Source organism: Panthera pardus, unplaced genomic scaffold, assembly GCF_024362965.1.
Source record: "Panthera pardus isolate Hobbes unplaced genomic scaffold, ASM2436296v1 HiC_scaffold_15, whole genome shotgun sequence".
NCBI lineage: Eukaryota > Metazoa > Chordata > Mammalia > Carnivora > Felidae > Panthera > Panthera pardus.
Window position 1 is genome coordinate 2,297,778 of NW_026526710.1, and position 121,896 is coordinate 2,419,673.

At 48.7% G+C, this 121,896-nt stretch overlaps 2 protein-coding genes across 5 annotated transcripts; both read right to left on the reverse strand.

Annotated features, from left to right (window-relative positions):
* Positions 1 to 12,499: 12,499 nt before the first annotated feature.
* Positions 12,500 to 42,342, reverse strand: BCL7A (BAF chromatin remodeling complex subunit BCL7A). Of its 2 annotated transcripts, none has more exons than XM_019467558.2 (6): positions 42,079 to 42,342; positions 34,706 to 34,787; positions 31,407 to 31,503; positions 25,582 to 25,749; positions 18,429 to 18,613; positions 12,500 to 14,390 (listed from the first exon to the last, which is right to left on the reverse strand). In XM_019467558.2, the coding sequence occupies exons 1-6, from the start codon at positions 42,168 to 42,170 to the stop codon at positions 14,319 to 14,321; spliced, it is 696 nt and encodes a 231-aa protein (XP_019323103.1). In that variant the 5' UTR covers positions 42,171 to 42,342; the 3' UTR covers positions 12,500 to 14,318. The 2 variants fall into 2 exon arrangements, with proteins under 2 accessions (XP_019323103.1, XP_019323104.1); XM_019467559.2 differs by having other exon boundaries at positions 18,492 to 18,613; positions 42,079 to 42,339.
* A 12,059-nt stretch (positions 42,343 to 54,401) lies between these two features.
* Positions 54,402 to 121,527, reverse strand: CFAP251 (cilia and flagella associated protein 251). Of its 3 annotated transcripts, XM_019467557.2 has the most exons (23): positions 121,397 to 121,527; positions 120,234 to 120,475; positions 119,838 to 120,041; positions 118,769 to 119,152; positions 113,734 to 113,874; positions 111,612 to 111,721; positions 105,011 to 105,122; positions 104,673 to 104,753; positions 99,563 to 99,640; positions 97,763 to 97,813; positions 95,378 to 95,592; positions 92,997 to 93,191; positions 92,016 to 92,266; positions 91,518 to 91,669; positions 89,772 to 89,945; positions 88,386 to 88,570; positions 82,213 to 82,327; positions 81,210 to 81,373; positions 76,557 to 76,647; positions 76,204 to 76,347; positions 57,444 to 57,672; positions 55,938 to 56,039; positions 54,402 to 54,879 (listed from the first exon to the last, which is right to left on the reverse strand). In XM_019467557.2, the coding sequence occupies exons 2-23, from the start codon at positions 120,453 to 120,455 to the stop codon at positions 54,743 to 54,745; spliced, it is 3,537 nt and encodes a 1,178-aa protein (XP_019323102.2). In that variant the 5' UTR covers positions 120,456 to 120,475; positions 121,397 to 121,527; the 3' UTR covers positions 54,402 to 54,742. The 3 variants fall into 3 exon arrangements, with proteins under 3 accessions (XP_019323102.2, XP_019323100.2, XP_019323101.2); XM_019467556.2 differs by lacking the exons at positions 119,838 to 120,041; positions 120,234 to 120,475 and having other exon boundaries at positions 54,405 to 54,879; positions 121,397 to 121,525; XM_019467555.2 differs by lacking the exons at positions 55,938 to 56,039; positions 120,234 to 120,475; positions 121,397 to 121,527 and having other exon boundaries at positions 54,403 to 54,879; positions 119,838 to 119,963.
* Between the last annotated feature and the right edge of the window lie 369 nt (positions 121,528 to 121,896).

Here is a 121,896-nt window from a genome sequence, read left to right on the forward strand (position 1 = left end):
TTTTGGAGCGTACTCCATTTCTCTTTGGTTTCTTAGCACGAAAGACATCCATGTGGGAGGATGTATACTTTACTTTTTTAATTTAAAAAAGTAAACATTGGGGTGCCTGGATGGCTCAGTTGGTTGAGCGTCTGACTCTTCATCTTGGCTCAGGGCTTGATCTCACTAGATCAAGCCCTGAGTTGGGCTCCGTGCTGGAGGTGAAGCCTACTTCAAAAAAAAAAAAAAAAAGAAACATCAATTCCCTGGGAGGACAGAACCTCTAAAGGCTGATGTTGTAAACTGGCCACCCATAGGCCATATGCAGTGCACAAACAGGCTTTGTGTAATCCTCACCATAAATTCCTAAAGATTATATTAGAGAAAAAAATAAGACTGGAGGAAAGCACAGTTTAAAATGCAGGAAGAAAAGAACTACCAAGAGTGAGATCTGGAGGGGGGTGCAAAAAACAATCAGAGGCTAGCGGGAGAAGGTCTCAGGGACAGTGTACTGGGATATGTGGAAATGATGGCAGAGAATCTAGGCTGAGGGCCTCCACCTTCCTTCCTGCACAGTATCAGGCAGCAACAGCCACGTGCACAGAGGGACATGCAGGACAGTGCTCCAAGAGAGCTAACAACCCCCATGAAGGACAGAGAGCTCCCACACCCAGCAAACCACAAGAACACAGAACCTCATGGAACAGCCATCTCTTCTCAAAAAATTGGAAGCACTCCATTATAATCAAATCAGCAATCAGGCAAACAGGAATTCCCAAATACAGAGTATTACAGACCAGCAAACGTCAGCAAACAGTTAAGGAAAGCCAGCCCTCTGGAAGAAAACTACCTAAGAACTAACAAACAAGGGGGAAAGTTAGCGGAACAAACAGAATACTTTAAAAATAATTAATAGCTCTAGAAAGAGTGTGGAAGATTCTGCACCCACCAAGCAACAACTCATTATAGCTTCTTTGTGAAAAGAAGCAAACAGAGGTCTTGGAAAATAAATAAATAAATATATATATATATATATATATCATATATCAAATATAAAAATAATGATTTTGAAAAGCTGAGTTGATAGCAGAATGGATAGGGCTAAAAGAGTAGCAAGCTAAAAGATTAAACTGAGAATTTCTCCTCAAAATTCTAAAAGGACGAAGAAAGTAAATGACCTGGAGGGATACGTTCAAAAGTTCTAGCGCCTGCCTAATAGTTCTAGAAAGAAAGAAGAAAGTGAATGAGGGAGGAAAGAAATAGAGGAAATAATTAAAGCAGAAGGAAAAGAGGGGCGCCTGGGTGGCTCAGTCGGTTAAGCGTCCGACTTCAGCTCAGGTCATGATCTCACAGCTTGTGAGTTCGAGCCCCACATCCGGCTCTGTGCCGACAGCTCGGAGCCTGGAGCCTGCTTCGGATTCTGTGTCTCCCTGTCTCTCTGCTCCTCCTCTGCTCATGCTCTGTCTCTCTCTCCTTCAAAAATAAATAAACATTAAAAAAAAAAAAAGAAGAAGAAGTAAAAGAAAATTTTCCAGTGCTTAAAATAGAAGCATTCTGTATGGATCAATATAGGCTGATTGTGCTGTGATAGCAAACCACACCCAAATTTCAACACACAAAGGTGTGTTTTTTGGCTCAAGCTCCCTACGTATTTGCTGTGTGTCCATCACAGGTCAGCAATGGGCTCTGCCGGTTGTAGTCACTCCAAGACTCAGGCTGACATTGCAGCCACCATCTAGAACGTTGCCCATCGTGGTGGCAGAAAGGAAGAGAAAGCTCAATAGGTCTCACTTTGTCAGTTAAATGGTCCAGCCCAGAAGTGAGACGCACTCACAATTCATTGCCTAGAGCATGGCCTCACCCAAGGAGGAAGGAGCCGGGAAGTGCAATCCGATCATATGACTGTAAGTATTGGATGAATAGCACTGACGACTGATGATCAACTATACCTTTGGTTTCCAGAAATGCAATACTATGGATGACTCTCAAAAGCATTATGCTTAGTAAAAGAATTCAGACTCAAAAGGCCATACATTATTTGATTCCATTTATATGACATCTGTAAAAGGCAAAATACACAGGGACAGAAAAACCAGATCAGTGGTTGCCAGGAGCTTGTGGGGAGGAAACTGACTACAAAAAGGAACCAGAGAACAATTTGTGGTGATGAAAATACTCTCTCTTGATTATGGTGGTGCTTATGTGACTGTGTAAGTTTCTCAAAAATCATAAAAATATATGCCTGAAAAGAGTGAGTTTTCCCTCAACAAGTCTTGGAGGATAAAAGGTTAAATGACTTTTTCATCCATAGGCCATATTTGAAAGAGTTACTGGAGGTTGTTCTTCAGTAAAACAAGAATTAAATTCAAGTAAAATTAAGATAGGGAACGTAAGAAACAGGGTAGAGCAAAACAAACAAACAAAAAAAGAAAGTAAAACTTAAAAGTTTTAAATTATTATTTTAAAAGATTTTTGTAAAAATAAAATATAAAAAATAAAGATTAAAAAAAACAAATTATGTTATTATGTTAGAAGGCTTATAATTAACCCATACCACCCATGCCATGCCCCTTACTACCTGACAGTCCTACCTACCTCCTCCAGAGAGGTAACACTTTTCAAATTTTTAGTGATCACTTCTAGTATTTATCTCCAAATTAAAAAAAAAAAAAAGCAAAACCTCTCTCCCTATATATATCCTAAAATCATCAATTTCAGACATCATTTATTGACTTACTATGTTAGAATGATTTTTTTAATGTTTATTTATTTATTTTGAGAGAGAGAGAGAGCATGAGCAGGGGAGGGGCAGAGGAAGAGGTGGAGAGAGAGAATCCTAAGCAGGCTCCATGCTATCAGCTGATAGCATGGAACCTGATTCAGGGTTCAAACTCGCAAACCATGAGATCATGACCTGAGCTGAAACCAAGAGTCAAACGTTTAACCAACTGAACCACCCAGGTGCCCCTGGAATGATTTTAATTTATTTTTTTATAGATGTCTTTCCTCTCCCATTTTACCACTATAGTTACATTATATTTTGTTAAATTCATATTCAGTGTTTTTATATTTTGGCCACAAAAGTATTGTGCACTATGATTTCTTTTCCTTGTTCCTTTGAACAAAAAATTGTTCAAATTTTTGTTTTTCCTGGAGTTAACAATTGTGTCACTTTTCCCATTTTCTTAGTTTTCCTTGAACCTATGGTTTAAGTCTTCCTGTAACATCCGATAGTTTTCTTAAATATCTCTCAGTACAATTTTGACAGAGTCAGCCCTGTCAGAGTCTATCAACCTCAATTTTTCCCACTGAAGTCTTTTGTCCTAGCAATCTGGATTGATTGTTGCGTAGGCTTAATGCATAGCTATTGTCCCGGGACCTCCCTTTATCATCCTGGACACTTACTTCCTTGATCTTGTGTCAGATGTACTATTTCCTAAGCTCTGTATGGTGGTTTGGATCCCCTTTCATCAGTTTTTACAATTGTTTGTCAGACCCCAGCCACCAAAAGGGTGAAGCAGATCGAGAGCAAGTACGCTTTTTAGGAAGGCTTGAACACTGCAGGAGATACGCTTGCAACAGTTGACTTCTCATCCACATGTTGTGGGCCTTGCAAAATGACCCATCCTTTCTCCATTCCCTCTCTAAAAAATGTTCCAACATGGTGTTCCTTGCAGCCGATGTGGATGACTGTCAGGATATTGCCTCAGAGTAAATGTGTGTGTAGTACTTCGAACAGTGCCTGGCACCTAGTATGTGGGCTATGTTGGCTTATTATTATTATTCTTATTTTTATTTGTTTTGTTTGGTTGGGGTGTAATTTGCATACAAGGAAGCTCTCTCTCTAGTGTACAGTTCCATGAATTTTAAAAAATATATACTGTCATGAAATCACCACCACAATCAAGATAGGGAATATTTCTGATACCCACACACACACACACACACACACACACACACAGAGGCTTCCCTTGTATCCCCCCCTCCTTCCACCCCAGTCCCTGGCAACCACTGATCTGCTTCTCGTCCCTGCTGTTTTGCTCTTTCTAGAACACCATACAAATGGAATCTTTCAGTAAGTAGCCTTGAGTCTGGCTTCTTTCACTTAGCGTAATGCATCGGAGATCTCCTCTATCCTTCAGTGTCTCTGTAGTTCATTCCTGTTTACTTCTGAGTAGGATTTCATTTGAGGAATGTACCACAGTTTGTCGATCCACTCAGCCATTGAAGACCGTTTCAGTCGCTTCCAGCTTGGGGTGATTATATAAATAAGGCCACTATAAACTTTTATGCATAAGCTTTTGTACATTTTAATGCCTCTTAGATAAATATGTGTAGGCGTGGGATTTCTGGATTGTATGGTAAGTTGACGCTTAACTGTACAAGAATCTGCCAAACTATTTTCCAAACGGCTGTGCCGTTTCACCACCCCACCAGCAGCATAGGGGGGGTCTGGTTTTGCTACATCCTCGCTGGTACTTGGTGTGGTCTCTCTTTTTAGCTATTCCAGTAGGAGTGTCCTGGGTCTCACTGGGCTTTTAATCTGCATTTCCCTAATAACTGATCATGTTCAGCGTCTTTTATGGGCTTATTTGCTTCCCATATATTTTCTTTGATGAAATGGCTATGCTACTATTTTGCTAGGTTTCGGGGGGGGGGCAGTGTTTGCTTTCTTCTTCTCAACTCTTGAGAGTTCCTTATATATTCTAGATACAAGTTCTTTATCAGTTATGTGTTCTGCCAAGATTATCTGCCAGTCTGTGTCTTTTCATCTCATAACAGTGTCTTTAGCAGAGCAGAAGTTTTGAATTTTGATGAAGTCCAATGTATTAGCTTTTCCTTGTATAGTTAGTACGTGATGCCATGTTTAAAAAAGCTCTGCCAGGCCACCTGTGTGGATCGGTCGGTTGAGCGTCCGACTTCAGCCCAGGTCATGATCTCACAGTTTGCGAGTTCAAGCGCCATATTGGGCTCCATGCTGACAGTGTGGAGCCTGCTTGGGATTCTCTCTCTCTCCCTCTCCCTCTGCTCCTCCCCTACTCTCTCAAAAACAAATAAATAAACTTTAAAAATAAATAAATAAACTGGGGCACCTGGGTGGCTCAGTCGGTTGAGCGTCCGACTTCGGCTCAGGTCATGATCTTGTGGTTGGTAAGGTCGAGCCCTGCGTCAGGCTCTGTGCTGACAGCTCAGAGCCCGGAGCCTACTTCAGATTCTGTGTCTCCCTCTCTCTCTCTCTGCCCCTCCCCCATTCATGCTCTGTCTCTCTTTGTCTCAAAAATAGATAAATATTTTTAAAAATTTTTTTTAATTTTTTTTTAACGTTTATTTATTTTTGAGACAGAGAGAGACAGAGCATGAACGAGGGAGGGTCAGAAAGAGGGAGACACAGAATCTGAAACAGGCTCCAGGCTCTGAGCTGTCAGCACAGAGCCCGACGCGGGGCTCAAACTCACAGTCTGTGAGATCATGACCTGAGCCGAAGTCGGCCGCTTAACCGACTGAGCCACCCAGGCGCCCCTAAAAAAATTTTTTTTAATAATACATAAATAAACATTTAAAAAGCTCTGCCTAACCCCAGTCACAAAGATTTTCTCTTATGTTTTCTTCTAGAAGTTTTGGAGTTACATTTTGGTCTATGATCCATTTTGGGTGAATTTTGGTACAAGGGGCAAGGGACGGGCTGCCGTTCATTCCTTTTGCACGTGGATGCCCAATGGTTCCAGCCTCCGTTGTCAACTGTTTGCAATGAGCATTAACACTATCAGGATTCCCGGTGTTCTGGGGACTGGCAGTCAGCAAGGGGGCATCCTGGCCCCACGTGTCCCTCAAATCTAACAGCGGGGGCCCCGTGCAGTCCTTGCTGGCAGAGGAATTGGTTTCAGGTCGCTTTACCTCCTCTCTCTCTTCCTGAAATCTCTTGCATAAAACAAACCATGAAAGGGCAGGGGTGGCTTAGTGGTCTGGCAACGTCCCTTTGAAAATAAACAAGTGCAGAAATTGAAAGCCCGCGGCCATCTCTGGGGACTACTCTGAGAAACAGTTTGGGGCCGGTGCATCCGCTGCGCGTGGCTCTCCTGCCCCGGCAGGCAGCAGGTCGGACGTGGCAAAGCCAAACAGGATCCTGATTGCTTCAGATGTCACTTCTGGCCAGGCAGACCACCCCCCGGCTCCAGGCCTTTGCAGAGAGAGGCTGCGCTGGTGGGGGGTGTCTAATCGTCGGGGAGGCCGGAAGAGGTCCATGGCTAAGCAGCCCTGCACAGTTTGTACAGTCGGCCTCCCTCATCTAAGGGACGGTAAGCTCTGTTTTACAGATAGGGAAACTGAGGCGGGGGGAGGCGCGCGCGCGCATGTGTGTGTGTGTGTGTGTGTGTGAAGTAGATGAGTGCAAATTTGGGATTTGGGAGGGACAACTTTATCGAGGTATTGAAGCATACAACTCAGCTTTAAAGAAATTCACACAGCTGTGGGATCCTGCCCACAGTCCAGTGTTAGAGAATATTTTCATCACCTCCTGTCTTCTTGCAGTCCATCCCTGTTGCCACCTGTCCCGGATAACCCAGGCTTTTCCTTCCGTCACCACAGCGTTGCTTTTTCTAGAAATTTCATGCAAATGGAATCACGCAGTAGGCGGTCACAGCGAGATTTCAAGTCAGAATCTAATGAGGAAGCCAGAGAGCCAGGACAGCAGGCACACCTTCACCGAGGGTTTTCCCCGTCCCGCCTGCTGTGTCTCTGAACCCCAGTCTGCACGCCTTTTAAAGAGGCTGCAAACTGGCTCCCCGCCTCAGGGGTGAAGCCAGGGTGAAATGAGATAATGGAGGTCCAATATCTTGCATATTCATAATCAATACTCCATGGAAACTGGAAATAGACCAAACGGCCAGCAGCAGGAGAATGCGTAAGTGCCTTGTCGTGCCTTCACCCTGCGGAATATTCTCTAGCAAGGAGAATGGACTCCAGTCATGTGCAGCCATCCGAAGAATCTCACAAACATTGTGTTAAGTGAAACAAGACAGAGGTAAAAGGGCACATACTGTGATTCCGTGAACAGAAAGCTCAAAACCGGGCAAAACACACCTGTGCAAAGAGAAGTTGGGAGAGCAGCTGTCCTTCGAGGGGTGGTGACTGGAAAGGACAGCGGGGGGCGGGGGGGGGCGCACAGGTGTATTCAGTGTGTGAAGGTTCATTGAGCTACACTCTCACCAGCTGCGAAATCAACGCAAAGTCCTGCATGGTGCCTGGCACATAGTAGGTAATTATTATTCTTATTCTTTCCTCTGCACGGTGTTTCCGTAGGAAAGTGTGGTTGACTGCAGAGGTTGGCAAACTTTTTCTGTAAAGGGTTCGTTATTACATATTTTTGACTCTGCAAACCATATAGTCTCCACAGCAACTATTCACCTTTGCTGTTGCATCATGAAAGCATCCAGAGATTATATGCAAATGCACGAGCATGGCTGTGTTCCAGTAATACTTTTTTTTTTTAATTTTTATTTTTTGAGAGAGAGAACGTGTATGGGGGAGGGCCAGAGAGAGAGGGAAAGAGAGAATCCCAAGCAGGCTCCACACTGTCAGTCCAGAGCCCAAGGCAGGGCTCAAAACTCACGAACTGTGAGATCATGACCTGAGCCGAAATCAGGAGCCGGACACTTAACTGGCTGAGCCACCCAGGTGCCCCTCAATAATACTTTATTTACAAAAACAGGTCGTGGGCTGGATTTGCTGACTCCTCACCCACAGACAGATGGACCGGATTCCAAAGCCTCCTTCCCAGACAGAGTCACTGCAGGACTCTGTTCAGTCATGTCCCTGTCCCCAGTTTTCCTATCTGTATAATGGGGAGTTGGTCCCTGCTCTAAACTACCATTCCGGGTGGCTCGGAGGTCAAATGAGCTCGTAACTGAGGGACCCAGAGGGAGGAAAGAGCAGGAATTAAGAGTCTCTTGAGATTCTTTGGTGCAAAGCAGATTGTTATTTCTGCCAAAGTCTGAAGAGAGAAAGCCATCGACCTCACGTCACCCAGTGCATCCATGGGCACCAGTGTCCCAGGGGTATCTTGGAGGGAGTCGGGACCCACAGGCCTGGCACCACGGCCTGGTCTTTGCCTTCTAGAGGCTTTTCTCTCAAGAGCCTGTGGAGGAAGAACGATGGTGAAGGAGGCTGTAAAATTGAGTCCCCAGTGGGCTGTTCCTCTGAGGCCCAAGGCCCCAAAGCTCCCTGCCTGGGACTGCTTTACTGGACAGCCTGTGTCTGTGGCAGGGACGTACCCTCTAATCTCCAGCCTTTGCTCAAGCCTTGCCCTCAGCCAGGAGTGTCTTCCCTTCTGTTTCCTGGAGGGCTTCTACTCGTCCCACAAGACATGATTTAGGCTATGGATCATCCGGGATACTCTGGGTGGATAACCCCACTGTCAGTCATCTGGGGAAGAGGCCGGTCTTCAGAAAGCCAAGTATAACTCAGAGGCAAGCCCAGGGGCACCTGGATGGTTCAGTCGGTAAGGCATCTGGTCAGCTCAGGTCATGATCTTGCCGTTCATGAGTTTGAGCCCCACATCGAGCTCTGTGCTGACCTCTCAGAGCCTGGAACCTGCTTCGGATTCTGTGTCTCCCCCTCTCTCTCTCTGCCCCTCCCCTGCTCACTCTCTCTCTCTCTCTCTCTCTCTCAAAAATAAATAAACATTTAAAAAATTAAAAAAAAAAAGAAGGTAAGCCCAAAGCAGCGGGGAGTGGGCAATTCTTGCCTTTTCCTGCACCTCATTCTCTGGGAGCTGGGTTTCTGGGGTCTAAACACGATTGAAGATAGTAACTCTAATAGTAACGGTAGCAGCCAACATTTATAGAGATTTACTCTGTGCCAGGACCTGTCACAAGCACTTCACATGTATTGATTCATCTAATCCTTGCGATGGCCCGAGAGTAGGCACTGTTAGTCTTCCCCTCCTAGAGGAGGAAACTGGGGCCCAGAGAAGCTAAGATACTTACCTGACGTGACATAGGTCTAACGTGCTGGGGCTCTGAAGACTGTAGAAGACGTTGCTTCAGAAGTCCGAAATGGGTTCTTATCATCCTTGTTATATCTTTTTCTTCAGCTCTGGACCATCTAAGTCTTTGTCACATGGGAGCGTTAAAAGGGGAAGTTGGAGGGGAGAGAAAGACACGCCTTCCAAGACAATGACACCCAATCAGCAGTCAGAGCTACCATATGGGCAGCCACCCCTCCTTCTGGATTCGTCCAGGAGAGACTCCAAGCCCTGGGACAGACGAGCGGGGACTCACGTGGGAACCGATCCAGGGAAAACTGACCCGAAGGGCCACAATTGACTCGCAACATTGAAAAGTTCAGGAGGAGAGCTGGCTTCGGGGCCGGCTGGGGCCAAGTGCTCAAATGCTGCCCTCGGGAAGCTCACATTCTCCATCGTTCGACTCTTTCTTGTGTTCAAGTCACTTGCAGGCAGGCCTCTCCCTACCGTGCTGGCCCTCTAGGGAATTCTCTAGTGACTCCTTTAGTAGGACTCTTTTCTAGCAGTTCCCACGGAAATCCCAGGGCTGACTGTCACTGGGCCACAATGGCTTACGTGATCATCCTTGAACCAACTGTGGCCAGGGGGTGGGAACATGCGGGTGGTGCAGGCCTGGGTCACCTGGCTGTCCCTGGGACTGAGTGGACAAGGGTGACCTCTACTGGCAGAAGAGGGGAATGCAACTGGCAAAGAGCGTGTGTCTATTAGCCTCCGGAGGGAAATAAAAAAGATTCCTCACTCACAGGAGCGGGGATTGTTAGACTTGGCCTTTAAGGTCTGCACTCCCACCTCGGTCTTGACTGTGGACCTCCATGATCCTTGTTGGCTTAGTCTGGGCTAAGACCCAGACCTCAGTTTCCCTACCTGTCTCTCCCAGCCCACCTGACTCCACCAGCTGGGCTGCTGTACTGATTGCCTGGGAGCACACGGCCTTTTGCCAACTCCCGGCCTCCTGCTTGGCCCACTGCCCCAGTTCCCTGGTTGCTTTGCCCCCATCTCCAGCCTTGGCTTTTTCCAATCCATGCCATTCCCTGGAAATCCTGTCCCCAGCCCAGCAGAGCCCTGGTTCAGAAACCTCCAGCCTACTCCTTGGTGTCAACCAGGAAAACGAACTTCTCATCCCCATGCCTGGACTCCTTGCACCATCCCTGACCCCGCCCCCTCTTCAAAAGGCACCTTCCCTAGTTCCAAACGGTGTTGGCCATCCTGGCACACTGGCTCACTTATTTGCCTATAGCTTTAGGGACAAACTTGAGTCACTGCTGCCCCGGGCCCAGCATACACGTGGTGCTCACACGAATGCTTGCAAAGCTGCATTTTCCAGCTCTTGTGCATGACTGCTTCTCAATTAACGGACAGGAGAGGAAGTCAGGCAGCGCCACAGACGGACAGGAAACGGCAAGAGACAGAGAAGCCAAGAGAGTCACAGAGAGAGTGAGCGTATGACTGAGAAACAGATCTGGGGGGGGGGGGGTGGAGAGAAGGGTGGCGGATCCACAGGGACAAGTCTGGAAGGGACGGAGCTCCATCCAGGACGGAGACGCGGACACGCAGGGAAGACAGAAAAGGAGAGCGCAAAAGGGTGCCAACTGAAGCATATTTTTGGTTGAGCAAAGTCCCTATGATTTCTGTTTTGTCAAGCCGAACTTTATCAGGAGTTCAGGAGTCTCTTTCGCTGAGCAATCAATCCCGGTAAAAACACTAGAACATGGTAAAAAAGAAGGGGGTGGGAGGGAGAGGCAGACAAAACAGAGAACATTTGCCTCCAGGTGGGTTGGCACAGGCAGGCCTCACTAAAACAATAATCCCATCCCTGCCCTCCCTGCTGGCAAATCAGCCTCGGCCAGGTTTCAGGTGGAAGAGGAGATGGTGGGACAGGCCAGAGAAAAGGAAACCATGGAGGGAGACTCCAGGGAGGGAGTCTGAGCTGCCAGGGAGAGAAGCGCCCCAAATGCCAGGAGGGGAAAGGGCCCCGGGAAGGTTCTGCCTCCGGCCTGGCCGCGGGTCACTTAAGCCAAGACAAAGTTGCGATCCACCTCTGGGCCGACTCCTCAGAGTGCCTGCCACAGCCCCGCAAAGTCGAGGACCAGGGCCTTTCCATGGGGGCCCTGCCTGGCTACGCGACTGTTTCTGTGTCCTCGCCTCAGCAAGGAGGTCTGTCACCCCTGCGTCCAGCGTCCAGCTGGTGCTTAACGGTGGCAGCTAACGTGACCCTGGGAGGCAACAGTCCCTGCGTGCGAGGAGGTTAGTGCCCTGCACAAAGTCAGGGCCACACGGTCGTGCACGAGAGGCCAGAGCAGCTGGCGAGGGGCCCTCTCACCATCCGTCAGATTTTACCCTTTATTACGATGCTAGAAAGCCACATGGTGTTCATGATTTGAATTTTTTATTTTCTGAAATGGAACCATTGTACATTGTACAAACCATATCTACTGATGGAATAAATAAGTGAAAAATTATACTGCTGTACAACACGCCAAAAAGAAAGAAAAAAAAAAACGTAAGAGGAAAAAAAAAATTAGGTAACGGTGAAAAAAGGTCTTTATACCTCTAACCAGGTCCTTGGCGATAATGAACATTCCAAACCATGACATCGTTTGTAATGAGAGGTCACCACCCTATAGATCGGTCAACTGCCCTCCAGGTTCTGGGTGTAAAAGTGCCAGCACTTTGTGGAATGTGTAGCCGAAGCCTCCCCGACTTCGTGTGTGGCGGGGAGTAAGGTTGCCCTGGGAGCCCTTTAGGCCACAGGGCCTGGTGTCCGCGGAAGGCATCTGCTGAGGATCCCCGCCCCTGGCTCGGTCGGCTGAAAGGTCTTAGATTCTGTGGTGGGAGGAGGGCGCGGGGCGCAGGGTGGGTGGGCAACAGTGGCTCCGAGGAGCGGACCGTGTCGGGGAAGGAAGCACGTGTGGATTTTTGCAGTCTAACGATGCCGCGCGGGAGGCCTTCCCGGCCAGCGATGCGTGCGGGGCCACTGGCGCTTTGCCTGGCGTGGCCGCGGCGGGGCCGGGTGGGTCCCCGGCCACGGGCCCCTTCCTACCTTCATCAGGCACTTCAGAGAAAAACTAATGACAGCCCCGGGATCGTGGATGTGGTCTTCGTCCTCAACCGCGTTGACTCCCCTTGCCCGTCCAGAGAGGGCACCGCAACCGGAAGGCGCCCAGGGGACCCCGGCCGACTTGCCGTTCCTGTGGATGCGTGTGTGGGTCTCCTTCGGCTGTCTTGCTCCTAACCTCTCATTTCCCAAAAAAGAAAGGAGATAAATCTCCAAATTCACCTTTCATCAGAATGGGAGTTTTGCCGCAAAGAAAAAAAGTTAAGTTACTCTAGCTCTAGAGGATCTGGAGGTAAAGCCGCCTTGAGAGATGCTGAGAGGTAACGCAGAACACAGTTCTCCACAGAACTGACTGCCTGAGGGGCAAAATTGATAAGGATTTTTTTTTTTTTTAAGACAGAAACCTTTCGGCATTGCGAACTTCAACATTAAGATTCTCAAAGTTTGTTGTGTTTTTTTTTTTGTTTTGTTTTGTTTTGTTTTTTCCCTTATTTCAGGAGACATTTTTGCATGAGGTATTTGAAATTCAGGAACATTTTGATTCTTCTTGAAGTGCAGGAAATAGATTGGCTCCCTTAAAAAAAAAGTAAGAGCCTCACCCTCAGAAACTTAGAAACTGGAATCTGGCAGACACTTCCCACGGTGGTCAGGAGAGAGATCCACACGTCAAAGGTGGTACCTGAATATATGCACCAATCAGCAAAACAAAAACGAAAACAAAAAAACCACAAAACAACAACAAAATAACCCCCCCTCAACCCTCCCACCCCCTCACACAACTCAAAGGAAGTTGAACTCCAGTGCAGTAAAGAAAGCTCAGGAAAAGGGTTAAGGTCCGAGGAGTCCATCTAGGAATTAAGAGCAAACCAGGCCTCAGAACCAAACGATCAGGCGGTTTGTCCACGGGGGGCATCGCCGTTTGAGTGAGAGGAAGCTGTCCCGGCACAGGCACAGGACGGAGGCCAGGGGATGGGGGCTCAATCACCCCTTTCTGGAGGAGTGTAGAGCTTTCTGCTCCCCAGTGCCTTGTTTCTGGCCTTTGAGGCCCAATCATCAGGGTCTGCTCCCCAGTGGGGACCATCAGCGCATCCTGGGAGCGAGAGGCGATGGACTGTTGTTGGCTCTGAAGAGTCAGGAACGCTTTGCCATCTCCCCTCCCCCCCTGGGGGGCGTGGGGGGAGAGCCCAGAGGAGCCGGGGAGGCGGAGGGCAGCAGGTTACTGTGGATTTGAAATCCAGGCAACACGCTAGGAGAGAAAGTTCAGCACCAGCTATTCTTGCCATCTGCTCCCAGCCTCCTCAGCCCTTTCATCGTCCTAAGGAGACAATCCTGCAGTCAGCCACAGAAGCCATTTCGTCTTCGGAGGTGTGGGAGAAAGCGGTATGGTGGGGATAGAGGGTGGAAGTGCCAGAACAATCTAAGGGTTCCGTGTATCCGTCTGGGCCACGGTGGGCTTGGAAACACCGGCCTCAGATGCCCCGAGGAAGTGAGAGCACATCCAGTGGCCCGCCCTCGGGGACAGTGCCCCGACGACATCGAGACTCCTCGGACCTTGGACCCAGGCCCCGGGGCCCAGGGCGTGCTCCACGCCCTCCCTCCGCACCTGCAAATCAGGTGGCCAAGGAGGTCCTGCTCTTCCGAGGCCTCAGTTTCCCCTCCTCCCTGCCTGCTCCGCTCCAGCTGAAGTCCCGGGTCAGGGAGGGGAGAGATGTTGAGGACGGTGGCACCGGCTGCCTGGACAAAACCGAGGGCACTTTGCAAAGGGAGATGCAAAACAACCGGGAAAACATGCCAGAGGTCACCTCAAGGGCACAAGGCACAAAAAAAGAAAGCGGAAGGAATCGGCTGAACAGTGAAATGCCCCGACGAAAACCGATTTCCTGATCGGCACCACCCTCAAATATAGCTTATATCGTTAAATAGAGAAGTGGGGGGTGGCGGAGAGGGGAACGAAACAATACAGCAGCAACACAAATGTGATCTTGGCTTCAGAGACAGTGTGCAGACACTCCTGAGTGCTGTCGACTCCGCCTTCCCAAGGACGGTCCCTTCGAGACTCAAGTGTTTTGCTTCACAGCAGAAAGTTCTTCAGTGTCTGAGAAGTTACGCTGTTCTGGGTTTTCTTGGATTTGCACTTGGTAAACTTGGAAAGTTAGTAGTTCTGTCTGCACCCGAGAGGAATCGCTCGGGGGAAGTTGTTCTAGAATTCAGCCTGCAGATGGCTCTCCCGTGGAACGTGGACAGCAGGACTGAACGTAGTGTCTACATCTCTTCAGAGTTCTGTTGCGAGGCCTCCAGTTTCAGCTTCTTAGAGGGTGGGACTCCTTCCAAATCCTTGGGGAAGAAGAAGGGAGAACAGAGGTTAACAGCCAGGGGGGCAGTTTCGGGCCAGCCGTGAGGTAGAAGGTCAGCCCAGGAGGAAACTGAGGCCCACCCCCTGTGGTTCCAGTCTGAGGTTCTGGCCCTGTGCTCACCAAGCCCCGCGTCACCTGGGTCCCCCGTCCCTGCCACGGTGGCTTCCCTGTGGGTCTTCAAGCATACCGTCACCCACGACCGTTACCACACTGCCCCCTGGGCCTCTAAAGCTTCTCTGTCCCCTTCACCACACAGGCCGGGGGAGGGTTTCCCCATTATCAGCCCTCCAATCTGTAATTAATCGCTACGGTAATCATTTGTACACAAGTCCCAAGGGCACCTCTCCAAGCTCGAAGAAGGCCTGGTCCAACCTTGCCGTATGGACAATGGCTCCTCCAGAGCTCCGCACAGGTGCCTGGCCTGGGTACACACTCGGCGTTTGTTGAATGCACTTGTGTGTTTTTCTGGGGGAAAAGGCCCATAGCTGTGACCGAACTCCTAGATCCCATGACCCAAAAAAGGTTCAGCACTCATTCTCCCACCCTGACTTTCCCATTCAGGCATCGCCAACCTGGCCCATCACCCGAGACCAGCTGTTGACCTTATCCGCCTCGACTGCACCCCCGTGTCCGTCCAGGATACCACACCTGCCCGGGATAAAGCTGACGGTAGCCAGGAGGCCTCGTTTGCTCGCCCTGTGCCCACACCCCCCCACGTACTAGCAAGTATCACCAACTCCATCTCCAAATACCCCTGGGCCTGCCCACCTCTCCCCGCTGCCTGCTGCCCCATCCATTGTCCTCACCACCATCACCTGCCCAGAGAAAGCAGCATCCTGTTCCGAGATCTCCCTGTGCAGCCTTTGCCAACGTCTAACCAATCCCAAAATAGAAATCACACACAGAACATAAAACCTGCCGACGCTTTCCCACTGACTTCAGAGCAAAATCCCAACTCCTTACCAGGCTGAGAGGGCCCAGCGGCCAGCCCAGGCCTACCTCTGTGCCTCGCCTCGCCTTGCTCTTCCTTGTCTGCTAGGCCCCGGCTCCCCTGGCCCCCTTTTTGTTCCTCAGGCTCGTTCCTGTCTCCAGGCCCAGGCACCTTTGGTTTCTCTGCCCAGAAAGCCTGCCCTATTTTCCCATCCTTCAAATTCCCGCTCAAAGCCCCTTTCTCTGCCTATACCAGCCCGAAGAACCCTCCACTGTCAGGCCTCCTTGTTCTGGTTCTCCTGAAGCACGTGTTGGGACCTTGTATTCCTCCTGTGCCTGCTGTATTCCGGCTGCGTCTTCCTCCCCGACCCCATCGTGAGCCCCAAGAGGGCAGGAGGGACCCCGTCTCTGGTTCACCCTGGGTCTCTAGTATCTGGTCGAGAGCCTGGCCCACAGCAGGTGCCCAACAAACGTTCCATAGAGGTCCTAGACCTTGATGCAGGCTGTGTATGAGTTTCTTTAAAAAAAATTTTTTTTAATGTTTGATTATTTTTGAGAGGGACAGAGCATGAGCAGGGGAGGGGCAGAGAGAGAGGGAGACACTGAATCCGAAGCAGGCTCCAGGCTCTGAGCGGTCAGCACAGAATCTGATGTGGGGCTGGAACCCATGAACCGTGAGATCATGACCTGAGCCAAGCTGGACACTTAAATGATTGAGCCACCCAGGCACCCCATCTTTTTTTTTTTTTTTTTTAGTATTTCTTTTTGAGAGAGAAAGAGAGCACAAGCAGGGGAGGGGCAGAGAGAGGGGGACAGAGGATCCAAAGCAGGTTCCATGCTGACAGCACAGAGCCCAATGTGGGGCTCAAACTTGTAAACTGCGAGATCATGACCTGAGCCGAAGTCGGACACTCGACCGACTGAGCCAGCCAGGGGACTGTGGGTGTGAGTTTCGTGTGGCAGACCCTGACAGCAGGTGTCGCAGGGAGGCAGAAAGAACCCCTCCATCTGTGTTCTCCCTTGTTCTCATTATGAAAGCGATAAAAGCCCGATAAAGACAGAACAGCAGAAAGCAGGTACTGTGCCTTCCGAGGATGGTGGGTCCCGCTCGGGAGAAGGTCTTTGGTTCTGCAGAGCACCTGGGTGCGGGGGCAGCATGTGAGTTTGGGAGGGGAGCCTGGAGGGAGGTGAGCTGGTGTACAGGGCACAGGAGAGAAGGAGAGAGGGAAGAGGGAGGGAGTGAAAGAGGAGCCACGAATTCAGGACAGTTGAGCCGGCAGAAGAGCCGAGTAAGTCTTCCTCATGGGGGAGGAAGGGAGGGTTTTTTGTTTGTTTGTTTTTGTTTTTGACACAGGAATGGCCACATTTCAACGTCAAGTTGTTTTGCTTAGCTGTGATGCATTCTGCACCTTGCTCACAAGCCTCGGAGCTCTGTGAGCGAGCGTCTGTCTGTGTGTGCGTAACAGCAGACGAGGCCTCGTTTCAGGTCTGGGTCCCCTGGAAATGGGAGTGGAGGTGGGGGGGGGCATGTTAGAACAGGAGACCCCTGTACCATTCAGACATCTGCAGGGGAGGGGAGCACGAGATGCCCCCCAGGGTATGGATCAAAGTTTCAAGCTGGTCTTTCCTCCACTGAGTTCAGGAGGCCAGGAGATCCCAGCTGACATCCTGGTTTTACAAACTGTACACGGGGCTTTGATTTTTATTTTTAATCAAATGGGCTCATGCTATGCCTGAGGTTCTGTGTCTTGCTTTTCTCATTTCATGTTGTGAGGGTACTTCTTTATTGATGGTCTGTACCTGGGTCAACCACACTCTTTTTTTTTTTTAAATTTTTTTTTTTTAACGTTTATTTATTTTTGAGACAGAGAGAGACAGAGCATGAACAGGGGAGGGGCAGAGAGAGAGGGAGACGCAGAATCCGAAACAGGCTCCAGGCTCTGAGCCATCAGCCCAGAGCCCGACGCGGGGCTCGAACTCACGAACCACGAGATCGTGACCTGGGCTGAAGTCGGACGTCTAACCGACTGAGCCACCCAGGCGCCCCAGCCACACTCTTTTTAACAGCTATGTACCAGTCTGTTCTATCCGTGACCCCAGGATTAATTTAACCAGTCCCCTCTGACAAACTTAGGTTGTGGCTGATTTCCTGCCACTGCAAACACATCTTCTATCAACACTCCCTCTGTTTCTGGGCAGAATACTCTGGAGGAGTATTCTGTAGGAGGAGGGGGCTGCAGATCCAAAGGGGCACTTCCTCTTGGGGGGACAGCCTCGCTTAAGGCTGTGCTAAGTGCAGCCCATGTCCCGCACACCCTGCCTCTTCCAGTCTTTTGGCTACTGCTCCTTGTCAGTATCTCCCAAGGTCCTGGAAAATAGTTTTATTCGTTGGCGTTTTGACACCCCTGAGTCCCCAGCTCATCTTAGGTGAGCACAGTGGGCTGACGGTGAAAAAGCACAACGGTGGCTTCTGAGGCATTCCTGTGTCCAGTGTCACAATGAGTGTGTTAACCCACATTCAATCATCTCATCCGCGCCCTGGTCCCAAGACAGTCCCGTGACTCCATTTTGGCAGCTGCAGACAATGAGGCTCAGTTATGCTAAGTGAAGCAGTTGGCGGATTTGAACCCAGGATGTTTGCTCCTGTCCACCGGCCACCTGCTTCTGCACTGTCTGATTCACACCAGATGCGCACCAACGGCGATGACCCAGATCGGGGTCCAAGCAAGGTGGGGGAGGGGTGTGGTCAGTTGCAAAATGCTAAAGGATGATTCATCTGGCATTTAGGATTCTGCAGACTTATGGTCCCAGCTCTCAAGGAAGCTAACTTCGGGTCACGAGAGCAGGCAGGGCCTTTGTGGACCCGAGTAAACAAAGTGATAAGGCTAAGGCTGGGTTATAGGATGCTTCCTCCTTCTACGCCCTGTTCCCCGAGGACTGGGCCCACGTGTCTCTTTCTGCAAGACACCCAGGGTGCCCAGGGCGGATCACAGGATGCTCACGAATCCTGCTCAATGAATACAGGAAAGTTCCGACCTTCCAAGGAGAAAACAAAAAACCAAAATAACAAAAACGCCTTTCAACGTACCCCCGACACCCCAACGGGCTCCCGGCCGATCTGGCTGCCCCTCTGAGGCCTCGATCGAGGTACCTGAGAGATTGCGGACGCCTCTGCAGCTAGACCCGCGTCTCCAGATGGCTGCCGTTCTACTTTCTCTGAACTGTTCATCGAGTTTTCCATTGAGGACTGTGAATTCTGCTCGTCGGAAGCATCTGAGGGAAAAGCAAAATGACAGAAGCTGTTTTCAGACACGTGAGATGCGGAGCCAGATGGACCAATTACTAAAAATACCTGGAACAGGGTAGTTTTGTGGCCAGGCGGTCTGTCGGTGCTGCAGTGAGCTGTGGGGGAGGGGGGCTGGGAAACCTCTTAGTTTTTTTGTGAGGTGGTTTTAACCTGCGAGGCCACAGGCTGGCCCCGGGGGGCCTCCAACCCTCGCCTGCACTCCCACCACCTGCCGCGTGCCCAGAGAGGACATCTTAGGGATGCTACAGGCTTTGTGCCGTGTGCACCTGGCGCCCTCTGGTGGGCACAATGCGCTGCAACCGTCATGGCTGCTGACTCCTCCCTCCTGCGTTACAGAGCCTGCGTTCTCCACCTGGGGAGCCCAAGGAAGGTAACTGTCTTTGCAGACATTTCTCTTAATAACATGGGTGTTTTCCTGACCGTAAGAGCAAGGACTGATCATTGCGAGAAACGGCAAATACAGAAAAAAAAAAAAAAAAAAATAGAGTTAAAATCAGTGATTATCTCACACCACCCACAACTACCAACCCACTAACATTTCAGAGGATTTATTTCCTAACATTTCAGAGGATTTATTTTCATCTCTCCAGATGTTTTCCCCCTACATGCATATAATTCTCTGCTCTCCCCAAATAGAGATCACACAGAATTTTAGAGAAAATTTTCACATCTTGAAAAATTCCCTAAATACAAGAGTGCACAAAATGGCCGCACAGCTTCTCCCAAGCCATCACTGATTTATAGATCCTGTTTTGCCAATTATTTGGGCTATTTCTTATGCATCAGTCTCCCTGCTCCCCACCCTCCCTGCCACGTTCCTTCAGCCGTAGCTGGCTGCATGTGGCAGTGCGGCTGTGGAAGAAGAGACAGCAGTGTTTGTACCTGAAGCTTATTTTGGGTGCCGAGCAGCCGAGCTCACGGGGGGGAACAGCAACATCCTGCCCAGGGCCCCGTTCTGCTTGCACTCAAGGCCCCAACAACATATGTCACCCTGATTTTTCTAAAGTGCACTAGAACACTCAAGAATGCTTGCTTTTCTGGGGTTTCTGAGGCAGAAAAGAAAAAAATCCAGGCTTAAGTTTTTTGTTGTTGTTGTTTTTTTTTTTTAAGTTTATTTTGGGAGAGACAGAGAAAGCAAGGGGCAGAAAGAGAGGGAGAGAGAGAATCCCAAGCAGACTCCGCATTGTCAGTACAGAGCCCGATGTGGGGCTCGAACTCACACACCGTGAGATCATGACCTGAGCCGAAACCAAGAGTCGGACGCTTAACCTACTGAGCTACCCAGGCGCCCCTAGGCCTCGGTTTTAAAGCGAGCCAGGCAATATGGAGACGTGGAGCAAAGTCAGCAGCTCTCCGTGGCCTGAAGCCACAGGGGAGCAGAGGGCTGGGGCTGGGGCCGGAAGGAGGCCTAAGACCTTCTTCCCCAGGAGGCTGACCTCCCGGCACGTCCATCCCGGGTGAGCCGTTGTTCACACGTTCTCTTACTCCCCAAGCCAGCGGCCCTGATACCTCGAGGTCAGCACTGGGACACCAGCCGCCTGGCCGGGGCCACAGGGAGGCTCAGGGGCCCACTTCTCCAGGGCTGCGTGCTGCCTACAAACTGGTGTGTGGGAGGACACAGCGTGGACAGATAAGGCCTAAGTTCCAACAGCGCCTCTGCCACTTGATTCCTCTGGGCCCCATAAAAAGCACGGTTGGCAAGAGCCACCCTGTCGAGTCACTGTGAGGACTAAATGGAATGACAGAGAAAGTGCTCAAGTAGCGGAATAACCCGGGGGGAGGTGGGGTGTAACTGAGGGATTAGCTAGAGCACAGACCCAGAGTCCCCATAAACCTGACAGTTCTTTGATATTTCGCTCTACTCTTCTTTAAAAAAATATTTACCGATTGGGGCACCTGGGTGGCTCGGTTGGCTGAGCATCCGACTCTTGATTTCTCACGGTTTGTGGGTTTGAGCCCCATGTCAGGCTCTGTGCTGATGGTGCAGAGATGGGATTCTCAGTCTCCCTCTCTTTCTGCCCCTCCCCTGCTCACGCTCACTCACTCTATCAAAATAAGTAAGTAAATAAATGACAAGAAAGAAAGCAAGAAAAAGAAAAGCAAGCAAGCAGATTGACAGGGGCACCTGGGTGGCTCAGTTGGTTGAACATCTGACTCTTGATTTTGGCTCAGGTCATGATCCCAGGGTCATGGGATCGAGCCCCATGTTGGGCTCCGTGCTGAGCATGGAACCTGCTTGGGATTCTCACTCTCTCTCTCCCCCTCTGTCCCTCTCCCCCACTGGAGTTCTATCTGTCTCTTTCTCTCAAAAAAAGAAGAAGAGAAGAAGAGAAAAAGAAAGGAAGGAAGGAAGGAAGGAAGGAAGGAAGACAGACAAGAAAGAAAGACAAGAAAGAAAGACAAGAAAGGAAAAGAAAAAGAAAGCAGATTGGTAGTTGCCATGGGTTAGGGCCAGGTGGAAGGGGAAGTGAGTTTATGGGCACAGAGTTTCCTTCTGGGGTGACAGAAATGTTTGGAACTGGTCAGAGTTGAATTTTATCTCCATTTTTTAAAAAAGGAAAAAAGGTCTCTGCTGATGTTATATATTCTGTTTCATAATACGTGTTTGCTTTAGCAAATACCATCAATTGTTATTGTCCTCTAGCCTGCAGACCGGACAAGGAGGTTCAGAAATCATGGCCAGTCACCCAGTCATGCTGAGCCCCTGCCCGGCCTGAGAGCTCGCGGAGCACTCTAGGGCTCGGTGCAGCGCTGGTGCTGGAACTCACCCAGGGGAAATTATTTTCCTAGGGCCTAAATTTAGTCCAGTGAGTTTGGACATTATGTCATTCCCTGAGCTCACTCAGCAGTAAACAAGTTCAAAGCAAGGTCAACAGCTGGCGACCAACCTGCCCTGTCCTGCAGGCAGCGTGCACCCACCTGGGAGGCCTCCAGGCCTTTCCCATGGGGGCTCCCCCAGCTGTGGCGCCCCCCCGCCCCCCACCGCCCCGGGCGATGATGCGCAACCGTGCGTGCCCAGTGGCCCGGGGTCGCCAGAAGAGGACCCTGGTGTAGTTTCCGGGACCAGGAAGGCTTTTGGTGGTAGTGGGGGGAGGGGTGGGTAGTGGTAATAGTCACCAAAATGTGGCAACCGTGGAAGCAACAGCCCAAGAAGCGATTCCTGAAGTAGAGCTTTAACCGGCCTTCAGGGAAAGGAGCTGCGGATCCCAGACGTGGGAGGAACGCGGGAGAAAGCAGGCAGGACGGGGCGCACGTGGGCATCACCTCCCCTCGCTCACCAGGCCCCTCCTACACGGCGGGCTCCGACCCTTTGCTTCCCTTCCTGCCCCGTTCCTTGCGGGGACCTGACGGGGGAGGCAAGTTTTACTGGTCTCACGTCAGCCCAGCTGTGACCAGCGCGTCCCGTCCCCGGGCCCGGCCCCCTGGTTCCACCGCCCTCTGCCCGCAGAGCCACAGGGAGCCCAGGAAGGCACTGGGGGCCTCTGTAGGGACAAGGGGACGCCCGCCCGAAAGGCCCGCGTCAAGCTTCCTACGACGGTGGCTCTCGACTGAAGATGATTTTGCCCCTCACGCGAGGGGGGGCGTTTGGCAGGGTCTGGAAACATCTTTGGTGTCACAACCAGGGGTGAGGGAAAGCCAGGGATGCTCCTCAACATCCCGCCACACGCAGAACGGCCCCACAGCGAAGACTCGTCTGGCCCCGAGTGCCACCAGTGCCGAGGCTGAGAAACCCTGCCCAGCCACCGCCTCTCTGGAGGAAACGGTGGGATCCGGCCAAATTTTAAATGCCCGCACCTCTGACTGAACACACAGCCCGCGATCCTTCAGCTCCGTCACACCTGAGCACAGACGCAAAGATGTGTGGACAAGACCCCACGCAGGACCGTGTACGGAAAACACAACACATCGCCCCCCACCCCCACCCAAAACCACCCAAATGACCATCGACACGGGGACTATTTAAATGAATTAGGACACACGCACACCTCTGCATATGAAGCTGGCAAAGAGAACAAGACAAACCTGTACGTGCTGACATGGAACAATCTCCATGGTGATTGTTAAGGGAAGTATTCTTAAAAAAGGGAGGTTGTAATCTCATATAGATTCTTCTAGGTGCACAGACTGTTTATCTCGGAGGGCCACAACACAGGCTCAACAGGGGTCCTCCCTGACGAGGAGAACGCCAAAGGCTCCAGGTGCGGGGCTGTCCAATCTGTGTCCTAACACTGAACTGTTTCACTCAGTTACCTGCACCCCACCCTACCCTGCCCACGGGCCTACCTGGCACGTGAGCACCTTCCTCACGCCTGGCTGGCCTGCCCCTTCCCCAACCCATCCCCAGGCACTGCCCCTCGGCCTCTCCTGCTGGCACTGTTCATTCCCCCCCATTCCCGCTCATCCTTCAAGCCTCACTCAGGGAGCACCTCCTCCAGGAAGCCTTTCCTGAACTCCTTAGGCTCCCTTTTCTTACCGTCTAGCACAGCAGGGGCCATGAACTCAAAAGCCCCCTTAAGGGCCAGGCAGTGCCATGAATGAGTCAGAGAAGCTGTTCGGTTCAGACACAAATAAAAAAAAAATCTAAAGGAATGCTCTTCTGTTCCTCTAAGAAACATATATTCGCCCAACCTCTCAGATTTTTACTTTTCTACTTTTGATAGTGAAATCGGTTCAAAAAGCAACTTAGTTTTTCCTTTAAATGTGCAATAAGAAAAGTAACAGTGATCGTGGAGTGACACGGGCTACTACTCTTGGGCCTCAGTGTCAGGGAGACATTAGGGAGTGGTGGGGAGTGTGGTAACTGGCAAGGGTGGGTCCGCTCGCCCTCCCTGGAAGGGCAGCCACATCTGTTTAACCAGCTGCTGCTCCACAGAAAAGCAGACCCAGTATTGCCAGATCTTCTGATTTTTCAAGAGGTGGAAATCAATCTCATTTTAAGCAAAATTGTTTTAAGGTTAAATTTTTGACATCAGGTGCCTGGATGGCTAACCAGTTAAGTGTCGACTTCGGCTCAGGTCATGATCTCATGGTTCGTGAGTTGGAGCCCCACGTCAGCTGTGCTGACAGCTCAGAGCCTGGAGCCTGTTTCAGATTCTGTGCATCCCTCTCTCTCTGACCCTCCCCTGCTCGCACTCTGTGTATGTGTGTGTGTGTGTGTCTCTCTCTCAAAAACAAATAGACATTTAAAAAAAGTAGAATATGGAGGCACCTGCATGGCTCAGTTGGTTAAGCAACTGGCTTAGGCTCAGGTCATGATCTCGCGGTTCATGGGTTCAAGCCCTGCACTGGGCTCTGTGCTGACAGTTCAAACCAGGAGCCTGCTTTGGATTCTGTGTCTCCCTCTGGATTCTCTGCCCCTTCCTTGCCTGCTCTCTGTCTCCCTCTCTTTCTCTCAAAAATAAACATTAAAAATGTAAAAAAATAGAGTATGTTTGAGATAAAATTTTGACATCAAATTCAAATTAAAAATAAAAATACCACCAGGCCCATGACCACACCCACACACCACACGCTGGGTCTAGTCTGTCTCTGACCTCTGGGTGGGTGGGGGAGGGGGTCTCAGTCTCAGTTTTGGTGTCTGTCTCCCCTGCTTCCCTCTGAGTGCTTGTGGGACAGGAAGCAGGGCTTAGCTGTGAGTGGCGCCAAGCCTCACACAGGGTGGGTGTGGGAAAGTGTGTCAAAGGGAATGGGGTTCGAATTGCCTCCATGGCCCCGAGAGGCCTTCCTCCTGAGAAGCCCCACTCCCTCCCCAAGCACAGAGAAGCCTGGACTCCAGGCCGGCCGCCCTCCCTGTCAGGAAAGCTCAGCCGTGTGCGGGGGCTCCAGCCGCAGCTGGCCCTTCATGGATGCTGGCAAGGCCATCCCCCCAGGTGCTGGGGGTCACCCTCCGGTCCCCGCTCCGCCCAGGTACTCCCGCCTTGGACCTTCAAAATATACCTCAGTTATCAGACAATCAAAACCTACGGACCTGTCTTAGGTGCGATGATGGTACCTGTGATGAGGGAAGAAAAGATTCTTATTTTTGAGAGATGCGTGAAGTGTTCAGGGACGGAATGCCGTAAGATCTGTAACGACTTTCAAATGGCTCCCCCCCAAAATATTTATAGACAAAGCAAAACCAGTTAAGAATTGCCGAATTCAGCTGACATACATGGGAGAGTACGCTATTCATTTTTCTCGATGTTTGAAAATTTTCAAGAGTCGAGAGATCTCAAAATAGACAAAAATAAACCGACATACACAGATTCGAGTACATACACGTCCTCTATGACAAGACTGCTTCTTGCCACCCTCTTCCATCTGGATGACCGCAGTAGCCCTACCATCTGTGCTCGATCACAGTTAACCAAAGTGACCCTCTAGCCCACAGTGCTCAATCCCAGTGGCTCCTGCCTCACTTGGCACGGAAGCCAGGTCTGTTGAGTGGCCTACGAGACCCCCTTACTCGAGGTCCTGCCTCCTCTCTCATCTCACTTCGTAAACCCCTCATCCGCACTTCCCCGGCCACTGAGCACACTCCTGCCTCAGGGCCTTTGCACTGCCCATTCCCTCCTGCCCAGAGTTCTTTTCTTCCACTTACCCACATGGTTTGCTCCCTTACCTAATTTTAGCCAAATTTGCTCTAATGTCACCTTCTCAGTGAGACCTTCCCTGGTCACCCTATTTAAAATTGAAACACTCCCCATAATTCATCAAGACTCTCCATTTCCCTTTCTTATAGTTTTCCACAGCTCCTATCTTCTAAAAACTAGACTGCCGCATTTTTAAATTGCCCCACAAGAATATGAGCTAGTCTAGGCGTTACCCTGCTTCTACTTCTGCCGTGACCTTCTAGGGGCGGGCACGTGGCAGGGCCTCCTAGAGACCATCAGCGAACTACAGGAAGGCTGGCTGAAGACAGGCCCCTCTGATCCCAGGCCCCAAGGGCACATACCTTCGGCCCCAGGGAGCTCCTTCCCATCTGCCTGGGTCTCATCTGCCTTGGTGTCAGTGCCTTCGCCGGGCACAGCCGAGGTGGGCTCGGGAGCAGGGCTTGAGTTACTGCTGTTCTCCTGTTTGATGGGGGAGGCATCTGCTATGGAGCTCTGGTTGCTGTTATCATCTGCACAGGGGGGAACAGAACCACAGGGTGAGATCCCGCAGCTGCTGGGGAAAGGTGGGTTGGGGGCTCAGCCTCCCCAGGTCTCAATGCCTGCAGCCCCACCGGACGCTCTCCCAGGGAAGGAGGCACTTGCCCCGCCCTCAAGACCTCTGAGATGACCCACCCAGAGCCGTCCCACATGTCCTAAGAGGACAAGGCTTCTAGGAGCCTGCCTGAACTTCCCCTGCGGGCTGGGGCCCGTGTTTGGGGGCAGCCAGCTGCAGACAGCGGCCTCACACATTTTAAGTCTTTGAGGGACATTTAAGACCCCATTCTGGGTTGAAGAAGCCAGACTTGTGCACTTGGCTCTGTAGCAAGACAAAGGCTGAAGCATGGTTCGTGTGTGAGGCAACACTGCCAAAAAAAAAAATGTTCTGTTGATCTAATCAAGTGTTTAGACCAACTTCCACTTGATACAAAGTAAAAGGGGGAGAGGAACATGTTAGCAGAAAGCAGGCTATTCTACAGGACAGTCAGACCAGGCTCAAGTCAAAACCATTGATTAAAAAAGAGACAGAGAGAGAAAGGGAGGGAGGGAGGGAGGGAGGGAGGGAGGGAGGGAGAGGGAGAGAGAGAGGGAGAGAGAGAGAGAGAGAGAGAGAGAGAGAGAGAGGAGAGAGAGAAGTTAGGAAGATTATGAAAAGAAATTTAAGAGGGGCCCCTGGGTGGCTCAGTGAAGTCGACTCTTGACCTGGGCTCAGGTCATGATCTCACAGTTCATAAGATGAAGCCCCACTCTGACGGCACGGAGCCTGCTTAGGATTCTCTCTCTCCCTATCTCCCTGCCCCTCCCCTGCTCGTGCTTTTTCTCTCTCAAAATCAATAAATAAACACTTAAAAAAAAAAAAGAAAGAAAGTTTAGAGGCTTAACAACTGGAGTGCCTGGGTGGCTCAGTCAGTTAAGCATCGGACTTTGGCTCAGGTCATGATCTCACGGTTGGTGAGTGGGAGCCCCAGGTCGGGCTCTGTGCTGACAGCTTGGAGCCTGGTGCCTGCGTTGGATTCTGTGTCTCTCTTTCTGCCCCTCCCCATCTCGTGCTCCGTCTTTCTCTCAAAAATAAACATCAAAAAAAACTTTTAAAAACAAATGAATAAACGTTAAAAAAAATTTATGAGATGTAACAACTAAATAGGACACGTGAAAATTAGATTCTGTTTTGAACGTGCCAGCTTGTAAGGGACATTTTGGAACAACTGGGGAATCTGAATATTTGAATATAGTCTGGAGTTTAGAAGATACTACTGTTACTTTTGTTAGGAGTAAACACAGCACACCGGGTGTATAGAAATGCCATTTATTAGTGACGGGTTCAGCCATGTACTTCAGACACAAGGTGGGGAAACTGATTTTAAAAGGCTTCAGTACAGGTTGCCTACGATTGTCAGAATTCCCTGAACTTAACACTCAAGAGCTGTGCAATTTTTATATGTAGATTACATTTCAGTTAAAAAAACTTAACACGTTAGGGGCGCCTGGGTGGCTCAGTCGGTTAAGCGTCCGACTTTGGCTCAGGTCATGATCTCACAGTTCATGAGTTCGAGCCCCGCGTCGGGCCCTGTGCTGATAGCTCAGAGCCTGGAGCCTGTTTCAGATTCTGTGTCTCCCTCTCTCTCTGACCCTACGTGGTTCACACTCTCTCTCTCAAAAATAGATAAATTTTTTTTTTTATTTTTTATTTATTTTTGGGACAGAGAGAGACAGAGCATGAACGGGGGAGGGACAGAGAGAGAGGGAGACACAGAATCGGAAACAGGCTCCAGGCTCCGAGCCATCAGCCCAGAGCCTGACGCGGGGCTCGAACTCACGGACCGCGAGATCGTGACCTGGCTGAAGTCGGACGCTTAACCGACTGCGCCACCCAGGCGCCCCAAAAAAAATAGATAAATATTAAAAAAAAAAAAACCAAAACCTTACACATTAAAGAAACGGATGAGGCAAACATAGCATGTAAGGGAAAACCTAGATGGCAGGTGAATGACGTTCATCACACGATTCCTCCTACTCTTCTCTGCTATGAAATTTTTCATCAAAGAAAAAGGAACAGTTATTTGGGCACATCCTGGGCACCCACCACGTGTAGGCGCTGGGCAAAAACATCTACAGTCACGTCGCCTATCCTCCCGACAACCTGCCAGGTAGGAGCTGTTACCTCCTTCACTTATAGAGGGGGAAACTGAGGCTCTGACGGGCAGAGCCCCTTCATGAGGCTGGTCTGCCCCGCTCTAAACTCAACCTGCTGACGAAGCAGTTACACAGTCCCAGCCAGGTAAAGTGCATCTGACTCTTTTTTTTTCTTTTAATCTATTTTTTATTTATTTCGTTTTTATTTCTTTATATTGAGAGAGGGAGAGAAAGAGAGCAAGCACCAGTGGGGTAGGGGTAGAGAGAGAAGGAGAGAGAAACTCCAAGCAGGCTCCGTGCTGTCAGTGCAGAGCCCAACATGGGGGCTCGAACTCACGAACTATGAAATCATGACCTGAGCTGAGATCAGGAGTCAGACGCTTCACCGACGGGCACCGGGCTCCCCTCATCTGATTCTAAGTGTCCTTGTTACAGAGAAGTATTCTCTTGCGAATTCTGGGGCTTAAAAAAAAAAAAGTACACTCTCCTGATTTACCTTTCAAGAACATCTAAACCTCCTATGCCAAGCTATGTGTGCCCGTGTCTCAAGAGGCACAGAAGGCAAAGGCCCGACCCACGGGTCCCAGCATGAAGTCGTGGTAAGAATGACAACAAGCACAAATGTTTAACTAGTTAGTTGCCCGAGCCTAGCCTGGTCACCTAGGAACTGCACGACGCTGACACTCAACACTGGTAGGATCTTTGACACTAAACAGGTGGCTGCAGGTGGCCACTGCCCCCACCTGGAACCTTCCAGATCATCCTGTCCAGGTACACATGCTTCCTTGCCTTTGTACACATACACGTCCCGCGGCTGGACTTGGTGTTGGCTGCACACGTACTAAAACGGAAGGGATGCCAAGAAGGTGAGCGAGGCTCCTTCCATCAGGGATGCTTACTCAACAGTCCGGATTTTTCTGGAGAGTAAGCCCGGGCTGGTGTCCATCCACTTGGATTCTGCCTCCAAAGGACCTCATAGGCCAGCACTGGCATTTATGACCTTCCCAACCCTGGGTGAGCTGCATCACCTGTCCAAGCCTTCGTTTCCTTATCGGCACAATGGGGCTTGTTTGCAGGATGAAATGAGGTAAGGCACGAAATAGGCTTAGCAAGATGCTTGGCACATTGTGACAGGTCCTTAAATGTCAGCTACGGACATGCCAAGGCTTTTAAGGGATTATCTTATAGAATACTTACAATGACCTTATTGACCTTATGAAGGAGGTGTTACCATTCCTATTGGATGGACTGAAAACAGACCTGAAAGGTTATGTGTTCAGGATCTAGCCCAGGTTCACAAGCTACGAAGAGATCCCAGGGACTCAGATGGGAACCCAGGTGGGATCTTGTCCTCTGCTGTAAAAGGCTCTCACCTGTGAACCAGGTTGAAGGGTGTGTGTGTGTGTGTGTGTGTGTGTGTGTGTGTGTTCGTTCTCAATCCCTAGAGAGTGGGGACCTAACCAGTGTCAGGGAGACAGGTTACGTCCCAGCTCAAATACCTAATTGTGAAAAGGAAAGGATTCAACTATAATTGCATAGCCAGTAAGGGGCTTTCTTGACACACAGCCGTCAGCAAAACCCTTCTGTGCTTTTCTGAACCCAGTTCAGCAACAAGCAAGACTCCCTGCCCTCGGAGCTTGTGACTGTGTTTTCCAGACTGGTCGGTCAGTTTGGGAAAATGGGGAAGTTCAATGGCATTCTTTCCCTGGAGCAAAACGGCCCTGGAGCCAGAGGAGTAGCAACTCGATCAAACCAATATTCCGTGTTGATTTACTTATTTATCTAATGCCACGTTGGTGTACAAAAGGCTTGGGTAGTCAAAAAGACAAAGACACTGATATTGGGATCGAGAGGTGGGAAAGGGGTGCCTGGGTGGCTCAGTCTGGTGAAACGTCCAACTCTTGGTTTCAGCTCAGGTCACGATCTTGCAGTTCATGAGTTTGGGCCCTTTGTTGGGTTCTGTGCTGACAGTGTGGAGCCTGCTTGGGATTCTGTCTCCCTCTCTCTGCCCCTCCCCGGCTCATGCAGACAAGCATGCATGTGCACACGCACGTGCACACACACACACACACACACTCTCTCTCTCAAAATGAATAAGTAAAAACTTAAAAAAAAAAAAAAAAGAGGGAGAGATGGGAAAAGGCAAGTGGTACAAGCTCTTCCACTGGCCAGCCAGGCAGGTGGCCTCCCAAAGAAACAGCTGCTGCCACCTCGGGGGAGCACACTGCTAGGGTTTCTGGGTCTGGCTTCTCACGGGATAGCAGAAATGCAGGTTTCCTGACTTATAAATAACAGAAACTCAATTTTTCGGACATTTCATGTTTGAATCTCTAAGGTCAGAAATCAGGCAGTGGTTTTCCTTGGAGGGGTGGGGACAATCAAGAAGGGACAGCGGGGGGACTGAGGGATGTTCTGGGCTTGATCTGGGCTGGTTACACAGATGGATGTAGTCTGTATACACATCGTGGAGCCATACACTTATGATCTGTGCCTTTCCTTTCAGTTAAAAAGGTAAAACAGGGGGCACCTGGGTGGCTCAGTCGGTTGGGTATCTGACTTCGGCTCAGGTCATGATCTCGCGGTCCATCGGTTCGAGCCCTGCGTCGGGCTCTGTGCTGACAGCTCGGAGCCTGGAGCCTGCTTCAGATTCTGTTTCCCTCTCTCTCTCTGCCCCTCCCGTGCTCATGCTCTGTCTCTCTCTCAAAAATAAACAAACATTTAGGGGCGCCTGGGTGGCTCAGTCGGTTAAGCGGCCGACTTCGGCTCAGGTCATGATCTCACGGTCTGTGAGTTCGAGCCCCGCGTCAGGCTCTGTGCTGACAGCTCAGAGCCTGGAGCCTGTTTCAGATTCTGTGTCTCCCTCTCTCTCTGCCCCTCCCCTGTTCACACTCTGTCTCTCTCTGTCTCAAAAATAAATAAACGTTAAAAATAAATAAATAAACAAACAAACAAACATTTAAAAAAAAAAGTCAAAACAAGTGCAGACTGGCTAAAGCAGGTCTCCAGCCTGGATTCAATCAGACAACTGGTTGGGTGTCATTTGTGAAATAAGACAGCAAAGGAAGTTAGGAGGATATCAATGTGGAAGGCAGGTCCCCGGGACCCAGAGTGATAACATGATGTCAAAAATCCAGTTTCCAGTTTCCCAACAGCCAAAGCAAAATAGGAAATGGAAAATACAGTCATTTTTATGGTATGTCAGGCCTAGGAGGGGAAAAAGTACCCCCAAAAAAGTGTCTGAGCACACAGGGCTGAGAGGTCATCTCCTGTGAGGTCTGTGTCCCTGGGTGAGGAGGTCTCTGGCTTGTTGTATGTTTCTTGGCTTGCTGTGCTGGGAACAGAAGTTTCTTCTCCTCCACGGAGCCTTCTCCCGGGCACATAGAGGCCTCCTCGCACTGCCCAACCCTCCTACCTTGCCTGGAATGTGAACAAACCTGCTGTTGAGAACAAAACCTCAGTGCTCTGCCACAGCCCAGCGCCTGGCAGGGGAGCTCACCGTGCATGTCCATCATCCCTGGGGAGGAGCTGTTCTCCGGAGTGGTCACCTCTGAGCCACACTTCTCATCTTTGCCCTTTTTCTTGTTCTTGTTCTTCTAGAGGAGAAAATGGAGCAGAAACCAAGTCACCACATTGTGTGTGCATGCGTGAGCAAGCCCCCTGGGGGGTGATATGAATATTTTATTCAGCTGGTTCATCCTGGAGCCTGCAAGCCTCTGGAGGGCTCTCCTTGGCCTGCATTTGAACATGTCCCATTAGAGGCCTCACCTGCAGAAGGGAGGATTCTGGGGCTGGACTGGGAGGCTGGGAATAAAAAAAAAAAACCTGCCTTGTTTGTGGGGTCAGCACCGGCAGGCATGCAAACACCCTGGCTTATGGGAATTTCCTCCACTTGCCAGGAGAACATCTGGGGAAAAGGCCAGAGTCACCCCGCCCAGAGCAGGTACAGTGATGCCAGGTGAGGGATGGAGAAGACACAGGTCACACGCTTTCACTATCTGCAGGCCCCGGGGCTGCCTTTCTCGAATAGTCAGCTGACTCCCAGAACCACATTGGAAGGCCAGGTGAGGAGGGAAATCCCAGAGAGGAAGGAGGGAGAAGAGGATGCGTTCTGTGTGCAGTTCTGTTTTGGTGTTTGCTATTGTTGTTGTTTTTCTTTACAGATGGAACAGATTCCTGTTAGAAATGACCTGTGTCCAGTGGTAAGACACTCATTATATTATGGCATATTCTTTCAATGTAATGTAATGCAACATTTACAGAGAATAAGGCAGTTCTTTGTGTACTGACGTGGAATGATCTACAAAAATATCAGCATATTGGAGTATCTCAGTACCTTCAAGATGTATACAAGGAAGGTTCCAGAACGTGGGAAGAGACGACTAGTAATGGAAAGGACACACGAACATGTGTCCACACGTGTGTTTGCGTGCACTCTCTCTGGAAGGATAAACAACGCTGGTCACTTCCAAGGAAAGGAGCTGGGTGTGGGGGGACCTGCGCAGGGATGGGAAGCAGATTTACGAAAAGATATGTATGTATTTGGGAAAGGTAGCATTTGAGGAACATGCATACCTATGGATAGAAAGTAGATTGGTGGACTCCAGGACCTTGGGCGGGGGGGGGGACAGGAGTGACTGCTAACAGGTGTGAGTTTTGTTTTTGGATTTACAGCAGCGATGCTACATGGATATATAGTAACACTGACTCGCATATCTTAGAAGAGTGAGTTTTATGGCATATGAATGGTCTTCGTTTAAAAAGCATTTTTAAAGTAATACTTGAACTTTGTAAAATGGTTTCCCTACTTAAAAGAAAACAACTTTCAAGAGTTCTGAAGTAAAAAAAAAAGGGGGGGGGCAACCATGTCGCAATTGGGTGTTTAAAAAAATAGAAAGCGAACCCTCCACCATACAGGTTTCTGGCCACAACCACCAGAGATTCCGATTCAGCTATCTGGGGTGGGGCCCAGGATCCTGCATTTCTTCAAGATTCCCAAGGGATCAGATACTCAGCCAGGTGTGGGACCCATCGCCCTGGAGAGAAAGGGGGTAGGGGAAACATACTGTACATCATGGCTCAGAGACAATAGCAAATTAGCATTGTTCGAGCTCTGTCTGCACAGCCGTGCTGGCTGGGTTAAGTTCTCTCGGTTTGATGTATTGCTTTTACACTGTTGCAGAAGCCTCAGGAGCTAGATATTGCTGCCCCACTGCACAAAAAAGGGAACTCGGGCCCAGCAAGTTGGGGTCACCTGTCTGACATCACAGGTTAATCGAGGGTAGCCTGTCCCAAACCTCTCTGCCCAGCCCGGAGCTGCCCTGTCCTTCCCGACAGCCCATATATTATACTTTCTCCTTGATCACTATCCATTTTGGCACTTCCCTGATGTCTGTTTCATGCTATTCTATAATTATCTTTCCCAACGAGATTATAAATTCCTTGAGAGCAGGGACCATGTCTTCTCAAATGCAACCAGCGTTTATATAAAACACCTAATGATGTGCAAGGCACAGACGTGGGCCAGAGCCAGGAGCTGCCTTCGAGGAGCTGGCTGCACCCTGCTCTCTCCTCCAGGACAGCCAGCACCAAAGGCCACAATGGGCTAGGTCTCAGGGCCTCTGGGGAAGGCGACCCTGGTGGCTCCATGAGCCCAGGCCAGAACCAGAAAGGGTGACAAACACCGGCGTTCTCGGCCCAGCACCAACCTACCCGGAGGTGAGCAGGTGATCACAGGGTCAAGAATGGAGCCTCAGCCCTGTCTGAAGACCCAAAACAGGTCACTGAAGATGGGGGAGGGAGGCTCAGCTCTGCCTTTAGGGCCCCCTAGGAACCCACCAATCACGACCACGTCACCCCAGAAGCAAAGGGGGCCATGCAGCCTACTGTGGGCCATCTTCCTGCAGGAGAAGACTGTGTGCGCAAATAGGGAAGGCGTTCCAAGCGGGAGGAACGGTCCATGCCAAGGGCTGTAGGTGGGGTCATTCTGGATGTTGACCGGAAATAAGAGTAGCTGATCTGGGGTCTAACTGGACCGGGAGCCATGAAGCTGAAACACTGTCTGTGATGTGGCAACACTGTCAGCAGTCCCTGGGTGAGATGAGGCACAGCCGCAGGGGCTCCCTCTAGTGGTTGGAGCCAGCCCCCCCCCCCCCCCCCCACAAGCACCCCCAAGAGTGGCTGTGTTCCCACGTACCAAACCCTCTCACTCGGGCTCACCAGCAGCTCCAACCACCAGAAGGCTCTCCGACAGCAAAGAGAGCATGTGCTTTGGTGTCACACAGCTCTGACGCTTGCTGTGTGATTCTGGGAAAGTGGCTTCACCTCTCTGAGGCTGTGTCCTTACTTGTACAAAAGGGATAAAGACAGCAACTCCACAGAACTGGCACGAGAAATACGAGGCAATGCCTGGCAGGTGGTCAGGTGCTCAGAAACAGCGGTGCTACGACGATGGGACAAGGCCTGCTTGTCTGTGGATATGCCATCTCCAAACCGTGGTGCCCAGGGCACTAAGGCACGTTCCCACCGGCAAACTGTGGAGCCCTCGGTCCAGAAGAGATGACTTGTGGGGGACACTCCCCACCTATGTGACGGCCAAACTCTGGGCTGGACCGTGAGTGAGGAGCACACAGGTGCAGCATCCTTTCTAGCCCGAAGCTGGGTCCTTGTACCTCCCAGGTGGCCTTGGCCCCAGGTTGCACACTGGTGGGCAGTGGCAGGCAACGCCTTCTCCCTGTGGTGGGGAGAGCATGGACGGATGGACGGCCCGACCCCAGGGAGCCAACCCCGCATACTCACATCGTCCACCTTTGGCTCTGTCACAGGGACCCACTTGTAGATTCGCAGGGACGTGTCACCCACAGTCACCCACTTCTTCTCCCTGCAGAAGATGAGGAAGAGCCCATTACCAGGGGGTTTCTGGGGCAGGACCCTGCTCACCCCTCGTGGGGGACACAGGCCGCACAGCCTTGGAGTAGCTGCGACAAAGGGGCTGGTCAACTTGGGGCTAAGGGAGTGCGCTCCACATCACTCTAGATCTAGTAGCTAGGGGACCCCAGGCGAGTCACTTCACCAATTCGAGCCTCAGTTTCCCCATCTGTTGGACCACAGAGGGTCACTAATCTCTCCAGGCTGCCATAAGGACTGCCATGCTGCCATGCATGAGACAGCATGTGTTAACAGCTTCCCCTCTGCCTTGAAGGATGCGCCTGGTTGACGCTGGGGTGCTGAGGGGCTGCCATTTAGGAGGACTCCTGTGGATGAAGGGAATTGGGCCCCGGGGTCCTCTAGCTTTGCCCCACACCACGGCCCACTCCAGGGAGCCAGTGAACTGGGCCACCCCAACCCCTGGGCAGCAGAGAGGGCATCAGGCCAACAGGGCATTTCCTTCTGGGTGGGGGTGCATATCTTCACCAAGGGCACCCGGGGGCTTACCCTGTCCTCCTGGCAATGCCTGTCAGGTCAGGGGAAGGGAGGCAGGAGCGGACAGTGTGAGTGACCAGCCAGGGCTCTTGGGGCAAACCCCATCTGGAGCAGCCAAGGGGGAACGGTGGAGCAAGGGCAACCCGCACGGCCATGCCCTTGGCCCAAGGGTGATCCCCGGGCCTCGGCAGGTTGGCACGACCCATACTGTGGGGCAGCAGGCAGCCAGAAGGATGCTCTGAGACGCCACTCCCCGGTTCTAAGACAGGCACATGTTTCTGGGTCTCCCCTCCTAATACCCACCTCTGCACACTGCCCCCACCCACCCCTGCCACATCCTGAACTCCTGGGGGACCGCGTCCAGGGTGGAGAGCAGCTACTAAAAGCAGGTTTATGGGTAAGGAGAAAATCACAAGCCATGAGAAGAACATGGGGTGACTGGTTTTCATTAAGGATAATAATTAACACCCTCTCCTCCACACCACTCTGCCTAAGCTACCATCACTCCCCAGGCGCCTGCCATAGCCTCCAAACTTTGGCCCCTGACCCCTGCAGTCAACACATGAGGTCATGTCACTTCCTGCCCCTAACACTGGGCATGGCCATGCACCTGATACCGAGGCTCAGAGGAAACTCCTGGAAGGAAAGCTGGGACTCCTGAACCGAGCAGTTTGGGCTCTAGGGTGCGCATTCCTGGCACCAGCCTCTGCCATCTAAGAAGTGGGAGGTCACAAAGGATCTCTCAACTGCTTCACAAGGACCTGAGCTGATTCAAGGAACCTGCCACGGAATGAGAGGGACAGATGCACACCAGGTACAGGCAGCACAGCAGCCAGGAGCCCTCGGCAATTTTAGGGACAAGGATTCCACCAGAACGGAGATTTATGTGTGATGTGAGCACCTCCGTCTGGGAGCCACCAGGTACCTGCCCAGCCTCCCCTCCCTGGGTGGGTGGCCCTCACGTGCTGGAGGGACACAGTACAGCCACCTGGCACCCCTTTACCACACTCTGGGCACCTGGCGCACTCAAAACCAGCGAACCCAAACCACAGACATCTCCATTCCCCAGGCTGTGCCTGTTTGGGTCCTACACACTTCCTGCTGGAAGAAGCCACAGTCAGGCTTTTATTTATTCTAGGATTATTTCTAGTGCTTTCTATGAGCTAAGCCCCATACACACTCTAATCTTCCGATAACCTTGAATGGCAGGAACAGTCACCTTCCCCATTTGACAGATAGAGAAACTGAGGCAGGAGGAGGTGAGATTGTTCTCTCCCCGGGGCTGGTGTTCAAAGCCTCCATGTGGCACTGCCTTTAGGAGAAGCTTCTCTGGCTTCTCTGGTTTTCATCCCTGCCCTTTTCAGCCCAGAAAGAATTAAGTAAAGACACATATCTAAGTCACCACCCACCCATCTCCTACATCCTGGAAGCAGGATGGACGACTCATAATCCCCGTCTTTCCCCACGTCCATACTGAAAAATCAGAAGGTACCCGGAAGGGACAGGGGCGTTCCAAAGAACAACCTTGGTGACAAAGCAACAATCATAACGGACACTGTGTGCTGAAGGCTTACTTCTGCCAAGTGCTTTATTTACAATAAAGCCCTCTCCCCCTAAGACTGCCAACAAGCCTGCGAGAGGGGAACCAGTCTCACTCCATTTTATGGATGGGAAACAAGATGCCCAGAGAGGTTACATAACTGCTTCATAGTCACACAGCTAGTCTGAGGCAGAACCCGGACCGGACACAGGCTCTGACCTTAGAGCCCACTCTACTATGCTGTTCTGTCTCCTGTGGAAAAGTAAGAAATCATTCCACCGAGCACATGGGGACAGAAGCCGGATAAAGAAACACAAATTGCTAGAATCCCACGCAAATGGCCAAAGGCACTCACTACCCGCAATCCCTGTCAACTGGCTTCCTCGGCCTGGGCCCCACTAGGTCAGCAAATCCAAGGTTTGATTGTCTTAAAAACAAAATCAAGAACAAAAGTAACTGACTTGCAAAACCTAGGCCATATCTCAAGGCAGAAAGTGGGCCAGCTCTGGGCCCTGCGGCCTGCACACGAGCCAAGACAAAGGTCCAGAGTCGCACGTGCTTCCCTGAGCGGTTGAGGGCCCTGAAGCTTCCAAGCTGGCAACAGCCAGGTTCTCGTGCCTCCCTCTGCCCCAGCTGGTGACCCCTTGGCTTGAGTCCCCTAACTCACCCCAAAGATGAGAATCTTTTCTTCAGGAGTGCCTGGGTGGCTCAGTCGCTTCAAAGTCCGACTCTCGGTTTTGGCTCAGGTTGTGATCTCACGGTTTGTGAGTTCGAGCCCGGCATCGGGCTCTGCGCTGACAGCACGAGCCTGCCTGCCTGGGATTCTCTCTCTCTCCCTCTCTCTCTGCCCCTCCTCCACTCTCTCTGTCTCTCAAAATAAATAAACTAAAAAAAAAAAAAAAAAGAAAGGAACCTTTCTTCAGTTGCATTTCTACTGGACGCTGAGGGGCCACGGGACCCAGAGACAAGCACTAAGAACCCCCCCTCAGGAATGGACCTCGAAGGACTGCCCTTTGCTCAGCGGGCCAAGCAGGGACACCAGGCCCGATCTTAGGGAGTCAGTCACTGAGCACGTAGCAGGGAGGACAAGAAGGGATTTCGCAGACATGACCCACAGGCTCTGGGCGTCCCCACCAGCCGGCAGCGCCCTGGGAAACAACACACGGGCTCGGAGAGAAGGAGCCCCTATCAGTCCCCTAAACCCATCATCCCAGAACGCGCTGCCCCGATCCTCCACGGGAGAACGAAACTGTGCTTCCTACTTCATGTCTAGGGTGGCAAACGAGCACCCACAGGTAGGTTTTGTCTGGTCTGCATGTGGACTTACAAATGTGAATCACTGGCCAAACTCTAAGAAGAAAAAAGTCAGACTCCACACAAAAATCCAGATCCCTGACTACTCTCACACACACGGTGACCTGGCCACGAGGGGCCCACGTGCCTCAGGAGCAAGGGCTCTTTCAGATCCCCAGCGCCCACCCCCACCCCTGTAGGCATGGGCCCAGATTCACCAGTGGGCTGCACCCCCCACCTTGCCACAGAACTGCCCATGGGCACACCCTGAGCACCCGTGCCCTGCCGGGCCCTGGTTAACCAGCCAGGTAAGTACCTCTCAGTTCCTCTCCGGACTTGGGCTCCTGGACAAAAGGGCAAATAGGGTCCCAGCTGTAGCAATAAAGCTCTAAACATGCCCCTGCCCCCCTGCACGGGCTCCCATATAAATCGCAAGCACCCATCACAGATTTTCTAGGCCAAGATCAATTTCTAATGTTTTCCTGGGTGAAGGTCCAAGAGCTAGCCCAGGAGACCATCTTGGAGTCACTGCCCACGGGGGCCCTGATGACTCCCTCAAAGAGACTGAATCCCGCACTGTGTATTCACTTCCCAGGGCTAGTCCTCGATACCATTAGGAGAATGGTGTCGTCCTAACTAGGCCCGAGATCGCTCGACCTGCCCTGTACCGGGCAGGAGGGCACCCCCTAAGGTAATGCGATGAGGCCCTAAACGCGGTCAAACTTCCTCCTCCCCCAGGGACCGGTGAGAAGTCTCCGGGGAACAGGCCTATCTCCTTCTTCGGTAAGTCACTGAGGGACCCTTCAGACCAAGGGCCCAGGGGTCCGAGGCCTCAGCCTACTTTGTGGTTCAAGCTTTTGTCTCCTGTCCGACGACCCCACTCCCCTGCTCTTCTGCACCCACACTGGGCCTCCTGACCCTGGCCCGGTTTCCCAAAAAGGGGCCTGCCATTTTGTTCTTCTTCCGGCCATCTTGTGGCTGCCTCCTAGCCTACCAGCCTGCCTTGCTGGGACCCCAGACAGGGGAGGAAAAAAGGCTGGCAGCTAGGAACAGGGTGGTCACGGCTGGCTGCTGTCTTTTTCTGGGGACAAGAGAAGGAAAGGGTTGGCAGAGGCGGGATTTTTAGGGGTCACCAGGGCTGAGAAGAAATACTATCCTAGGCTTCCAGGCTAAATGATATGACAGACACCTCTGTTCTCTGGATAAAATATAGGATGCTGCATTAAATTTGAATTTCAGATCTGTAACAGTTTAATATAAGTAGGTCCCACATATTGCATGGGACATACTTACACTAAAAACTATACACATATATCATTTATTTTTTCAAACTAATTTCATTGTTTATCTAAAATTCAAATTTAACCGTGTGTCCTGTAATTTTATTTGCTAAATCTGGCAACGTGATGTCCCAGCCACTAGTTAAATGCATGGTTGGTGGCCACGCAGTTAATAAACAACCCAACGTCTCGAGGACTGACTGGAAGACCTATTCTAAAGGTGCAGTGGAGGTGAGATTCGGCTTCTCCGGGCTGGGGAAACCGTGGAAATAAGGCGAAGTCTTTTTTGCTTAAAAGGGGCAGGGGAAAAAAAAAATGAGCAAAACACATATTTTATGGAGTCCACCTTACAATAAGGGCACAGTAGTGACTGCTCCTGTACGCAGGGCTAAGTGCTTTTGGAGACAAGATCTTGTTCTAGGAGAGAGAAAGCAGCAAGGGACCCCTTGCTGCCGTGATTAAAGGAGTTCCACAGTTTGCCCAAGGTCACGGCAAGGAAGTAAACTGGAGGCGCAGCCCTGAGATCCTTTATCATGACCTGTTTCCCAAAACACGGGCAGGGAGGGAAACACCTTCTTCTCCCCTTCCCCCAAACACAGGCCAGGTCCCCAAGTGGGCTCAGCAGCACGGACGGCCTCCAGGCTGGCTGCTCCAGGGCCCACGGGGCAGCAAACCCCACAGCTCCATCTGCCCTCCCCGTGGAGCAGCTGGCAGACCCGGCCCTGCGGGAGCAGCTGGCAGGGTGCCTGAGCCCCTGCCCTGCTGGAAACCTGGAGCAGAAGGCCCCACCACGCCTCTTTGGAACAGAGAAAGGCGCCTTGCCCCCAGCCCCTGTCTCACCTCCAAGCCTTGACAGAAGGGACTCAGGCCCAGACACTGCTTCTTTCTGTGCACAGGCAGGCACTAAGGCGGGGGGCGGACTCCAGCCTTCCCTCTGGGAATCCCACAGGAGAGGGAATTGTGGGCTTGTTTTCCTGTGTGTGTTTTGGCCTGCAGCTGTTTCTGCCATTTTTAAATGGCTCCAGTTGGGCAATGGGCACCCTGCGTGCCCCGGGAGCTCCCACAGTGTGGAAGACTTGGATCTCAACTTTGGAAGGGCTCCCCTTCTCACGGCTCTGAAAATTCTTTGTCCCATTGGAGCCAAACCCAGCCCTTGGCCGGGCATCCGGCCATCCGCAGGCAGCCCTTTCCATAGGAGGCCCGGGAGCACGTGGACTTTATTGATTTTCCTCTCGCCTTTTTTTGTTGGGTTTGACTCAGAAAGGACAGCTAACTTGTGACACGGCTAGGCTGCAGGCTCGCCCCCGGTGGTTTTTAGAGACCGAGGCGTTACTCGAGAAATGACACCCCTAAACGTAAACATACTCCACCGGGGGGCCTGCCCAGTTTTTAGTCTTTAAATAAAGGGTCAGGACGAGCCCGCGGGGGCTGACACTCGAGAACCTCGCGGCTGCTCCTCTCCCTCCCTGACCCTGGTGAAGCCGTGGGAAAAAAATAATAAAGTTGAAATCAAGGAGCCAGGAGTTTTCAACAAGTCTGCCCCAACCTGGCGATGTGCTTGCGCCTGGGGCCTGGCCCGCGGGCCGATTCCGAGCCAGATCCCGATGAGGCGGCGAACACGTTCGGTCCCCCATCAATTACAGCAAGGCCACGCCGGACAGACTCCAACGTGAGCTCGAAGAACACGCACGGCCAACACCGAATCTCCTCTCCCCCCGCGCGGAGAACAAAAACAACGGCTCTCTGGGCAAAACAAACACGAGCCGCCGCTTCGGGAGAGGCAGACGCGGCCGAGGACCGGTTTCTGGCCAAAAAGATCCGCCCGCCGACCCCCGGGCGCGGGCGCCGGCCGGGCAGGCCGGGCAGGCCGGGCAGGGCGGGCGGCGCGGGCAGGGCGGGGGGTGCCGGGCGCCCCGGGCCCGCGGCCGCCCCGGCGCTTCCTCCTCGCGCTCGCCCCCATCTTTCTTCCTCGCCGAGAGCCCTCGCTCCAGGCAGCCCAAAGCGCTAAATTTAAACGGCTCGCGCTCTGCAAACTCCGCAGACTCGAGGGCGCCGGGCCTGGGAGGCGGGGAGCGAGCCAGCCAGCCAGCCAGCCGGGGAGGGAGGCGGGAGGGAGGCCCGGCGCGGGCTGGGGCGCGGGGGCCGGCGCTGCGCCGCCCGGGGCGCGCGGGGAGGAGACGGAGACGGCGGCGCCCCGCTCGGTGCCTGCACAATGGAGCTCGCGCTCTCCCCTCCGCCGCCGGCATCGCGGCCCCGGCGCGCGGGAAGCCGCTTTCATGTGACTTGCACAAAACGAAATGGCTTCTGGGGCCGGCCCCGAGCCCCCCTCCCGGGAGCCGAGCGCCGCGGCGGGGCCGGCCCGCCGCTCCACCGCCCGGCCCGGGGCGCCCCGCCGCCTCCAGGCTGCCGCCGCCACCGCGCCAGGTGGGCGACAGGCGCGAGCGCACCTGGGCAGCGGCCGCGGCCCCCGCCTCGCGCAGGTGACCCGGCTCGCGCGCCGCCCGCCGCTCCAACTCCCGGGCCCGCGGCCGGCCCGCGGCGAGGCGCCCGCCGGCTTTTTGTATGTGCTCCGGGGGTCTGGGGCGGCCGCGGCGCCGGGCGGGCGGGCGGGCGAGCGAGCAGGCGCCTCCGCTTACCATTTGCGCACTTTCTCGATAGCCGCCATGACCCTCTTGATATCATCTTTGGCGCGGCTCCTGGTCTCGGCTCGAACCGACCTGCCCGACATGGTTCTGGCGGGGAGAGAGAGGCTGGGGGAGCGCGCCCGCCGGGTCCTGCTCGCGCTCCGCGGCGGCCACACTCGCGCCCGCCCGCTCACTCACTCACACACTCACACACACACTCTCTCACACACTCACACACACTCACACACATACACACAAAGCCGGAGCCGCCGCGCGCGCCCGGGGCCCAGTGCGCAAGCGCCGGGCGCCAGCTGCACCGAGCAGGGGGAGCAGCGCCGCCGCGGCCGCCAGCAGTGCGGCCTCCGGGCGCCGCCGCCGCCGCCGCCGGCCAGCGCCGCGAGCCTCCCCGGCCCGCCCGGGGAGGCGGCCGCGACCCCCCGCTCCCCGGGGAGGCGGCCGGGGGCGCCCGGCGACCCCCGGCCCTGGGCGCGCGGAGGGCGGGGCGGGGGGGGGGGGGCGGCCGGAGGCAGAGACACTCACTCGGAGGCCGCAGGTGCCGCGGGGTCCCCCGGGGAGGGCGCGCCGGCGGGGCGGCGGGCCGTGGAGGGGGCGCATTCCTTGGGAGCCAGCTCGGCGGCGGGTCCGCCGCCCCGGGTGTGTGGCAGCGGGTGCAATAACGCAAGTTTCCTGTGGGACTCCTGACTTCTCAGAGTTGAAGGCGGCGATTCGGGACGCGAGGTGCTCTCGGAAAGAGTTGGGAAACACGGATCTCTGCCGGTCCTCTGCCCTGTGCAAATACGCGAGCTAGGACGTCGCTTCCCTTTCCCTCGTCCTTTTGGAAAACGAGAGTCGGAGGAAAGGTGTCAGGGGCGAGGCGATGGCGAGACATTCGACCCTGCCTATTAAATAGCTTTCCGTGCAGGAAAAGCTCAGTGATTATCAGCATTTCAACAGGGGTTCTTCCTTTCCTTCTGGGGTTGCTCTCAGAGAGCGAGTCACGATTTAAATCGAAGCCACTCCTCACTGAAGTCCCAGGCTCAGACCAGGTGCTACCGCACGAGTGCAAATGACCCTAGCAGGTGTAATGGGCTGGCCGGCCTACAGGGAGGATTTTGAGGTAGCTTCTTCCCCATCATGCCTCAGGACAGCTCTTGGAAGGATCCCGGATAACCCAGGTGCCACATCTTTGTGTTCAGCTGCCGATAAACCGACTTGACCAGAGCTAATCCGTGCCCGGATGAATGCTAGGAAAAATGAGAGTGACCCTGTTGGCACACCTAGACCCTTGGAGATAAACTAGCCCGACACAAGTCATTTGACCTGTGGGGAAACTGAGTCCCAGGAAAGCTAAAGGTCGCAGCCATAAACTGGATCCCAGACTCCTCACTCATTCTAGAACCAAGCAGTTACCCCTGAGAGTTTGGTTTTGGGGAGAAAAGCCACAGGGGAAATGGGTGCCTGATATGAAAAATAAGACAACACTTACCTTAGTGAATCATTCTGAGCATTATATCTAGGAAAATAAGACACAGCAGGTCATAAAACAGATTTCTACTGTTGGCCCTCAGATGGCTTAGAACCACAAAGAACTTCTGAATATGTATATTTGAAAAATAGGAAGATTTCTGGGGTGCCTGGCTGGCTCAGTCTGAGGAGCATGGTACTCTTGATCTCTGGGTACTGAGTTCAAGCCCCATGTTGGGTGTAGAGATTACTTTAATAAATAAAACTTGAAAAAGTAAAATGGGAAGATGTCAAAAATTCAAATATCAGCTAATAAATGGATGTGTGTATATTCACCCAATAAAGTATTATTCAGCCATTGGGAAGGAATGAGATCAACTTTGAAAACATAGTAAGTACAAGAAGCCAGTCACAAAAGATCAAATATTGTACAGTTCCACTTCCGTGAGATACCTAGACTGGGGAAATCCATAGAGACAAAGCAGGTTGGTGGTTGCCAGGGGGTGGGAGTGGGGGTGGGGGAATAGAGAGTGACTTCCAAGGGGTTTGGGATTTCTTTTTGGGGTGATGAGAAAGTTCTGGAACTAGATAATGTTTCCTGTGCACCATTGTGAATATACACTTAAGCATACTGAATTGTACACCTTCAAATGGTTACAGTGGTCAGTTTTATGTGTATTTCACCACAATAAAAAGAAATCAAAATATCCAGCTTCTCCAGAAATAGCAGAAGATCTGCAAACTGGTCCCCCAGTGCTACATGGTAACAATCAGCTGGAACTGAGGAGCCCTGTGCCCCTCAAAGCTCTTCAGGTCACCAATGTGTCACCAGGTCACTTTACTCATTGGCATTATCAGATGGCCCCTGAAGGTATTTGTGTTCTTGATCTCTGATTAAACTATAAAGCTTTCTACAAATGTTCTTTATAAATCTAGTATGTCACTTTTTATAGTTCCCTGTCCCCTGCAGATATTTTTAACCTTTCTTTCAACAAAGCACAGTTGTGGTATAGTCTGTGGTAATTCTAACATTTGAAGTACCTGAGGGTCTGTTTCTCCTAGTTCTTGCTCATGGTGTCCTATTTCCTTGTGATCTGTCTGGTTCCCTTTGACCATGCTGGACACTGTATTTTAAAATTTATTTAGAGGAATAATTTGAGGCCTAGGATGAAGTTACCTTCCTCCAGAGATGATTTACATTTCCTCCTGCCAGGCTCCCGAGGGCACTGCTATTCCAGGACTAAGTTCAGGGCTCATGGGTCCCTGGACCACCCTGATGATGCAAATATATGCTGCCCTATTGAGCAAGTCTGGTTTGCTTATTGTACCCTCGGGGGTGGGGGGGGGTGGGCGTCAGTGACATAAGCAGCTGGCTAACAGATCTGCACTTCCCAACTCTGAGTTCAGTGACCCTGTGTTGATGGTTTGAAATCAACCGTGGCAGGAGTATTTACACTTATGGAAGTTGGCAAATTCTGTATATAAGGATCCTTTCCTCAACCCCACCCAGAGCCGGTTGGTGAACGTTTACCAGAATACCACTGGTGGAGCCCAGTAGGGTCTCAAATTATTGTGGGGGAAAGTCTCATCTCCCACCCGCACTTTTATTTTTGGCCTCTTGCCTCAAAAAGCCAGTCACACTGGAGTTCGAATATGCTAGACTTGACAAATGTCTGCAGGGTTAAATGGCTTCTTTGCTGGGTTCTCCTCCAGGGTTCTCTTCTTCCTTCCATTTCAGCTACTCCTTACTATTTAGACTATTCCTTATTTTTAGATTGAGAGTTCATCTGAATACCTACTTAGTTACCAGAAACTGGATGTCGGGCTGTCTCTGAATATTAGTTATTATTCTAGAGATGTTAAAAAAGAGATCATACGGTTACAGAAGTGAGTTATTTAGTTATGGCTTGTGTCTTAGCCTCTCTTTGCCTCATCTGTAAAATGGGATGAAAAGAACACCACCTGCCTCACGGAGCTGTCATGAGAATTAAACACAGTATTTGTCAAGCACATAGAACAGTGCTTGGCACATAGTAAGTGCTAGAGACCGGAGAGTATTTGTTAAATAAAGGACCTGGGTGATCCTTTGCACCTTTATGACCTATACTAGGAACTGAAGTCCAACTACCCCTCTTTCCGGGCTGCCAAACTCAACCCTTAATCCACTGTTGCACAGGGAGGAGGTTTGAGGAGGTTTCCACCTCTGGAGAGTGGTACGAAATTGTGAGCACAGGCCCGGCTCTTGCTTCTTGGCAGGTTTGGTCCTCACCTAGCAACTTGCAGGAGCAAGTTGTTTTCATAAACAGAGGTGCTTTGGTGTTTGGGGAGCAGGCCATTAGCAAAGCCCAGCAAAGGGGGAGAACTGAAGAGAATGCTCCAACCACAGAATGGTTCCTCAGAGACAGGAGCCAAAGGGTGTGCTGCAGGGTATGAAACCTCCCTCCTATTATAGAAAAGGACACGAAAACTCAGAAGCCACACAGCCAGTTAGCAAGCAGCGTTCTGGCCAGAACCCTGCTCTCCTATTGTGGTCTCTGGGATTCCCCACTCCACATCCATCATAAAGTTGGTAGTTGGAAATCAACATGGCAGGAATGTTAACACGATGGAAACTGGCAAGTGCTTTTCATCAGGACCCTCCTGTCCCTCCTCTTTCCAGAGCTGGTTGGTGAACATTTACCAGCCTACCACTGGTAGAGCCTAATGGGGTCTCAAATGATCGTGGGGGAGATCTCCCCTATAGTGTGGGCCTTATGATAGACTGGGGAGACCTTGGAAAAAAAATTTGTTTTGACAAACCAGATGCTGCAATCTGCCTCTCCGTATCTTTCTTCCCTAAAACTACAACTGTAAAAATTGTCACCAGCTCAGACACGAGTGAATCGGCAGTTTGCATATCCATCCATGCAGCCATTGGCTTGCCCAGAAGCTGAGTCACTTGAGGTCGCATAAAAATAAAGAGATAGTGGACATGAAGTGCTTTGAAACATTCATGTGTTCAAAGGTGAGTCAGTGTAGGCCAGACGCTCTTCTAACAACAAGTGATTAAACACAGGATGTCTGCTCAGGACCCAGTGACTCGGAACAAAGTTAGAGATCTGTCCACAAACAGGCTTGGTGAGTTCTCAGGTCAGGAATCTAGAAGGCTGCCCAGATGCCTTTTGCCTCCTTCCTGCATGCTGCCCAGCATCTGAATATCCTTCCCAGTTTTGGGTGAGCCTTTGGGGTTGAAGGCCAACCCCTCCCCAGAAGCTGTCTTCCTCTTCTCCCAAGGCGTTAGGTCCTGGGCATGGGTTGCAATCATAGACTGGTGGATGGTTTAGCCAGTTGGTGTTTTTTTTGTTTTTTTTTTTTCTCTTTTTTTCCCTATGTTTGTTTGTTTGTTTGTTTACTTTGAAAGAGAAATAGTGCGGGCAGGGGAGGGGCAGAAAGAGAGAGAGAATCCGAAGTGGGCTCCACAGTGACAGCAGAGTGCTGGATGTGTGGGGCCTTGAACCCATGAACCATGAGATCATGACCTGAGCCAAAGTTGGACGCTCAACCGACTGAGCCACCCAGCCGCGCCTAGCCAGTTGGTTTTTTAAAATATTAGTTTTATTGAAATATAATTAGCATGCCATAAAATTCACCCTTTTAAAGTGGTTTTTAGTATGTTTGTACAGAGTTGTGAAACCATCACCACAGTTATTTTTAGAACATTTTTGTCATCTGAAAAAGAGATCCTCTCTCCACCCAAGGTTAGAGGCAGTTACAGAAAGCCACAAATCTACTTCTTGCCCCTGTGGATTTGCCTATTCTGGGCATTTCACATAAATGGAACATACGATGCGTCCTTTTGTGTTTGGTGTCTTAGCGTATTTTCAAGGTTCATCCGTGTTGTAGCATATGTACTAATATACTTCATTCCTTTTTATGGCTCAATAGTATTCCATTGCATGTGTGGATTTACCACATTTTGGTTATCTAGGCATTCACTGATGAACACTGGGATGTTTCTTCCACTGTTTGGCTCTTGCGAACACAGTTACTATGAAAATTACTGTACAGGTTTTTGTACAGATGTGTCTCTTGCCTGTGTATACCGAGGAATAGAACTGCAGGGCCATATGGTAACTCTGTGTTTAACATTTTGAGCAGCTGGCAGACTGTTTTCCACAGCAGCCGCGCCATTTTATGTTCCCACCAGCAGTAGACTAAGGTTCCAGCTTCTCCACATCCTTGCCAACACTTGGTTTTTTCTTTTTTCTTTTAGCCATCCTAGTGGGTGTGGAGTGGATCTCACTGTGGTTTGTTTTTTTTTTTTTTATTTTGACTTTGATTTTTGAGGGAGTGTAGGGGCCGTGGAAAAATGACTTACGGCAAAAGTGGCCCCTGCAGAGCCCCAGAGGATTGGAGGCACTGAGCTCACGCATCTGGCCTTTTTTTCGTTCTTTAAAAAAAAAAAAAATTATTACTTTTTAATTTTTTTAATGTTTATTTTTAAGAGAGACAGAGCATGAGTGGGGGAGGGGCAGAGAGCAAGGGAGACACAGAATCTGAAGCAGGCTGCAGGCTCTGAACTGTCAGCACAGAGCCGGACTCGGGGCTCGAACCCACAAACCAGCTAAGTCGGCCGCTTAACCGACTGAGCCACCCAGGTGCCCCTGGCCTTCTTTGGTTCTTGCTCATTTCAGAACTTGCTCATCTTCCACTGAAGCTAACCAGCTTCTGGTATGCTGCAAATCAAAGATCATGACTGATACCATACTGAGGTTGCCCCTTAGTCTTTACACTTCTTTATACTTCTGAATTGTGTCTTGTTGCAATCCTTTCCTTCTCCCCCAAATACCAGAATACTCTCCTTGCTGTTGTCCCTTTGCCCAGCCATCCCCTCCTGCCCATCAGCCAGTCCTACCTCTCTAACACGCAAATGTAATCCATTTCTCCTCCTTTACTTTAATCTTCAAGTTTAACCTCCTTAGTGCACAAGGCCATTCCCTAATGTAACCATTGCTTTCTCTGGGTTGCTCTCCTGCCCCCACCCCCAGAGACCCCTCAGATTGGCTTAGAGTGCCTCATTTATGTAATTTCTCCTCTACCTACCCTGATCTCCTCCTCCTTCCCACCCCATCTGCTCCAGATGCCCCTATATCACATCACAAAATACTGTCATTATCATTGGCGTGTCTGTTTCCCTCACTACAATGTAACCTTCTTAAGGGCAAGAACCACGCTTTGTGCTACAGTGTATCCAGGGCTTAGCACCTGCGTTGACCCTGGGGTCACTTAGTGAGGATCTGCAGGCTGCAAGTGATTGCCATCCCAGCATTTAGTCTACAAAAGTGGAAAAGGAAGAGGTGGCCAACAGGACACAGGAAGGGGTAAGTGGCATGCATTTGCTGACGCTTTACTGCATAGCAGGCTGCCTTCGGGCAGTTGCCAGCGACTAGGGGAATGTATAGTTCAACATGATTGTTGATGAAGGAACAAGATCACTGAGAAAACTGTGGTCATGTTTAAAAAAAACATTGAGGGGCGCCCGGGTGGCTCGGTCGGTTAAGCGTCTGACTTCGGCTCAGGTCACGATCTCACAGTCTGTGGGTTCGAGCCCCGCATCGGGCTCTGTGCTGACAACTCAGAGCCTGGAGCCTGCTTCCGATTCTGTGTCTCCCTCTCTCTCTGCCCCTCCCCTGCTCATGCTCTGTCTCTCTCTGTCACAAAAATAAATAAAAACATTAAAAAAATTTTTTTTTAAATATTGAAATCTCTGGAAAACTAAGGAAGATGAAGAGATGCCAACTCGGGACATGAGGTTTAGGAAGCCAAAGCCCACAGTCAGCATTCCTACCTTTGGCCTGTGTCATGTGAAAGAATACGTCAGCTTCAGGCCTGGCTCCACGCGTGACCTCGTTCTGGTCTTCCCCGGGATCGTCTATCCCACATCGAGACTCTGGATAAAAGAAATGAGACTGCCTCCTTCCTCCTGCGGCTTGTTCACATGAAAACGTTCCTCCTCCGGCTCCCAAGGAAGACCCACATAATGGTAGCACTGAAGGAATACTAGAGATCCTTCTAGACCCCTGAGGACCTCGTCTCGAGCCCACATCCCCCTCTGTGTTCCCACCACACAAACCTTGGCTCCACTGAATGCTTCTGGCTTTGGTGCACACTGTGCTCTCTGTCTGGGATGTTCTCTCCTGTCTCTTTCCATGACTGGCTCTCAACATCGACGTCTCATCTTTGGAGAGACCCTCCCTGACCACCCTAACTAAAGCACATCCCCCTCTTGGTATTCTATGTCACAGAGTCTGGGCCTTGTCTTTATGACTCTGAGCATAATTTGCAATGACATATTTACGTGCTTGTTTAACATGAGCTCCCTAAAGACAACGGCCGTGCCTGTCTTGTTTGCAACGGCACACCCAGTGCCAACGCAGTGCTAGCATGCAGGAACTATTTGCTCAATTCATGAATGGACAAACGGATGCACGAAGCCCATCTGTGAAGAAATCAGGCGCTCACAGAGGAGAAGCGAGGCAGCAGCCAGTCCCTTAGATGGGACTCTGGGTTTGCCACAGCCCCATGTCTCCCCCATGTTGGAGCCGGCGCTCAGGGTGTCCTCTGTGCTTCAGACCCCAGGACCACGGTACCACCCAGTGCTCCCTTCTCCGGGGCAGGTGTGCTGGTGGGCTGGGGGAACTCGCACCTTGCAACACACACTTCTGCCATGTTGGAAGGGCTGGCAAAGGAGCATGAACTAGTTCCGAGGAACCAAACCTGCTCCCCTCCCAGAGAGAACACCCCCACTTGCTCTAAAGAGTAAGATTTAGAGGGGCGTCTGGGTGGCTCAGTTGGTGGAGCGTCCGACTTGGGCTCAGGTCATGATCTCAGGGTTTGTGGGTTCGAGCCCCACGTCAGGCTCTGTGCTGACAGCTCAGAGCCTGGAGCTTGCTTTGGATTCTGTGTCTCCCTCTCTCTCTCTGCCCCTCCCCTGCTCACGCTCTCTCTCTCTCTCTTTCAAAAATGAATAAACTTAAAAAAAAAGTAATCTCTTCCCCCAATGTGGGGCTCAAACTCATGACCCCAAGATCAAGAGTCACAGGCTCTACTGACTGAGCCAGCCAGGCGTCCCAGAGTGTTTGGTTGTTATTGTTGTTGTTTTGTTTGTTTTCCTTTAAGCTAAGCTAGCAGAGGGTAGTTCTTTTTTTTTTTTTAATTTTTTTTTAACTTTTTATTTTTTGAGAGTCAGAGAGAGACAGAGCAATGAGCGGGGGAGGGGCAGAGAGAGAGAGGGAGACACAGAATCCGAATCAGGCTCCAGGCTCTGAGCTGTCAGCACAGAGCGCGATGCGGGGCTCGAACCCACAAACCGTGATATCGTGACCTGAGCCGAAGTTGGACTCTCAACCGACTGAGCCACCCGGGCGCCCCAGGACACAGATCTTTTCAAAAAGACCCTTCTTGTCTGCAGTGCCTGGAAGCACAGCAGAGGCTCATGGCCACAGAGGACGGACAGCAAGTGAGGTAACACAAAAGCAACCAGCCCTGACTGGCTTCGGGAGTGTTTGCTTGGGAACAGAGAGGCGTAGGGCAGAGCACGGAAACCATTCCGGGGCGACTGACTCAGAGAGGTGGTGTGTGTGTGTGTGTGTGTGTGTGTGTGTGTGTGTGTGTATGTGTGTTTGTGTGTGTGTGTGTATACACACATATATTTAACTTTTAATTTTGAGATAATTTTAGATTTACAGGGGAGTTGCAAAGGTAGGACAGAGAGTTCCCACGAGCCCTTTGCCCAGCTTCCCAGGTGTGTACCCCATGTAACCACCATATAGTGATCAAAACGAAGACATTAACATTGCTGCAATGCTGTTAACTCATCTACAGACCTCACCTGGAGTGCACGGTTTCCCCGTGTCGCCTCCTGTCCCGGACATCCCTTCCGGGGTCCCATTTTGCACTTCTCCACCATGTCTCCTTAGTCTCCTCCCATCGGAGGAGACTTGCTCGTCTTGACCTTGACGGGATTGGAGAGCATGTCGGTTTGGTCTGGTCATTTGTACGGATGCACTGTATTTGTAAAACTCTGTTGGGATGAGGGATCCTGGCCTAGGGGGTACGGCGGATGGAGTTTTCCCTGCAGGTTAAGAATGGTTTTCACATTTTTAAATGGTTGAAAAAAAAAATCAAAAGAAGGTGATTTTGTGATAGGTGGAGATGATCGTAAAATCCAAATTTCAGTGTCCATTAAGTAAACTTGGTTGGAACACAGCCACAATCATTCTTTTCTGGATGGTCTGTCATTGCCTTTGTATTCTGATGGGCAAGTCAAGGAGTTGTGACAGAGCCATAAGGCCTGCAGAGCCTCGACATTTACCCTCTGGCCCTTTACAGAGAAAGACCCCAGTGGAGAGAGCCTGGCAGGACCTGGAGCTCACCTTTGCTCTAAAGCAAAGCCAGCTATTATTAAAGAGCTGTGAGTTCATCCATCCAGTCATTCCACGGATACTTACTGAGGGCCCATTGTCAAAACCAGCAGGCACCCCTATTCAAGCAGGTGCTAACGAAGCTAAAACTTCGGAACCGGAGGAGGTTAATGCCCATCAATCATCTGCCCAGGTCTCAGGCGCAGGTGTCCTGTAATAATAACAGTCACTACCCCATTTTGAGCTCTGCCTTATGCTGGTAACACTTTCCTTGCACCTTCTCCTTTAATCCTCTCAACCACCCAGGAGAATTCCAGGAGGAAACTGAGGTTCAAGAGATTAAATTAGCCACACCCAAGGGTGCATAGGGAGCCACTAAATGGCAGGAGCAGCAAATGAGCCCAGTCAAGCCCCTGGGCTTCCAGAGCAGATAGTGTGCAAACAAAACCCTCACCATGCTTGGGAAGAGCCTCGGGGTCTGGAGCAGAAGGAGTGGGGTGGGGAGGCTGCTGGTGGTTCCTGAACTCTAGAAGCAACAAACCAGGATGGTTTGGTTGGTCAGTAGCCAGAGACCCCATCTGAAATAGCGTTCTTCCAAAAGAGCATCACAATCTTCAGCCTTGATGTTCACGCCCAACGATTATCCTTCTTTGGTCTTTTCCTCGCTCCTCTTCTGGCGTCGCTGCTCTGCCATGCATGCCGCGGGAGAGTCTGGGTGCTCTGCTCACTTGGGGAGCTGTCTGCTCACAGGGGAGGCTGTCCTCCACTCCCTCCCCTGAGTGGGGACACCGATGTCCTACATCCCATGTGGCCAGCAGGTGGGGCCTGCCAGGAATGGGAGGCAAAGGGCCTCCTGGTGCTGAAAGGCGCACAGGTCCTCTCCGTGTGGGTCAAACGGGTTGAGAGACACCCAAACAAAAGCACTTGCAGAAAGGGGCCCTGACGGTGAGAAGGGCGCCCCCTGGCCAAGCTGGGCTGGGAGCGGTTGGGAACACTATTGACACGAATGCTGCCGTCCCCTGGGGTTCTGGCCTTCCTGGGTGAACCAGAGCCAGGTGAATCAGAGCCAGGGCCTCATCCCCCACCCCCACCCCGCCCCCCCGTACTGACCTGGAGACGCAGGAAGCCGGATGGACACAGCGTGACGGTGGTTCCAGCTCACGGGTCCAGCCACAGTGGGTCCTCCTGGTCACTGGCCAGTTCTGCTTCAGACAGTGATTCCAGTACATGTAGTCGATCAGAACGAAATCAGTGTGCCGGATTTAATGAAAGAAGCCCTGGCTGGTGTCCGGACAGCATCCCATTCTGAGTAATTTTTTTGAAGAGAACAGTCATCTGAGAGTTTCCTGTTCCCTAAAATGTCCCCAGGAACTTTTTAACTGGCTTGGTAATATGTCTCCTAAGCCCTTAGCAGCTGCAAAATTGATTCATAAAGCATGTTTGGTTTTTTCTTCTGTCTTGTTTTATTTCGCCTTTTTTTTTTTTTTCAAAGAACAAAATGTAAACCAGGTTGCAAAGCCCTGGCCACACAACCTGATGAGAAGGTGCCTGCGGGACCCTGGCCCACGCCGCCCGTCCCAAGGTCACGGTGACGCAGCCGGGTTTGGGGTAGATGGTTCTGTTCTATGTTCCCAGGCGTTCCAAAGACTCACTGAGGCCACGTCTCCAAGAGGACCCCCACGCAGCAGGGAGGGCTCAGTGCATGAAGGACGAAGGTACTGCCGTTTACTTCCCTTGCACACACTCTGGTCCTTAGCAAGAAGGGCCTTTAGGGGGTCAGAGATGTTATCTCACGTGCCAGCGCCTCTGGGGAAGGGCCCGGTTTGGGTGGGAGGGTGCGATGGGCTCAGCGTGTGTACAGAATAACACCTGGCACTTGTGTCTGAATGAGAACTCATCACTGATAACAAATCTCTAAAATCAGACCCTAACTTTCATCTGTGTGCACAATGATGATACTCTATTCTCAAGGTCAAAACACTGCTGAAAACTTAGCAGCGTGTCCTAAATGTCCCCCGAGCTGGGGAGCTGGGCCCCGTTTGTGCCTACTACGTGCTTGGGAGCCCTGTGGAGGGGGCGTAAGGCGGCGGCCGACCACCCAGGCCTGTGGCAGGGGTGTGTGGGGGAGGGGAGGCTCACAGACTCCAGTTGGCGAGTTCTGCCCCCGCCCCGCAGGCCTGGCCGGTGGTTTCTGGTCCAGGTGCTGCACACACACCGGGCCCCAGGGGTGCTTTTTTGCATTCTCTCTGGCAGTTGCCACCGGGGTTAGGCATGGCCAGTGAAGCTCTCCATAACGGCCGCACACAACTGCTTAGTTGTTTTGCTGATGAGAAGGCACGAGCGGGGACTCTCAGGAGCCCAGAACACCCAGCAACCCCCCGCCGGTCAAACAGCAGGCAGGGGTGATCCCCATTAGACCATATGATGCCAAGGGTCCGGGGAGGGGGAGGGAATAAGGCCGCACGTGTCCCTAGGAAGGCCTACGGCAGCTGGAACCCTTCTCTGCCCCCCAGGGACCAGCCACCTGCCTGTCCTGTTCAACCCTGCTCAGGCAGCACTGCCTTGGACAGAGCAGAGAGCCACCATTCTCCGGCCACCATTCACATCCAGCTGCCAGTGTGTTTTTTGCCTCCACCCACTCTTCTGTTTGAGAAACAGTGGAATGTCCAACTTTGTGAATTCCATTGCTTAACCAAAATTTCCTTTTAATGTCTAAATGTTCCAAAGATTAGGGTGGGGGCAGGGAAATACAGGGAAGCAGTGCTTCTCGGGGGGGAGGGGGAACCCGCACACACAAAGTCCTTTGTGCCTCAAACATTCCTTACAACTTCACTGACCAGAGGATCTTGTGTGAAATCTTGTGAAATGGTTAGGCCAAGAATGTCAGTCGTGAATATTTCTGCAGTGATTTCGTCTGGAAGTTGTTCTTCAAAGCAGATTTCTGAACCTAGCCAAACAAGAAAACAAAACAAATGCCTTCATTATGATGAGGTTTCTAACTCAGAAGCACGTTCCAAAAATACAAGGAACCGATACTGAACAAAAGTGAGAGGCGCTTTGTGTCCCGGTTTGTCTGGGAGTCCTTCAAAAGCCCCGGGTCGGTTTGGAGCACTCTCACCAAATCTCTGCAAACTTCATGGGAAAGCCTTAAACCACACGGTATGGTTGATTTACTGTTTGGAGACATCTAGGAACACAGCGTAAGTTACAGTCTGATGTCCTGAGGACACAGGGAATGGGGGAGGGGAGCTGGGAGGCTCGAAACGACCCCCTGGATACTGGAGTCTAGAACTGTCTGAGATCAAGAACTCTGTTTAATGTGACACTGGGATGGGCAATAACAGGAGAGGGAGAAGGAAGCCTGGGGGGGGGGTCTTTGCTCGTGACCCCAGTCTCGGTACTGGTGACGGGCTTTGACCACCGAGGGGCATCGGGCAGTGTCCTGGGCCTGGCAGTGGAGACACCCCCGCGGGCCCGGGAGAGCTGTTTAGACTGGTTCCTCCAGAGCTTAAATTCCCAGCCTAACTTCGGGTCCATTTTCCTCCCTCCGGGGTACTAGAGAAGGAGGTGAGCAATCCTTAGGCAGGAAAGGAGGACGAGCTTTAAAAACTTCCAAGCACTAGCAGCTCGAAGCCGGGCTTGTGCCTGTTCGCAGCCCTGTCCTTCTCCAAGTCTCTGACAACACGTCTCCTGAAACACCTTCCAAGCTGTATCTTCTCCCAGCGGCCAGTAGGCACGCACCCAAGCTGAAAAGATGCAGACCGGTCGGTGGAATAAAGGGCGGAAATAAGGCCAGAAGACACAGGATGGACAGCGCACGGCAAACAAACGTGACCGCGCTCACTGGTCCTTCCTTGCTCACGCTGGGGCCCAGGCAGACTTGCTTCGTTGTGGGCACGGTATTAAGGAGGACGGTTTGCACCAGTCAGGAGAGAGAAATACGCTTAAGTCTACGACAAATTAGTGAGCTCCGGCTGCAAGCCCGGGCAGGGTCAGGAACGGTACCTTTGATGGAGGAGGCTGCGGGCTCGGATTTCCACCCCTCGGGATTCAGTCCAAACAGCGTAGCAAAGCAGTCACACATCTCCTCCTCAGTCATGTGCTCACCTGAGTATCGTAAAACGAAAGAGCGTCCGCTCCCACCCTTGGGGCTCCGCATAATGTCAGAGCTTAGCAGCGTCATCCTGAGGTCTTAAAAGAGAATTATTCCACGATTTCCTTTCCTTGAGACACAAAAACAATCTATAGAGTCCCGTGTTAGACATATCCTTCCTTACACGGTGTTAAGACTGGTGTTGCTCATACAGAGAATAAGACAACTTTTTTTTTTTTTTTTTTTTTTAGTTAATTTATTTATTTTGAGAGAGACAAGACAGTATGAGTGGGGGAGGGACAGAGAGAGAGAGAGAGAGAGAGAGAGAGAGAGAGAGAGAGATTCCTAAGCAGGCTCCACATTGCCAGCGCAGAGCCCAAAGCAGGACTCGAACTCATGAAACCGCAAGATCATGACCTGAGCCAAAACCGAGTCAGACACTTACCCGAAACCGACTGAGCCACCCAGGCGCCCCAAAGACCACTTTATGATCAAGACTGTGCTCTGCTTCGTTTCATGTTCCCTCACACTAGAACCACCAGCTTGATGAAGAGGAAACTGTCACCCGAAGAGAAAGCCTACTTGACTTCCTCACATGAAATATTGAGGAAAACAGCAGGTAAAGAGGAAAAATCTTACACTGGTGTGGTTTTTATCTCACAATCACATCCCAGTGTCATAATAGCCCTGTGACATTGGTGGCTAGCACTTTCATTCATAAACACCGACTCAAGAGGTTCAGCAAGTTGGAACACAAATCAGAGTCTTAGGGGACCCAGGATGGCGCCCTTCCCATCACCCCGCGTTTGCCAGCTCTGTGGGTCAGTAGATGGCATCCCTCATGGTTGAAGCCCCCGTCCGATTAAAGATGCCAGGAGGTCCAGGCACCTGGGTGGCTCAGTTAAGCATCAGACTTCAGCTCAGGTCATGATCTCATGGCCTGTGGGTTCGAGCCCCATGTGGGGCTCTGTGCTGACAGCTCAGAGCCTGGAGCCTGCTTCAGATTCCATGTCTCCCTCACTCTCTACACCTCCCCCACTCACACACTGTCTCTCTCTCTCTTAAAAATAAATAAACATTAAAAAAAAAAAAAAGAGGGGCACCTGGGTGGCGCAGTCAGTTAAGCATCTGACTTCAGCTCAGGTCATGATCTCACAGTTCATGGGTGTGAGCCCCGCATCGGGCTCTGTGTTGACAGCTCAGAGCCTGGAGCCTGCTTCAGATTCTGTGTATCCCTCTCTCTCTGCCCCTCCCCAACTAGTGCTCTGTCTCTGTCTCTAAAAATAAACAAACAAATAAATAAATAAACGTTAAAAAAAAAAAAAAAAAGATGCCAGGGGTCTGCCTCCCCAAACACAGTTCTCTCCAGTGGAAATGGCCCAAGAATGGGACAAGATATTCCCTATTTATGGATTTACCTTTCGTTAGAAGCAGTTTTAGGAAATCTTCTCTTCGTATAACCTTCTCTCCTTTTGAATTGGTAAAACCAAGGATGTCAAAGCTATGCTGAATGCCACGCATGGTGTTCCCAAAAGGTGGTCTGTGATTAAGGTAAACTTTGAAGAAATCTGGTAAGTTGATTTTGTCAACTAGCTTTCCAGTGTCCACATACTCACTAAATCTGATTTCGTTAAACATATCTTCAATCTAGGGAAGAGATTGGAAAAAAAAAAAAAAAAAGACCATGGTTAGCAGAAAAGACACTTTGATATACTTCTAAAAATTGAACAGTAACAGACAAATGTTTACAGTTAGCTGAAAACATATCTGTTAAGGGTTGATTATACCCCCAAGAAAGAGATGTTGAAGTCCTAACCCCCAGGACCTCAGACTGTGACCTCATTTAGAAAAAGGGCCGTGGCAGATGCAATTAGTTAAGATGAGATCATACTGGAGTGGGACGGGTCTTTAGTCCATTGTGAATGGTGTCCTTGTAAGAAGAGGAGAGGGACACACAGGGAGGGGATGGCCATGTGATGATGGAAACAGAGAGTGGAAAGATGTGGTTCAAGCCCAGGGCTGCTGGTAACCACCAGAAGCCAAAAGAAGTGAGGGAGGAAGGGTTCTCCCCTAAAGGTTTCACAGAGAATGTGGCCCTGCTGACAGCTGGCTTTATTCTGTGGGAGAATAAATTTCCGTTGGTTTAAGCCACCCGGTTGGTGATGTTTTGTTGCAGCAACACTAATACAGTGGTCAGTTTTTCAATACTATTAACACGGCTACATTATTATCACCTCTTTCTCGCTTTGTGAGACAGATGTTAGTTTCGTTCAGAAGGTAGAATCCTCACGGATTTGGAAATTAGCTCATAAGAATAAGCAGGGGCGCCTGGGTGGCTCAGTTAGTTAAGCGTACGACTCTTGATTTTGGCTCAGGTCACGATCTCAGTTTGCGGGATCGAGCCCTGCCGGGGGCTCCACGCTGACAGCGCACAGCCTGCTTGGGATTCTCGGTCTCCCTCTCTCTCTGCCCCTCCCCAGCTTGCTCTCTCTCTCTCTCTCTCTCAAAATAAATAAACCTTAAAAAAAGGAATAAGCAAATAATTCAACATGAAACTCAAATATAGGACCAATGGGCCTAATAAATTTCTTAAGACAATTAGCTGCACCATGATTTCAGTTTTTCACCATGTTTTCCCTTTTTCTCTTTTCCATTTTTATATATACAAAAGACTGTATGTAACTTATGGGGTATAATTAAAAAGTGAATACCTAAGAAGCAACCATTCATTGAAAAGATCAACAAAACTGATCAATCTTTAGCTAGAATAACCAAGAAAAAAAGAGAAAAGACTCAAATTACTAATATCAGAACTGAGAGAACATTAGTACCAACCTCTCAGAAATAAAAAGTATGAACAGCATGTTCATTTATAGTTCATTTCTATATATCTGTAACTGATGATGTTATAATGAGATAACTTAGATGAAATGAACACATTTGTAGAAAGACACAAATGACCAAAACTGACTCAAGAAGAAATAGAAACTCTGAACAGACCTATAACAAGTAAAGAGATTTAAAACTTCCACAAAGAAAAGCCAAGGACCAGAAGGCTTCCCTGGTGAATTCTACCAAATATTTTTTTAAAATACCAATTTTCCACAAACTCTCCCCCAAAAAAACAGGAGAAAAGGGAACACGTCCCAATTCATTCTATGAGGACTGCTTTCTGATTTGGAAATTCATTGTGTATTTTCCAAATTTTCTAGGATGACAAAGAGTGCTGTCATGTCTGTGGATTCAAACAGAAATGTGGTGACCATTAATGTGGTCTCCACATGGGTCTCCTTATGTAACTGCCAGAACAAAAGACAGGGAGAAATATAAAAACAAATAAAACCACTCCTCACTGCCATCCATCTCTCTCTGTGCAGTATTTTTGTACCATGCACATTGCAGGTGGCTGAAATTCAAAAACCCAAATTATACCTGGCAAAGGGCTAGAAACGAGTAATTTATTTTAATATCTACCTTAAAAAAATTTTTAACGTTTATTTATTTTTGAGAGAGACAGAGACAGAGCACGAGCAGAGGAGGGGCAGAGAGAAAGAGGGAGACACAGAATCCAAAGCAGGCTCCAGGCTCTGAGTTGTCAGCACAGAGCGTGACTTGGGGCTTGAGCCCATGGACTTCGAGATCATGACCTGAGCTGAAGTTGGATGCTTAACCAACTGAGCCACACAGGTGCCCCTTTAATATCTACATTTTATTTAAAAAAAATTTTTTTTAACGTTTATTTATTTTTGAGACAGAGAGACAGAGCATGAACAGGGGAGGGGCAGAGAGAGAGGGAGACACAGAATCTGAAATGGGCACCAGGCTCTGAGCTGTCAGCACAGAGCCCGATGCGGGGCTCGAACTCACAGACTGTGAGATCATGACCTGAGCCAAAGTCGGACGCTTAACCGACTGAGCCACCCAGGTGCCCCTATCTACATTTTAAACTAATATGTGTCCTAACAAGTTGTAGGGCTTGGAATTTTACAAAGAGAGAGAATAAGAGCCACAGAAAAGCAGGAAATAATTTTTTTTTTCCAGAACATGAACTCTGCTTTCGTCTGTAGGAATGAATCAGGAATTGAATCTGTACTTGTACACAATATTTATCAATAGGTAACCAATTTCTCCCTGTCCAATAAATTACATAGAAAAAAATCAGAAGAGCACCAGTTTGAAGAAACACCAAATATCAGACTGTCTGGGGCACTCTCATGTCTTGGTCTGGCCCCAACTATCAATAAGAAAATAAAAATCTTTTGCAGTCCAACCATCCAACCATAATTTCTGTGAAAGATCTGAGGCACTTTCCATTTTTCCCCCATAGGTATAAAATATATATGTATATGTTTTGCAAAATTCTTATATGTATATAATTATGGATCCTGCTTTCCCCCCCTTTAACACTGTATCTGAGTAATCACCTAGTATTTTCTTTTTTAATTTTTTTTATAACGTTTATTTATTTTTGAGACAGAGAGAGACAGAGCACGAACAGGGGAGGGGCAGAGAGAGAGGGAGACACGGAATCGGAAGCAGGCTCCAGGCTCTGAGTCATCAGCCCAGAGCCCGACACGGGGCTCGAACCCACGGACCGTGAGATCGTGACCTGAGCCAAAGTCGGACGCTTAACCGACTGAGCCACCCGGGTGCCCCTCACCTAGTATTTTCAAAGAAGCCATATATTTTCAATGCAACATTCCAGGAATGATCCTTAGACATAATATCATTGGTTACAGATACACATGAATTACAATCGATACTATGTAAGTAGCTTTAAATTGTAACATCTTCCTATGGAATATTTATTGAGTTTATATTACGTACAGTTGCAAGTTAAATTATGTATAATTTTAGTTATAAATAAAACATTATCCACCATCATATTATTTATACTTTGTACTATGTAATTTTAGTAGTATTATTATAAACATGTGCTACTATTTACTATGAGTCTCTACTCTGAGTAGAGACTAGGGCTAGAAGTATGACCTTTGATGATAGACCTAGGTTCCTAAATTCTGGTGCTCCCATTTTCTATGTGACCTTCTCAACTGCCTTATCTTGGAAAAGGGGGTAAAGGAGTTTTGAAGTTTATTGCAACAATATATTTAAGGTGCTAAACATAATGCCTAATACACAGTAAGCTCTCAACAGGCAGTAACTATTCTTATGATTATTATACTTTCTACGCCTTTGCTAATTACAATACATATAATTATAATATAAATTATAATTTATAGCTATAAATTATAAATTATATTATAATTAAATTATAAATTATATGTATAATTTATAATTACATAAATAATATAAACGATATATACAAATTATAAATGTAACATAATGATTTAACTCAATTCAGAACTATAAGGCTAACCCAAAGATACCAAAAAGGAACTCAAAAGTGGGAGTTACTCATACCCAGAGCGTTCCAAAGATCTCAGGGAACATTCTCAGCACAAACCATTGAGTAGGTGATTCACCTCTTACTCTCTTTTCCCATATGACTGATCAAGAATCATAGCTCGATGGGGCGCCTGGGTGGCTCAGTCAGTTGGGCACCTGACTGTGGCTCAGGTCATGGTCTTACAGTTCGTGGGTTCAAACCCCCCGTCGGGCTCTGTGCTGCCAGCTCAGAGCCTGGAGCCTGCTTCGGATTCTGTGTCTCCTTCTCTCTCTGCCCCTCCCGCACTCTCTCTCTCTCCCTCTCAAAAATAAACATTGAAAAGAAGAAGAAGAAGAAAGAAAGAATCACGACTCGAAAAACAAAGTTGGCAGCTTCGGCATCATTGACATTTCTTTCCTGAGCCTCCTTTGCAAGTGTTGGTTGAAAAGGCATGTCTAAACAAAGTTCACGCTTGGGAGAGGAGCCTTGGAGATGGACTAGAACGCCGAGAGCCTTCCCTACGCTCCGGTGTGAAGCCGACCCTGCTGCCCTGCCTCTGCTTGGCTTCAGCCAGCCCTTTGGTGGCATTCTCACGCCGGCCCTCCCTCCACTAAGGCAGTGTTTCATTTGGGTCACTCGGGGAGCTTTAAACATTCTGAGCCCCAGGCCCTGTTCCCAGAGATCCTAACTGAATTCGTCTGGGGTAGAGTATGAGCAGTCATATTTTATAAAAGCTCCTCAGGGGATCTGAATGTATGGCCAGGGTTGAGAAGCATGGCTTTAAGGCAGGGGTTCTCAACTTTGTCGGGGGTCAAAATGACCAGGAGGGCTTATTAAAACAGATGGCTGGTCCCGCCCCCAGACTGATTCAGTGGGTCTGGGATGGAGGGGGAGGGGGGCAGCTGAGAATGTGCATTTCTTATAGGTCTCCAGGTGATGCCAATGCCCCTGGTCTGGGGGCCACATCATGGAGAACCACTGCTCTTAGACCACATCGCTTCTGCAGAGGTGATACTCCTGCCAAAAAGCCTTGTGATTTTCACTGGAGAGGAGTGGTGGCGGGCAGCTGTGAACTTGTTCTTGCTTTGGGCCCACACCTGTCTCCTCCATTAAGCTGTAGCGATCACTTTCGTGTCTATTTCCTCAGCAGCTTCAGAGCCTGGCAGTTGTAGGGACCAGAGAAATAAGAAAGAAAACGAAACAAAACAAAACAAACAATGCAGGCACAAGTGAGGTCATGGGAAAATTTTTCTTAAAATATACCAAAGGCTGGGGCGCCTGGGTGGCTCAGTCGGTTCAGCATCTTGACTTCAACTCAGGTCATGATCTCTTGCGGTTTGTAAGTTCGAGCCCCACGCTGGGCTCTGTGCTGACAGCTCAGAGCCTGGAGCCTGCTTTGGATTCTGTCTCCCTCTCTCTCTCTCTCTCTGCCCTTCCCCTGCTTGCATGCTTGCTCTCCCTCTCTCTGTGTCTCTCAAAAATAAACATTAAAAAAATTAAAATATACAAAAGGCTTATTTAGAATAACCACTTAGTTACTGCTCTTGTTAGTGCAATTTACTAGAAGTTACCGAGCATTTGGTTTAGTGCTAGGTGAACGAAAGGCAAGACACTTAATTATTCCAGGATAGCCCTATACTCTAGGACTTTATGGTCAGCAAATATCTATTAAGCACCTGCTAGGTGCCAAGCACCGGTCTGGGCCCTGTGAAGAGACACGCAAGAGATCTTAGAATCTTGTTTCAGCATCGTGTTTTATAAATTATGCTTTCTAACCTCCCTGTTAGGCGGTGAGGAACATAATACATTAGAACCGAGGCCTTCCTCACTGTACAAGCGGGCTCCCGGTGTGGGTCAGTGTCTTTTGTGCTGGTTTTATAGGCTCGCAGGCTGGGAGGACTCTCCCTGCTCCACGCGCCTGCCTCCCGACGCAGGGTGCTCTCTAGAACCTCCTCTGCAGGTGAGGAGCCTGTCTCATCACAGCGCACGTCTTCTCCTCTCCCGGGACCCCTTCGAGTGCTTCCACACTGCCCTGGGCAGGGAAGGAGGGGCGCAGAGGAGTAGGGTTCAGGGCTGGGCAGCCTCACTGCACAGTCACATCTGGAGACACTCCTGCTATTTATGAATTGCTCCGTGACTCACAGCTGCCCCCCGCTTCCTCCAGGAACTATATTTGGACGACAGCTGCCTTTCTCCAGGAGTAGGACATGCCACACCCACTGGATGCAGTCCCAGGCCAGCCCTTGGTGCGCGGCCACCACGCTTTCTCCCTGCTGTCTGGGGTGAGGTGACCCAGAAATGAGAACACCACCCATTCCAGGGCCCTCTATGGTGGTGACCTTCACTCAGCCCCTCATCGGAGCCCAGGTGTCAAACACTTCCAGGCACTGACTCCAGGAAATGGTTTTAAAGGCTTTCCAATCTAGATGACACTTTCTCCAGCTCATCCCAAACCTACAGTGAGGGCTTGTCAGTTAAGCGCTCACAGCTCTTCAAAGTCCTGCTTCCTTGTAGCTGTGCCCAGAAACAGGGGATAGGTCCTGGTTCCAGTCAAGAAATAGCATAGATGGAAACCAATCTGGCAGTCCTCAAACATAGGGTTATTGGCACAGCAATTCTGCTCCTAGGGACGTATGCGAGAGAAAATAAAACATAGCTCTACACAAAACCTTGTGCACAAATATTCATAGCAGTATTATGCGTAACAGCCAAAACGTGGAAACAACCAAATGCCCATCATTTGATGAGTGCAAAAATAAAATGTGGCACATCCATAAGAACGAACAGAATATTAATCAGTTATAAAAAGGAGTGAAATGCGGACACCTGTTACCACATGGGTGAACCCTGAAAACATGATGCTCAGTGAAAGAAGCCAGTCACAGAAGACCACATGGTATGATTCCACTGATATGAAACATCCAGAACAGACAAACCCATAGGGACAGGAAGGAGATTGGTGGGTGCCAGGAGCTGAGGATGGGGCGGGGGGGGCGGAGTGACTATTCACGGGTCACTGCATTAAGTGTGTTGATGGGTATGAGGTTTCTTTTTAGGGTGATAAACATGCTGTGGGATTAGATGGTGGTGATGGTTGCACGACTCTGTGAACAAACTAAAAGCCCCTGAATTGTACACTTTAAATGCACGAATTGTATGGTATGTGATATATCTCAATAAAGTTGTTAAAAGGAAAGAAAAATACGGGCGCCTAGGTGGCTCAGTTGGTTGGGTGTCTGACTCTTGATTTCAGCTCGGACCATGATCTCACAGTCTGTGGGACCGAGCCCCATGGTGGGCTCTGAGCTGATGGCGCGGAGCCTGCTTGGGATTCCTCTTCTCCTCTCTCTGCCCCTCCCCTACTCTCTCTCTCTCTCTCTCTCTCTCTCAAAATAAATAAACATTTTTTAAAATCTTAAAAAAAAAAGAAAGAAAAATAATACAAGGTGAAGCCATGGCAAAGGCAAGTAACAAAGTATTTTTTTTTAATTTTTTTTTTAATGTTTATTTATTTTTGAGACAAAGAGAGACAGAGCATGAACGGGGGAGGGTCAGAGAGAGAGGGAGACACAGAATCTGAAACAGGCTCCAGGCTCTGAGCTGTCAGCACAGAGCCCGACGCGGGGCTTGAACTCACGGACCATGAGATCATGACCTGAGCCGAAGCCAGACGCCCAACCGACCAAGCCACCCAGGCGCCCCACAAAGTATTTTTTTTAAATATATTTTCTACCATCACTATGTTCTAACCTGTTCTAATCATAAAACCAGTAAAGATAGAATATGCTTGTTATAAAAAATTGAAGCAATGGAGATAGGGAAATGAAGTGCCCTATAATTCCCCATCTCTCAGCAATAGCCAGTGTTTGATGTCCCAGCTTTTAGGGTTTCTTCCTTGTTTGCACTACAGCACATGTGTAGAAACAGAACATGGGGTCTGGGCCCGGCCAGCTGGGGCGCAGACGCAGCTCTACCCTCAGGGGCTGTGACTGGGAAAGCTCCCTCGCCTCCCTAAGCCTCACTTCCCCATCTGTGACACTGAGACAATAAAAGCATCTCCCTGCTGTGGGAGGGAGGACTGAAGGACGGTGGGGTTAGCCCCGAACCTGGCACAGGGTGAGAGCCCCAGAGAGAAGAGCCTGGTTGGTGCTGTTGCTGGTGTTATTACGGTATTATGGTCACTTCCATTCTTTCTTGGTGGCTGCGTGGCATTTCAGGATTTCCTTCTTTAAATGCATTAAAGTGTGAACAATAGAAATTATTTTGTCTTGCCCTCATCTCTCTGAAGGGGAGACACCCTGCTCGCTGGTGTAGGGACTCAGCTGACCGGGAAGGCCTCCCCACAATAGTGGGCCATGGGAAACAGCTCCTGACATTCTGGCTTCAGAGCAAATCTAACACAGTGACGGCTTCTTTTCAAAGTGCAAATCACCAAATTCCCACTGGGGTCTTTATCAGAGCAGAAATTGTGCCCATGACCACTGGCTCAGATTTCTCCTCCTTGTATGGGGAAGGCTGTGCTGCTTGGCCACAGTCCCTCCATCCCAGCTGGGACCATGGTTTAGCCACAAGATTAGCACAAACGGCTTTGGGAGGATTTGTTTGTTTATCTTTCTGGGTTTTGTTCTAGATACAAAAGCAACACAAGCTACATGCTTGCAGCTAAGAAAAATTAGAATAAATTAGAATACTACAGAAGTGTATGAGTCCCCGCCCCCACCCCATATATAACCACAACTGTCTTCTGAGGAGGGTACAAGCCACTAAATGGGAAGTTTCTTCATTTATAGACCCTTGAGATGGGCTTATATTGCAGGTTTGGAAACCAGCTAAGAGCCCAACTGCCACGGCTGGCAGAGGGAGAACGTGGAGTTCCTGGGGGCGCACCAGGAAAGAGGGGGAACAGAGCACGGAATTCAGCATGGGGTAAAGGCCAGCAAGGAAGCCCCTGTCCGGGTCCTCGTCAGGACTGGGAAGAAGGTCTCAAAGCAGTTTCAGGTAAATTGCTGTGAAATGTGCTTACGTGTGACTCTTTCTGACGATGCCCAAATTTTCAAGAAAGTTGTCTTGTGTGTGTGGGCTTTGTGTTTTTGTGGAAACCAAGGAAAGAGCTGAGAGTATCAGGTCTGGAATGATGTGGGCTAGACAGAGTCTGCACACACACACGTGGACGCCCCCCCACCCCCAGGGTAGCCCCAAAACTCTGGAACCAGAGCCAGGTTCCAGCTGGTACCAGGGGCCTCTGTGGACATGGGGTTATATGTACAGAGTAGGAAGTAAAAGTTCTCCCAGATCCCAGCCCTCAGAAATCAATGTCATTGAGCGTTTGGAGCATGTTCTTTCAGAGTTTTGCTAGGAGTGTACAAATATATAAATTATCATTAATGAGATGAGATTATGCTTTACATACTGTTTTGCCCTTTTCCGTTTAAATTTTTTTAATGTTTATTTATTTTTGAGAGAGAGAGAAAGAGAGAGAGAGAGAGAGAGTGTGTGTGTGTGTGTGTGTGTGTGTGTGTGTGTGTGTGTGTGTGTGTACATGAGCGGGGGAGGGGCAGAGAGAGAGGGAGACACAGACTCAGAAGCAGGCTCCAGGCCCTGAGCGGTCAGCACAGATCCCGACGCGGGGCTCGAAACCACAGACCATGAGATCATGACCTGAGCCGAAGTCAGACGCTTAATGCTTAACAAGGCCACCCCAGTGCCACTGCCCTTTTCCATTTAAATAACAAAACCTGAACATTCTTTAAGTCAAGAAATGTAGGTCAGTTTCACTTTTTAAGGACTGCTAAGCGTAGGTCTGCCTGGTTTATTTATCCCATCTCTTATCAAGGGACATTAGGGTTTTAACATTTCATCATCAGGAAAATAAACGACAATTGTCCTTTCATATGCACATCACTCACATTTGTGTGAGTTTTTCTGGAGGACACGCTCCTAAAAGTAGATTAGGTGGGTCCAAAGACACGTAAAAAGTTAAACAATTGTTGGGGCGCCTGGATGGCTCAGTCAGTTAAGCGTCCGACTCTTGGTTTCGGCTCAGGTCATGGTCTCGCGGTTCGTGGGTTCGGGCTCCACATCGGGCTCTGTGCTGACAGTGTGGAGCCTGCTTGGGGTTCTCTCTCTTTCCTTCTCTCTCTGCCCCTCCCCTACTCATACTATCTCTGTCTCTCTCAAAATAAATAAATTAAAACTTTAAAAAAGGAAATACAAAATCAAAAGTTAGACGATTATTTATTTCTTCTCTAGACACTCCTAAACAACACTTAAGTGCTGTTGTTGAATATACCGAATACTTCAGGGCTACTATTAACTACTCTGAGATCAGATAATAATGGCCAGGATTCTATTTTCCTTGTTGTCTTTGCAGCCACATATGACCAAAGAGCGTCCGTCATTCATTCGTTCATTCACTCACTCGTCTGACCAATATTCTCTGAGTGTCTATTTATCATGTGAGCACTTGCCAGTCATAAACAGACGTCTCTGCCAGGGTTGGCCTTACATTTATCGAACTAAGTGGTTACACTACTGTTAATTCACTGCGAAAACCTACCAGGGTTAAACACCGCTCTGCAAGCTAAATAGAAACGTAGCCACCAGTAACCAGGGAACACATGTGACAGGTGAGCCCTGCCCCAACATGATACTCCAAAGTCCTGGAGGAAAAGAAAACTTCTACAGATAGAAGATGAAACTCTGTCTTATGTGAGCTCAGCTATAGGAAACAATGACACGTAAGTTTTGGTTCCTTCTGTAACACTATGAACAGTGTAAATCTTTCATTTAAAAAATGAAGCTGTGTGGGGCTCCTGGGCGGCTTAGTCGGTTGGGTGTCCGACTTTGGCTCAGATCACGATCTCACGGTTTGTGGGTTCGAGCCCCGGAGCTTGCTTCAGATTCTGTGTCTCCCTCTCTGTCTGCCCCTCCCCCACTTGTGCTCTGTCTGTCTCTCTCTGTCTCTCTCAAAAAAAAAAAAAAAAAAAAAATCTGTAAGAGCAGCCCAGCCCGATGACTTTGGCTGTGTTATGCCCAGGTACAGCAAAGGATGGGAGTGGTTAGGGATTCTTTGGGGAGGGTTATATTCTTGTGTAATTTGGCTTCAATTTACCACACTGACTAGAGTGAAATCCCCAAGCCAGTTAAAATGACGTCAGAAAAATATAAATAATGTATAGCCTTGGTTGGGGCGGGAAGGCTGAATCTCTGTGACTGAGTCTTTTATGTAACCAAGTTTAGCTGGGCAGACTTCTTCGTGCAACTTCTCGGGGGAGGGGGAACAGCTGCATCTCAATAGGAAATGTTTCATTAACCACGACAAAGCCTGGATTTAAAAGTTTCAAAGCCCTGAAAACATTTTTATTGAAACCGCTATAAATCCAATGTGAAAACAAGAGACCAAAAAGCTCTCCCTGTGCAGCTTCAGACATGAACTGACTCATCAGCTAGCAAAGTTTGCACACTCACATGGCCACATCTGGATCGGGGGTCTTCAGAGAACATCGCCAAAGAGTGAGTGTATTTTTCTTTTAGGTGGATTAAAAACCCTGGAGTCCAAGGGATTAATGAAGGCATTCGAGCGGGGCACTGAAAGTCTCCTTTTTAACAGCGGGAGAGATGTATACAACAGCCATTGAAAACCTTGCAATCACCATTTTTATTTCTATTTATGTTTGTAACTAATGCTCAATGTCACTTTATGACATTTGTTGAAGACTGACATTTTTTTTCTGGGTACCTTTTACTCATCAACGAGACATGGAGAGGCTGTTAGGCTCTATTACATTTTGCCAATGACCAGGTAACTGAGTATGCCTTAGTGACTGCCCGTCCTTGCTTCTGCAGGAAGCAGGGAAAGGCTGGTCACTCTGTGTCTACCCTCCGTCTGTAGCAGTTCATGTGGCCGGTGAGTGATGGTCACTAAGGCTAAACGCCCAGAATTCCCTCACTAACCAGGCACGACTGCAGAGGAGGAGGACACGCTTATATAAGCTCAGGGCTGAAAATTGAGAATCCTGAAAGGAGTGGCTGGCTGGTTCAGTCGGTAGAGCCTGCAACTCTTGATTTCAGGGTCGCGAGTTCAAGCCCCACACTGGGTGAAGAGGAAGGAAGGAAGGAAGGAAGGAAGGAAGGAAGGAAGGAAGGAAGGAAGGAAGAAAGAAAGAAAGAAAAGAAAGAGAAAGAAGGAAAGAGAAGAAAGAGAAAGAAGGAAAGAAAAGAAAGAGAAAGAAGGAAAGAAAAGAAAAAGAAAGCCCTTAAAAAAAAAAAAAGCAAAGAAAGTCCTGAATGAGAAGCCTGCCATCAGTTTGATGACTTTCAGTCACTTGGCAAAGTGCCCTTACCAGATGAGTCAAGGAAACAACGAACTGGTTTTAGAAAGGAAATTGCGAGCAAAGAACCACACGGTCGGAGGAGTGTTCGTCTACAGGCCTTTCACAATCACACGTCCAGAGATGAGGACTTGAGGATGAAGACAGTAACACTGGATGGTATTTTCTGAAGACTTAACATGTGCCACGTCCTGCGCTACATAGATGCTCATTTAATCGTCCGTCATTCTGGGAGGTGGGCGCCACTACTGTCCCAGTTTTACACTCGAGACAGAGACTCGGGAGAGATCCAGGAACTCGACCAACTCTTCGCCCCAGAGCCCCTGACATGGGAGCCTGGGCTCCCAGCAGCTATCGGGTGCTACGTCCCAAGTAGGACGGCTTGGATCTGCGACCTTCAGAGAGGCACCGGAATGCTTGCCCACAGGACAGAAGTGACCGTGAGCTGGAGACACCCACTGGGGGTGGGGGAGTGGGAGAGGAAGGACCCTCTCCCCAGCTGGACGACTGAGTAAGGGACACCTCAGTTCCAGAGGCCTCTCTGTGAGGTAGGAGTGCCTGGAACCTGCTTCAGAATAGGCCACAGGTGGAGAGGAAGTTGGGGGGTCTGAATGTAATAGGAGTTGATAATTGTTGAAGGTGACTGATGGGTACACAACGGTTTATTACACTATTTTGTCTGCTTTTGTCTATGTTTGGAATTTTCCAAAATAAAGAGTTAAAAATAAGTAAAGAGGGGGCAATCGCATCAACCTCTTAAAAAGAGCACACCGTTTCAGGGCGCCCGGCTCAGTTGAGCATCTGACTTCCGCTCGGGTCATGATCTCACAGTTTGTGAGTTCGAGCCCCGTGTCGCCCTCTGTGCTGACAGCTCGGAGCCTGGAGCCTGCTTCAGATTCTGTGACTCCCTCTCTCTGTCCTTCCCCTGCTCATGCTCTGTCTCTCTCTCAAGAATAAATAAACATTAAAAAAAAAAAACAAAAAGAACACACCATTTTGACAGGAAATACTGAAGTAAGAAGAGGGTCTGAGTAAGCACCTATTCTGTGTCACACTGGATGGGGGGGGGGGGGCGCTCCTTGGACTCCTGTCCTCAGGTCCTCGTGATGACATACGAGGTCAGAGCTGCTTCCAGCCTCATCTGACAGATGGGGACGCAGGAACTCAGACTATAGTGGAAATGACTTGCCAAGGGAGCCAGTAGGTCAGCCAGGTTCTGCGTCCCTGCCCTTCCTACAACATCTGCTTTTCCCTCCTCCTCAGTCTGGAAGTACTAGGCATTATGCCAGCCAATCCCTCGAGAAGATGGGTATTAGCTTAAGATAAATGTTTGGCTAAAAAAAGAAGATGAACCATAGATACAATAGAGAAGATGAAACGCAGAGGGAGTAGAGCCTGAGTGAGAAGTCAAAGGCAATACTTCCAGACTGAACTGAGACAGGTTTCCACAATCAGTCCATTTGGGGGGTGCTATCCTGCATGCATACACCTCACTTCAAGACTCCCAGTGTCCAACAAACTGTTATTTTTTATTGTCCTTTAAAGTTTATTTATTTATTTTGAGAGAGAGAGAGCCAGCTCACGCACAAGTGGGGGAGGGACAGAGAGGAGGAGAGAGAGAATCCAAAGGAGGTTCCACGCTGTCAGCACGGAGCCCAATATGGGGCTTAAACTCATGAACCGTGAGATCTCAACCTGAGCCAAGATCAAGACTCGGACGCTTAACTGACTGAGCCACCCACGTGCCCCTTCAGTAAACTTTTAGCGCCTCAGAATAATGGACCCATTTTTTTTTTTCTATGCAGAATTCCATTTGGAGACCACTCCTCCTGCCCCAGAATCCTCATGGTCAAGGTGGCTGACCCTGCCTCTGATTCCAGGTGCAGGGAGTATACAGGCCTGGCCAACCCGAGCAGCACCTGCCCGAGGACAGTGGCCAGGAGGCCGGGGGTGGTCACCAGGGCTCTGGGGTTGTGCATGCTGAACATGGGCCAAGGGACCCCCTGAGAAGAAAGGCAACACGGAGGCAAGTGAGGCCCCGGAAGAAGGACACCCTCTGGAGGAGGTGTGAGTGCCCGGATGAGGTTACACTGGGTGTTACCGCTGCCTCTAGAGTCGGAGTGTGGCGACCCAAAAACTAGTTCGCGTTAGGTTTCTATAACCCGTAACCAAAGGAGAGTCCTGACCAATAATCCTGTTTCGCTGTGCTGAATCGTCCTTCCTCCGGCATAAGTGGCCTCGGTAAACACCTCAGGGGCCAGTGTGCTAAGGCAGGGGTTTGAAACCTGGGGGGGATATGCAGATTGCCAGGCCGCATACCTGGAGATTCTGATTGGCTAGACCCAGGATGGGCCCAGGAATCTGTCTCCTTAGCAAGTGCTCCACGTAATTCTGATGCAGCCTGCCAGTTTGGGAACCAATAGTCCAAGGAGCGTGCTTTGGAGCGACAGCTCCCAGGAACACTTTCATGTGGGTCGCGTCAGCCTCAACTTTCTCCCTACCTGCTTCCATTTCCGGGCATGTACTTTTACCAAAACGTACATTGGTCAAAAGACCTTTTGATGGGGCGCCTGGGTGGCTCAGTCGGTTGAGCTTCCGACTTCGGCTCAGGTCACGATCTCACCGTCTGTGAGTTCAAGCCCCGCGTCCGGCTCTGTGCTGATAGCTCAGAGCCTGGAGCCTTCTTCAGATTCTGTGTCTCCCTCTCTCTCTAACCCTCCCCCGCTCATGCTGTGTCTCTCTCTGTCTCAAAAATAAAATAAAACATTAAAAAAAAAAAAGACCTTTTGAGGAGCTTGTTAGAATACCTGTTGAGCTTAAGGTGCTCTCCCTGGTCTCTGCATGGGTCTGTGGGCTCACAGAGCTCATCTTTCCAGATGCCATCTGGAGAATGAAGGTCATCTTCCCGTCACACCCAGAGCACACAAAACAGGTGGTTCTAGGCGGGCCACCAAAGCTAGGAGAAATACCAGGGACCAGAGCTTACACCCCTAAAACGCACCGAGCCACCAATGTGGGCACCACATCTCAGCTGGGTCTCAGGCCTTCCGTATGCCTGATGGCGTGCCGTGAAATGCTACATTTTTGGAAAGCTGTTTGGCAGCACAGCCTTGAAGTTCCTATTCTCTGACCCAGTGATTCCATTTCTAGGACGCTGAGACTGGAAAATAATCAGAGGAGTATGCAAAAACTGCACACAGAGATGCTCATCACAACCATGTCTCTGACAGCCAAACACTTCAAGACAATCTACATGGCTGTCAGCTGGGGACCGGCGCAAGCAAGTACCCAGCCTGTAAAAAGCATGTTGTCTACATCAAACGAAAAAGCTCCCGCCCGGTGGGGTGTCTGGGTGGCTCAGTTGATTGAGTGAGCACCCAACTCTTGATTTGGGCTCAGGTCATGATCTCATAGTTCAGGGGATCAAGCCCGACACTGGGCTCAGTGCGGGCAGCATGGAGCCTGCTTGGGATTCCCTCTCTCCCTCCCCCTCTCTCTGCCCCTCCCTTGCTTATGTGTGTGCACATGTTCTTTCTTGCTCTTGCTCTCTAAATAAATAAGTAAACATTTTAAAAAAGCTTCTGGGGGCGCCTGGGTGACTCAGGTGCCTGAGTGTCCAACTTCAGCTCAGGTCACGATCTCACAGTTTGTGGGGTTGGGCTCTGTGCTGACAGCTCAGAGCCTGGAGCCTGCTTCGGATTCTGGGTCTCCCTCTTTCTCTGCCCCTCCCCTGCTCGTGCTCTGTCTCTCTCACTCTCTCTCTCAAAAATAAATAAGCATTAAAAAAAATTAAACAAAACATTAAAAAAAAACTTCTGCACAACAAAAAGAAATTAGTAAAATGAAAAGGTGACCTATGGAATGAGAGAAAATATTTGCAAACCACATATCTGATAAGGGGCTACTCTCTAAAATATATAAGGAAAACATATAACCCAATAGCAAAAAAATAAATAACCCAATTTAAAAATGGGCCAAAGACCCGAACAACCATTTTTCCAAAAAAGATATTCAAACGTGAAAAGGTGCACAATGTCCCTAATCATCAGGAAAACACAGATCAAAGCCATAATGAGCTGTCACTTCACACCTGTTAGAATGGCAAAAGGTAACTGGTGACGAGGATGTGGAGAAAAGGGATCCCTTGTGCACTGTTGGTGGGAATAAAGAAAGAAAATGTGATTTCTGTATACATCATGGAACACTATTCAACCATAAAAAAGAAGGAAATCCTGCCATTTACGACAACATGGATGAAACTTGAGAGCTTTATGCTAAGTGAAATAAGTCAAAGAAAGACAAATGCATGTATGTGGAATCTAAAAAAACAAAACAAAAAAAAAAACAACACCAAACTCATAGAAATAGAAAACAGAGAGTGGTTGCCAGGGTACAAACTTCCAGTTATAAGATGAAAAAGTCCCAGGGAGGTAATGTACAGCATGACGACTATAGATTTTGAAGGTTCTCACCACACCAAAAAATGGTAGCTACACGCGGTGGTGGTCTGTTAACTGACCTTACTGTGGTGATCGTTTTTGCAACAATACGTATATAAAATTACTAAACTGTATGCCTTAAACTATATAGGTTGTATGTCAATTTTGTCTCAACAAAGCTGGGGGGAAAAGTATATTGTCAAGGAATTTTTGCCACCATGCTTACAAAACAACAGTTACTGAGAATGTTGACACAGGGGCGCCTGGGTGGCTCACTCGGTTAAGCGTCCGACTTTGGCTCAAGTCATCATCTCGCGGTTCGTGAGTTCGAGCCCAGCATTGGGCTCTGTGCTGACAGCTCAGAGCCCGAAGCCTGCTTCAGATTCTGTGTCTCCCCCTCTCTCTGCCCCGCCTCTGTCTGTCTCTCAATAATAAAGTAACGCTAAAAAAAATTTTAAAGAATGTTGATACAAATATATACATATATATACACATACACAGATATGCCTATATACTCACACAAATCTGTACATATGTACATGTATATGCACACATCCTCTGTAAACTGTTGATATATATTGTCACAGACACATATATGCCATATAATGCCAATTCCTTATTTAAAAATATAGATGTATCTGGGGCGCCTGGGTGGCGCAGTCGGTTAAGCGTCCGACTTCAGCCAGGTCATGATCTTGCGGTCCGTGAGTTCGAGCCCCGCGTCGGGCTCTGGGCTGATGGCTCGGAGCCTGGAGCCTGTTTCCGATTCTGTGTCTCCCTCTCTCTCTGACCCTCCCCCGTTCATGCTCTGTCTCTCTCTGTCCCAAAAATAAATAAAAAACGTTGAAAAAAAAAATTTAAAAATATAGATGTATCTATACCCATGCATAAAACAATAGAAGGAAGTCCACTAAAATGTTAACAGTGATTATCTCTGAGTAATTTCTATTTTCTTCTTTATAGTTCTATTTTCTAAATCAGGGTAAGTTACAAAATTAAGGCATATCCTTCAAAAATCATGTTCTCAGAGAATTACTAATACATGGAAAATGCTTATGAAATGACATCAAGAGGAAATATAGGGTAAAAATATATATTCAATACAATACCAATTAGGTGTTTAAATTATATATATATATGAAATATATATACAAAATTTTATATAGATACCCCGGAAAATACTAAAAACTGTTAAGTCTGTATAGTGGGATTATTAGTATTTTCTTCATTTCATTTGCGTACCGTTTCCAAGCTTTCTTTCCTTTTTTTTTTTAAGATTTTTTTTTTAATGTTTATTTACTTTAGAGAGAGAGAAGGGGGGAGGATCCAAAGCTGGCTCTGTGCAGGGCTCAAATTCACAAACTGTGAGATCATGACCTGAGCTGGAGTCGGAGGCTTAACCGACTGAGCCGCCCAGGTGCCCCAAACTTTCTACAATGAGAATGTGTTAACACCTCAAGTCTGAGAGAAAACCAAGTCAGTTGCATCGTAACCACGGTTTCTAAGGGGAACACTCTCCCTCGAGAGCTTCTGGTCCCTTGCGGCTGGGCGTGTTGTGTGAGGTCATGAGGAATGACTGTGTCTCCTGAGCCCACAGCACAGGATGAGCACCCACCTCCCAGAGGCGCCCCATTCACACAGGCCAGGTTAACAGCAACTACAAAGTGAAGGTCATCCCAATAACGACCATTTACGGAGCTTTTCCTATGCGCCTGGCCCTGTGCTGAGTGCTTTGTGGGCATTTCTCGGGCATCATCTCCTTGAACTCATCAGGGGCCAGTCTAATTCCAAAACCCAGGCTCTTACTGGCATCAAACTGTGGTAAGGAAGAGTCTTTAAGGAATATCTTTATGGTAAGTCTGTTTCTAAGGAGAGTGTCTGGGATGCCCACAACCTTCTTTTTGATCCATTTACGTAAGAATAATGTTAAATTTTTACTTTTGACCTATAATTGTTGCTCCCAGAGGTCGTTTCCATGAATAACATGTCCCACTGCTGCTCTTGTTTTCGTTCCGCCTACCTTTTCTTCCGAGGGGTAAAAGCCAACTGCTCTCATGACAAAAGGAAGCTCCGACAGGCAAATGTGTTCCGACACCTCTCTGGTCTCCATTGTATCAATTCCTTGACTACGGAGCTGAGAATAGTAAAAATAGTCTTCCAGCTCCTATGTGCAAATACAATGAAACACAACACACATTTTGGCTCAAGTCTGCAGCATCCATTAGGACTTCAAGGACATTTTCTAGAAAGTACGTTCTGAGCTCAGTGGGGAAAAGAGCTTTGGGAAAAAGGCAAGAAGGTTCATCCCGGGCTCATTTGTTTCACAAACTTAACTAGATGTTACCAGGAAGTGTTTACTCTGAGGACAATTACCCTGTAGAATTTTCCTTCCCTGCCACCAGCCACCAGACCGTAGAACGGGGTCAAGTCTTCACCCCCGAGAGAAACTGCAGCCTCCAGAGCACTAGAACGGTGACAGAAACATCGCTGTTAGGGAGCGCTCGCGCCTGAGCACTGGCCAGCCCGAGTCCCGCTGGCACTGCGGACCTCGGCAGGGTGTCACGATGTCCGTACAAGTAGGGTCTCGGTAAACTTGTCAGGAAAATTCCTTCTGAAATGAAGCCAAAAACGAAAAATTCAATTTCAATGTGGAACCTGGTGGTACAGGGTACCTGCCTTAACGGTAGTGATATTCTCTCGCCGATGACAGGGCAGGCGCTTGGCAATTTGTGGGCAATCTTCGGGGAGCACGGCTCCTCCCCTGAGGGAGGCAGGGAGGTGGGGGGAGGGAGGGAGGACCCCTGTGCACTGAAACCACAGTGCTCCCCAGTAGAGCCGCGTCCCTCGTGAGATCTGTGCGACCAGAGCCAAAAACGGGGTAAGCGCAGGTACACTGCCAACACTAATTGCTTCCATAAAAACTCGGGAGGCCACAAGGGACCCATGCCAGTCAGATAAAAATAACCCTCTGCTCTCTAACATGGGGTCAGGTTTTCTAAAAATAGGCACCGTAAATGGTAAGAAAACCTACTTTTGTGTGTGAGACTGACTCTGCCCCGCACGAAATACACGTAATAGGAAATCATTGTAATAGTCCGCTAACTGGATTTCTGCTAATCAGGCCGTTAGCCTCTTCGTGGAGCTGTTAAAACACACTTCGGTGTAGACCACGGCAGGGAAGTGGTTAAGTATCCAGAATCTGGAGTCAGAGGGACACTCGTTGAGTCCTGGCTCTGCCACTCGCAAGCAGTGTGGTCACGGGTCAGCGACAGCCTCCCTGGGCCCCAGTTTCCTCATCTATGAAATGGGAATAGTCACAGGTCTGCCTCACAGGGTTGTTTCGAAAATAAAGTGAAGGCGCATAAAGGGTTTGACACGAAGCCCTTTGTTTTCCTCTTTGTTTTCCTCCGTGATGAGTGTTTGTTAGGTGTGGCGTTGAATCAGAAAGACCGGATGTGAATCCCAGCCCCACCACTTACTCCAGTGCTTGGGGCGGGAGGGGGGGGGGTGTCATTTAGCACCCTGGAGCTAGTTTCCAGATATATGGGGGTACCACCGTGGGGACACTGCCAGTCCCTGCCTCCCAGGATGGCTGTGAGCATGAAATCAGACAATGGGTGGAGAGCAGTCAGCACAGGGCCCGGCCCAGCGAAGGCTCAGTACGAGGAGCGATTATTACTGTTGAACTGGGCATCACTATACACCTGCATGGCTCTCCTCTTCAAAGAGTCAGCCACAAAAGCGTGCTGGCCCTCTGTCGGGAGAGCCCGCATAAGCAGGCTGCCTTCGGGTCTGGGGGAGCTGGTGTATTCTCCAGGGGGCCTGAGGCCCCTCTCCGGCAGGGCCCAGGCTTCACCCAGCTCTCAGCTCTGGTATTAGCCATCGAGGCAGGTATCCAGCGGACAGGGCTCCTCCTCTGTGGCCTCCAGGCCTTGTCCAGGCCCAATCCCGACAGGCTCTGTGGGAGACCACTTTTAGCCACGTGGCTCTGGAACGGGGCCAGGTAAAGGCCAGAAGCGACACAGAGGAGCCTGTCACTACTAGGAGTGTCTGGGAGAGGCTCACAAGAGCTCCAGATTCTCTGGAAACAGCACTCTGGTGGTCAGGACCATACCATGCACCCTACTTCCTGCCCACCGCTGACTGACCCCAGAGAGCGAGAGGGACAGGACTGGCCTGTCCGAGCAGAGCTGGAGAAAGAAACCCACTCCCTCTGCCGTGAGAGCTCCAGTTTGTGAAATCTGAGGACTGTCAGTGGCCATGTTCACTCCGGGTGACAAAATCCACTTGTGCAGAGAATGAAGCCAGTAGCAGAGCCCCACAGAGAGCAAGTGGCGAGGGCGCCTCGTGCACACGCAGTCCCTGCACCTCGTGCAGCATGGTTACCTGAGATGCCCATGACCTTCTCATTAGTTCCCCTTTGTGCTTCAGCTGGGTTTCGAATACTTGCAATAAAAAAAGGGGGTCATTAGGGCACAAAGGGCAAGGAGGCTTATTGCGAACCTACTGTGTGCCGAGCCATACTTCTGGGACATGAGCTCAGTCAGGAGAAGCAGTGAACACTGTAATCAGCACATGGTAAGGTTCAGCAAATGCTCCCTAGGGGAGGAGGCAGGAGAGGAACAGCAGCTGTGGTAATCTCTACCCTCAAAACACTGATGGTATTCCCATTTAACAGATGGAGAAACTGAGACGCAGAAGTTAAGGGACTAGCCTGAGGTCATACAGCAAGCAGGCAGGAAAAGTGGTATGTGAATCTGGGTCTTTCTGCTCTTGTCTGAGCACAGCAGCAGGACCCCAGGTGGCTATGAGGTTAAGCACAAAAGAGCAACGGGGGATTTAAAAACGGGTGCCAGGGGCGCCTGGGTGGCTCAGTCAGTTGAGCGTCCCACTCTTGATTTTGGCTCAGCTCATGATCCCAGGGTCGTGGGATCGAGCTCTGAGTCAGGCTCCACACTGAACATGGAGCCTGGCTTAAGACTCTCTCTCTCTCCCTCTGCCCCACTTCTCCGCTTGCTCTATCTAAACAAACAAACAAACAAACAAAACCATAAAAACCAAATAGGTGCCAAACAAGGGGAGGAAAAAGGTAGCATGCCAGCAAAGTCGGGGCAAAGGCACAGCACAGTATGCGTGGAACGAACCCTAGGAGAAGATGAAAGGAAGGGGTCTGCCCAGGAGAAGGTCAATGGGCTGCAGTGATCGTATTTGGGCCCAGAAGCACCCTGATTACAATCATGGGAACGTGAGCGGACTTAACATCTGTACCTCACCCTACGACTCACCGTCGTTAGGCCAGCAGGGAATTTTGTTTGTTTATTTGTTTAGGGTTGTTACATTTCTTCCCATTAGTGGAGCACTGAACATATTAAGACACCAGAAACAGCAATGAAGTGCTAATTAGCTTATAATGATCCTTTGTCCCCACAACAGATTAAATTGAAATTCTCGGAAGCCTGGACTCTGGCCAGGCACCGGGAAGCCATTGCAAAGCGGGTGCCGTTTTTCACCCTTTAATCTCTACCATGATTATCGAGAAGAAGACAAAAATGAAAAGGTGTGTGTGTGTTGGGGGGGGGGGAGGGATTCTGTTCTCTCAGCAGGGTGTGGCTCGCCTCCGCTGTTCCAGGGACTGGCCACACACTCAGGAAGTGCTTTTCAATGTGAGAGCTCACCTCTAGCTTCGGAATTCCCAAATTCCCACGATCTGCTCTTAGGTGAAGGCAGAGGTGAAGGTCAGAGTGACAACTGCAGTCTGAAGCCAGCGAGGATCCAGAGCAGACTTACCTGGCGAGTTTTGCTTATATTCAGGTTAAGGGAAGAAGCTTCGATGTCTGCCATAAAAGAAAGATGTACGCTTGGCAGATGACAGGGGGTACACTTTCACTGGGAGCCAGGAATCGAAGGAAGGTAGGATTCTTTAAGAGGGAAGGTGCCGCTGAGCTGTCTATACCCAGCTCTTCAATGGGACGCTGCCGGGCAGGAGGCCATCTGAGAGGCAGGGGCTGGGAGAAGGTGTTGAGGGACGGGCACTGGCTCTGCCCGGTGGCAGCTCAGTGAATCGGGGTAGATGAGAGGATTACTGTAGTACTTGCCCCCCTTTTCGGGAAAGCTCTTTAATAAGACCTTCGCAAGGAAGACCAGAAGAGAGGAAATAATGTACCGAGCCCTTAGCTCTGTGCTAGATGCCTTCCCTATATTAACCTACTCAATCCTTCTTACAAGGATCCTATTAAAGTCCCTATCGTTACCCTCCTTCCCCCCACCGTTTCACAGACAAGGAATCTGAAGATCGGAGATGGTAAGAAGCATGCCCTGGGTGTCACAGCCAGCAGAAAGGAGGCTCCACATCCAAACCCATGTCTCTTGGGCCTCCAGGTGCGGGTACTGTCTGATCCTCAACCCGGACTTTTCCAGCCTCGCCCGAGGTAGAGCGTCTCAGCTCAGGGCAGGCGGGTGTGAAGAGCAGAGTGGACACACATGTTTCAAATCAGACTCATTTCTGTTACACACACTTGGGAGATTTGAGCAAGATCTTTGTAGCTGGTGCGAGTCTGCAGATGGCAGAGTGGGAAGTATTTCAGGGGCCACACCGAACAAAGTGGAATCACGCTGCCTTCGCTGCAAATAGTAGTGAATAGTAACCTTTTATCCGCACATCGGTATGGACAGATGTCATGGGGAGGAACCCGAACGCCAGGCCTGTAGGGGGTTAACACCCGTCTGCTGTTACTAGTTAAGAAAAGAGGGTCTGGGGGCACCTGGGTGGCTCAGTCGGTTGAGTATCCGACTTCCGCTCAGGTCATAATCTCGTGGTTCATGGGTTCGAGCCCTGCGTCAGGCTCTGTGCTAACAGATCCCGGAGGCTGCTTCAGATTCTGTGTCTCCGTCTCTCTCTCTGTCCCTCCCATGCTCGCTCTCTCTCTCTCTCTCTCTCTCTCTCTCAAAAATTAATAAACATTAAGAAAAAGGCAGCTACACTTGACACCTTCTTTGTGGGGGTAGGGTTCTCGCCTCAACACATACCTTAAGTTGATTTCCCATTGCACCACCGATCGATCATGTCCTCCTGCCGTGAAGGCATAGCAGCCGTCATAGGAAACGGTCATTCCAGCCACCCCGCTTGGGTGGCATATAATAGCAGATGTCTTATGTGGATTGCCATCCACAGGTAAGATCTGAAGTCCAACCTAAGGAGGAATATGTAATTGGAAATTCAGATTCAGACAACTGGGGCCTGGGCTAGGACCTCGCACATTCACGTGCTACCTCCGGTTCTGTTTACCGGAAGGACGTATGCATCTGGAGCTACCCCACACATTTCGTGTGGCCAGGGGCTCACATACACTGACCCCTGTGGGGCGTTCCCTTAGGGGAGAGATGCCAGGTCCCGGTAGAGACACAGGAAGGATTTCACTGGTCTTCAGAGTCAGATATCCAAGGTTTTCCAGAATAATTCTGGAATCCCACGATTTTACGCTTTTCAATAGGTTATTTATTTAAAAAATTTTTTTTTGAAATATTTATTTATTTCTGGGAGAGACAGAATGCGAGTGGGTTAGGGGCAGAGAGAGGGAGACACAGAATCCGAAGCAGGCTCCTGGCCCCGAGCTGTCAGCACCGAGCCCGATGTGGGGCTGGAACCCACAGGCCGGGAGATCATGACCTGAGCCGGAGCCAGACGCTCAACTGACTGAGCTACCCAGGCGCCCCTAGATTATTTATTAAATGTAGGACTAAGTGCAACGAGTTTGCATGTCTTTATAAGTTTTTTCCATGTAAATAAATCAGAAAGAAAAAATCCTTTGGTGACAACGTGTCTTCATGGGAGTACAGAAAATAGAGTTAACTCCGCTCCAAAATGCCTCCTAAGACCCGTTTCCACTCATTTATGGCAAATTTCAGTAGCACTGTGGACCGGGACAGAAGTCAGGGGCTGGGCTCTCCTAGAGTCTGATCCTACTTGGGGCTGACTGCCACTCAAAACCCACAGCGTCATCTCACAGAGGCAGAGAGCAGAGGCTCATACCTTGTCTCTGTTAATAAACACCATGTAGCGTTTCTGCAATTCCAAGGTGCTCTTCACCGGGAGGATTTGTACCTGTTCAATGGAAGAACCGTAAACTGGCCCAAGAAGCGTCTTTCTGCATGAGAAAAAAAAAAAAAGAAACATTTTTTTTTTTAATTCCACAAATCTGAATGCAGTTTCCTGACTGGCTACGTTTCATGATGCTGTATACATTTTAAATTCTGAATTTCCTGACCTGTCACTTGGCTAAGAACCTCGCTCTCAACTGCGGCTAACAGCGGCCATAAATAAGGGGCACAGCCTCAGACAGTAAATGCTCCAGGAAAGTCAGACTGTGAAGGATGCTTTCTGCGTGGAGGTTCTGACTTTCCTTCCTGACGGCTGAGTGAAGGGAACATTATGCCTCGAGAATGTGTACGGGAACAGGGGATGTGAAAAAGGCGGTGAACGAGTGGCACGCGTGGGCAGGAAGCAGGAAAACACCCCTTCCTCAGAGGTCGGCCAAGAGATTAGATGACGTGATACCTGTTGCTGCAGACGCCTGACACGCGGGTCCAAGTGCAACACACAGACTTCCGAAAAAACTGTCTGTGACTCAGACTGTAATGAATTGTACCTCCACAATGGTCAGACTTCTTTAACTCAGACTCTGTTAGGAATCTGATCTGAGGCGAGGAAGTGACGGGATGTTACCCTGAGCCCGGAGCAGGACATTTCCTGAAGCTGGAAAATGGTAGCTTCAGGACTCTGGCTCGCACAGGCATCTTCTGAGGCCTAGGAGGAGTCCTGATGTGTTTTAGTCTTAATTATATACCCCCTTTTTTTTTTAACAGTGCCCACAAATCCGAACACACTTCACACCCCACAAAACCTGGATCTGTCCCTGTGAGGCGAGTAGCTATTACAATCTTATTATAAGTCCCTTGTTGTTTGGATGTGTTTTCTCCCTGTGTCCCCTGTCCCCAGCCCATGTCTAGTGGGGACAGTACATACTCCATGTACGTGCACTGAACAAAGTACAGATCCATTAAACAGCCTTTTTTAAGGACCTTCTGTGCCAGGCACTGTGTGAGGTGCTCGGACCCAGACGTGAGCTCACAGCCTGGCAGGGACGACAGGCACGGGAGCACCGTGAGGGCAGAGACATGGGAACAGGCAGGTTCAGGGCTCAGAGACAGCTCTGAGGAAGGAGACCTGTGAGCTGGGTGTGCAATGGTGAGTTGGAAAGGTGGAGAAGAATATGGAGGTGACAGAACAGGCAGTGAAAACAGGGGGTGCAAGTGCATGGAAGATGGACTGTTGGTGGAAAACTGCGGAAGGAAAATTTAAGGGGGGAGTGGGAGGTGGAGGGCGGTGAGCTGAGCAGGGGAGCAGGGGCCAGTTGTGAGGGCAGATGCTGGCCGGGCTGCAGGATGCTGCAGGGGGCCGGGGGCGGGGGGGATCAGGTTGGATGATCCACGGTCAGGTTCATACACATGGAGACTTAGGTGAAATGTCAGAAATGCTAAACAGCCACCTGAGGGACCACACGTTGGTTAGCCACAAGTCACCCTGTGTGGGGATGTCCGAGGACCTTCCCCAAGTATCCCTGAGTGGACAGAGGCGGGGAGACCATGGCTAAGAGAAGACTGATTTGAATCCCACGTGGAGGACGTGGGGCTGTCACACACCACTGGTGGGAACGTGAGTGGGTGGTACTGTTTGGTAACCAGTCTGGCAGCTCCTCATCATGGTTAAACAGTTACTATGTGACCTGGCAGTTCTACTCCCAGGTCTCTACCCAAGAGAAACGGGACATGTACCTGCATGGAAACCTACACACAAATGTTCATAAGAGCCCAACACAGAGACAACACCGATGTCCACCAACAGGTGAATGAATAGACAGATGAGGTAGACGTTTTTTTTTATGTTTATTTATTTTTGAAAGAGAGACAGAGCGTGAGCAGGGGAGGGTCAGAGAGAGATGGAGACAGAATTGGAAACAGGCTCCAGGCTCTGAGCTGTCAGCACAGAGCCTAATGCAGGGCTCGAGCTCACGAACTAACTGTGAGATCATGACCTGAGCCGGAGTCAGGCACTTAACCGACTGAGCCACCCAGATGCCCCCAGATGGGATACATCTATAAAATGGAGTATTATTCAGCCATAAAAATGAACACTGAAACATGCCACACCACAGATGAACCCTGAAAACAGGATGCTGAGTGAAAGAAGCCAGACACAAAACGTCACACAGGTATAATTCCATACACACGAAATATCCAGAATAGATAAATGCACAGAGACAGATGCAGATTGGTGGCTGTCAGGAGTGGGGCAGGAGTTGGGGAAGGAAGGAAGGAGGGTATGGGGGATGGCTGCTAATGGGTGCAGGGTTTGTTTTTGGGGTGATGAAAATGCTCTTGGATTAGACAGTGGTGATGATTGCACAACTTTGTAAATATAGTAAAAACCACTGAAAAGGGGTAAATTTTATGATATGTAAAACGTATCTTGATTTAAATTATAAGCAAAAAAAAAAAAAAAGTCGAACTATTCAGCCTCCCGATGCTTCCACTTCCTCAACAGTAAATGGGGACAATGACAATGACAGCACCTCCCCAGGAGTCAGTGGTAAACATTAAGTAGGTTAATATACATAAAGCACTTGGAACAATTTCTGGCACATAGTAGGAGCCAATGTAACTGTCACCATTGTTAAGCATATCTGACAATTTCATAAAGTTAGCATCTTTTGCTTCTAATTAAAAAAGTATTACATATTCATTGTAAACAATTTCACACATTTAGACATGCATAAGATAGACAGTCTACCTAGACCCCCACATTGCTGCACTCTTTCATCCCGAGATAATTGTGGGTAACAGTCTGGTGTCTGAGACTTGAGAATTTCTTTTATGTATTCTAACCTATATAATTATAATTTTATGTGAAAATTATATAAATTATGGAAACACCATTGTATATGAAAATATAGTATGTCATAGGGATAGTTGCATGATACTACACAGAAAGCTGATTTTTTTTTCTTTCTTTTTTTTAAGTAGGCTTCATACATAGCACAGAGCTCAGTGTGGGGCTTGAACTCACGACCCTGAGCTCAAGACCTGAGCTGATCAAGACAAATGCTTAACCCAGCCACCCAGATGCCCCTCTTTTTTTCTTTTCTACAAGCAGTATCATGTTTCAGCGTAGTAACAAGCCATCATTTAACCAATCCCCTATTAATGGACATCTGGATTGTTTCCACTTTTGAAAATATTTTCAAACAAGACATCCTTTTACTTATGTCTTGGCATACTGGGTGAGGATGTCTGTGGGCTACATTCCTAGACATCAGACAACATGATGCAAATTAACAGCGGGCAACAATTGCTCTCCCAACGGATGCCCCAGTTTCCACATCTCCCCAGCAGGCAGAGAGTGCCCACCCCCCTACACCTTTGCCAACACTGTGCACTGTTGGTCAACTTTATCTTTGCTAATCTGGTTCGTGAAAAATGATGTCTTGCTTTCATTTACATCTTTGATACACTAGTGAACATCTGCTCATAGGTTTATTGGTCTTTTTCTGTGAACTGCCTTTTTAAGGTCTATTTTTTAATGCATTTTAAAATTGTTTTGGATTTATCATGAAAAGGCACTTCTTACCCAAGCAAGTGTGGTTATGAGGCCTTATTATTCCTACAACTTAAAAGATGCTTTATGCAAAGGGCTTTACTTTGGAGTGATGGAGATGTTTTGGAATTAGATACAGGTGGTTGTTGTATGACATTGTGAATGCATTAAATGCCAGTGAATTGTTCACGTTAAAATGGTTAGTTTCGAGGTGCCTAGGTGGCTCAGTCAGTTAAGCATCTGACTTTGGCTCATGTCATGATCTCACAGTTCGTGAGTTCAAGCCCCATGTTGGGCTCCACGTTGATGGCTCGGAACCTGGAGCCTGCTTTGGATTCTCTGTCTCCCTTTCTCTCTCTGCCCCTCCCCGGCTCACTCTCTCTCTCTCTCTTTCAAAAATAAACAAACATTAACAAAATTAAAAAATAAAATGGTTAGTTTTTATGTTTTTTTAAATGTTTATTTTTTTGAGAGAGAGACAGAGCTGAAGTCAGACACTCAACCGATTGAGCCACCCAGGTGATACTAGTTTTTATGTTTTGTGTTATTGAATTTCACTTCGATAAATTATTTTTTAAGGGACACCTGGGTGGCTCAGTTGGTTACATGTCCAACTCTTGATTTCAGGTCAGGTCGTGGTCTTGGGGTCATGAGATCAAGCCCCACTTTGGACTCCCTGCTCAGCATGGAGCCTGCCTGACATTCTCTCTCTCTCTCCTCTCCCCCTCCCCTGCTCAGGCTGTCTCTCTGAAAAAAATTGTAAAAGATGTTTTATGAAAAGAAATTTTTGAATAAAAATAAAAAGATGCCTTATGCTAATTTCCAACTGATTATCAATGGCAGAAACTCCTCTAACTGTGTGGCTCTAAGTCTCTGCTTAGTAACTGTTAGCAGGAACTTCGAGCCTGGGGGCCCTCCGTGCCCAATCTATCTGCTTGGCAAAGTCAGATTTCCTCAGGACTTGCATATCTATGGGATAGTCCATGTCCAAAAGGTTTGTTTCCATTAAAGATGATGTATGAAGATTCCAGGATCGTCCTAAAATTCTTTTGCCATGTATCTTTCAAATGTCTCCTTCCCAGTGTTTTAACATTAAAAAAAAGTTGTGCTGGATTTCTCTCCTATTCATGCCACATGACATAGCATTTCTCAGTCATTTTTCCTTGTACCCTTCTGGAAACAAATGTTTAAAAAAGGAAGAAGAAGAATATGAGTGTGATCCTTTGAGGACCTATCTTACTGAGAAACATTTCAAAACGATAATCTTCCTCAAGCATAGGACCAGCTGCTATTGGCCAGTTTTCTCACTTCTTTCTCCCAGGTGAGGTCACTAATGAGTTCTCACCTCTGTGTTTCTCCAGCCTCCATGGCTCTGATCTTGCCAGCCATACCACAAGGCAGCCAAACCCCGGGCAGAGAGGGGATGCACCCAAAGCAAGGGCTGCACCGGCACTCAGTGGTGCGAAGTAGAGGACAGAGTCAGAACTAGGTTCAAGGATTAAGTCTCATCCTGTCCTGAGCAGCAATTTCTGTTGCATGTCAGAACCTCAGTGGGATAATACTTGGGAGCATTGTTGAAGAAGAGTGCAGAGCCCTGGTGCAGGGACGGTGCACCATAATCTGTATCTCTCAGGAGGAGCAAACCCTGGGGGCCGGGCCTAGCAGCACAAGCGCCAAGCACAGATGTAGACCTACTTCAGGATGGAGAGGCTGCTGCTCTGAAAGGCTCAGCTTTGAAGATGCCCTGGGCTTGGTCCTTTGGCCGCTCCTCTATACACTTTTCCCTTCTGGAATCTTCTCTCACCTCATGGCTTTAAAGCACCATGTGCTCCTGACCTCAAACATGGACCCGGCCCAGAACTCCCACGAACTCCACTCCCCCTCCAAGATGCAAATTCCATGGTGGCAGGAACAATGCTGTTTGCATCCCCACCTTCAGCACCTCGGACAGAACCTGGCTCAGGTAGGGGCTGGGTGAATACTGCGGGAACACACGAATGCCATCAGGTAAACTGAAAAACTCCTTTAGGAACCAAGAGTAAGAAAAATTGCACAATTAGGGGCATCTGGCTGGCTCAGTCGGTAGAACATGTGATTCTTGATCTCGGGGTTGTGAGTTTGAGCCCTACGTTGGGTGCAGAGATTACTTAAAAAAAAATAATAAAATCTTTTTTTAAAAATCACACAATTGGTAGTATTCAAGTGAAAATATCTGTTGTTATCCACGAGGGAAGGATAGGAGAGCTTATAAAGCATCAGCAACTTCTCGGGTTCCTTCACAGGGTCTCAGGCACTGAGCTCTGGGTCCCTCATCTCTGTGCAGGGCTGGGCTCAGAAGAGGGCTCTGGATTTGCATCCTGCCTCTGGCAACTTCCCAGCCACGTGACCCTGGATGAGAATTTCTCAACTTTTCCATGCCTTTCTTTCCTCCTCTGCAAAGTGAGTGTGAGTAAAGGTAGCCAAGCTGCTCATGGGTCCACGAGCTGGGACGTGAAATAAGCTGGGGGCTGAGGAACTGATTTCTGCATCAGTGGGAGGCTCCTGCTGCTTACCTGCACATTTTCGTGGTGGAATTAAAAAGTTTCACTTTGTAGCCACTGTTGCAAATGAGCAGGAAGAGTTCCCTGGTGAGTGGTGGGTACCAGACCATACAGGTAGGGTAGTTGCCCTGATCGGTTCGGTGAATGTCCAGGACTTCCAGGTGGTCTTTGGAGCTCTTCAGAAGATTATACTCGATCTGCAGAGGAGCCCAGATGTTCACACATGAGGACTGAGCCAAATGAAGTCAACCCACAGTCTTATTCTGGGGGAAACAACGTTGGGCCTCTTAAGAGAAGACTTGCTTAGACCCTTGCTCCTAATAAGCTGCCATTATGGAGCATTCCTTATGAGCAAAGACAGTGAGCTAAGCACCTTAAAAACATGATGCCATTTAACACTCATGACTCCCCTGTCAAGTCATACCATTGTGCCCATTTTACAGATTAGAAAACCTGTTCAGAGTGGTTCAGTGGCTTGCCCAAGGTCACACAGCTAAGAACTGGTAGGGTGAGAATTCAAATTTAGGTTCCAACTGACTCCAAAACCTGAACTCTCACAGTTATGTTATACTGTCTCCCTTAACATTATCTTGGGAACTCTTTGAGGGTGGGAACTAATTCATATCTAAATCTCAGCGCTTGACCATGATAAATTAGCAGCTTGCTGAATTTCACCCATAGGTAGATTTTGGTGGCCAGGCCAGGATGAATGAATGGATGGGTGGCCATAATAAAGGAGACAAAGGGATGGAGGAAAGGGAGGGAGCGAGGAAGGAAGTTAAGATGGATAGAAACAGAACTTCTTTGACTCACGATGGGGTTACATCCCAATAAACCTATCGTAAGTCAAAAATGCATTTAACACACCTACCCTAGGGAACACCGCAGCCTAGCCTGGCCCGCCTTAGACGTGCTCAGAACACGGACATGAGCCTCCAGTTGGGCACAGTCATCCACCACAAAGCCTGTTTTATAATGAGGTGTTGACTATTGCATGTAATTTACTGAATCCTGTACTAAAAGTGACAAACGTAACAGCCGTGTGGGTGCAGGTGGCTGTCCGTGTACCACCCGTTGACCCTCCCGACCGTGTGGCTGACCGGGAGCTGCTGTGGCCTCTGTCCAGCATCGCGGGAGAGGATGGGGCCACAGGTCGCTAGCCTGGGACAGGATCCAGATTCAACCTTTCAAACACAGCTTTTACTGAAGGAGCATTGCTTTTGCACATCCTTGAGACCAAGCATCGACCCAGAGATGTTTATGCTACTATGTTATGCTGTACACTCATTTTCTCCAACATGCACTGTGGGCCCAGTGCTATACCAGATGCCAGGGACACAACAAGAATGAAATACACACAGTCCCAGTGGTGAGATAAACGGACACTGAACGGCTTACCAAGAGCCTGTCTTTCCCGAGGCTCAGCAGTCTCGGCTCATTGCTGTCCAGATGAACCCCAAACAGGAGACTGCAAATGCTTTTGCGATGAGAACGAAGTCTTGCCAGATATTCCCAGACCCTGTGTCCATTTCTGACTACCACCACATAAACAGACACGGTAAAACGTACATCCTGAATAGGAGCAAAAGAGTACAAGTCATTCCTTGCTAGGTTTTGTAACTTGAAAATCATCATCATGTTTTTCATACTAATGTTGCCGTTAGAATATTTTATCCAAGAGGCACCCGGGTGGCTCAGTCGGTTGAGCATTCAACTCTTGATTTGAGCTCAGGTCATGATCCCAGGGTTGTGAGATCAAGCCCTATGTCAGGCTCTGTGATGACAGCATGGAACCTGCTTGAGATTCTCTCTTTCTCTCTCCCTCTGCCCACCCCCCACTCTTGTCTGTGCTGTATCTCTAAAACAATAAAAAGAATAATAAAGAAGACTATTTTATCCAAAAATAAATTTTAGTCTATCAGAGCAAGTAATAAAATAACACCCATTTGGGGTGCCTGGGTGGCTCAGTCAGTTGAGCGTCCAACTTCAGCTCAGGTCACGATCTCGCAGTTCGTGAGTTCAAGCCCCGCCGCGTCGGGCTCTGTGCTGACAGCTCGGAGCCTGGAGCCTGCTTCAGATTCTGTGTCTCCCTCTCTCTGCCCCTTCCCCACTCATGCTCTGTCCCTCTAAACGTTAAATTAAAAAAAAACAACAACAACAATACCCATTTTACAGAGGAACATATTAAGGTTAACAGTAGATAACCCACAAAGGTAATTGTCGGGGAGGGAGACACTGACACTGTGGCCTTACCCTTCTTTCTGGTCCCCACCTCTTTCTGTGTGGAAAAATGAAACACTGACTCTTTTGCCTTTGTCCTCCCTTCTCTGTATCCAGCTACACAAAACTTAAAAGATGTAAGTTCTAAATAGTATCATGGCTGAGAGTGAACTGGGTAGGAGAGTGTGTGAGAGCAGCCTGAGGGAAGGGGGCGCCAAAGTCAGGTGCTGCAGGGGTGCGGAAGCTCAGCTTTGGGCCCGTACAGGCAGCACCAGAGGAGGAGCCAGCACAGAGGCAGGGGTGGGAGAGCATCGGGGACATGGTGGCTCTTACTCCTCACCCCACATCAGGGCAAGACTTGCGCATTGCAGACCAGGAGAGCTGGCAGGAAGGGAGAGGTTAAAGGTCTCGGAAAATCTTTACTGAGCTTAAGAGCCCTATTCACAGAGGGAAGGAACAGAATCCAAAACACCAGGGAAGACTGTGCTTTGAGATGAATGAGAATGTCATCTTGTCAAAAATCAAAGAGAAAGATGAAAGGATGGATGCCGAGAAAGGGGTCCAGAAACCAACACACCAAAATGAGCTGTCAGGATGGCCAAATCCCAGTCCGCAGGTCCTGAGGCCCGGTCTCGTTTTCGAGCGAGAGTCTCCCCCACCCCCTTCACAGCGGCTTTGTGGAGATACAGTTCACACTCCACACAATTCACACCTTTAAAGTGTGCAACTCCATGGTTTTTAGCGTACTCACAGAGCCCTGCCCCATGCCACAATTTTAGAGCATTTACATGACCCCTCAAAGAACCCCGAACCCATCAGCAGTCACTCGCCAGCGATCCCCGCCCACCCCACCCAGTCCCCTCTCCCTTTTGGTCGTAAACAAGGCTGCTAGACCACTGGATGGCACACAGTGGAAACACTTACAGCAGTTGCCATGTACTGGGAGTCATGCGAGAAGCTGACGTGAGTCACGCTGGTTCTGGAATATTTGAAAGGCTCCGGGGTTTGGTTTTCTAAGGACATTGCATCGAGGATGTAAACTGTCCCTTCGGTGAAGCCGACTCCAAGAAGGACTCCTGAAATCACAGGCCAGAGAACAATGCTGGAAAAGGACTTCACTCATTCAAGAAACATGGACTCCGGGCCAGGCCTTGTTCTAGGTGCTGAGGAGACAGCAATGAACATGACGGACAAGGACCCTGGACGGAGAAATGGACTGAAAAGCAGGAGTCTCTGGGATGAGTGCTCAGAGACTACTAGGCACCGAACGCTGCAGGGTCCAGAGGGACAAGGTGCGTCATCCGGCCTGCTGGGGGGAGTGCGGTCAAGGTGAACTTCCCGGAGCTGTTACAGCCAAGGGCTGCAGCCATTTGGGTCTGTTTTTGATTTGGAGGCTAAGACAGGCTGATGAAATGAAAATACCTTCAGGGTTATAGGTTAGACTCTGGATGCCAAGCCCCTTCTCAAAGACCCTGCTGAAAAGGTATTTTTTCTTTTCATAATCCCACACTTTGATCATCCCACAGAAACTCCCAATGGCGAGGAGGGGTTGATATGGGTGGCAGGAGATGGCACAAATGGCATCCTTGGGCTCCACGAATAACTTCTCAAGTTTGGTCCCGTCCGTCGTTAAGTGGTACACTGTAGCGTCAGATGTTCCGATGATAAGATTCCTGTTTGCCAGGGAGAGACCAGACACTATCAGCGTTTGCAGGGAACGGGGCACGCCAGCTATTCTGCTTCTAATTGCACATGAAACGCCTCTGTCGTCTGTAATTTAGTGACATTATTAACCCACCATCTCCAAAAATATACTACCAATACCCAACAGCCTCCATTTGCAAGTGAAAAAGCCCACATTTCTACATGTAAATTGAGTCATTAAGTATGCAGATGGACAGTCAGTTGTACAATTAGCTAATCTGCACATGCAAATATTCATTTGTGTATGCAAATATGGAGTTTGGTGCACACATACAGATGTGCCTGCAAATACGGCAAGGGTAATTAAGCAGACTCGCACATAATTCAGTCTCGAAATGTTATGGCTATTAATTATCAAATGCCTTTAACCGCAGCGCTAGGGCAAACTCGGCCTGGAGAAGAGACACCAAGCTACAGCGAGGGACTCCAAACACAACAGAGATTAGAACTCAGGGATAAGCCCTGTCCAGCTTCCAGTCGCTGAAGAGTCTCAATACGAAAATAATGCCTCATCTTAAAAAATGATTAAATAGGGATGATAATCAGCCTTGGAGATCCATCTTCGAGCCCTGCAAAGGACTGAGCGATCCTGTTCTATCACATATGCTAGGAACAAGGTGAACATTCCACCGCATGCCAACTATAAGACATCAATCATTTTTTTGGCCACTCAAATGACTAGATTCATTAACAACTTACCTTACGATAAAAAGGTCACCTTTTAAAGTGCAGTCTGGAGGATAGTTTGATTTTTCGGTAGGCGGAGCTGCTGGGGTCTTTGAAAAGGACAGGGTCCTTATGGAGCTCAGTTTGAAGTGGCTGTACCAGTTAACAATGGACAGGGTGCGATCGTAGAACTTAATGTTACCTCTAATATCACCCGTGACAATATAGCTGAAATGGAGAAAAACGTGAGTTTGTTAGCTAACTGTAGTAAGGACCAGATATCTATTGAACAGCTAATCATATGTCAGGCTCTAGACTCCGGGAATTGTAAAAACTTGACCTCATACTACCATCCAAGGCTGATTTTACTGTTATTCCACTTTACATCTAGGAAACTCAGGCTCAGAGAAGTTGAGAAATTTGCTCAAGGCCTGGGTTTGCCAGATTTAGCAAATAGAAATGGAGGTTGCCCAATTAAATTTGAATTTCAGTTAAACAATGAGTAATCTTCTAGCTTAAGTATGTCCCAAATAACGTACGGGACATACTTACACAAGGCAACTTTATCACGCCCTGTGGCTAGACTATGCAGATGTACCTAATGCAAAATCTGTGCTCTTGCTTTACTCTCCCTGCCTTCCCAGATCAGCCATGTGCAGTGGCAACGGGCAGTGATTTACATTCTCTGCTGTGAAACCGTCTACCAGCCCTCCGATATCACCCAGCCTGGCAATAGGACACAAGCTGCTTTACAAGAAGGCACTGTTGTTAGAGCCATCGTAAAACCCTGTCCAGTCATCACAGCCAAAGGCAGTGCCGCGTGACAAAATGGCTTTTATTTCCAGTCCTCAGATCCATTCCAAATGGGCTTTTTTAAAAAAAGTCTCTAACGTAATTCTAATTGTGGGGGGGGGGGGGACAGGGGGATGAATTTCCTCTCATATATGCAAAGTGATTAAATGAGGTTTCTGATTAATAAGCGAGGCAGGTGGGCAGAGTAATTGGCTAGAACACACCTTTCACTGCCCCTCTGCTGGACAGAAAAGGCAAAACAAGCCAAGTATTTTCAAGACCTTTTCCCTTCATGGGCTCCCTGGTCCCGTCTGGGTTTTATTTAACACGGAGAGAGCGGAACAGAGGCCTGGTCTTCACTGGCCCTAACCCCCAAGTAATTAAAGGTTGGTTCATCATCAGCGGCAATTCCATCACCGTCTTCTCCACACGACTACGTGAGGACAGCAATTTACATTTCTCTTTGAAAAGCCATGCCAGACCCTCACTGCTCCCTTTATTAAAAGAAATGAAAATGAAAAAAAAAAAGAAAAGAAAAGAAATGAAAATGAAAGCAGGGCTTTTGGAAAGCAGATGGCACAGTGGCTCCAATTATATGGGCATGGTCCTTGTCATTTGGCAATTTTCTCCATCACTTTTGGGAACTTCCTAGCATACTAACTTTTTCACCGAGGGCTCCCTTGTGCCAGACGATGTGTTACAAGTTTTACATGCTTTGTCTCACAAAATCCCCATAAAATCACTCTGAGAGCGATAGTATTGTTATGCCCATTTTACAGATGGAAAAATGGAGGCTCAGCAAAGTCCCTTGCCCAGGGTCCCTCAGCAGGGAACAGATGCACCTAGAATGTGAACCCCTTTCTATCTGAGACTAAGGCTTTTAATGATCCTCTCTGAGCCCCTACAACCTCTCAAGTCAGTGAACTTCATAAAGGTCTGTTGTATTTCATCTTTTCATAATGGGTAAGTGTTATTTATTTATTTATTTATTTATTCATTCATTCATTTATTCTGAGAGGGGCGGGGGGAAGAGAACCAGTGGGGAAGGGGCAGAAAGAGGGAGACAGAGGATCTGAAGCAGGCTCTGTGTTGACAAGAGAGAGCCATACATGGGACTTGAATTCACAGACCGTGAGATCATGACCTGAGCCGAAGTCAGGGTCCCTGACTGGCTCAACCAACTGAGCCACTCAGGGACCCTGGTAAGTGTTACTTTGTAATCAGAAAAAAACCCCAACATAGTTATTCACGTTATTTTCTTAAAATTAAAGTATGTAAAATTTAGGGTGCAAAATAAAGTCTAATTAGTGTGGAAGGAAAAACAAGTTACTTTTTGTTTCACCAACACAAAGGGATTTTTAAAAGTAATATATGCCCATGATTAAAAAAATAATAATAAAAGCAAACCAATTAGTACAAATGAGACTATAAAAAGAGGTGAATCTAACCCCCACCCTGATCCTACTTCTCCATTCTTTTCCTCAGAGGCAACAAACATTCCCAGTTAATAACGAATTTCCCCAGAAATAGTCTATGCATATACAAAATACATGTATACATCCAAAAGGGTTTTAAAATACTTTTGTAATCCTTGATAGCTACTTTTTAATTAAGTTAATTACCTATCAACTGTAGTAAGCACAGTGATGCCCTCTTTCTGCAAATGAACCAATTTACAAGGTTTGATATGAGGAAAGTCCAGAGAGGCAGAGGCAGACGATGGGGGGCGGTATATGTCCCAGACAACCAGCTTCCCTTCCATTGTTGCTGAGAGTATTTGTGTTAAATTCAAATGAAAGACTGACTGGGTTAATTTTCCCACGAGCTTGTTGAACGTCTGCATTTCAAAAGACAGATTACAAGTTACCGTTGGTAATAAATATAAAACAAAACATTTATCAATATGACATTTTATAATATTACACTGAAATACAGTAGGAAAAAGATAAAATCTAAACAAAACAATCACTAACAAATCTCTCCCTGGTGGATTGCCGGGGTGCAGGCAGTTCTGAGCCTCTGAAGGTTTGCTCAGAGCCAAGTGAAGGGTTATGTACTGTGCTAATTAAACTGTTTGCTTAAATCAAATGAAAGAGTGGTTAATCACTTGTTTATACCTGTTCAACTTCTCTTACTTTCAGAGTAAGGGGTTTCAGAGACTGATAAAGAGACTAATGTCTGTCGTGAGCATGCTCCAGTTGTAAGATATCATAAAGTAATTATCCCAGTCTCATAATTATAGCCTTTTTCCCATCAGTAGAAATTAAGTACCATACAGTACAGAAATGCCCCTGACTCCTTATGAAATGTGTGCTACAAAAAATAAGGCACTAGGCCATCTCTCTTAGGCAACATCTTAGAGATGAAGTATAGAAAGAACCCAAAGCAGTGAGTGGAGCCCCACAGTGAATATTTAACAAATGAGTAAATCAAAGAAACTCCACATTTTGTCATGCAAGACAGCATGTCTGCTGCCCGGTTCTCCCAACTACACAGAGAAGACTCTACGGTTTACCTCTATTGCCCTGAACGCAAGAGGGTCAGGAAAACGATAGCTGGTTAAGCAAGGGCATCAAGTTCTTTCTAAGAGCAGCTCTGATTCAATACAAGGCATTTTCATCATTTCAAACTACAGACAATCCTCATTGTGGGTTCTGTATCTGCAACTTCACCTCCTCGCTGAAATTTATTTATAACCCAAATCAATCCTTGTGGGACTTTCGATGATCATTTGCGGACGTGCACATGTGCAGAGAGGCAAAAAAACTGGACTCTCCCTAGGCGCACGTTCTTAGCTGAGGTCAAGCGAGGATGCGCTCTGCCTTACTTCAGCTCTCAAACTGTAAACAAGTGTCCTTTTCGTGGTCTGTTTAGTGCCATGTTGTTTGCAGTTATGAGGTGCTTTTTGTTGGCGATTTCAGTACTTAAACTGGCCCCAAACAAGATACTGAAATGCTGTGTAGCGTTCCTGAGTGCAGGAAGGCTACGATGTGCCTTCCAGGGGACAGACCTGAGTGAGATAATCTTCATTCAGGCATATGTTCCAGAGTTGTCGGTCGTGAGTCAAAGTTAGTGAATCAACATTACATATTAAATATGGTGTCTTTAAACAAAAACATACATAAAACGAAGTTATGCATCTATCTGTTGACGAAAATGTTAATGACCAGAGGCCGGCAGGAACCTAATCGTGTATTTCACCTAGGAGCAATGACTTCGTATTCACTATCTGAGGTCTGCAGAGACTTGATCCAACGTAACTGCCACGAACAATGAGAACTGACTTTATTTTGCGAAAACTTTGATTTATGAAAAAGAGCTTGCAGACAGAATATTCTCTCCTTGTATTCATCCATCTCATATTTTTTTTTTTTGGCATGCCCTCTTAAAAAATAAGTTCCTATAAATCATAACAAGAGTGAAGAATGAAAGAAGAAACATCATAAGATGCTCGCCGGGGGCAGGTGACATGGGTGTCAAATGCAGAAAATGCTGTAGGAGACAGGACCCCAGTTCCACCTTGGACGGGACAGCTGGAGGCGAGCAGGCAAGACAAACAGTTTCCTCCAACCCCTGCTGCACTGCCTTCCCCCTGGTTCTTAAACCTCCCAATACCCCACATCAGGTTTTATTGCTCTGAAAACTGGGTGGCTTAAAAAGGATCCACTCATGTTCAACTATTATATCACTCCAAATTAATTTTCATTCTGTGTCTCTCTCACACACACACACACACACACACACACACACACACACACAAATCTATTGCTGTTTTGGGTATTTTCTCAGGGTAGTCAACTATCATTTCCATAATATTTTATTTTGAACAAAAGTCCATTATTTTCAGCTGGCAATTCAATATGGTGAAGGACCCAAGTAAAAAATTCAAATGATTTCCCAGTGGTTTAATATCAAGACACCAAGAGTAGCCCAAAGCGACTAAGCTCACACATACATATTTACTCTGCACAAACTCTGACATATAAAAGTGGAACAGGCATACTCACTTTTTCTGTTAAATGTGGGGCACTGTGAGCAAGTATATCTCTCTCTTCACACTATTAGGTACAGAAAAAATAATCACTACTAAAAAAAAGGACCTGGTTTCCAAAAGGAGAATATAACCACAAAATCAAAACAAATGCATCTAAACAGGCTCAGAGCTTTGCAATCTCTATAGATAAGGGAGCCTGCTGCCTCCAGGAACATCTGAAAACATTCTGAAAGAAAAGCAAATGCGTAAAAAAAATGCCACAAATGGTTGTGACTTTAAATGGGAATGAATGCAAATCTGAATTCTACATTTGTAAGGCATTGAAGCTACAATAAATACTGGAAGTAATGACTACCACAGAAAAATCAGTGATTCATTCAATCAGTGTTTTCGTTTTGCATTTTTAACTGAGGTAAAGCCCACATAACATAAAATTAACCATTTACCATTTTAAAGTGTATAATTCAGTGACATTTAGTACATTAATAATGCTGTGCAGCCATCACCTCTCCTAGTCCCGGAACACTTTTATCACCCCGAAAGAAAGCCCCCTCTCCATGAAGCAGTCCCACGTGCGGCTCCCGGAGCCCCCAACAACCACCATTCTGCACTTTGTCCCCTGGATTCTCCTGGTCTGGACACTTCATATCAGTGCAATCATACAGCATGTGGTTTGCTGTGTCTGGCTTCCTTCATTTAGCACCATCACCATGCTTTCGAGATTCACCCACATTGCAGCAGGTGTCAGTGCCTCGTTCTTTTTTTATCGCTGAATCATATTCCATTGTATGCATTTGCCACATTGGGTCTGCATTCATGAGCTGACGGACAGTTGGCTTGCTTCTGCCTCTTGCTTATTGCAAATAATGCTGCCCTATGAACATCTGTATGCGAGTATTTGTCGGCTTGCCTGTTTTACATTCTCTTGCATTTAGGAATTCCTGAGTCCTGTGGTAAGTTTATATTTAACTTTCGATGTTTTTTTAATCTCATGATTCCACCCTGTATCAGTATACATGTTGCTGATCTGTTTGCTAATTCCTATCTATAAAAACCAAGGTCTTGAAAAACCCCGCATTTTAAACCTGTTAAGGACGTTTAAATAAATATTTGACTCATTACTTTAAAAAATTAAATAAGGGGCGCCTGGGTGGCTCAGTCGGTTGGGCGTCCGACTTCGGCTCAGGTCGTGATCTCGCGGTTCGTGGGTTCGAGCCCCGCGTCAGGCTCTGTGCTGACGGCTCAGAGCCTGGAGCCTGCTTCGGATTCTGTGTCTCCCTCTCTCTGCCCCTTCTCCGCTCATGCTCTGTCTCTGTCTCTCAAAGATGAATAAATGTTAAAAAAAAAATTTTTTTTTAAATTTTTTTTTTTCAACGTTTTTTATTTATTTTTGGGACAGAGAGAGACAGAGCATGAACGGGGGAGGGGCAGAGAGAGAGGGAGACACAGAATCGGAAACAGGCTCCAGGCTCCGAGCCATCAGCCCAGAGCCTGACGCGGGGCTCGAACTCATGGACCGCGAGATCGTGACCTGGCTGAAGTCGGACGCTTAACCGACTGCGCCACCCAGGCGCCCCAAAAAAAAAATTTTTTTTAATAAATTAAATTAAATTTAAATTATCTGTTTCTGACTTAATACACTAATTTCCAGTGGGGCTAAAATTAAAATTGTAATTACATAAAAAACATTTCAATACATATTTATTGCTTCCTAAGTGGATACTATATTGTTACATTACCAATATATCTGTATTTAGAGAATGAACACATACTTGTCCCCATATTTAAGACAAACAAAAATATTTCTACTTACCCACAAATAATATATTGCCTGTGTTTTACTATTGCTCACCAATTCTTTATTATTTGTTGGATTAAAAATAAGGTAGTTCTGAAATATAAAGTATAGAAATATATTACATTACAATAAATTTTCTGTTTCTCTCTGGCTAAACTGTTAAAATTAAATAATATTTTTATTATAATAAATAACTGGATAGGAATATAAAACAGAAAAGACATGGCATTTTGTAAACAACAGGAATATAATCTAAACATCGAGTGTTAAAATTAATGGTCTCAAATGTGTTCCCTTTCTCATTTAGTCTTATTTATTATAACTCATCATCTGTAAATTGGAACGAGCAAAAGTTGAACAATATTCACTAATAACCTTTACTCTGTGTCCTTTTGGACAAAACCTGCTGCATCCACATTTCTAAATTTGACAAGGCCACAAGGTAACTTGGAATGAATGCCAAATACTGGAAGGAGTTTCTGATTCCTGCCAAGGCAGCGAATAGCACGGGTTGCCTGGCTCTCTTCCCAAAAAGCCCTGCAGCAACTATGGAAGCGAGGAAACCATGAAATGCAGGAACTAAATCAAATAGCAACAACACGGCTGAAATCCCTCGGGAGACTTAGGCACATGTCCTGCCAGGGTATGTATGTGGAGGGGGGAGGGGCTGGCTGCAACCTGGGGTGAAGGGCTGTAGCCGGTTGCCCTGGAAAACAGGTTCCAGAAACACATCAGGTGCTCAGGGGCACCTGAGCGGGTGGCTCAGTCGGTTGAGCGTCCGACTTCGGCTCAGGTCACGATCTCGCAGTCTGTGAGTTCAAGCCCCACATTGGGCTCTGTGCTGACAGCTCAGAGCCTGGAGCCTGCTTTGGATTCTGTCTCCCTCTCTGTCTGCCCTTCCCCCCCCCCCTTAAACATAAACATTAAAAAATTTTTTAATATATTTTTTTAAAATTACAAAAAAACAAAAAAAAAGCCAACTGTTGAAAACTAACAGAAAATCATAAAAGCATCCAGACTGGGGCAGGAGGGGAAGGAAAGACACATAGCTTTCAAAAGAAGGAACAATAAGATTGATAGCTGACTTCTCAATAGAAATGGTGTAAGTCTGAAGACAGTGGAATAATATCCTGAAAGTATTGAAAGAAGATAACTACCAACCTAAAATCCTATAGTTAGGGAGAACAACCTTCAAAAACAAAGATAATTACCAGAAGAAACGGAAGCATATATCCCTACAAAGACTCGTGCATGAAAGTTCATGCAGCCTTGTTTTCAACAGCTAGAGATAGAAAGAAAACAATGCAAATGTCTTTCAACAGTGAATAGATAAACAAATTGTGTCATATCCACTCAATACACGACTACCATTCAGCATTAACTCAATAAAGGACACAAAGAATAATATAAAGGAATAAACATGTAACAACATGGATGAATCTCAAAAATTAAATTGAGTGAAAGAAGCCGGAGTCCCCCACAAAAAGAGTCCATTCCTGTACAATTCTAGGGTATGGAAACTAATAAAACATTAATAAACAGGAGATAGATGTTGGGAGACAGGTGGAGGGGGAGTTTAAGTTTATTCCCATGCCAATGGGAAGTCACTGAAAGATTTTAAGAGAGGGATATAATTTGTTTGGCTTAAGAACTACTGCTCTGGGGGTGCCTGGATGGCTCAGTGGGCTAAGTGTCCGACTTTGGCTCAGGTCATGACCTCAGGGTTGGTGAGTTCAAGCCCCTCATCAGGCTCTGTGCTGACAGCTCAGAGCCCAGAGCCTGCTTCAGATTCTGTATCTCCCTCTCTCTGCCACTTCCCCGCTTGTGCTCTGTCTCTGTCTCTCAAAAACAAGTAAATCGTAAAGAAAAGCAAAGCAAAGCAAAGCAAAGCAAAAACTGCCTGCTCTGGCTGCCACAGGAAGGCTGGTAGGAGTGCGTCAAAACCGAACCCAGATCAGATGGGAGGATGTTGTAGTCATGCAGGTGGATGTGATGGCTGTAGAAACAGAGAAGGGAGGCAGGATTTTGGGATGTAGCTGGGGGGTACAGAGTACTTAAAAGCCATGGCAATGGATGAGAACAGCCGGGAAGAAGGTGTAGCAAGAGGAGGAGCTCCCACAACTAAACTCTGAGGACCGCCAACACGTAGAAGGTAGGCAGTGAACGAGGAAGAGCCCACAGAAGAGCCCGGGAAAGAAGGCCAGTGAGAGAGCCGGAAATGCCCCCAGGCAGGGATGCACCTGAGGACTTAATAGTGCTCATCTGACTTGGTCGCTGTATCACCAGCGACTGTGATAAGGACAGTTTCGGTAGATCTGTGGGTGGACGGAAGACAGATGAAAAACACCAAAATCTTCATCGACTGTACGATAAATGAGCTGTATCGTACTCAAACGAGGAGAAACTACACAGCAGTGAGAACGGATGAATTACAGCTCAATAATCAACATGGATGAATCTCAGAAACCAGGCGGAGAGAATGAAGCAGTTATGACTCCAAATATGTACAGATTAAAACAGGTGAAACAAAATAGGATAGTACGGAGGGCTACGTACATTGCTGGGGAAAAGTGTAAAGGCAAGCAAGGGAATGGGTAACACAAAACCTGGGACACTGGTTAAGTTGGGAAGCAAGGCTGGAGGTGAGATTGGGGAAGGGGGACAAAGGGACTCAGGGTTTGGATGATGTCCTCTTACTTGACCCACCAGTGAGCACACAGGTACATTTCGTTCTCTTCCTTAAAATGTACACATTTTACACGGACACCTTATTTAGCAATGAAAACATAAAGAGACCAAATGTCTGGGGCACAAAAAAGATAAAGAAGGAAGAAAGCAAGTGCGGACAGTCATTCTCAGACGTTTTACCGTGAAGAGGCGCAGCGGGCGAGAGCTGGAGGGACATGAACCGTCAGAGGCGGCTTCTTCTCCAAAGAAGAGTGACACTGAAGCCCGTGTGTTTGTGGAAGGGGTAACCACCCAGCAGAGGGAGAGCTGATCACTGCAGGCGAGGGCCGCGTGAGTGGGGAGGGATCCAGTGCAGCCGGCTCTCAAGCAGAGAGAGGGATAAGAGAAGGTGGTAGGTTGAAGGCAGGTTGTAGGCCTGGGGGTGAGAGCAGGCCAGTGTTTGTATCCAATGGCTCTCAGTTTCTCAATGAAAAATGAGAGAAACCATCAGCTGAGAGTAAAGAGAAGGGACCGAAGAGGAAGGAGGAGACGATGTGACACTGTTGTCTCTAGAAACCAAAAAGACAGCCTACTAGAATGGCCAGGCAGTGCTGAGAGCTCCCTCCACATTTGTGGCTCGATGCCAAGTAAAAGGAATCGGCTTAGTTGGGTGGTTCTCTCCAGCCACGTCCAGCCTGCTCAGTCGGGACGCAGAGCAGGCTGTGGGGGGAGTCCATCCAGGCCTAGGGCTGTCTGCAATGCTGCCCGATAGCACTTTACCTTAAGATGGAGACGTTCGATAATCTGCGCCGTCGAAAGCGGCGGCCACTAGCCACATGTGGCTAATGAGTACTTGGAATGTAGTGACACTGAGGAAATGAATTTGTAGTTTTCATTCATTTCAATTGACTTAAACCTAAGTAGCCGCAGGTATTCAGCAGAGTTTCAGGACACAAAATAAGCTGAGTTTCTGTACACAGGACTAGCAATGAGGAATCCGAGAAGGAGATTAAGAAAATAAATGGATCCACGGGGGCGCCCGGCGGGGGCTCAGTCAGCTGAGCACCCAACTTCAGCTCTGGTCACAATCTCACGGTTCGTGGGTTCAAACCCTACATCAGGCTCTGTGCCGACAGCTCAGAGCCTCGAGCCTGCTTCGGGTTCTGTGTCTCACTCTCTCTCTGCCCCTCCCCTGCTCATGCTCTACCTCTCAAAAATAAATAAACATTAAAAAAAAATTTTTTTTTAAAGAAAAAGAAAATGGACCCACTTACAATAGCATAAAAATACTTCGGAATAAATTGAGGTGAAAGATTTGTACACTGCAAACTATAAAACACTGCTGAAGGAAATTCAAGAAGACGTAAGTAAATGGAAACACATCTCGTGCCCGTGGATTGTTCCGAGAACAGTAACTACCCAAAGCGATCTACAGATTCCTTGCAGTCTCTATCAAAATCTCAGAGGCATTTTTTGCCCCAATTGAGAAACCCACATGGGGTGGCGGCTACCCTATCAGCTCAGCTTAGAAAACATGTAAGGAAGTTTTTTCACATAAGGGAAGGGAAACAAAAATAATATAAAAACAGGGAGGGGGAAAAACCAGAAGAGACTCGTAACTATGGAGAACAAACTGAGGGTTGCTGGAAGGGGTGTGGGAGGGGGGATGGGCTGAACGGGGAAGGGGCATTAAGGAACCTACTCCTGAAATCATTGTTGCACTATATGCTATATGCTAACTAATTTGGATGTAAATTTTAAAAAATAAAAAAATAAAAAATAAATTTTAAAAAAAAGGAAGTTTTTTCCAGGGAAGCGGAGGAAAGTTGGGGGGGTGGGCAGAAGGAGAGAAATGGACATAAGGCTGCGGTATGGTGTGTGCCTGGCTGAGCCTAGTCACCCAGACCCTCTGACTGGGTTCCAGGTCCTGCAAGCCAGGTAGGCGGCTTGCACGGTGTCTGGTGCATAGTAGGCCCTCAGCAAGCGTGCGATGAATGAAGGATGCAATATGAGTAAGACAATGCAGCACAGCAGGGTAAACTTTGTGGGTGCCCTTGGCAAGTCACTTCAAGCAAACCGAGATTAATAACAACTCCCGGATATGAAGAGCAGCTAAGAGCATGCCTCTAGAGTAAGAACGGCTGCTAGCTGGTGACTTCAGACAAATTATCTAACAATGGTAGCATTCCACAGGCCTTACTAAAGTCACGACTCCGACCCAGCATGTGTGCATGGATTGTATGTAAAGAACTTGGCAGAATCTGGCACGTAACAAGTGCTCAGAAAAATACTGCCACTAGCCTCAAAAATAAAACGAGATCATGGAGATGAAAGTGTTTTGTTTTGTTTCTTTACGACCTCTAGTGCACCGTAACAAAACTAGTAAAACAGAAAGTAGGTTTTGACCTGGGCTCGGTGTCGCTGCGGGCAGAGCTTTACAGACTTCAGTTGAGCTCACCTGAAACCCATACTCTTTGGGAAGGTCAAGAGTACACGCTGGCGTTTCCACTGCTAACGTCCACCTCCAGATGCAAACTTTCTGTGACAGCAGATAGAGGAGAATGAGAAAGGTCCTGAAGGCTGCGGAAGTACTCCACACCTGCTGTGGTAACCCTGTAACTTCGGTGAACTGAGGACGGCACTGTGAGCCGAGCCACAGGCAGAGAGCCCCTGACAAGGGGCCAAGGAGTCCGGTCACGAGAGCATCACACACGCCGTGTGGCCTGAGCAGAGCTGCCCACCGGGACGCACGACAGGCCAGCCAGCCCGCCAAGGCCGACCCGAAGGGCCTTGTACCTGGATTTCAGCATCTGAGATGGTTGCCAGGTACTTGGCGTCCCGGGTGATGGCTATGGCCCCGATGCCGTTGCCTTCCGGGCAGCTGTCAAATATCGTGTGCACAGGAATGCTGCAAAACAGGACCGGGGAACGAGCATTTGCTGAGGTCTGCCTTGCTTCCCAGATGGACTCATTTCAAAAGCATAACAGCTATGGAGAAACGAAATGTGGTCCAGGCATACAACGGACGGTGACTCGGCCCTAAAAAGGCCTGGTGCACTGACGCAAGTGTACCATGAGTGAGCCCCGAGAGCATCCTGCGACGTGCGAGAAGCCGGTCACAAAGACCATATATTGTATGAGTCCATTAATATGAAATGTCCACAATTAGAAAATCCATAGGGACAGAAAGCAGATCGGTGGCTGCTGGGGTGTGGGGAGGGGGGAACGGGCTTCCCTTTGTTGGGGGATGGAAATATTTTGGAGCCAGATACGGGTGGTGGTAGCACAACACTGTAAGTGTGCTAAGTGCCAGTGGATCGCACACTTAAAATTTTTTTTAATGTTTGTTTATTTTTGAGAGAGAGAGAGACAGAGACAGAGAGAGACAGAGAGTGAGCGAAGGAGGGGCAGAGAGAGAGGGAGACACAGAATCCGAAGCAGGCTCCAGGCTCTGAGCTGTCGGCACAGAGCCTGATGCGGGGCTCAAACCCATAAGCTGTGAGATCATGACCTGAGCCGAAGTCAGACGCTTAACCGACTGCGCCACCCAGGCGCCCCTGGATTTGCACTTTAAAATGGTTAATTTTAGGTGTGCCTAAGTGACTCAGTTGAGCATTCAACTCTTGATTTTGGCTCAAGTCATGATCCTAGGGTTGTGGGATCGAGCCCCGTATCAGGCTCCGAGCTGAGCATGGAGCCTGCTCAAGATTCTCTCTCTCTCTCTCTCTCTCTCTCTCTCTCTCTCTCTGCCCCTCCCCCCTGCATGTGCATTCTCTCTCTAAAATAAAATAATAAAAAATAACAAAATAAAATGGCTAATTTTACATTATGTGAATTTTACCTCAAAAAAAATGAAGAAATAAAACTAATTCATCATCACGTAAATGTGCTATTTGCTGCTTTCATGAAGTTATTGAGCACTGATTCTGTGCCAGGCACAAAGGATGAAAATATGGGGAAAGATGCCTATGACAATCCCAGGCTCCCAGGAAAACGCGTGTCCTCCTACCTAAGTGGGAATGTAAATCAGCAAGCTTTTGGGATGGCAGTTTCACCGCATCTATCAAAATTTTAAATGTGTATGCGCTAGGACCCAACAATGTCCCTGCTATGGCTTTTTCCCAGAAAAATAATAGCAAAAGTAAACAGAGATAAATATACACTCATGTTCACTGTGGCATGGCTTTAATGGCAAAAAAAAAAAAAAAAATCTGGAAACAACACCAATATCCATGGATGTAGAAATTGTTTAAAAATATTATGACAGGTGGGGCAGGGGGCGCCTGGGTGACTCAGTCGGTTAAGCTTCTGACTCTTGATTTTGGCTCCGGTCATGATCTCACTCTACGTGAGCTGGAGCCCCGTATCAGGCTCTGCACTGACAGTGCGGAGCCTGCTTGGGATTCTCTCTCTCTGCTTCTCTGCCCTTCCCCTGCTCGTGCTCGCTCGCTCTCTCTCTCTCTCTTTCAAAATAAGTAAATAAATAAAATACAAAAATAAAATAAATTAAAAAGTATATTATGACATAACCGCATAATGAAAAACTATGCTACTTTTAAAAAGAATGAGGTAGATGTGGGAAGGTGTCCAGATTTTGCAAAAAAAAAAAAAAAAAAGCAAATTGTGAAACAGCATACAGAGCATCATCCTAAGTGAGGGAGGGAGAGTGTGTGTGCATTTATGTGCACAGAAAAGCCTGGAGGAATGGACTCCCAACTACACATGGGTGACTCTGAAGGTGTGTTTGGGTGAGGAGGGACTTCGTCTGTTTATCCTCACTCACTTCTGCACTGTGTCACTGGCAAGACCGCAGAAGTGTAGGCAGTAGGCAAAGGCCTGTCACAAGCGGAATTTAATTAGATACTTAAATATGAGAGAGAGCCAAAGAAATGCAGGAGACAGCAGAAGCAAGGATGGAATGATGTAAGTGAGGGGCAGTGGGGCGGGGGGGGGCCCTGACTTGCCCTAGAGGTGAAGAGGAGGTGGTAGGGACAGGGACTGATGGTTCCCCATTGTTTTTCATTATAGAGCCCTTGTCACCCAACTGGCTGGGACCAAGTGTCTGCCCCGGCTGAGGACCTGGCCGGTTCCCTGTCACTCAAGAAGATTTCCTCACCCTGGGAAGTACCCCCCAAATTCACTTGGGAGGCAGTCCTGTTATTACTACAAATGCCACGGCGATGCCCTTAGTGGGGAAAAGCGTCTTGTCCCTGTGGATATTCAGAATTCAACCTAGGGACGATGATGTCGGTCGGGCCTGTACCACAAACGTATCGGTGGTAAGAGAATTTGGTCATTTTGTTTAGGAATGGGTGATGTTTAGGAGAACTTAACATCTCAGAGTCTCTGATGGATTAGATTTGTGATTCTAACTTAAGGTCTGTAGTTGATTTAGACTTACGATTTCAAATTCAAATCGCACTGGGTTTATAAACAATATTAGACTACTTATGAGAACTTAAAATTTGCCATAGTTATGTCTAATTTATTAGACTTATAAGAATTACTTAAGTACGGGTGAAGGGTTTATTTTTTAGTAAGACTACTAAAGAACTTAAAGATAAAACCAAATATATTCAATTTCTAAGTGCAGTTTAAAAATGCTTAAAAGGAGTTAATAATCAAATTTGTGAGTGGGGCCAAACATTAATCAAAACCCCCTTAAAGGCAATTGCAAAAATGTGCTAGATTTATAAAAGGAGTAAGATTTATAAGTTGAGCAAAAGGCTTAAGGAAAAACTGTGGCTTTTAGTTTATAACTTTAATAAAGTGAACATTAACTCTAAAACCAAATCATCTTTTCTGGGCCCCAAAGTCATCATTTCCTATATCATAAACTCATATCGACATACTGAATTGCTAAGCACAGACGCACTTTACTTTGTAACTGGGAAAAAATGTCGCTGCCAGAGCCGCCCCCAGTCTGGTGGGGGAGACAGCTTTACAAGCAAGAGAGAAGCAAAGAATAAACACTGTCTAAGGGGCCAGCGGTGCCTGGGGAAGGGGAGCCGTGAGCAACGGCTTCAGAGAAGAGACACACACGAGGGGCCCCCCTCCTACCTGTGGACTCCCTCTCACGGGATATAAAAACGCTCCCTCGTGTGTTAAGGCAGATGTCCCAGTACTTGCAGCTGAAAGTATGTGACAGCCACAGATGACAGCCAGTCATATAGACGGGGAATTTCACTTTCTAGGGGACCTGCTCCCATGGCTATGAATCAAGGTGCGTATTCCCTGTGACACAGGCTGGGCCGGCAATGGCCGGCCTCTGAATGGTTTTAAGCAGGCGAGAAACACAATCAGATTCTGTGTTTGGGAAAAGATCACACTCAAAATGCTATGGAGACGGGGCACCTGGATGGCTCAGTTGGTTGAGCATCCGACTCTTGATTTTGGCTCGGATATGACCCCAGGGTCGTGGGATTGAGCCCCACATCAGGCTCCATACTGAGCTTTGAGCCTGCTTAAGACTCTTTCTCTCTCTCTTTCTTTTTCTCTCTCTCTCTCCCTCTGCCATTTTCCCCAGCTCATGCTCTCTCTTTAAAAAAAAAAAAAAAAAAGGAGGCGGTGCCTGGGAGGCTCTGTGGGTTAAGCATCTGACTCTTGACTTTGGCTCGGTCATGATCTTGCGGTTCATGAGTTCAAGCCCCGTGTCAGACTCTGTGCTGACAGCACAGAGCCTGCTTGGGATTCTGTCTCCTCATTTTCTGCCCCTCCCCCACCCATGTTTGCTCTCTCTCTCTCAAAATAAATAAACAAACTTTTTTTTAAAAAGGAAAAAAAAGGGGCACCTGGGTGGCTCAGTCGGTTAAGCATCCGACTTCGGCTCAGGTCATGATCTCACAGCTTGTGAGTTCGAGCCCCGCATCGGGCTCTGTGCTGACAGCTCAGAGCCTGGAGCCTGCTTCAGATTCTGTGTCTCCCTCTCTCTCCTCCACTCCTCCACTCCACTCCTCCTCCACTCATGCTCTGTCTCTGTCTCTCTCTCTCTCTCAAAAATAAATAAACATTTAAAAAATGTTTTTTTAATGAAATGATTTTTAAGAGTGCCAGGGTAGCTCAGTCACTGGCTGTGTCTGACTCTTGGTTTTGGCTCAGGTCACGACCTCATGGTTCACGAGCTCCAGCCCCGCATCGGGCTCTGTGCTGACGGTGTGGAGCCTGCTTGAGATTCTCTTGCTCTTTCCCCTTCTGCCCCTCCCCTGCTCACTCTCTCTCTCTAAAAAATAAATAAACATCTAAAAAATATAAATAAAGTGATTTTTAAAAATCAACAGGTGAACAAATAAACAGAACTGGTATATCCATGCAACAGAATCTTGAGCAGCTAGAAAAAGAAAGGAAGCATTGGGTCAAGCTACCACACGGCAGAACTTTGGAAACATGCTGAGAGAGAGAAGGCAGATGCAAAAAGCCACGGGCAAGTCCACTGACACGAACTAGCAACAGGCAAATCTATGGAGACAGGAAGCAGATCAGGGGCTGTTGGGAGGGAGAAGGGGGAGCTCACTGGCACAGAGTTTCTGTTTGTCGGGGGGGGGGGTGATGAAAATGTTCTGGAAATGGTGGTGATGGGTGCATAACACTGTGAATGCAATGAATGTCACTGAATTATACATTTAAAAATCATTAAGATGGTCAATGTTATGTTATGTATTTTTACTACAATAAGACAAAATCAGTGTCCCGGAGGCTGGACTGCAGAGTGAAGCTGGAGAGAAGGAGGCCGGCCGGGCCAGAGAGGGTGGGCAGGGGCACCCGGGAAGAGATACAACAGGGCTTGGGGACATTTTAGCAGGAGATACCCATGGGACATCCAGGTGGAATGTTCTCCGGCAGCTTCCTCATCAGTGAAAACGGGAAGTGTTGAGGTGGTTATTTTTTAATGCTTATTCATTTTTGAGAGAGAGAGGTGGTGGGGAAAGTTCAGATAGAGAGGGGGACAGAGGATCTGAAGTGGGCTCTGCGTTGATAGCAGACAGCCCGACGCGAGGCTCGCACTCACGAATCTTGAGATCATGACATGAGCCGAAGTCAGACGCTTATTTGACGGAGCCACCCAGGTACCCCAATATTGAGGTGGCATTGAAATGAAGACAGTGTGGTTTCAAGTCCCAGGTCTGCTGCTTCCTGGTTGGAGAACAATACCAAAGCATCCTCAGGCCGTGGCCAAGGAAAGGCCAGAGGAAGCAAGACTCAGAAGAGTCTGAGAAGGAAGAGGCAGTAAGTCAGATGAGAACCAGAGGACGTGGTATCAGAGAAGCCAAGGAAATGAAGAGTGTCAAATGCCACTGAGATGTCCAGTAAGATGAGGACCAGGGTTAGGTAACATGGCCCTATCCAGGTCACCAGTCACCTGGGGACCTGTGTCTTAGAAGATCCAATATAACTTTCCAGAACACTCCAGAGCATTAAACACACCTTCTTCCTAATCTAGCCCAACTGGACTCGTCCACTCCCAACCAGAGCCTTACAATCTTGTCAACTAATCCCGCACTGCTCTCTGCCTCTAGGACCAGGAATTAAGAAAGAAAACTCACATATAAACATCCGTCACGGGCCAGGTACCGTGCTCTACTGGCCTCTATGACAGTCCTGTAAGGTAAGTGTAGTGGGTTGAAGGGCCCCCTTCAAAAGTCATGTCCACCCAGAACCTCAGAATGTGAGCGTTATGTGGGATAGGGTCTTAGCAGGGGTAGTTTGTTAAGATGAAGTCCTACTGGATTAGGATGAACCCTAAATTCAATGACTGCTGAACTCACAGAAGAGAAGACACAAAGAGATACACAGGGGAAAATGCCATGTGAAGACAGAGGCAGAGACTAGAGGAATCAGTCTACCAGCCAAGGACTGCCAAGGGCTGCCAGCCACCACCAGCAGCTGGGAGAGAGGCCTGGAACAGATTCTCCTTCGGAGGCCCAGAAGGGACCACCCTTGCAGGCACCCTGGTTTCAGACTTCCAGCCTCATGAACTGTGAGGGAGTAACTTGCTGTTATTTTAGGCCCCTCGGTGTGTGGTAATTTCTTAGAGCATCCCAAGAAAACTAAAACAGTAGGTATGATTAGCCTCTTCCTTTTGCAGGTGGGGAAAGTCACTTCACTTCTCTGGGCCTCCAAGCTGGGTTTGTGTGAGTTAACCTCCCTCAGCCCCGTCTACTCTGGGACACCGCCAAACCAAGTTTCTGGGCCTCGGGAGCCAAGAATCGTAAACGGGAAATTCACCAAGGTAATGTCACTCAAGGCAACAAGATGGCCAGCCTCCCCCAGGTCCCCTAGCCCCTCACCCTGCATCCCATCACTGGTTTCTGCACGCCCAGGCCAGATTGCTCGTCCGTCCTGCCCACAGTGGCAGACACAGGACACTAAGTAGGAGAAAGCACGGTGGCTCCAAGCCTACCCTGTGAAGGAGTCCCATATAATTATCAGGCAGTTGGGCCCTTTGTCGGCCGTGGCAATCCACCGCCTATCTTCACTGATGCAGAGGCAGGAGATCACATTGGGGTGGCCCTGCAGAAATGGAGAGAAAATGTTTTGAAACCTCAAGGACACGGCCCAGGCTTGGCACTGGTAGGAGTGACTGGGGCCCCAGAGAGAACGGAGCTCCCCTTCCAGGTTCATCTGGCTGAAAATTCCATGCCCACTGGCTTTCCCTGGCATTTCTCCATAGCCAGCGGCGTTCAAATTTGCTCCCCCTCGAAACACCTGGATAAGCCCCACTGCCCACAAGAACAGGGGTGTCCTACAGGTATAGGCATGTCCCCCACTCTGAACCCAGGTTGAGAATAAATGTTGGGGTTCTGCCTAGTCCCCTGGAAGCTCCCTGCCGGCCTCATCACCCTAAAACAGTGTCCACATCAGGTCACTGAGCAGCTCTGGAGCAAAAGGTTCCTCGCTGGTCTATCTGCTTTCATTCCCAGCCCCCTGTAATCCTTTCCCAGTAACTCGGGAATCTTCTGGAAACACAGAAAAAACGGTAGTGCTCCCTGCCAGGAAATAGCCTATTTCCACCCTTCTTCATCTTCCCTCGCTCACTCTGCACCAGCCATACTGGCCTCCTTTCTGGGCCCCACGCACAGGCCTGCAAACTCAGTCTAGAATGCTCCTCCCCAACCTGTCCCTGGTTGATTCATTTTCATCAGTCAGATCTCGGCATGAAGGGCATGTCTGCATTCCCAGGCAACCCAATCTGAGGTCCGGCTCTCACTCTTGACCTCTCCCCTATAGCATTCCCACATTTCCTTTGGAGTGCTTGTTATAATTCATAGTTATGTATTTACGAGACTATAAGCTCCACGAGGTGGGGGGGACTGGATCTGTTTTGTTCATGACTACAGACCCAGAATCTGCAACAGATGTTATGAGAAATATCTGTGAAATGAATGAATGAATGAATGGTCAAGGCCTTTCCCAGCCAGCTCACTCTGACCTGCCTGCCATTGTCCCCATTTCTCAGCCCCTCTGCCCACTCCCGCTTCTTCCTGACTCTGCAGACACCAGCTCTCCCTTCTCCCTGTGCCATTCCCACTGTGCGCAGTCCCACACACTCAACTGAGCTCCGCAGGGTGGTGCTGGCTGGTTTCGTGTGTATTCCTGGCCTTCTAGAGAGCAACTTTTTCCAGCTGCACCCACATGGCTTGGATCCCTGGCACAACGGACTATGGGAAAATCCTCTGTGATGTTTTTGACCTAGGTATTGATTAAAGCAGGTCCTTATTAAAATATATGTCCATTGAAAAGGGTAACATGGAACTGTTCATCGGGTTAATGAGTGGAAAGTCCGAGAAGTCCAAGAAAGGAGGACATTTGGTCAGGTAAATGATGAAAATGTCAGGAACGGAGGAAGCAGAAAATGTCAGGAACGGAGGGGAAGGCAGGCATGTGGGACACTTGGGGAGGCACAGAGGGCGCTGAAAACAAATAAAGGTGTTCAAGTGGGGGGGACAGGACAGGACAAAACCAACCTACTCAATACTTTCAAGTCAGGGGACCTGGATTCAAGACCTGGCTTCATGTGCAGGCTCAGGCAAGTCAGTTAACCTGCTCTGAGCCTTTGTTTTTTCTTCTGTACAATGGGAATATGAACACCCACTTCTCAGCATGATTATAAGGATCAACGAATGCCCTTTTAAACCTGCAAAGGGTTCGAATCCCTGCTGAAGCCTTTTGTGTTCCCCCCAGATGTGTGGAGACAACATGATCTATCCTGACCACATTTTTAGGGAAATGCAGAAAAAAAAAAAAATACAAATGCTTTAAATTCTTGTTCCTATAAAATTAAAAGCAATTGCTATTTGTTAATTGATTCTGATTAGGATCAGACAGACAATGAGTAATAAAATGTGTTTCTAAAGACAAGGTTTGCTATAGTTCAGAAGAGAGGTAGGAAAACACGATGGTGATATAATGAAGTCAGCCCTTGCAACAAAAACCAAAATGCTGTAGTCTAGTGAAAAACCACCTCTTTTACTTGTGGTAAAAACAGAACAAAACGAAAAACAAAAACCAGAAACCTTGCGTACCTGAAGATGGTGCTGATTATTATTGAAAACGTTGTAGATGACCGCGGTGTGAGCGCAGACATACAGAAGAACTCTCTGGCTTTCATCTCGAATATAGTAAACAGGAAGAGAACTGTTCCAGCCAAAAGACCAGGTCAAGGTCTGGAAGACAAAGGTAAAACCAGCAAGACACTAAGTGTGCCGAGGCCAGAGCTAGGATGCTAGGCGCTCCTGGCACAGTCTCTGGAGGAGAAAGATTCCACATCATCAGTCCAAAGAGGAGAAATCACTTCAAGAAAGTCCTCAGCCACGTGCTACAGTGTGGATGACCCTTGAAGCCATGACTCTGAAAGAGGCCAGACACACAGGTCCGCAGAGTGTGTGACTCCATCCACAGAGACAGAAGGTAGATGAGCGGCTGCGGGGCGGCTGGAAGAGGGGGTGGGGAGTGACTGCCAAGGGGGATGGATTTCTCTTGGGGGGGATGAAAATGTTCTGGAATTGCATAGTGGTAATGGTTGCACACCCTTGTGAACAGGCTAAAGACCGATGAACTGTACACTTAAAAGGTAAATTCTGGGGTGCCTGAGTGGCTCAGTCGGTTAAGCATCCGACTCTTGGTTTGGGCTCAAGTCATGATCTCACAGCTCGTGGGTTTGAGCGCTGCTGGTGCAAAGCCTGCTTGGGATTCTCTCTCTCTCCAACCCTACGCTGCTTGCTCTCTCTCTCAAATAAAAAAAACTTAACAAAAAATGCTTGAGGGTAAATTTCATGAGGATGTAGAGGAATCGGGACCATGGTGCACTCCTGGTGGGAATGTGAAATGGTGCAGCTGCTACGGACACACCAAGGGGACTCCTCAAAAACTTGAAAACAGAATTACCACGTAATGCAGCAAGCACACTTCTGGGCACGCACCTAAAAGAACTGAAAGCAGGGTCTCAAAGAGACATTCATACACCCAGGTTCATAGCAGCATCTTTCACAAAAGCCAAAAGGTAGGGCCGCCTGGGTGGCTCAGTTGGTTAAGCAACCGACTTTGGCTCAGGTCATGATCTCATGGTCTGTGAGTTCGAGCCCCACCGGGCCATGTGCCGACAGCTCAGAACCTGAGCTGTTCCTCATATGAGCCGCCCTGTATGTTCCGAACTACATTAAACGCTTTATATGCATGGTGCCATGTGCCGACAGCTCAGATTCTGTGTCTCCCTCTCTCTCTCTGCCCCTCCCTGGCTTGTACTCTGTCTCTCTCTCTCTCTCAAAACTAAGTAAACATTAAAAAAAAAAAAAAGCCAAGCCACCCAAGTGTCCATTGACAGATGAATGGACAAACAAAATGTGAATATTATCCAGTCTTCAAAAGGAACGAGTTTCTGACACACTCTACGACATGGATGAACCTGGAGGATGTAAGTGAAATCCACCAGTCACAGCAAGACAAACACTGTAGGATTCCACTTACATGAGGTCCCTAGAGGAGGAGTCAGATCCACAGAGACAGAAAGTAGAACGGCGGTTACCAGGGGCCGGGCTGGGGAATGGGGAGTTGTTGTTCAATGGGTAGGGAGTTTCGGTTTTGCAAGATGAGCTCCAGGCAGTGGTTGCACCTCAGCGTGAAAGTACTTACTACTACACTGTATACTTAAAAATGGTTAAGATGGGGGGGCTCAGTGGATTAAGCAGCTGACTCTTGATTTCGGCTCAGGCCGTGGTCTTACCATTCGTGAGTTTGAGCCCCGTGTCAGGCTCTGCGAGGACAGTGTGGAGCCTGCTTGGGATCCTCTCTCTCCCTCTCTCTCTCTCTGCCCTTCCCCCGCTCACTCGCTCTGTCTCTCTCTTGCTCTCTCTCCCTCTCTCAAAATAAATAAACAAACATTAAAAAAATAACAACAACAGATCAACATCGGCTCATCAACTGTGACAAATGTCCCATGCTAATGCAAGATATTAATGAAAGGAGAACCTAGGCATGGAGGAGTCACAAGGGAGTAGAAGGGAATTCTATTTTTCATTCAGTTTGCTATAAACCTAAACTCCTCAAAAATACAGTCCATTTAGGGGTGCCCGGTGGCTCAGTCGGTAGAGTGTGCGACTCTTGATCTCAGGGTCATGAGTTCCAGCCCCACACTGGGTGTAGAGATTACTTAAAAAAAAACAAAAACAAAAAACCAGTCCATTTAAAAAATTAACTAACACCAGGCACCTGGGTGGCTCAGTTGGTTAAGCATCCAACTCTTGATTTCGGCTCAGATCATGATCTCATAGTTTGTGGGATTGAGCCCCGGGTCCGGCTCTGCGCTGACAGCTCGGAGTCTTTGGGATTCTCGCTCTCTCTCTGTCTCTCTCTCTGCCCCTCCCCAGCTCACATGCGCTCTCTCAAAATAAGTAAGCTTAAAAAAAATTAACTAAGGCCAATTAATCGAATGTGGTGTTGTCTAAAGCGATGGCTAAGTGATTAGAGATTTTTAGTAACTCGTTCATTCGGCATTAACAGAACTTCCTTGTCAAGAAGTGCTCACATTAATTGAAACCACACAGTATTCATTGCATTTTGCACTCATGGTGACCAATCACGAAGATAGCCATCTCTTATGGCAATCTTTTCCCGTAAAACATGAAAACAAAACGTTATTGTCAAAACCAGATTTCACTACATTTGACAGTCACAAGATCCCCTCTCATGAATGCAGGATACCCTTCTTTCTTGGCTGGAGACAGTGTCCATGAGCCCCATGGGCCACTCCAGGCCTTTGGGATGAGGCAGGGGATCCCAAAGGAAACAGAGGGTGCCACGGGCACAGAGAGAGATTCAGAAGCACGCTCACTGAAGCACCTCTAGTGAGAACACGAAATCAGAAGGAACATAAATGGCCATCAATAATAGGGAAATGCCTGAATTTAAAATGAAGAAATGGGGGCAGGCACCTGGGTAGCTCAGTTGGTTAAGCGTTCAACTTCGGCTCAGGACATGATCTCACATTTCTTGAGTTCCAGCCTCTGTGCTGACAGCTCAGAGCCTGGAGCCTGCTTCGGATTCTGTGTCTCCCTCTCTCTCTGCCCCTCACCCAATCACGCTCTGTCTCTCTCTCTCTCAAAAATAAATAGACATTAAAAAACATTTTTTTAGGGGCACCCGGGTGGCTCAGTCAGTGGAGTGTCCGACTTCGGCTCAGGTCATGATCTCACCATTCATGAGTTCAAGCCCTGTGTCTGGCTCTGTGCTGACAGCTCGGAGCCTGGGGCCTGTTTCAGATTCTGTGTCTCCCTCTCTCCCTGCCCTTCACCCACTGTCTCTCCCTGTCTCTCAAAAATGAATAAACATTTAAAAAAATTAAAACAAATTTTTAACGAGGAAATGGATCTACATTCACTGATAGAAAAAAAAATCCTCCAAGATATATGAAGTAGAAAAATACTCTGCAGACATGCAGAATCTGTCACTGGTAAAGAGAACAAAAACTAATGGGTGTCATGGTGTGTGTGTGTGCACACACTCACGGGAGTACACAGCTAACAGGTCTGTAGATGCACAGAACAAGGTCTGGAAAGATCTACAGTTATACCAAACCGTAACAGTAGTCACCTCAGGGAACTGGGATGGGCGTGGTCAGTGTAAGAAGGGGAATCTGCTTTGTTTAATTTTTTTTTTTTTTTTTAATATATGGAGCACCTAGTAATTTTAACAGAAAGGAAAAACAATACAGGAACGGGAAAAGAAAGAAGGTATACTCAAAGCGCTAAACAAGTTTGTAGAGAGAGGTCTGGTTCTGCGGTGAGCCCAAGGTTAACAGGAGACCCAAAGCCCTGGCACAAAGGTCACTTGGTCTCATTAGTGATATTACATGATGTCTTATTAGCTGGCTAAACAAGACAAAAGTCTTCAAGGGCTCTAAAACTTATTCTTTCTTTTGGACAGAATAATCGCAAGCTTTGACCTTGAACTCCACTGCTCAAAGTAAGCCAAATGTACAGAAAAGAGGCTGTCAGTTGTCTGCCCTTCTCGCTAGACATTTTCCATCATCCTCATCGGCATTATCACCACCACTGCCATCTAGCTGTTGACGCTCAAGTGCGCCCTATATGTTCCGAACTACATTAAACGCTTTATATGCGTTCAGTTGCTTACAAATCTTCCAAAGGCCAACTCTGCAGGGGAAAAAAAAAAACAGGAGATGAATCCTAGGAGGCAATTGTCAGAAGCAGATGGAGGAAGAAGGGGGAAAAAAAACTTTCCTCTCCCTTCTCTTGGTAAATGATAATATTTTTATTCCTCGCAGATGGTGCCTCCCTGGAATACTGTCAGTGGCAGCAAAGGCAGATTCCTTTGGACTGCCTGGTGCTTTTCACAGTGGCTTTCACTTTTTTTCCATACCTTTCACTTTCTCTTAATTTTTTTTAACGTTTATTTTTGAGAGAGAGAGAGAAGAAGGGCAGAGAGAGAGGGAGATACGGAATCTGAAGTAGGATCCAGGCTCCGAGCTGTCAGCACAGAGCCTGACGCGGGGCTTAGACTCACAGACCTGGAGATCGAGACCTGAGGCTTAACCGACTGAGCCACCCAGGTGCCCCAGTCCACACCCTTCACTTTCTGACCCATCTTGGTAATGGATAGTTTTAGGAGCCTGTAATGGTTTTAGGAGCTTGTAAAGCTATCAAGCAAGCTAAGGCAGAAGAGGTGAGGAGAGGGGGGAGAGGGGAAGGAATGGAGGAGGAGGAGCACAAAGTGAGAAAACGGAGAGGGGAAAGGGAGGGGGAGGGAGGAGGAGAGATGGAGCTTGAGTCTCCCACCAAAACCAGCACCCTATGCAACGGACAAACCACGTCCGGAATTTCCTGCCTGCGGAGCAACACTATTGGACCCAGATGCGGCGTTCCTGTCCGTAGCCTGTCATGCGTGTCCAGCTGGAGCGCTGAACTGAACTTTAAAACACACAAGTCTATTGTTAGTTTAAAAAGGATATTTCTGGTGGTATTTTGTTTTCCATGTGCATAAAACTCCCCTATTTCACAATGCTCTCCGAGCGTTGGAGGAAATCAAAAAGCACATGACACTCACCAAAGGGTACACATTGGCTCTGTCATCCTTTTGAAACAAAATGTCCTCACTGGTGGCCACCAGTGAATCCTCTGGGATCTCTGTTTGGGGCTGGAATTCTTTTCCTTTTTCTTCACTTAAGTATGATAGTCTTTTGTCTTGTATCCTTTCTCCCTTTTCTGCTTCCAAATCTGTCCCTTCTTGTCCCGATTCATCTTGGGGCATCTGGTGGGTTTTCTGCCCAAGCTTGCTAGAGGGCTGTGAGTCAGGGGAACTAATCTGTAGTTCCTCAGAACTGATTTGCTCCAAATCAAGAAATCTTCGTTGTGAGCTCAAGTCTCTAAAAAGCTCATTTGTTTCTGAATGCTCTGATGCACGCTTTGACTCATCACCACTATGGGTTTTCTTAAAAAAGAAAGAAAAGAAGATTGTGATTCCAGTTACAGTATGTGCTGCCGTATTCCCTCATAAATTTTCCTTTCTATTCCTAATCAGCCAGTCAGTGTTAGCCTCACATGGGAACCATGAAGCACTTTAAAAAGGAGCCTGGGACGTTTTGTACTTAAATGAGTCATGGGTGTGCCAGGTTTATTCCTGGCCTACCAGCAGAACCACACAGCAGAACCATTCTTCTAAGTGGCACTGGTCCTCTCCGAGGACAGACTCGGCACAGAGTCACTTCTCCTTGGACCACAGCTGAGTTCTCTTCCAGGATGAGTCTGTGGAAAGCCTCCATTACTATAATCACACTGACTCTGTTCTAAAACAAGCACACTCCAGCTAATCCCTAGCCCCTCTTTACATCAGCTCTGGTGCACGCCTCCTCCAGGAAGCTTCCCCTGACCATCCTCCTAGCTGGGTTAAGGGTCCCTGTTTTTCTTGTTTTGTTTTTTTAAATGTCTCCCTTGCATCTTTCAATCACTGCACTTAGCATATTGTTTTAGAGAGTTCAGGTCTGCCTCCTGACACTCCCTAGAATTCCTTAAGAGAATGGATTGTATCTTATTTGTATCTCCATAGCCTGGTATATAGTAAGCAGTCATTTAATGATTATGAATGAATGAATGAATGATTTACAATTACTACTTACTAGAAAAGTTCCCGACATGATTGACTGGGAATCAGTCAATGTAAGTTTCTCCAAACTGATCTTGGACTTGGTGATTTCTTGGGGCTTCACTGTGGTTTCTTCCTGTACTCCTGCAGCTACCTCCTCCCCTGCAGCTGCAGCCTTTTCCTCCGTTTTTTCTCTCACAGCCTCCTCCTTCCCACCTTCTCCCCCTTCTTCCTCTTCCTCCTCTTTCTCCTCCACTCCTTCCTCCTTCTCCCATTCTTCCTCCCCCTCCTCTCCTTTCTTCTCTTTCTCTCCCACTCCTCCTCCCTCCTCCCCTTGCTCCTCTTCCTCTTCCTCCACTCCTTCTTCCTCCTCTTCCTCCTCCTCCCAGTCCTTTCCCCCTTCCTCCCCCTTCTCCCATTTCTCCTCCACCCCGTCCTTCTCTTCCCCTTCCTCCTCTCCTTCCTCTTCCTCCTCCTCCTGCTCCCCCTCCTCCCGAGGCTGTCTCCATACTAACATATCATCTTCCTTTAATTTCTGTGGCATACTTTCTCCCTCTCTATAATATGAATTATAATCTTCTTCTTCTTCTTCCATTTCTGTTCCTCCATCTTCTTCTGTTTCTTCTAGTGGCTCTTCCCCTGCGTCCGACATTCCTCTTTGTGGAGTTTTCTCTAGAGAAATTTTGACCATAACAATCAGCAGTTCCCATTTTAATTTCCTGGTGCACTAACCTATCGATGAAATGTGCAATGCTGGCCCTGGTTCCCTTCCACAGCAACAAAAATAATTTCATACTCCTGGGAAAGCCTGTCCCAAATCTTCAACATATTGATCCCAGGGCCTCTCGCCTTTCTAGGAATAACTTGAGAGCCCTTTAACTCACTTTATATATATTCATATTCCCTCAGGCAGCAAAATGATAACCCCGACATTAACGACAATACTAATAATGTAAATAAGGGCAGAAGCAGTGTGCTTAGTGGTTAAAAGCCGGCTTTGCAACCGGCCTCTCCTAGCACTGAACCCTACCTGGCTCCACCACTCACTTGCTCTGTGCCCTTGGGCAAGTCACTATACCCCTCAGGGTCCAAATTTGCTCACAGGCAAAATAAAAATGAGAGCCCTAAATTCTGGGGTTGAGATGCCATGTCAAATGCTCAACGCAGCTGCAGCAGAGTGGCTGAGAAAGGCGGCAACTGTTTACAAAGTTTAAACGCCTTCCAGCATAGTCTCTGGTTTATTCCTTCCGCCAAACTTGAGTGTGAGGCTCTGGGAGTTGAAGGGACTTATTCAGATCACACCGCTAGAAAGAGGCAGACCTCCCTGACGCTTGGTTCCTGCATCTCAAAAATCATTACTATGATTTCCAGCAAGGGGCCCTCAGCACGAGGCCTGCGCCCACTGCAAACTCTGCCGGCGCATCTTGATGCGCGGCTTCGGGGGAGGGGCGGAAGGAAGGTGTGGGGGCCTGCTGGGGGCACAACGCGCAGCTCAGGTCTCTCCGAGGCCGCCCCAGGCCCGGCCGGGGTGCGGCGAGCGCCCCCCGCGGGGCACCGGGCCCTCCCACGCCAGGGCCCCCGCCCCCGACTCACAGAGCGCGCCCTCCGTGGGCCTCAGTGGCCGGGCCGTCCCGCCGCCTGGACCCCTGTCACCTTCCCGCCTCCAGCGGCCCCGGCTTTCTCCACCGCGAGCTCCTTAGTTACCGTTGCCACGCAAGCCCCGTCCCCAAGGTAACCGCCGCCTGGGCGACGGGCCGTAAAGCGGGAGGGCCGGACGGTGGTCACGTGCCCAAGGCTCTGCCGTAAGCGGGCCGGCACGCCCCCTGGCGGTCCCCGGGGAACGGGCGCGGCCGCCACTCGGGCAGCGAAGTTGGCCTTCTTCCTGGCCGCTTCTTTTCCTTCTGTTCCTCCCCCAACTTTTTCCCCCAGGCGCCGAAGTCTGAGAAGCTGCAGCGGTGGATGCTTGCACCTCTGACTTTCTGAAGGCTTGACGAGATGAAGTGAAGAAGTATGAGCTGTTTGGCAAAATTCTCTTTGCCGAAAGCAAACTAAATTTCCCGGTTTCACAGACGCAGCACACAGATTTGCCCTCC

What these genes read in the sequence shown, in the direction of transcription:
- BCL7A (XM_019467558.2), bottom strand. Translation starts at nt 42,170, where the DNA reads ATGTCGGGCAGGTCGGTTCGAGCCGAGACCAGGAGCCGCGCCAAAGAT. An exon ending in ATCGAGAAAGTGCGCAAATG is followed by an intron (nt 34,788 to 42,078) that starts GTAAGCGGAGGC and finishes CATCTTCTGCAG; the next exon opens with GGAGAAGAAGTGGGTGACTG. An exon ending in AGGGATGATGGACATGCACG is followed by an intron (nt 25,750 to 31,406) that starts GTGAGCTCCCCT and finishes CCCCCTGTGCAG; the next exon opens with ATGATAACAGCAACCAGAGC.
- CFAP251 (XM_019467557.2), bottom strand. Translation starts at nt 120,455, where the DNA reads ATGTCGGACGCAGGGGAAGAGCCACTAGAAGAAACAGAAGAAGATGGA. An exon ending in AAGGGGAAGAGAAGGACGGG is followed by an intron (nt 120,042 to 120,233) that starts GTGGAGGAGAAA and finishes GAGAAAGAGGAG; the next exon opens with GAAGAGGAAGAAGGGGGAGA. An exon ending in TCATGTCGGGAACTTTTCTA is followed by an intron (nt 119,153 to 119,837) that starts GTAAGTAGTAAT and finishes TTCTTTTTTAAG; the next exon opens with AAAACCCATAGTGGTGATGA.